Raw genomic sequence first — 131,621 nt, forward strand, 5'->3', positions numbered from 1 at the left:
GCACCTGCTGTGTTTCAGGGCTTTGTTAATGAAATTTTCCGGGACTTGTTATATGTCTCGGTTGTTGTCTATCTGGATGATATACTGATTTTTTCGTCTTCTGCAGTGGAACATCATGAACATGTGAAGGAAGTATTAACCCGTCTGAGGAGGAATCACCTTTACTGCAAATTGGAGAAATGTGTCTTTGGTGTGCCTAGTGTGCCATTCCTTGGTTACATCATCTCTGGCTCCAGTCTAGAAATGGACCCCAAGAAGGTACAGGCGATTTTGGATTGGTCCCGACCTCAAACATTGAAAGCCATCCAGAGACTGCTTGGGTTCACCAACTACTATAGATGCTTTATCAAGGGATTTTCATCATTATTGGCTCCCATTACAGCCCTGACCCGCAAAGATGCTAATCCTGCCCTATGGTCACCTGAGGCAGAAACAGCCTTCCAGCTCCTAAAACAAGCCTTTATTTCGGCTCCAATCCTACGACAACCAGATCTGAATAGGCCTTTTCTTTTGGAAGTGGATGCGTCATCAGAAGCTGTGGGAGCAGTCCTATCCCAGCGTTATGAGGACAATGGAGTTCATCCCTGTGGGTTTTTCTCCAAAAAGTTTTCTCCTGCCGAAAGAAATTTTGCTATAGGTGAACAAGAACTCTTGGCAGTGAAATTGGCATTAAAAGAATGGAGATACCTGCTGGGAGGAGCGAAGTTTCCATTCACTGTCTTCACTGACCATAGGAACCTCCTCTTCCTCAAGAATATCCAGTGTGTGAGCCCTCATCTGGCCCGATGGGCAATATTTTTTGCTCAGTTCCAGTTCACTCTGACCTTCCGGTCAGGAGCCCTTCATTAAAAAGCAGATGCTCTGTCCAGATCCCTCCTCTGTGATGACAATTCAGAGACCCAACGTAATGCCCCTGTCTTGGAGTCAAGAGTTTTCAACACCATACAGTTACAGCCTCCTACTGGGAAGACTTTTGTGGCCTCGGAGTTAAGGAAGCAGCTCCTCACCTGGGCTCATTCCTCTTGCTTTGCAGGCCACTCAGGTACTCAAAAGACTCTGGAATTTTTAAAGAGAGGCTATTGGTGGCCATCCATGAATGGCGGATGTACTGGAGTTCATTTCTTCATGTAACTCTTGTGCTCAGCATAAATCTTCACATCAAGCTCCAGCTGGTGAGTTGTTGCCATTACCTATTCCATCACGTCCATGGACGCATCTCTCCATTAATGGATCTACCGAACTCTCAGGGTTACACTACCATCTGAGTCGTAGTAGACCGATTTTCTAAAATGGCCCATTATATACACCTAAAGAAACTGCCTACGGCTCCTGACTTGGCTCACCTGTCCGTTCAACACATATTCCGTCTCCATGGTCTTCCTGCAGAAATAGTCTCTGACCGTAGTGATCAATTTGTAGCCAGATTTTGGAGAGCCCTATGTTCTGTTCTTCAAGTAAAACAAAATTGTTCACGGCTTATCACCTGCAAAGCAATGGATCTACTGAGAGGGTTAATCAAGACCTTGAGACCTTCCTGAGGATTTTTATGTCATCTTCCCAAGACAATTGGTCTGAATTGCTGCCATGGTCTGAATTTGCACATAATGCCTCCTACCACTCTTCTACAAACCAAACTCCATTCCAAGTTGTCTACGGTCTTCATCCTCGGGTTCCTGAATTTCAAAGCCTGCCTGTCTTCGATGTACCAGCCGTAGAGGACACTGTACGGAAATTTGCTTCTCTTTGTACATGCTGACTTGGAGAAAGCGTCCTCCCGCTACAAACATCAGGCAGATAAAATGCAAGTTGGAGACCAAGTCTGGTTGTCCACCTGGAACCTACGGATTAGAGTACCTTCGATGAAGTTTGCCCCACATTTCATCGGGCCCTTCTCCATCATAGAAATCCCAGTGGCTTATCGCCTTCAGTTGCCCCCTTATCTGAAAATACCCAACTCTTTTCCCTACTTAAACCCCTGTTACTGAACAAGTTCCACAAGTCCTTCCTGTTCCTCCTGGTATCCAGACTGATAGGGGCGTGGAGTTTGAGGTCTCCCAGGTGCTGGATTCTTGGCTTCACAGAGAACATTTGCAGTACCTGTTAGACTGGAGGGGTTACGGTCCGGAAGAGCTCTGTTGGACCGATGCCCGAGACATCCATGCTCCCACACTAATCAAGAAGTTCCATGCTGCCCATCTGGAGAAGCCAGGTGAGTGTCCTTAGGACACCTGTAAGGGGGGGTACTGTCACGACCAGGGTTTCTTGGCATGGTGGTCAACAGGTAATACCTGTGAGGTCACTGTGGTAGGGGGGGTCCTGGCGGTGGCACTGGTGCTTGGCGAGGGGCATTGGCTGTGCGTGGTTCTGTGCAGGCACATTGTCACTCCGCTGGTGAGGCCTGGCGGTGCTTCCTTTCCGCTATGCATGGGCACCGCCATCTTGCCACCGGCCATGTGATTCAGTCGTCCAATCCTGGTGGGTCATGTGCTCTCTCCAACCAGTCATGGCACGGCACTTGGTATTTAGGAAGGTCCAGAGCCTTCCTTCTTTGCCAGTGCAACGTGTTTCTCAGCAGCAGCTGAGAGAGAGAGTTCCTGAGCTCGTTACCTGCCTCCTTGGAAACGCTACCTAGCCTGTTACCCTGCCTGCTCCAACCGCTGGACTTTACCTGCACCCTCCAGAACCTCACTTTTACCTGGGAACAAGTATAAATGTTCACATAAAGGTATCTTTATGTCTTAATCCAAAAAAGAGAAAAACAAAGGATATTCAGAGAACCACTTGATCCAAAAGGGATATTTATTCCAAGTTAATAATAAAACAATGTCCAATGGTACAGATAAAAAAATTATAAAAACATCCAATGTAGCAGAAAGTAGATTATCCACTATAATGAAAGAAAATCCTTCCCCACAGAGAGCCTACCTGCAGGTTGGGACTAAGACAACCAGCGCTACCTGTCACCCGTGTCAAAGTCAAATAATTGGATATGATCGCTTACAATTATTATCTGACGATATAGTCGTCTATGGTCGGATGACGTGTTACTAGGACGCTACTTTGTGTTGCGCAATTCGACAAATGCAAATCCACAACACACATAAACTGATGCACATAGCACACACAAATATATATATATATATATATATACATGCACATAGACACTCGTATTATTATTATTATTATCCTTTATTTATATGGCGCCAGTACATAAATGAGCACACAAGAAAAACAGTTAATAGTAATACAAAACAATGCAGGACAAGGACATGGTTATAAACATAGCTGCATAACACAAGCATCAGGACATGTATATTCACATAGGTACACATTTGCTACTTCAATGCACAGATGCACATATGCGAACGCATACATATAAAATGGTTCCCACACATTATAATTAATAACCAGAGTTATTAAAGGTTTTGTTAGCTAATAATTATGCAGTAATATGTACTTAAACGAGATCTAAGATTCAGAATACAGTGGACATGTCATGTTTGGTATCATACTAAATCCCTGTTTATTTGCAGACATACGTTTCTATCGGGAAAGAAATCACATTATGCGTCCACTAGTTATGGATGATATCGAGTTATTGAATAGAAATGTTATTTCTTGTATGCAGTGTTGTAGTCAGTTTTAACCAGTTCTTCGGTGGGAAGCTACACAATGTGACTGTTGGAAGACTGAGCCATCCCCCTGATGACACCGTATGAACTGACCAATGACCAGGTTGACCAGAAGCAAGAACCAATGAAAACCTGTCAATTTGTCCCTTTGTTAACTCTGAAACCTGTAAGGTATATAAGCTGTGATCCTGACCCCAGTGTACAGACATCTTCTTGCAACCGCAGGCTTCTGGATTGATGACTGTATACTGGGACCAGTGCGCACGCGTATGTATCGGCTGTGCTATTTTCATTGCTTTTTACTTTAATTGTTAAAACTTACATTGTGTAACCCCCTTTTACATAAATAACTTTTGTGCTTTGGAACCACACGATTAGACTGGAAAGCAATTCTTTCTTAAGCGACTTGCACTGCAAAATAGCGACTGATAGGAATCAATACCCGGTCTGAGTGGGGCAAAGGTGCCTAAGGTAGATGTAAATACCAGAATTCCTCAACTGCATTAGGGTCCCTTTTGGATCAAGTGGTTCCCTGGATATCCTTTGTTTTTCTCTTTGGTGGATTAAGGAGAAAGTCTCTCGATCTGACATAAAGATACCTTTATGTGAATGTTTATACCTGTTCCCAGGTAAGCTTTTATATAAGAGGGGTTCGGTGTTTGAAGTAGATACATATGCAGGCGTATATGTAGATCAGACCAGAGAGAGTATAAAAGAAACCTTTATAGGTACTAGGGATGAGCGGGTTTGGATTTCTGAAATCCGAACCCCCCCGAGCACCCCCGATACGAGGCAAGAACCGAGTCAGGCTCAGGTTTTCCCGCCTGACTCGGACCTGAAATCGAGGCAAAATGTCATCATCCCGCTGTCGGATCTCACGGGTTTTGGATTCTATAAAAAGTCCCTGCATCTGTACCATTTTTCACTCCGGCTGTGGACAGTGAAGAGGGAGGGTGGGAGTTGTACTGCTGTTGTCCATAGGGGCTTGGTCCACTCCAAAGTCCATAGGGGCTGGCTGGGCTGTGTTGTTGTGTCCCATAAAGGCTGTAGTCCTAAAGGGGTGCTGTAGTGTTGTCCAGGGGGTCCTCTGTCCATCAGGGGTGCTCCCCCCAAGTGCAAAAAAAACAATTCTTTTTTTTCTGTTTGTGTGCTGTAGCCGCACGTGCATCAACAAAGTAGCAGCACCAAGCGTGCACCTGTGTCATGAGTAAAGGGCCGGCTGGCTCGTCTGTTGAAGGGTGGTGTAACCCCAAAGTGTCTGAAAAAAAAAAATATATATTTTTCTGTGTTTGTGACTTGTGTGCGCTGTAGCCGCACGTGCATCAACAAAGTAGCGCCATATGCATATGATACTGTCACCATTGACAGAATGGTGGAGGATTACATCGGTGACAGCATCCAAGTAGGCATTTTTAAAGCCCCTGTACAAACTGGCTCTATTTTACCTAGGTTGCCCCCCCTCAAATGTGTACTCTGAAAGAGTGTTTAGTGCAGCCGGGAACCTTGTCAGTGAAAGGCGTAGGAGGTTGCTTCCACAAAATGTGGAGATGATGTTCATCAAAATTAATTATCAATTCTTCCAGGGAGACCAGCCTCCAGAACGTACAGAGGGACCTGTGGTGGTGGATTCCAGCGGGGACGAATTAATACTCTGTGAGGATGAGGATGTACACAACACTGAAGAGGGTGAGGAATTGGTGGATCAGGATGATGAGGACGACATCTTGCCTCCGTAGAGCTAGTTTGTGCAGGGACAGATTAATTGCAAGCTTGTTTTGTGGGGGCCCAAACGATCCAATCATTTCAGCCACATTCGCGTGGCAGACCCTGGTACTGAAATGATTGGTTTGTTAAAGTGTGCATGTCCTGTTTATTCAACATAAGGGTGAGTGGGAGGGCCCAAGGACAAGTCCATCTTGCAACTCTTTTTTTCTTTGCACTATGTAAATTTGGGGCCTAGTTTTTCAAACTGCCATCCTGTCTGCCACTGCAGTGTCACTCCTAGATGGGCCACGTGTTTGTGCCGCCCACTCGTGTCACTTAGCATAGTCATCCAGCTACCTCGGTGCAACCTTTTGGCCTAAAAACAATATTGTGAGGTGTGAGGTGTTCAGAATAGACTGGAAATTAGTGGAAATGAATGTTATTGAGGTTAATAATAGCATAGGAACAGAAAAACCCACAAATTCTGTGATTTTAGCTGTTTTTATGCTTTTTCCCAAAAAAATACAGATCCAAAACACAAAAACATCCAGAACCCAAAGCACGGAAGGGTGGTTTTGGCAAAACCAATCCAGATCCAAAACACGTAGAAAGATCCAGATCCACAACCAAAACACAAAACACGAAAAGTGGCCGGTGCACACCCCTAATAGGTACGCATCTCATTAGTGTAAGGTGAGTCCAAAGGGAAAAGAAACTTTCCTAAACTGAAATCTAATGGTGATATATGAATATAATAGACTGCCTTACTCTTTTCTTCTAGTTTAGGAGGGAAGATCACTGAAAGAACACACACTTCTTCAAAATGTCACTGAAATGACGCCGGTCGGACGCACGATGCATCGCATGCACAAATACACGGTACGAGCTACATGCTATAATGATAGATATGATGGGCTGCACATCTGATCTTATGATATGTTTTAGGAGCGGCGGGAGCGAGCATCGGATCGCATCCTACCTATAAAATACACGATTTCCACACGATTCATCATACGACGCAGCGAAAATCCGGCAATCTGCCCGAAATCGCACTAGTGTATGGCCAACATTAGATTAATGTAATGAGCAGGGGATAATATATAGTTGTAAAGCCAACATTTTTACAGTTCTGAGAAGACATTGCTTCCTACTACAGAGGACATAGGGCCTGATTCAGACCCACTCGCGAGCGGCTGTCCGCTCGCAAGTGGGTCGATGGTGTGCACTGAGCATGTCAGTGATGTCAGTGGGAGTGATTTTGGCTCTGATAGAGCCAAAATCACTCCGGGCCTTGCGGTTGAGAAACTCAACCGCAGGCTCCGGCTCGCAGTGGCGATGGTCGCGATGGTCAAGACCATCGCGACCATCAACCTGCATGCTCGTATAGGCTGTGGGTGGTGACCCACAGCTATACGAGCGTCCAGGAGGACGCTCCATTTTTATGGAGCACGGCCCTCATTCAGAGCGAGCACTCTGCTCTGAATGAGGGCCATAATTCCTTCCAGTCAGGACTCACCACATACTCCCCTTATGCTTGATGCTCAGCCTGTGATTGAGGTTGAGCCAATAGAGACACTGCAGCAGGAATAACAAGCCCTGCTATGCTCTTATAGCACTTGGGCCAGTGTTTGCACACACTAACATTACCACTTTAGGTTCAGACTCGGGGCACAATCAGAATTTTCAGAACCCCTCTCACCAGGTCTTCAGACTCTGCCTGCTCATAAGGAAGGTTTTAATAAAAAAATATATATATATATTAAATTGAAATGGTCAGCAACGGGTGGCTGACAGAAGACCCCTCAGACCCACTGGGCTATAGGTGCATGTCTAGACTGTTTCTGGCTATGCTCACAATGACAGTGCAAATATGTCCCAGTCTAGTAACCAGCGTTCACTGGGCAGGTGCGTACGAATGGGATCAGTGTTGTTCCCCAATTGAGTTGAGAAGTCAGAATTCTCTGATCAGCCTATTTTTTTCCCCCTGGACAAGACAGAAGAGACCTCATCCAAAAGGATTTTGATATATTTTTTTTAAACTAATACTAGAGTTAAATTAATGCAATTTATCATTCATGCAAATATATGGTATGTGTTTACCACTCAACCATGTAAACTATGCATTATGGGCCTCGTGCAGAGATGGGAACAAGCAAAAAACGAGCAAATTTGCACCTTGACAAAACCGTGTTTCACTGCAGGGGAAAATGTATAATGAGCATACAGATTTGGAAAGAGTATGTCTGTCTCCCACCTAGCTCAGTTCTAAACTTCAGTGTAAAAACAAAACTGGCCAGTATTTGCGCAGTACATGCAAAGTCAGCCTGTGGCAGACTCATCAATACCTTCAATTACCATGCCTCTAATTTACTCGATCACATCCATAATTTGGCCACACCATTGCCCTTTATTCACCATAATTTGGGACAGTCCAATGAAGATTGGAAGTATTGCTGGGTATGAGATAATGTATGTTATGTGGCAGAAATACTTTACTTAATAACATAACTATCAATAATCTTAATTTGAAAACTGAAATAAATATTGTCTCCACTCTAGATACAGATTCACCCAGGCCATATCCCCATCAGGCCTAAGCATGACTTTTCTGGTGAGGCCACACATTCCACTTTTAGTACCAACAATAGTGACTTACTGGCAAACATTGTGAATGTTGACAGTATACAGTTCATACACCTTGAGAAAGGAGTAAAACCAAAACAAAAGTAAAGTGATTTTTTAAATTAATTTAATACATTTTTGAATGTACTCAATACCATAATTTTATTTCATGTATTACATGTAAGTGAATCTATCAGCGCTACTATTTTTTCTATATTTCATACAGTTCATAATTGCCTACACTCCTGGAAGTCGCGGGAGGCTCACGATTTTTGGGGTAGCCCCCTGCTCCCCCGGGAAGCGTAGGCAGATCTCCTACATTCTGCTCATTTCCTAGTGAAGTGGGCAGGATGGTGTGATTTAATGGGGAATTTGCAGGTAAGTAGGTAGGGGACGGGGCTATCGATGCCAATCGCATCATTTAGCCCCACCCCCTCCCTGCGGACCCACGAATTGCGGTCTTTTCACAAGAAAGGGGTGGTGCCCAATTTAATCTACAGTCTGGCCCCACCCCCCAAACCGGCCAGTGGCATCTCGTCTCCGGGCTGCTCCCAGAGAGGAGTTTTACAATGTTGGTAAGTATGATACAGTTAAAACATGTTATTTTATAATATGAACATAAATGTGAAAAGGGGTGGGGGAATTAATAATTTTGGGATTAGGGACTTTCCAAACTGTCTTTAATAGTCCCAGTTACATAGATAGGTAAATGAGTCTATTAATTCAGACAGAATGGTGCTGACAGTGACAGCCAGCCAGGGAAAGGTATGAGAGCAGCTCATACTCTCCAATAAAACATTCCTAGGCTTAATTCCACAGTACAGATGTTCACATGAAATGTAATCCAGACACAATGATATTGATAAGGCTACTGTTACAGCTCATTGTACCCAGCTGCTTGTCTCACACATTTTCCTCACTTATTCTACCTGAATGAACGGCACTGACAGGTGAACACACTTCAAGACCAAACAAGTATCAGAAGGTGTCTGCAGTGATGAAAGTGTGCGAAAACTGACGCAACGTAGTATGAGCTGGAGAAGAGGATAATAAGCACAAACTATAAGGTATCCTCTGTATAGATACAGTCTAAGTATTACCACAGCACTGTATAGAATGAAGAGGTTGTAAATACAGATGTGCAAGTATATAATATTAATAATAATAACATCCATCAATTTGACTCTCCATATGTTTATGATAATCCCTCTCGCAAATGTACTCTCCCCAGCTGATCCTAACTTTTGACACCCTCCATGTTCCTACAAGCCGTTCTCCATAAGATGATGATTGCTCTATTTTACTCCAGCAGCTGTGGTGAGACCCCATGACAGAGACGTGTATAAAATAAATGTCACTTGGTAATGTTACTAGTAAATGTGACTTTCACGTTACACTATTTTGATCAGAAATATCAAATATGAAGGAAGTAACAGGGTCTACACAATTATGCGAAAGTTGCATAATTAATACAAACCAAATGCAAATTAAATGAAATAAATTCATGTTTTTTTCCCCTTTTAAAATTAAATGGGAATCTTCTTTCTTGCCACAGTCTAATTGTATCAATTATTTACATAATGTGAAGAGGCAGGCGAGACTTTATATATTATATGCACCAACAGAACTATGTGGGCCCAATAGCAACATTGCCCTTATGTTTATAGAGAGACAACTCTCCGCAGCAGTTGTTAATTTACGCCTAATAGTGCCCTGGCTAATTTTCTGCACCATAGTAGTGCCATACTCAGAGGCGTCACTTACCTTTTTGACACCCGGTGCGGCGCGCGCTCGAAATGGGGTGTGGCTTCACGGAAAGCAAAGCCACGCCCCCGTATGTGTGACGATATTGGGGGTGTTACCGCCTCCAGTTGTCTGCACACAGTGGGCTTCCCCAGCGCTCCTGCAGCTGCTGGGGAAGCCCACAATATATCCCTGCCTGTCTCCATGTCACAGTGACATGATCCGACGGGGTGACACCAAAATAGGAGAGCAGCTCTGCTATTTTGGTGTCACCCCCAGATGGCGTCACCCAGTGCGGCCGCACCCCCCTAGTGACACCAGTGGCCATACTTAATGTAATGCCCCATAGTATTGTCCTAGCTAAATTTCAGCACCATAGTAGTGCCATACTTATTGTAATGCCCCATAGTATTGACCTAGCTAATTTTCTGCACCATAGTAGTGCCATACTGATTGTAATGTCCCATAGTATTGTCCTAGCTAATTTTCTGCACATAGTAGTGCCATACTTAATGTAATGCCCGATAGTATTGTCCTAGCTAATTTTCTGCAACATAGTAGTGCCATACTTATTGTAATGCCCCATAGTATTATCCTAGTTAATTTTCTGAACCATAGTAGTGCCATACTTAATGTAATGCCCCATAGTATTGTCCTAGTTAATTTTCTGTACCATAGTAATACCATACTTAATGTAATGCCCCATAATATTGTTCTAGCTAATTTTCTGCACATAGTAGTGCCATACTAATTGTAATGCCCCACAGTATTGCCCTAGCTAATTTTCTGCACCATAATAGTGCCATACTTAATGTAATGCCCCATAGTAGTGTCCTAGCAAATTTTCTACAACATAGTAGTGCCATACTTATTGTAATGCCCCATAGTATTGTCCTAGTTAATCTTCTACACCAAAAGAGTGCCATACTTAATGTAATGCCCCACAGTATTGCCCTAGTTAATTTTCTGCACCATAGTAGTGTCATACTTAATGTAATGCCCCATAGTATTGTCCTAGTTAATTTTCTGAACCATAGTAGTGCCATACTTAATGTAATGCCCCATAGTATTGTCCTAGTTAATTTTCTGAACTATAGTAGCGTCAAACTTAATGCTATGCCCCATAGTATTGTCCTAGTTAATTTTCTGCACCATAGTAGTGCCATACTTAATGTAATGCCCCATAGTATTGTCCTAGTTAATTTTCTGCACCATAGCAGTGCCATACTTAATGTAATGCCCCATAGTATTGTCCTAGTTAATTTTCTGCACCATAGCAGTGCCATACTTAATGTAATGCCCCACAGTATTGTCCTTGTTCATTTTCTGCACCATAGTAGTGCCATACTTAATGTAATGCCCCATAGTATTGTCCTAGTTAATTTTCTGCACCATAGCAGAGCTATAATTAATGTAATGCCCCATAGTATTGTTCTAGTTAATTTTCTGCACCATAGTAGTGCCATACCTAATTTAATGCTCCATAGTATTGTCCTAGTTAATTTTCTCCACCATAGTACTGCCATACTTAATTTAATGCCCCATAGTATTGTCCTAGTTAATTTTCTGCACCATAGTAATACCATACTTAATGTAATGCCCCATAGTAGTGTCCTAGCAAATTTTCTGCAACATAGTAGTGCCATACTTATTGTAATGCCCCATAGTATTGTCCTAGTTAATTTTCTGCACCATAGTAGTGCCATACCTAATTTAATGCCCCATAGTATTGTCCTAGTTAATTTTCTCCACCATAGTACTGCCATACTTAATTTAATGCCCCATAGTATTGTCCTAGTTAATTTTCTGCACCATAGCAGTGCTATAATTAATGTAATGCCCCATAGTATTGTCCTAGTTAATTTTCTGCAACATAGTAGTGCCATACTTATTGTAATGCCCCATAGTATTGTCCTAGTTAATTTTCTGAACCATAGTAATGCCATACTTAATGTAATGCCCCATAGTATTGTTCTAGTTAATTTTGTGCACCATAGTAGTGCCATAGTTAATTTAATGCCCCATAGTATTGTCCTAATTAATATTCTGCACCATAGCAGTGCTATAATTAATGTAATGCCCCATAGTATTGTTCTAGTTACTTTTTTTTCTTCACCATAGTAGTGCCATAGTTAATTTAATGCCCCATAGTATTGTCCTAGTTAATTTTCTGCAACATAGTACAGTGTGTATAAGGTGTATATGACACATACATGAATTTCATATATGTACACAAACTTTGTTTGAGCCACCAAATTATTGAAAATATTGTATAAAATTACCTGCAGGCTGTGTGTATAAGGTGTATATAAATCATAAATGTATTCTGTGTTTAGATTTGGGCCCTATTCCTAAGACATTTCAATATGGTATGCAATTATTCCAAAATACGGAATATTCCGATATCCAAAATACCCCTGGTCCCAAGCATTTTGGATATGGGAGACTCAACCTGTAGTGCCATACTTAATGTAATGCCCCACAGTATTGCCCTAGTTAATTTTCTGCACCATAGTAGTGTCATTCTTAATGTAATGCCCCACAGTATTGTCCTTGTTAATTTTCTGCACCATAGTCGTGCCATACTTAATGTAATGCCCCATAGTATTGTCCTAGTTAATTTTCTCCACCATAGTAGTCCCATACTTAATTTAATGCCCCATAGTATTGTCCTAGTTAATTTTCTGCACCATAGCAGTGCTATAATTAATGTAATGCCCCATAGTATTGTTCTAGTTAATTTTCTGCACTATAGTAGTGCCATACTTAATTTGATGCCCCATAGTATTGTCGTAGTTAATTTTCTGCACCATAGTATTGCCATAGTTAATGTAATGCCCCATAGTATTGTCCTAGTTAATTTTCTCTACACCATAATAGTGCCACACTTAATTTAATGCCCCATAGTATTGTCCTTGTTAATTTTCTGCACCATAGTATTGCCATACTTAATGTAATGCCCCATATTATTGTCCTAGTTAATTTTCTGCAACATAGTAGTGCCATACTTATTGTAATGCCCCATGGTATTGTCCTAGTTAATTTTCTGTACCATACTTAATGTAATGCCCTATAGTATTGTCCTAGTTAATTTTCTGCACCATAGTAGTGCCATACTTAATGTAATCCCCCATAGTATTGTCCTAGTTAATTTTCTCCACCATAGTAGTGCCATACTTAATGTAATGCCCCATAGTATTGCACCCAATGGTGATACCAGTAATGCTTGCTCCAAATGTACAATCGTGAACACAGTCTTATGCAGATACTGGTGAACTAATACAGATGGATTACACTAAATAACAAAGCAGTTGACAATGTTCAATTAATGTTCCAACTCATGCCTCAAAGTTTCTGTATTAGCAGCAATGGTATTGGCACATGTGATTTGTATCACAAACTTTGGTGCTGTTCAATAGTTTTGTGGTGAAATGTACAGAGAGCGTCATCCCACATCTCTGACTCTGGTGCCTTACCACAGTGGGTCCCTGGTCTGGGCAGTAGATATTTGTGACCTGTAGTCTTGGAGTGGTATTGCTGTCTACAGCAAGGCGGGTCTACACAAGATGCTCACCAGGACTCTGGGTTGGCTAACTTTTCCTTCTATGAAACGCTACCAATGGTGTGTCTGTGTGGACACACCATGGGGCATCGATCTTATCTGGGGTGGCTACTTTTATGTTGGAGGTGATGCTGCCAACTGTGGTTTGCATGTAAACACACTGTGGTGTATCAAACCTCTTGCCAGAGTCTACCTAGTGGCTTTCTATTATTCAGAACTGCTGCTTCTGGGTTGTTAAAGATGCCGGTGACATGACCACTGTTGCCAGGCAAGTTTTCTGCTGCCCTTGTGGGATGCAGGATGCTGTGGAATTTCTGTTAGAGGCGATGAAGTGTTCAGGGGTTTGTCTGTCCCCCAACACATTACAGCTGCTGTGGCCTTCCTCTAAGAGTAGTTTTTAGGTGATTTTGTGGTAGGGAACGAGTTAAGAGGCCATCTAGGCCCTGGCGCCCCTTCTGGTTGGTTGTCACACAGTTGCTGTTCTTTGTGTTGATAATCTGTCTGTCACATCTGTGATGATGTGATTGGTTAATGCTGGTGTTCATTGTGAGGGTGTGGCAGGGTAGGGGTTAAGACACCATCGTGGATCTACAGAAACCCCAGAGAATATTGTTTGGTGGTGATGGTTGTAATTTGTGGTGGATTGGTAGTTTGCAATATACGATCTCTTTCTGGTACATAGTAAAATGCTAACTTGCAGGAATTGGTGATCTGGGATGTACCATCTCTTCCTGATGCACAGTAAAATGCTATATGATGGGGTTTTGTGCATTGTGGTTATGTTATGATAGTTAGTGTATGCCCCTTCATGCTACGTAGGTCTTGGTGCTGCTAATGGAGGAAGTAACTTGGTGTCTTCTACAGGTTATGTTATGTTTCTTGATTGGTGATGTTAGTGGTGTTCTAATATGTAGTGTTAATCCAATAATATGGTTGGTATATTCCTGGTATATTTGCAGATGATCGATCTAATCTCATTGTCTATGTTTAATCCTCTCAGAGTTAGGTTGTGTAGAGTGATCATGTATCTTAGTTCCTCTTTATTGATTTGTTTAATGTAATCACCCCCTCTCCAGTTTTGTGTGACTTCTTTGAGACCTGAGAATTTGAGATAGTCGGGAGGTTGGACCTTTCCACTGGTACTCCTAAGGGTAAATGAACTTGGGAGCCATATTGCAGTAGAAGATTACTCAGTCAACCCAGAGAGCTATATTCAGCTTTATTGCACTGAATTGGGTAGATTGAGTACAACTGCTTGTTAGCTCTAGAAGATGACACTTAGTACAACCTTATTATTCCTTAACAAATGGTAACTGTTTACTACAAGTCACTGTATTACTTCTGTAGATCTCTAGAATGCTGCTCAATCTGTTTTGGTCCTCTCCTTTGTACAATATGGTAGCAGCATCAGGCTGAGTTTGTCAGTATCACACTGAGTATAAAGATATTTACTAAAACAATTTGTATATATGAACTTTAACACCACAATCTTCCTGCATCAGTTTAGCAGAATCCTCACATTACTAATAGTGCTATTGGGACACCCTGCTCCTTCCACTTTGTAATGCTGAGTCTGTATATTCCAGCTTCCCTCCATTCCACTCCCCACATCATAGCACTGCTCTGCCACATGTAGCCTTGTCCTCTTAACATAGTAACAAAATAGCCAGGTCACTGCCACTGTAGAGATATGCTCTGCAAGGGACACATCGAGGGCCAGACTAGAACTGAGCATAGGATCCCAGTGCAAACAAAGGAGATTTTTCAATTTTGATGCAAACTGTGAGCGGCAGCCAATAAGAGATTGGAGATTGCCACAGTAAGCAAAGCACTGCTCGCCACTTCATAACTCCAGCCATTAGTTCTAGCTTTTACTTGCCAGTGAAAGTGGTACCAGCTCAGTTCAATCGCAGCAAGAGAAGAAGAGGAATGCCCAAGGTAGAAGAGCTCTGGTGGCTGTGGAAGAGGCCAGAAGACACCACGCTCAAACAACAAGACTTCGAGATCAACAGAACACTGTCTGCCGGTAGCAGAACCTTGAGGATGGTCGCAACTCCTGAGAAGGAAGAAAGAATCTGAGGACTAGGAAGATTTGCTCTTCTGGCAGGCAAAAGAGATCTACTAAGCCCCCCAACCACAGTCTCTTCCACGGTAATGGGTAGGCGACTATGGGCGCTCTCTACCCAGCTCTATTCTCCCTAAACCACCGAGTATTGATCACTATGGCCATGGGTCTTTGATAGGTTGGGCGCTAGGTCCATGGGCCCATGATAAATTGGATACTAGATCTGTGGGCTCCATGATAGATTTGGACACTAGGCTTGTGCTGCTGCTCCCGTGTAGGTGTGTGGAAAGGCTTGCTGGCCCCCACATTTTTGCCTGTGTTGTTTTTCTGCCAAAACATGCCTATTCTCTCACCAAAACACACCCATTAGCCCTTACAGAGAAAGGGGCACAAGGACCTGATAAACAAAATAAAGCTGGCCAGCTGGTAGGGTTGCAGCAAAGTATAGTTGAAGAGTAACTGCTATAGGTCTCTCCCCATTTAGTTGACTTGTCCTTTTGTCTGTGATTGTATTAGAGATAAATTCACGTGTGCTGTTCTCTGGAAGTTGTTGTGGGTTTACGGAGATTTTGAAGACACTACACTTCTAGTTATAGCTATGTATATATGTGTTTAGACACTAGTTTTGTTGTAATTAGGGCTGTATCAGATAGTTCAGTTAAGGAGAGAGTGGTGCACTATAGCGAACTGGAGGTGGGTGTCTCTCACTTTCCTAACAAGGTTCTGTGGGCTGACAATGACTCAAGTTGAATAGAATAGCAGTGGTGAGAACCTTCTGTGCCAGTCTGCTCTTTCCTGTCCCCTTTCATTCTAGGGTGTCAGTGGGGTTCCGGACTATAGATAGACAGTAAACAGGTCAACAGTGTCTAGATAGACATCCAATGTTAAACAGTCAATAGTTCGACAGGGACAAATGTTGACAGGGACAATATGCCAACACACTAAAGGTCGACATGTAAGAAGGTCGACATGTAAAAATGATCGACATAGTCAAAAGGAAAAAAGATCATATTTCGTCCATTTTTGTATTAACCATTGTTGTGGCGACCTTTTGACCCTGCTGACCATTTGTAGCTGTCGACCTTCTTACATGTCGACCTTTAGTTTGTTGACATTTTGTCCCTGTCGACCTTTTGTCCCTGACAACCTATTGACTGTCTAACATCTGGTGTCTATATAGACACTGTCAACCTTTTTACTGTCTGTCTGTTAATCCACACCCGTGTCAGTGGGCCTTTCACTCTGGTGTAAGGTCGCAGTTTCCACCTAGTACACAAACTCCCATAGGTGAAACTTGGATCTGAGGCTAATATACATTTTAGTACATCTGTAACATGCTGAATTGTTGGTTAATTTCTGTAAGGGATTCTGGTATCAGGGCATGTGAGGTGACCACCCCACAAGGGACTATGCTAAGTACCCTTACATTTGGCATAGTCAGCAAGATACTAATGTAAGTTTACTTGCAGTCCAGTGCTAAATTTGAAAAGCCGCAATGGCTCATCCATTGGCTTTGGTATCTGAAGTTTGGTCCCATAACCTTACATCTCCACAAGAGCCACACGGTATTCTCCTGAAATACTCTTTGCTCTTGTAAGCAGTCTGATACATGTGAAAGCTAAGGAAATAATGGATTAGCATAGCGCTGGCGCAGGTGCTCTCATACCCCTCCCTCTAACTTTGTACCTCCCATTTCATGTGTGTGGCAGGTGCTCAGAGTTTAAAGCCAGGTCAACATTATGCATCTTGGACTCCTGCCTGAGTGGCCCAATTTATGATATTGCATTTTTATGGGTTTCTTTAACAAATTGACATGGTCCAAACTAGGGGTAAGCGGGTTCGGATTTCTGAAATCCGAACCCCCCCGATCCGAGGCAGATCCGAGTCAGGCTCGACTTTTCCCGCCTGACTCGGATCTGAAATTGAGGCAAAACGTCATCATCCCGCCTTCCGGGTCTCGCGGGTTTTGGATTCTATATAAGGTACCCGCGTCGGCGCCATTTTCTCACTCGGCTGTGGACAGTGAAGAGGGAGGGTGGGAGTTAGGGCTGGCTGGGCTGTGTAGTGTTGTGCTGCTATTGTCCATAGGGGCTGTGTCCACTCCTAAAAAGCCCATAGGGGCTGGCTGTGTTGTGCTGCTGTTGTCCATAGGGGCTGTGTCCACTCCTCCAAAGTCCATAGGGGCTGGCTGTGTTGTGCTGCTGTTGTCCATAGGGGCTGTGTCCACTCCAAAGTCCTGTGCAGTGTCCCAGTCCTAAAGGGGTGCTGTAGTGTTGTCCAGGGGGTGCTCTGTCCATCAGGGGTGCTCCCCCCAAGTGCAAAAAAATAAATATTTTCTCTGTGTTTGTGAATTGTGTGTGCAGTAGCCGCACATGCATCAACAAAGTAGCGCCAAGCGTGCGCCTGTGTCATAAGTAAAGGGCCGGCTGGCTTGACTGTTAAAGGGTGCTGTAACCCCCAAAGTGCACTCCAAACCAAATAAAAAAATATTTTCTGTGTTTGTGAATTGTGTGCACTGTGGCTGCACATGCATCAACAAAGGAACAGCGCCAAGCGTGCGCCTGTGTCCCATAAGTAAAGGGCCGGCTGGCTTGTCCATTAAAGGGTGGTGTAACCCTCAAAGTGTGCTCCACAAAAAATAAAAAATTCTTTTTTTTTCTGTCTTTGTGAATTGTGTGGGCTGTAGCTGCACCTCCATCCTCAAAGCAGCAGCGACAAGCGTGCATCTGTCTGTTAAAGGGAGGTGTAACCCCCAAAGTGCACTCCAACAAAAATAAAACATTTTCTTCTGTGTTTGTGAATTGTGTGCACTGTACGTGCATCCTCAAAGCAGCAGTGCCAAGAGTGCGTCTGTCTGTTAAAGGGTGGTGTAACCCTCAAAGTGCGCTCCACAAAAAATAAAAAATTCTTTTTTTTCTGTCTTTGTGAATTGTGAGCACTGTAGCTGCACATGCATCAACAAAGGAGCAGCGCCAAGCGTGCGCCTGTGTCCCATAAGTAAAGAGCTGGCTCATTTCTTAAAGGGTGGTGTAACCCACAAAGCGCACTAGTCTCCAACAAAAATAAAAAATTATTTTCTGTGTTTGTGTGTGCCTTAGCCGCACGTATATATCAATATAACATAAATGGAACACCAAACTTTCTCAGATAAAAATATAATAGGGAAAGATCAAGAACCTCTTCCTCCTAGTGCTGAAGCTGCTGCCACTAGTCATGACATGGACGATAACATGCCATCAACGTCGTCTGCCAAGGCCGATGCCCAATGTCATAGTAGAGGGCAACATACAATCCCAAATGACAAAGTTCAGGAAAATGACCTTAAAAAAAACATTTAAATCATCTGAGGAGAAACGTAAACTTGCCAATATGCCATTTACGACACGGAGTGGCAAGGAACGGCTAAGGTCTTTCCCTATGTTCATGACTAGTGGTTCAGCTTCACATGACGATGGAAGCCCTCCTCACACTAAAAAAATCAAACGAGTTAAGCTGGCAAAAGCACAGCGAAGAACTGTGCGTTCTAAGAAGATATCACAAATCACCAAGGAGAGTCTAAGTGTGGATGCTTGACCTTCCCAGCACTGGACGGGAAGAGGTGGCTCTTTCCACCATTTGCACGCCCCCTGCAAGTGCTGAAAGGAGCACCTACAGTCCACTTGCTGATATGCAAATTGAAGATGTCACTGTTGAAGTACAACAGGATGAGAACACTGGTGTAGCTGGCGCTGAGGAGGAAGTTGGCGAGGAGGATTCTGATGGTGATGTGGTTTGTTTAAATCAGGCTCCGGGGGAGACAGTTGTTGTCCGTGGGATGAAAAAGCCCATCACGGTCATGCCTGGGCAGAAGACCAAACATTCCACCTTTTTGGTCTGGCAATATTTCTATCCAAATCCGGACAACAACTGTGTTGCTATATGTACCATATGTAAAGGTGAAATAAGTAGGGGTAGGGACGTTAACCACCTAGGAACATCCTCCCTTATACGGCACCTGCAGCGTGTTCATAAAAAGTTACTGTCAAGTTGAGAAACTTTGGCTAAGACCGTAAGCAGTCCAGGGACACCTAAATCCCGTTGTCCTGTTGTATCCAAGCGCCTGCAAACCACACCGTCAACTCCCTCCTCGTCAATTTCCTCCTTAGTCAGTATCGGAAGTAGTCCTGCAGGCCATGTCACTGGCATGACTGACTCTCCTATCCGGGATTCCTCCAGAGGATCCTGCATTGCTACGCCTACTGCTGCCGCTGATGCTGCTGCTGGGAGTCGTTCATCATCCCAGAGAGGAAGTAGGAACACCACTACTTTTACTAAACAATTGACCCTTCAACAGTGCTTAGCGAGGAGGATGAAGTACGCCAGCAGTCATCCTGAAGCAAAACGTATAACTGAGGCCTTGACTGCTATGTTGGTGTTAGACGTGCGACCGGTATCCGCCATTAGTGCAGTGGGATTTAGACAACTAATGGAGGTAGTGTGTCCCCGGTTCCAAATCCCATTTAGATTCCACTTCACTAGGCAGGTGATACCGAGACTGTACAGAAACGTCAGAAAAAGTATCTTCAGTGTCCTAAAAAATGCGGTTGTACCCAATGTCCACTTAACCACGGACATGTGGACAAGTGGAAGAGGGCAAACTAAGGACTATATGACTGTGACAGCCCACTGGGTAGATGTATCACCTTACGCAACAACAGCAGCGTCACCAGTAGCAGCATCTCAGAAACACCAGCTCTTTCCCAGGCAGACTACGCTGTGTATCACCGGTTTCAGTAAGAGGCACACTGCTGACAACCTCTTAGAGAAACTGAGGGAAATCATCGCCCAGTGGCTTACCCCACTTAGACTCTCCTGGGGATATGTGATATCTGACAACGCCACCAATATTGTGCAAGCATTACATCTGGGCAAATTCCAGCACGTCCCATGTTTTGCTCACACAATAAACTTGGTGGTGCAGAATTTTCTGAAAAGCGACAGGGGCGTGCAGGAAACGCTTTGGGTGGCCCGAAAAATTTCTGGCCACTTTCGCCATTCAGCGACTGCATGCCGAAGACTGGAGCGCCAGCAAACACTCTTGAACCTGCCCTGCCATCACCTGAAGCAAGAGGTTGTGACGCAGTGGAACTCAACCCCCTATATACTTCAGAGGATGGAGGAGCAGCAAAAGGCCATTCAAGCCTATACATCCACCTATGACATAGGCAAACAAGGGGGTATGCACCTGACTCAAGCGCAGTGGAGAATGATTTCCGTGTTGTGCAAGGTTCTCCAGTCCTTCGAACTTGCCACACGTGAAGTCAGTTTAGACACTGCCAGCTTGAGTCATGTCATTCCCCTCATCAGGCTTTTGCAGAAGCGGCTGGAGAAAGTGAAGGAGGAGCTAAGACGGAGCGATTCCGCTCGGCTTGTGGGACTTGTGGATGAAGCCCTTCATTCGCTTTGCCAGGATTCCAGGGTGGTCAATCTGTTGAAATCAGACCACTACGTTTTGGCCACCATGCTCGATCCTAGGTTTAAAGCCTATGTGGTGTCTCTCTTTCCGGCCAACACAAGCCTGCAGAGGTGCAAAGACCTGCTGGTGAAAACACTGTCAGCTGAAGCGGAACGTGACATGTCAACAGCTCCTTCTTCATTTTCTCCCGCAACTGGGGCTGCCAGGAAAAAACTTAAGTATCCTAAGCAACCCGCTGGCGGTGATACAGGGCAGGCAGGACCAAGTTTGGACATCTGGTCCGGACTGAAGGACCTGGCAACAATTTCTGACATGTCTACTGTCACTGCATATGATACTGTCACCATTGACAGAATGGTGGAGGATTACATTGGTGACAGCATCCAAGTAGGCATGTCAGACAGTCCGTACCTGTACTGGCAGGAAAAAGAGGCAATTTGGAGGCCCCTGTACAAACTGGCTCTATTTTACCTGAGTTGCCCCCCTTCCAGTGTGTACTTCGAAAGAGTGTTTAGTGCAGCCGGGAACCTTGTCAGCGAAAGGTGTAGGAGGTTACTTCCACAAAACGTGGAGAAGATGATGTTCATATAAATGAATTATCAACTCTTCCAGGGAGACCAGCCTCCAGAACGTACAGAGGGACCTGTGGTGGTGGATTCCAGCGGGGACGAATTAATACTCTGTGAGGATGAGGATGTACACAACACTGAAGAGGGTGAGGAATCGGTGGATGAGGACATCTTGCCTCCGTAGAGCCAGTTTGTGCAGGGACAGTTTATTTGCCAGTTTGTTTTGTGGGGGCCCAAACGAACCAATCTTTTCAGCCACAGTCGTGTGGCAGACCCTGGCGCTGAAATTATTGGTTTGCTAAAGTGTGCATGTCCTGGGAGGGCCCAAGGAAAATTCCATCTTGCACCTCTTTTTTTTCTTTGCATTATGTACTGTTTGGGGCCTAGTTTTTCAAACTGCCATCCTGTCTGCCATTGCAGTGTCACTCCTAGATGGGCCACATGTTTGTGCCGCCCACTCGTGTCGCTTAGCATAGTCATCCAGCTACCTCGGTGCAACCTTTTGGACATAAAAACACCATTGTGAGGTGTTCAGAATAGACTGGAAATGAGTGGAAATTAAAGTTATTGAGGTTAATAATAGCATAGAAGCAGAAAAACCCACAAATTCTGTGATTTTAGTTGTTTTTATGCTTTTTTTAAAAAAAACTACAGATCCAAAACACAAAACCCAGAACCCAAAACACGGAAGGGTGGTTTTGGCAAAACCAATCCAGATCCAAAACACGAAGAAAGATCCCCTAGTCCAAACTAGTATGTTGCTCAATGGGTTAATAATGTAGATCTGTCAGAGTTGAGTAAATAAGAACACTAAGGGTCTAAGTCACACAGAGGTCTGTATACAGCTGCATCTAGCTAGTTTTAGCAAATTGCGCATAATGAACATGCTCATCTTTATGTATCTCCAAGCGATTCAAAGTTAGATTAATCTTGGACCTTTCTATCCTGCTATAAAATGAGTGTTTCTCTTTGCCCACTGGGAGGTAACTGGGCAGAAGAGAACCATCTAGTGGGAGTGTTCTGGGCAATGTAGTAGGTGCATTGCCAGAGTTGCACCATATTCTCAGTAGTACATAGAGTATGCCGAGGGGGTCACCTATTTCAGACGGATATTTTGCACCTGGCATGAGGTAGGGGCAATTGAGATGTTTGTTTAGCCTCCTAAATGCTGCCTCCCAAGCAGAGCCGGCCCTAGGCATAGACATTCTAAGCAAATACCTAGGGCGACTGTAATGCCTAGGGGCATTATACGGCTCTGCAGCTTCCCAACACCATCTCCTCACCACTGCCGCGATCGGAGCTAAGCTCCAATCGGGCAGCGCCTCAGCACTGGGAAAACTAGGGGGTGGTCCTATCCGTCTGCCAGTGCGGCTGCTGCATGCCGGCCAGGACCGGGAGCTGGAGGAAGATCTGGAGTAGCTTCTGTAGTTTACATGCGCACGTGACGTGATGACGTCACGTCGCGCATTCTGTATGGCCAATGCCATGTCTGAGAAGAGCCAAGCATGGAGACGCAGGAACACCACCAATCACGCGGCCAGGAACAAGGGGACCGGACATTGATTCACCCGAGGAGGAAGAAGAGCAGGTAGGCGGTGTTCAAGTGACACAAGCAGGTGGACCCAGGAGGCTGGAAGGGACCCAGGCAAGAGGGGACCCAGGAAGCTGGAGGAGACCCAGGCAGCAGGAAGGGACCCAGGAGGCTGGGGGGGACCCAGGAGGCTGAAGGTGAACCAGGCAGCAGGAGGGGAACCAGGAGGCTGGAGGGGACCCAGGCAGCAGGAAGGGACCCTGGGGGCTGGAGGGGGACCCAGGAGGCTGGAGGGGACCCAGGAGGCAGGAGGGGACATGTGTATGTGTATATATATATATATATATATATACAGTCAGGTGCATAAATATTGGGACATTGATAGAATTTTCATACTTTGGCCTCTATTCACCACCACAATGACTTTGAAATGAAACAAACAAGATGTTCTTTAACTGCAGACTTTCAGATTTAATTTGAGCGTAATTACATCCAAATCAGGTAAATGGTGTAGGAATTACAACGGTTTCTATATGTGCCTCCCTCTTTTTAAGGGGCCAAAAGTAATGGGACTATCAACTCAAAAGCTATTTCATGGACAGGTGTGGGCTATTCCCTCATTATTTCATTATCAATTAAGCAGGTAAAAGGTCTGGAGTTGATCCTAGGTGTGACATTTGCATTTGGAATCAGTTGCTGTCGACTCTCAATATGAGATCCAAAGAGCTGTCACTATCAGTGAAGCAAGCCATCATTAGACTGAAAAATCAAAACAAACCCATCAGAGAGATAGCAAAAACATTAGGTTGGTCAAATCAACTGTTTGGAACATTTTTAAAAAGAAAGAATGCACCGGAGAGCTCAGCAACACCAAAAGACCCGGAAGACCACAGAAAACAACTGTGGTGGATGACAGGAGAATTATTTCCCTAGTGAAGAAAAACCCCTTCACAACAGTTGGCCAAATCAAGAACTATCTCCAATAGGTAGGTGTATATGGGTCAAAGTCAACAATCAAGAGAAGACTTCACAAGAGTGAATACAGAAGGTACAACCCCAAGATGTAAACCATTGGTGAGCCACAAAAACAGGAAGACCAGATTAGAGTTTGCCAAACAACATCTAAAAAAGCCATTACAGTTCTGGAACAACATCCTATGGACAGATGAGACAAAGATCAACTTGTGCCAGAGTGATGGGAAGAGAAGAGTATGGAGAAGGAAAGGAACTGCTCATGATCCAAAACATACCACCTCATCAGTGAAGCATGGTGGTGGTAGTGTCATGGCGTGGGCATGTATGGCTGCCAATGGAACTGGTTCCCTTGTATTTACTGATGATGTGACTGCTGACAAAAACAGCAGAATGAATTCTGAAGTGTTTCAGGCAATATTATATGCTCATATTCAGTCAAATGCTTCAGAACTCATTGGACGGCGCTTCACAGTGCAGATGGACAATGACCCGAAGCATACTGCAAAACCAACCAAAGAGTTTTTTAAGGCTAAAAAGTGGAATGTTATGCAATGGCCAAGTCAATCCCCGGACCTGAATCCGACTGAGCATGCATTTCACTTGATGAAGACAAAACTGAAGGGAAAATGCCCCAAGAACAAGCAGGAACTGAAGACATTTGCAGTAGAGGTCTGGCAGAGCATCACCAGGGATGAAACCCAGCGTCTGGTGATGTCTATGCGTTCCAGACTTCAGGCTGTAATTGCCTGCAAAGGATTTGCAACAAAGTATTAAAAAGTGAAAGTTAGATTTCGGATTGTTTAGTTTGTCCCATTACTTTTGGCCCCTTAAAAAGTGGGAGGCACATATAGAAACCGTTGTAATTCCTACACCATTCACCTGATTTGAATGTAATTACCCTCAAATTAAATCTGAAAGTCTGCAGTTAAAGCACATCGTTTGTTTCATTTCAAAGCCATTGTGGTGGTGAATAGAGGCCAAAATATGAAAATTCTGTCAATGTCCCAATATTTATGCACCTGACTGTATATATATATATATATATATATATATATATGTGTGTGTTTATTTTTATGTGTATATATATATATATATATATATATATATATATATAATGTGTATATATATATAATTATACATACATACTAGGGGGGGCACCAGCCAAAATTTTGCCTAGGGCACCAAATTGGCTAGGGCTTGCTCTGCTCCCGAGGTGGTAGCCCCAGCCCTGCATTAACAAGAGATGAAGATTAAACACAAAAGGGCGCTCAGACCCTACTCTAGGTCTACTGCATGTTAAATAATGAAGCATTTCTATCACAAAAAGGCTAGCAATACATAGAGTTTTGGTTCTTAAAGATATATTAAATTAGAAAATTCTTCCAAGCTGATGGGTCTACTCTACATGGCAATACTCATATTTTACAGTTTTACACTATATTTACTTTCTTATAACTGTGTTCCATTGAAGTGAATAGCTCTGTATCTTCTAATAACACAGTATGTAATGGGATTATGCGCTGTTGCATTTTCCCCCACTAAATCTATCTCTATGATAAACAAAGATATTAAATACACATCAGTAACTGAAGTGGAATATTTTGCTTGTTGGAAAAAGTGAGAGTTGTGTTTATTGGCTTATTTCACTTAGGTGAATATAAAAACACGCACTGCTATCACTGTCACCATGCCCCATCGACTGTTACTAATAATCTTATTTCGAAATCTCAATCTTGCATCCATCAATCATTTTATTTTCTGTTTAACATTCGTCATCTACAAGCCAGGTGTACAAGTAGGACACCAAACAATCAATCATCTGTGGCCCTATTTCTGTATAATGCATCTCACAGTCACACCATGACTACAGCCTGCTCTGTCTAAACTTCGGACAAGGGCATGTACAGGATGACGTGCATGTACAATTGCACAGTGGTTACTGTCTTCTTTCTAACTATGAGTTAGCAAACATCATACACAATTCTCTGTATTATATGTACCTTATAATGTGCCTTATTCAGAGGTGAACACAGTGTGGATGCCTCACGCTAGCAGCCGTTGTCATCAGTCTGCACATGTATCCGAGCCACATTGCACATGCATCCCGAACTGCAAAATTAATTTACATGCAGAGGGAGGCAATGTCAGTGGATATTTCTGGATAACAGGAGGATTGCTAGCCAGACACATGCGTGTTGCGAGCGTGTCACTGTCAACTACTGTGTCTTTTGCTGCAGTTTCAGTGAGTCCGTCGGCCATGTGCAGAAGGAGATTCTATGCCTCCTTTGGGCTGGTGCAATGTTCGATGGTGTGACCGATGTGTGACTGACAGTGTGTCTTAAGTCGCAGAACTCTGCAGCCAACAGGCGTCTCTGTGTGAATTCCATTGGCTGCAGCATTTGCATAAATTTGGAGTTGTGCTGCAGCAAAAGACAATATTGTGCACCTCTGAATCAGGCCCAATATGTGCTATACTTTGTATTTAGTATAGATTACATAGGGCTGATGCAGACTTCATAGCAAAATGTGTGCAAGTTGTGTCCAGATAAAGCGTACACAAATATGGGTTATTTTTACACAAATGTGGGGTTTATTCACACAAATGTTGCAGAGCACATCTCTGAGATATGACACACTCTACTTGCAACAACTTACAACAAATGAAAAATGTGCATAATACCCATTTTCCACCAAAAACCCGTCTCTGACCTGGGTTTTCCGACATGGTTCAAACCCAGGTCAGGGGCGGACCTAGACTGCTTTTTTAGGGGGGACGGCGATTTAATGATTAATCTCAACTCCTCTTTCCTGTCCTGGCACCTCCCTTTTCAGGTGCCAACTCCTCCCCTTTAGTGTGTTTTTTTTTTAAATGGGTGGTCACATGGACTCAGTGGCGTAACAATAGCCCACGCAGACCCTGCGGTGGCCTGGGGGCGATTAAGGGAGGGAGGCGCAGGGCCAGTTGCTACACCAGTCCAGCTGCCTCGCTCCGGGGATTTGTGTTCCCATTTGGAACACAACCCGGAAAATGTCATAAGCGGTGTCCCCCTCCCTCAGCCTCCACTGCTTGCCCACCCCCTTGTCTCTATGTAAAGGGTCGCGCTCTGTACCCTGGAGCTGCTCCCTGGTGGTGCGCTGAACCACGCAGGGAGCAGAGGGGGAGGACACTCAGGAGAGGGGTAGGCGCTGGCGTGCTGTGGTGTGAATGGAAGTAGGAGGAGCAGGACACGCCTGTCCCTTGCTTCCCACTACAACTCCCATCCTGTCCCATAGACCCCTGCTTTCCACTATTACATACCCTCTATCTATACCGATTTAGCCGGTACAGTACCATTTTTTAAAGGTCTGTACCGTTTTGTACCAGGTCGGTACAACCTCCCGAATTCTTTAGCAGCGCTGCTGGGACACAGGACTCCCGCTGCACTGCTGAGTGATAGGCAGCTCTGCTCCAACCTCCATGGTTCTCTGCAGTGCAGTCAGCACTGACGCTGACGTAATCACACCAGCTCCGGTATACAAAAGTCAGACTGTTAAACCAGCCCATTTATATGTAACACGCCCCCATTTGTTTGTGGCCATGCCCCTGTACCGGGGATTTCCTCTGAAATGTTGGAGGGTATGCTATTACTACCATCCTGCCCCCTACTCCACACTACTACTCCCATGCTGCCCCCTACTCTGCACTACTACTACTAATCTCATCCTGACCCTTGCCCCGCACTACTATTACCACCTACAGCAGCATAATGTATGGAGCTTGCAAAGTTTTTCACTTTATTTAGTTCTTAACTATAATAAATTTGTCATCTTTAAATGTCTTCTTTATTTTTGGGGTGTTTTTTGGGGGGGACGCCAGAAATTTCTTGGCAGAGGGGAGCAAAATTTATAGTTACGCCACTGCGTGGACTATTCCAATTTATATATCTTTATTTATTCACTGTGTGACGTGTACATGTACAATACAAAAGGGGATATCCAATTAGCCCCAATATATTTTCGGGGATGAAAAATGGGGATTTTTTGCCGATAATCCCTGTTTGTCACTCATTTTTTAATCCCAGTATCCTATTTGTTTGGCAGAACAAATAGGATTTTTTGGTTGAAAACACATAGGATCTGCAGCGGTGTAAACAGAACTTTTAAGGGATAATTTTTCGGGACAGCTCAGGTCCCGAAAAAAAGTACCAATAAGTGCCGGCATCGGGCCGGACTTTGAGGCTAAGTGGATCCATTAGTGCCTGAATAATGTTCGGGGATAATTGGTCCAAAGTGTGCTAAATGCATCGATGCAACAAAGTCACAGTCTACAGTAGGGAGCAATGATAAGAGCAGAGGTGTCTGGCACTGGCATACTGCAGGACACCCAGCCCTTGGTTCCTCCCCAGGGGCACCGAGAAGGGGGAGGAGCGGGTACAAATTCACCCGGGCCTGCTGCAGGGGCCCGGCACCGCTCCCCGTCCCTCTTAAGTCACAGCAGCCCAGCACAAGTTGCTGTGTGCTGGGCTGCACTGGGAGACTGCTCGTGGCTGTTAAAGCAGCAGCCGCAGCAGTCTCCTATGTCTATGGGGAGAGTAATCACACTGATTGTGCCTCCCATTGGCTGTGCGCCAGGCTGAGGGGCATACAGCTCCCCCCTCCCCAGAGCGATGCTGAAATAATATTTTTTTTCCTAAGGGGCGTGACCACACCTCCCATGATTAGGCCACACCCCCAGTCACCTGGGCCCGGTGCGGCTCTCTTCAACCCTGCATCTCCCCTCCAGACGTGTGGGCTGTTCCTCCTACACAATGCCTGGGACACACAGCACCAGATCCTGCTGAAAGTAGGCACAGGAAGGAACAATTAGTCATGTGCCATCCCTGGCCGGTTAAACTCATTAGATCTGTAGCCACTTACCTGGGTGAGTACTTAATGCCGTGTGTGCAGTGAGAGGGTGTAATGTAGCCGGGGAGCTAGAGAACAGGATCACACCTGCTGCTGGCTGCTACTATATTTTCTAACTCTGCTACTTTAACTGCAGCTGAGTCATTCCGTGGACTAAACTTTCAGCCCTCCCTTCCCCCCGAACTCTGTGCCTGACTTGTGCAGGACTCGGTGCTCTGTGCCCTTAGCCAGCGTCATCCTGGGAGCTGCCTCACCAAGCACATGTGCTGACACGGCTGAACTATATATGAAAAGCTCCTTATTAGAGCTCTCAGCTAGGGGTGTACAGTTAAGCGGAGGGGGAGGAGCAGACCTTAACCAGTTCAGTACAGGATGCACTGCAGTGAGTTAATCAAGGATGATCATGATTAAGGAGTGAGACGGACTGTGCTAGGGAGGCGATCGGTCCTATCGCCCTCCCCCTGGATCCGCCACTGACCCAGGTCAGGCCGTTTCCATGCTCCTTCGAACCGGGTTATTCCTGGGTCAGCCCCGTTCACACTGAACCCGGGTCTGCCCTGTTAAACTTGTGAAGTCATAAAAAGTGGGCAGGTGACTGCTCCACAACCACCAATCAGCTAATTTTAGGCATGACCCGGGTTGCACCATTTACACTGCACCATTACCCAGTTCCATCGCGGGTTCAACCCTGGTAGCTACCTGGGTTGGATTCCAAGGTCACTTGACCCAGGCTATTTTACAGGGCCCATTTTCCACTTATCCACTACCTGGGAAGACAGTGCACACATACAGAAAGCACCATATATAGCACATACTGTACACCACTTTGCCATCAGGTGTATTTACACCTGAGCCAGATGTAGGTGTATATATACCCATAACCTTAATTAGGCTATTACTCAATAAACTGCACTATTTAATAACAATTAAAGGATATTAGAAGTTTTACATGAACAGTGGGATTTGGGGTCTGCTTACATATCCCCATTAATATATTATCCTCCCTCACCTGCTCTGCCTTCCCGGGTCTGCGCGGTCTTCCCACTCAGTAGCCCCGTCAGCATACTAACCCGTTCTCCAGCGGGAGCTCCCGCTGCATACTCCCAGGCCAACCCCACCCTCCTCCCTCACTTGTCCTCCCCGGGGTTGCGCGGTCTTAGAACTCTGCAGCCCCGTCAGCTCTCTGGCCCCTTAGTCCGGGGGCTTAGCTCTGTGCGCACCTCCCTTTCCTCTCCGCCGCTCAATCCCCTCATGGTGCGGCTAGGCACCCACCTTCCTGGGTGGTCCCGGCGCCCTGCTCTAACGGCAGGTCCGGCGGCCATTTTAAACACCCCATGTTACATGGTAGTGCTCCTCAGCACTGCGCGGCCAGGACAGTACCTGTCCACCCTTGCCTCTTCACACATGTCAATTTGTCATCACATCCTCGGTCTTCCCACAGTGGTTTCTCGTTATTCCATGGCCCTCCCCCGCATGGCCCTCCATCTACACCCTGGTCCCCCCCCTTCTTTCAACCCGTTCAAGGGGTTTTCTGCGTTTCCCTCCTTCTGCACCTATAATATTATCCCCCCCCCAATTTTCTCTTTTTTCCCTTTACTTTCCCCACCCTCCCCTCTTTTTTTTTCTATTTTTTCTACCCCCCCCTTCTCTCCTCATTTACTCCTCTACCATCCCCCCAGCTCCCCCCATAGCCCAGGCAGTTTTGGCTGCTCTTTCTTTTTTTTCCACTTACATCACAGCTGCGGTCTCTCACACCCCCATACTTCCCCACTTCCTCAGTAGTCCCTCCTTTGTGTTTTCCTCACGTGTATCCTGTAGTTGCAGGTTACGTTTTGCGGGACGAGTGTTGAGGGAAGAATTGGTGACTCGATCAGTTGATGACCCTGTGCGTGTCAAGATGTCCCCGGCGGAGCCGGCTGCTCCTTCACGTGAAATTTTTGTGGAGGAGGTTCTGGACCTCCTGGTTCTGGTGAGTATGATTGTTTAACAACTTTTGTTACTGCATTTTTTACTCTCAATTTCCGTTACCTGTGCGTGCCCGCGTAAAATGGCAAGTGGGTCGCGTGGCATTTATTCAAGAGGTCAGGTGATTATGATAAGAAGGCTGATGATGCAGGATATAGGGTTTAGCATAAAGCGAAATTTGCATTGTAAGAAATCATTGTTTTTCTCAGCGCGGCTGCGCGGCATCGAAGAATGAGTTGCAAATTTTAATTTGTAGAATTTTGCTCGGTCTCTTATGTGATGTAGTAAGGGGATTCAGGCTAATAAGATGAACACCGGGGGTTAGACGGAAATTTTTTACTATAATAATTGGTTTATATTAGGGGTGAGCGGGTTCGGATTTCTGAAATCCGAGCCTCCCCGATCCGAGGCCGTTCCGAGTCAGGCTCGACTTTTCCCGCCTGACTCGGATCTGAAATCGAGGCAAAACGTCATCATCCCGCCTTCCGGGTCTCGCGGGTTTTGGATTCTATATAAGGTATCCGCGTCGGCGCCATTTTCTCACTGGGCTGTGGACAGTGAAGAGGGAGGGTGGGAGTTAGGGCTGGCTGGGCTGTGTTTTGTAGTGTAGTGCAGTGTAGTGTTGCGCTGTGCTGCTGTTGTCCATAGGGGCTGTGTTCACTCCTCCAAAGTCCATAGGGGCTGGCTGTGTTGTGCTGTGCTGCTGTTGTCCATAGGGGCTGTGTTCACTCCTCCAACGTCCATAGGGGCTGGCTGTGCTGCTGTTGTCCATAGGGGCTGTGTCCACTCCTCCAAAGTCCATAGGGGCTGGCTGGACTGTGTTGTGTAGTCAGTTGTCCATAGGGGCTGTGTCCACTCCAAAGTCCTGTGCAATGTCCCAGTCCTAAAGGGGTGCTGTAGTGTTGTCCAGGGGGTGCTCTGTCCATCAGGGTTGCTCGCCCCAAGTGCAAAAAAATAAATATTTTTTCTGTGTTTGTGAATTGTGTGCGCAGTAGTTGCACGTGCATCAACAAAGTAGCGCCTGTGTCATAAGTAAAGGGCCGGCTGGCTTGTCCGTTAAAGGGTGCTGTAACCCCCAAAGTGCACTCCAAAAAAAATAAAAAAATATATTTTTTTGTGTTTGTGAATTGTATGAGCAGTAGCTGCACGTGCATCAACAAAGTAGCGCCAAGCGTGCGCCTGTGTCATAAGTAAAGGGCCGACTGGCTTGACCGTTAAAGGGTGCTGTAACCCCCAAAGTGCACTCCAAACCAAATAAAAAAATATTTTCTGTGTTTGTGAATTGTGACCACTGTGGCTGCACGTGCATCAACAAAGGAGCAGCGCCAAGCGTGCGCCTGTGTCATAAGTAAAGAGCCGACTGGCTTGTCCGTCAAAGGGTGGTGTAACCCTCAAAGTGCGCTCCACAAGAAATAAAAATTTCTCCTTTTTTTTCTGTCTTTGTGAATTGTGTGGGCTGTAGCTGCATCTGCATCGTCAAAGCAGCAGCAACAAGCGTGCGTCTGTCGGCTAAAGAGTAGTGTAACCCCCAAAGTGGGTTCCAACCAAAATAAAATAATCTTTTTTTTCTGTCTTTGTGAATTGTGTGGGCTATAGCCGCACCTGCATCCTCAAAGCAGCAGCGACAAGCGTGCGCCTGTGTCATAAGTAAAGAGCCGGCTGGCTTGTCCGTCAAAGGGTGGTGTAACCCTCAAAGTGCGCTCCACAAGAAATAAAAATTTCTCCTTTTTTTTCTGTCTTTGTGAATTGTGTGGGCTGTAGCTGCATCTGCATCCTCAAAGCAGCAGCAACCAGCGTGCGTCTGTCGGCTAAAGAGTAGTGTAACCCCCAAAGTGGGTTCCAACCAAAATAAAATAATCTTTTTTTCTGTCTTTGCGAATTGTGTGGGATATAGCCGCACCTGCATCCTCAAAGCAGCAGCGCCAAGTGTGCGCCTGTGTCCCATAAGCAAAGAGCCGGCTGGCTCATTTCTTAAAGGGTGGTGTAACCCACAAAGTGCACTAGTCTCCAACAAAAATAAAAAATTATTTTCTGTGTTTGTGTGCGCCTTAGCCGCACGTATATATCAATATAACATAAATGGAGGACCAAACTTTCTCCGATAAAAATAAAATAGGGAAAGATCAAGAACCACTTCCTCCTAGTGCTGAATCTGCTGCCACTAGTCATGACATAGACAATAACATGCCATCAACGTCGTCTGCCAAGGCCGATGACCAATGTAATAGTAGAGGGCACATACAATCCCAAATGACAAAGTTCAGGAAAATTACTATAAAAAAAACATTTAAATCATCTGAGGAGAAATGTAAACTTGCCAATATGCCATTTACGACATGGAGTGGCAAGGAACGGCTAAGGTCTTTCCCTATGTTCATGACTAGTGGTTCAGCTTCACATGATGATGGAAGCCCTCCTCCCGCTAAAAAAATCAAACGAGTTAAGCTGGCAAAAGCACAGTGAAGAAATGTGCGTTCTAAGAAGATATCACAAATCCCCAAGGAGAGTCCAAGTGTGGTGGTGGTTGCGATGCCTGACCTTCCCAGCACTGGACGGGAAGAGGTGGTTCTTTCCACCATTTGCACGTCCCCTGCAAGTGCTGAAAGGAGCACCCACAGTCCACTTGCTGATATGCAAATTGAAGATGTCACTGTTGAAGTACAACAGGATTAGGATACTGGTGTAGCTGGCGCTGAGGAGGAAGTTGGCGAGGAGGATTCTGATGGTGATGTGGTTTCTTTAAATCAGGCTCCGGGGGAGACAGTTGTTGTCCATGGGATGAAAAAGCCCTTCACGGTCATGCCTGGGCAGAAGACCAAACATTCCACCTCTTTGGTCTGGCAATATTTCTATCCAAATCCGGACAACTATCTTGCCATATGTACCATATGTAAAGGTGAAATAAGTAGGGGTAGGAACATCCTCCCTTATACGGCACCTGCAGTGCGTTCATAAAAAGTTACTGTCATGTTCAGAAACTTTGGCTAAGACCGTAAGCAGTCCAGGGACCTAAATCCTGTTGTCCTGTTGTATCCAAGCGCCTGCAAACCACACCGTCAACTCTCTCCTCGTCAATTTCCTCCTTAGTCAGGGTTGGAAGTAGTCCTGCATGCCATGTCACTGGCATGACTGATTCTCCTATCTGGGATTCCTCCGGAGGGTCCTGCATTGCTGCTGCTGCTGGGAGTCGTTCATCATCCCAGAGAGGAAGTAGGAACACCACTACTTTTACTTAACAATTGACCATCCAACAGTCCTTACCGAGGAGGATGAAGTACGACAGCAGTCATCCTGAAGCAAAACGTATAACTGAGGCCTTGACTGCTATGTTGGTGTTAGACGTGCATCCGGTATCCGCCATTAGTGCAGTGGGATTTAGACAACTGATGGAGGTAGTGTGTCCCCGGTTCCAAATCCCATTTAGATTCCACTTCACTAGGCAGGTGATACCGAGACTGTACAGAAACGTCAGAAAAAGTATCTTCAGTGTCCTGAAAAATGCGGTTGTACCCAATGTCCACTTAACCACGGACATGTGGACAAGTGGAAGAGGGCAAACTAAGGACTATATGACTGTGACAGCCCACTGGGTAGATGTATCACCTTACGCAACAACAGCAGCGTCACCAGTAGCAGCATCTCAGAAACACCAGCTCGTTCCAAGGCAGACTACGCTGTGTATCACCGGTTTCAGTAAGAGGCACACTGCTGACAACCTCTTAGAGAAACTGAGGGAAATCATTGCACAGTGGCTTACCGCACTTAGGCCCTGATTCAGACCCACTCGCAAGTGGCTGTCCGCTCGCAAGTGGGTCGATGTTGTGCACTGCGCATGCGCACGACGGCAGGAGCTCCGTCGTGCGCATGTGCCAGACGCGACGAGCGAAGGAAAGTCCTTCGCTCGTTGTGTCTGATCAAAGGGGGCGTGCTGTCGATGTTGATTGACAGCACGCCCCCTTTGGTGGGCGTGCCGGGGGCGTGCCTCCCTGACGGGGGCGTTCCCAATGGAACGCCTACCGTCAGATGCCGGCCCACTGACATCACTAGTGATGTCAGTGGGAGTGATTTTGGCTCTGATAGAGCCAAAATCACTCCGGGCCTTGCGGTTGAAAACCTCAACCGCAGGCTCCGGCTCGTGGATGAAGCCCTTCATTCGCTTTGCCAGGATTCCAGGGTGGTCAATCTGTTGAAATCAGACCACTACATTTTGGCCACAATGCTCGATCCTAGGTTTAAAGCCTATGTGGTGTCTCTCTTTCCGGCTGACACAAGCCTGCAGAGGTGCAAAGACCTGCTGGTGAAAACACTGTCAGCTGAAGCGGAACGTGACACGTCAACAGCTCCTTCTTTATTTTCTCCCGCAACTGGGGCTGCCAGGAAAAAAACGTAGGTATCCTAAGCAACCCGCTGGCGGTGATGCAGGGCAGGCAGGACCAAGTTTGGACATCTGGTCCGGACTGAAGGACTTGGCAACAATTTCTGACATGTCTACTGTCATTGCATATGATACTGTCACCATTGACAGAATGGTGGAGGATTACATCGGTGACAGCATCCAAGTAGGCATGTCAGACAGTCCGTACCTGTACTGGCAGGAAAAAGAGGCAATTTGGAGGCCCCTGTACAAACTGGCTCTATTTTACCTGAGTTGCCCCCCCTCCAGTGTGTACTCCGAAAGAGTGTTTAGTGCAGCCGGGAACCTTGTCAGCGAAAGGCATAGGAGGTTGCTTCCACAAAATGTGGAGAAGATGATGTTCATAAAAATGAATTATCAACTCTTCCAAGGAGACCAGCCTCCAGAACGTACAGAGGGACCTGTGATGGTGGATTCCAGTGGGGACGAATTAATACTCTGTGAGGATGAGGATGTACACAACACTGAAGAGGGTGAGGAATCGGTGGATGAGGAGGATGAGGACGACATCTTGCCTCCGTAGAGCCAGTTTGTGCAGGGACAGATTAATTGCCAGCTTGTTTTGTGGGGGCCCAAACGAACAAATCATTTCAGCCACAGTCGTGTGGCAGACCCTGGCGCTGAAATGATTGCTTTCTTAAAGTGTGCATGTCCTGTTTATTCAACATAAGGGTGGGTGGGAGGGCCCAAGGACAATTCCATCTTGCACCTCTTTTTTTTTCTTTGCATTATGTACTGTTTGGGGCCTATTTTTCCAAACTGCCATCCTGTCTACCACTGCAGTGTCACTCCTAGATGGGCCACGTGTTTGTGCTGCCCACTCGTGTCGCTTAGCATAGTCGTCCAGCTACCTCTGTGCAACCTTTTGGACATAAAAACACTATTGTGAGGTGTTCAGAATAGACTGGAAATGAGTGGAAATTAAGATTATTGAGGTTAGTAATAGCATAGGAGCAGAAAAACCAACACATTCTGTGATTTTAGCTGTTTTTATGCTTTTTAAAAAAAAAATACAGATCCAAAACCCAGAACCCAAAACACGGAAGGGTGGTTGTGGCAAAACCAATCCATATCCAAAACACGAAGAAAGATCCAAATACAAAACACGAAAAGTGGCCGGTGCACACCCCTAGTTTATATACATGCTAATTTTCATGGAATGCTATTGGGTGTACGGGTTGATGAGCATGGGTATGTTAGTGATTCATCTGTTTGGTCCGTTACATGTTTGTCCGGTTCATGTGTGGCATGAGTAGAGTTTATATGCCCAGTTTGGTCGGAACCACAACGGTTATTTGGTATGCTTTTAGGCTGTAAAGAGGCTTCGGTCTGGTTGCAGTAGCGTTGACCCTCCTTGGTTACGGGGCCGCTGCAGAGCTTATTCTGCGGTAAGCCTGGTGCACGGAGGTGGCGGGAGGCGGATGGTCGCCTGTTATTATTCCCGATTCTCTCTGGGGTCAGGCTGGTCCTGGGAACTCTCCTGTCGCCTCTGCATGTGCGAGCTCCGGGCCAGGGATTGCCGACATTATGCTGGGCTTAGCCCTCTTCTTAGAGTCGAGTTCAAGGAAGCTGGTTAAGACTTAGGGCTCTATTTACTACAATCCACACTGGTAATGCAGATTGTAGTGTGATATTACCGAGTGAATTCGCATTGCGAATTCAGGCAATATCACAGGGATTTACTACAAATCCCTTGCAGAGACGGAGCTTGCGAGAAAGCTCTGTCCCTGCGAATCCCCTCAGCACACTAGTCACGGTATTTTCGCAAAAAAATACCATGACAAGTGCCTCGCATATGCGCCGACCGGCCGCCGCTGCTACTCCCCCGGGGCGCTAAGCCCCGCCCCTGTCGCCAAGCCCTGCCCCCTGCAATTGCGGACCCCCGTAACCCATCGACCCCCCCTCTCCCTTAATTACACTTACCTGCATGATCCGGGCTCTGGTGATGTCCTCCGGTCAGCTGACATCCCTTACTGCACTGGGACCCTGTCAGGTGACGACAGGGCCGCAGTGCACCATGGTAGACCAGCTGACCGGAGGGAGAACATCACCAGAGCCCCGAACTCCGGTCCCTGGAGTCAGGTAAGTTTGTTTTATTTTTACTTTTTTTTTGCAGTGTATAAGTGTGTGGTCTGTTTAGACCCAACAGCTGATCACTGGGGCCGGCTCGGGGCTCTGCTATCCCCGTCAAAGCGGAGCAGGAGTCCGGTAACCGGGGGAGACCCTGGATAACGCCAGGTGGCGTTATTATCACAGGGCTTCCCCCGGTATTTTTTTCACAATTTATTTTTTAGTAACATTGGCCAGATCACTTTTCCCATTACAATTATGGGAAATACGATCTGCTTACTAAAAATAAGTGACACTTAGGGCTTGGAGTAGAATTTTACGAATTCTACTCCAATTGCCCTGTATTACCTTTAGGTGAAACTAAACTAATGTGAAAAGGGTGTGAAAACACCCTTTTTCACTTTATTTTAGTAAAAATAATGTTAATAAATAGAGCCCTTAGTCACCGTTGTTGTCTACTTTTCAGTGGTGATAGCTAACCTAGAGGTGAAAATTTTGTTGGGTTTGTGGGGTTATCATTCAGACTACTTTTGGATGTTTATTGAGTCTGTGCTATCAGGGCACCCCATAGCTTACGCTTGGTCAAGGTTTATTACTGAATTTTGTGGGCACAGGTTGGTGTAGAGGTATTTGGGGGGCGGATGGGGTTTCCTTTTCCTCGTTCCTCCCTGCAGGATCTCTGAACCTCTCCTGTGGGGTGGTTTACCACACAGGTGGCGTTTTTTAGTTCCTGGTTAGTACAGCAATTGTGGAGTTCCGTTAATTATGCATCCTCGTAGGCCCTTTAGAATAGTTTCTCCATTTTGTATGCAATTTGGGTTATGGTTCCTTGAGGGACACGTTTAATTCTTGGTCGGTTGTTAGTTTGTGGCCTGTTCTACAAGGCTGCGTCATTTTCATGGGTTTTCAGTGGTTATTAGGTGTTTTGGGACACAATGACTGCCTTCGGGCTGCACGGTTTCCTGTGCCTATTTTGAGAAATCCAGATTCTTTGGCAATAGTGGGTTCAGGCCGGGACTGCACACGTTGGTGTAGCACATGATCTGGTATACTTTCTCTTCATATGTTCAGGAAGGAGTGACGCCGGTTTGTCCTCCCCTCTTTTCTTGCAGGCACCTTTTACGTTTGGGGGGTTACAGTTATATAGGACATGATGATGGGTCGCAAAACAAATGTTAATACTCCAAGCGCTTCACGAGTATGAGAATAATGCTGCAAAGGTGCTGAGTGTTCACCCACAAAGACACTCCAAATAGACACAGACAAATATATAGGTGCACCCTGCGCAGAAAACTCAATAGGGAATGAATTTAAAACAAATGTTCAATTGATGATACAAAATTAATTGTTGATATCCCCACCAGATGCAAAATTCTTGAATCGGTCTTTTAGAATGAAATAAATGAATAAATAGAGAAAAAAATATAGAAGTCCAATGTCACCATAAATGAATAAATCCAATTAAAAAAGTTTCTTCATAATAACATGGTAAACGTCTTTCTTCTTATAGTACACTGGTCTGCCCAAAGTCACATAAGCCACTCAATTTCCTCTTCAAACACTATGGTACCTCTTGTTCCTCAAATATAAAAACAAGGGAAAATCGCAATAGTGTGATACAGTAATTTTATTTAGAGTGACAATTTAAAAGTGATTAAGAGGCTGCGTACCAGACAAAAGGGTGTATAAAAACACCATCAAGCATTCGTAGAAACCATAGGGTACCTCCTGGGATCAAGAATCCACCCACTGTGCTTTTTGGTCTGGATCAGCTCCTCCTCTAACAGCCAGGTGGATGGTAGAGGAGGAGCTGATCCAGACCAAAAAGCACAGTGGGTGGATTCTTGATCCCAGGAGGTACCCTATGGTTTCTACGAATGCTTGATGGTGTTTTTATACACCCTTTTGTCTGGTACGCAGCCTATTAATCACTTTTAAATTGTCACTCTAAATAAAATTACTGTATCACACTATTGCGATTTTCCCTTGTTTTTATATTTGAGGAACAAGAGGTACCATAGTGTTTGAAGAGGAAATTGAGTGGCTTATGTGACTTTGGGCAGACCAGTGTACTATAAGAAGAAAGACGTTTACCATGTTATTATGAAGAAACTTTTTTAATTGGATTTATTCATTTATGGTGACATTGGACTTATATATTTTTTTCTCTATTTATTCATTTATTTCATTCTAAAAGACCGATTCAAGAATTTTGCATCTGGTGGGGATATCAACAATTAATTTTGTATCATCAATTGAACAACATTTGTTTTAAATTCATTCCCTATTGAGTTTTCTGCGCAGGGTGCACCTATATATTTGTCTATGATGATGGGTCACGTTTTTCTTTTTGTCGTTTGGGGATCATTTGTTTAGTTGCTTGGTCACACTGCGGGTTTATTTACAGTTGACACGATCTGTAGGGAGCGTGGGTAGTTAGTTATAGGCTCCTTTAATTTAGCTTTCTATATCTTCCCATAGTTCAAGTTGTATTTAGGACGGGAGCGGGTTACTGCCGGAGAGAGCCAGCCTCTTCATTCAAGGTCGTTTGCCGGCAGAGGGCAATGAGGTACTACGTAGTTGGGACAGGTTTCTGGTTCTATTCAATGACGATCGCATTTGGCCTTGGCCTTAAGTGGCATATTGTCGAGGCAACTGTCACCAGTGCGGTTGGCTCGTCCTGGGTTTCTTGGCCTCTATTTTTGATGTGAAATTTCTGCGTGGCTTCTTGTATTTGGGTTTAGCGTAGGTAGGTCTTACGAGTTATTTGTTGCTGTCCAGAGCTGTTCCCAATTGTCGTAGCCGTTGTTCTCTGGTCTGTGCAACTGAGTTTTTGTCTTGTTAATTCCTCGTTCGACAAGATTGGGTTTAGTTCATGACAGCAACAACAAAGCGCGTCTTCATTTTTCATTTTGCGTTGCTGCGTCATGTATTTTGTTCATTTCGGTGTCAAATTTTTTTATTTTAACATACAGTTGGCGCTGCTGCCTCTCGTCACAATGACACCACGGATGTAATAGCCTGTTTTGCGGGCTTGATGAACTTTTAGTGCTCAGACATCTACAGAGGGTAAGTCTTAGAATATTTGCTTTGCTCCTTTGTTTTGGAACCATTAGTAGCAGGGTCGGCGCAGCGGGGATCTCATCTTTTGTAAGCTTGAAGGTAGTCATGACCCAACCCAGTCAATTATTGTCGCTATGCTATGACAGGTTGAGTGAAGGGTTTCCCCGTTCGCGCCGTCCCCCGGTGTTCTAATGACATGCAGCTGTCAAAGAGTGTTGCTTGTTTTATGGGTCAGGTGGTTTCTGGTGGGATTGAGGCCTCTCTTTTCAATTTGTCCCCTTTTGGCTGCAAAATTTGGGGGAGTTTTACGGCCTTCTGTTTACACACATCATTTGATTATAGCATATATAATATACTCAATCAGTGTTTGTCTCCTGCAAATGGTAGATAGTTTACTTTTCTCAACATCCTGAAATTTATTTGCCCTTTCGGTGCATTTTGGAGTTAGCTCCCTCCTGGTGGGACGCAATGGTGCTTTAAATCACGATCTTATCCTGATTTACAAATTTCAGTTGCTACAGTTAGGTCAGGGTTTTGGTTGGGTGAGAATCGTATGCTTCAGTTTTTTGGTACTTAATTCTTTCAAATTGGGGAAGCTATTTGGCGCAGCATTTAAAGGGGCATCTCCCGCGTACATGCAGATTTTAGAGTGTGCTAAGTCAGCTGATTACGAGACTTATATGTTGTGACAGTTAGTAGTTGCGAACCTGGCGATAACCTGAAACGTTGTTTACCAGCCAATCGTTGAACGTCTAGCGTTCAACAATTGGGGGTTGTGAAGGGATTTTTTAATTTTTCCTCCCGGGAGCCTTGATCTGACCCTTTTTGGTTCACGGGTAGGTTTTTTAGTTTTAGATTCCCCTCTTATGCATCCGTGCTAGATAGTTGCTATGTGTTCTCTCAAAGTTGTGTTGGGATGGTTGGGTTTGGCGAGGTGCTCATTATACGGAATTTTTGATTTTCATGGGAATTGCTGCGGTTGACAGTATGGTTTGGCTTGTGGGCCACTCTTATAATTTTGGTCTGGAGCGACATGATTGGGTTACACACCAGTTTTATTGTTTTTATGGGTGACAGGTAGTAGATGGGTGTGCAAGGTTTGGCTTCGAGTTTCGTGCTTGATTTGATGTTTCCTTGGTGGCCACATTGGGTGTGCTTGGCGAGTGGGGTTGCCTGTCGGGAGCAATGCCGTGGTGCAGCTGGAAGGTGGTTGATTGTTCGTGGTGAGAGGTTGGTTGGAAATAAGTCCAGATGGGAATATTGTGTGGTTTAAACTGGTGCCTTGTTTTTGACTTGGAGAGCGGCGTGTAAGCATGGTGTGTCGAGAATAGGGTGAATGTGTCAGTAGCCAGTTCTACTGTGTCGCTGGGTAGCTTGGCTCTGTGTCATAGCTTTTTGTTGGTGATGCAAAGTGGTATTTTCCATCTGGTTCGGAAGGCATCTTAGTGACCTGGGTCTGTGTGTGCAATAAGGATTTGTGGTTCTGGGCTTAGGTTGTTTTGGGTGGCGGGCCAGTTTCCTTTGGAGTCTGGCTTTGGCGGGAGTATGCTGCAGCTCAGTGGCTTTATGTGGCGCAAGATAACTTTGTGGGGGCACTTGTCTTCGAAGAATCTAGGGAATTTGTCCTTCTCCGTGCAGGGGGACCCAGGCGCTTTTGTACGGAAGCGTCTCGGATTGGCCCAGGAGGGAAGTGGGACTCTCACATCGTTAGTGCGTCTTGAGGGGGGACGTTTCAGTCGTTCCGCAAGTACTTGAGTGAGGTGAAATCTCTTGCCACCCTGGTTAGGTTAATTAATTAATTATAAATAAAAGCTGTGACCTTTTAGCCAAGCTATTGTTGTCTGTGTCATTATTTATTAGTTTAAGTAAGCTTGACAAGGTTGTTAAGGGTTAGAAGCAATAAACCAATGTATATCTTATCTTATATCTTTTATTCATTTTAAATTAATTAAACTCTAATATGACAAGTATTATTAGATAGAAGCAATGTAGTTGTAGCTTTAGAGTATTAATATGCTCAGAATTGTTAGACTAATATTAGTGCAGTTCCTGCATGTTCAGGCGACTAAAGACATCACTTTATCATATAGAGTGTATGCAGCATAGAGTGGAGGACCCACTTTTGCTAAATAATTTGGTCCTGGGGATGCTCTCTGCAACCAATGACAGATGAGATGCACATCAGACAATCAGCTAAAACAGTCTGCCCTGTGCCTTCCACAACCATGGGCTGCAGTGTCACGCGTATAGAAAAAGTTGTAGTGACGATAACTTCCGGGTTAATAGACACCGTGAACGCGCGCACTTCATCTTTTCACCGTGAGAGGAGAGCGTGGGGGAAGCCCAGCACCTCCATGAGTGTTATGCATTCCTCCAAGTGTGCTGAATTGGGGGCGTGTCACAAGGACATGCCTCTTCTCCGGCCGGCTATGCTTGGCCGCGCGTATGAGGGGCCATTCAAGTCAAAATTACAGCTTTCTGGATATGTCATATACCTAAATTATTGCTTTCTGGATATGACGTATGCTGAAGTGGATATGACGTATGCATAACATATGATGAAATGGATATAACATGATGAAATGGATATAACATATACTGAAATGGATATGACATATGCTGAAATGGATATAACGTATGCTGAAATGGATATAACGTATCCTGAAATGGATATGACGCATGCTGAAATGGATAGGACGTATGCTGAAATGGATATAACATGATGAAATGGCTATGACATGCTAAAATGGATATGACGTATGCTGAAATGGATATGATGTATGCTGAAATGTATATAACATATGATGAAATGAATGACATATGCTGAAATGGATATGACGTATGCTGAAATGGATATAACATATGATGAAATGGATATGACATGCTGAAATGGATATGACGTATGCTGAAATGGATATGACGTATGCTGAAATGGATATAACATATGATGAAATGGATATGACATGCTGAAATGGATATGATGTATGCTGAAATGGATATGACGTATGCTGAAATGGATATGATGTATGCTGAAATGGATATAACATATGATGAAATGAATGACATATGCTGAAATGGATATGACGTATGCTGAAATGGATATAACATATGATGAAATGGATATGACATATGATGAAATGGATATGATGTATGCTGAAATGGATATGATGTATGCTGAAATGGATATGATGTATGATGAAATGAATATGACATATGATGAAATGGATATGACATGCAGAAATGGATATGACGTATGCTGAAATGGATATGACGTATGCTGAAATGGATATGACGTATGCTGAAATGGATATGACGTATGCTGAAATGGATATAACATATGATGAAATGGATATAACATACTGAAATGGATATAACATGATGAAATGGATATAACATACACTGAAATGGATATGACATATGATGAAATGGATATAACATATGCTGAAATGGATATAACATACACTGAAAAGCACATGACAGTGCCAGCCAATCACAGCTCTCCTATATAAGCAGGGCTCTTGGGAAGGAATAGCAGGAGTACAGTATGGCAGAGCTGTAAAGTGGAGTTGAGTGTTAACACTATAGTCCGTGGTGTAATAACTTTTGCTGTGCTGATGATGGTAATGTAACACATAACTACTACTGCATGTACTATTAGTTACAGCTGCAGATAGGAGACTGCCTCTTTTCAGCTTTTTTTCTCCTGTGAGGATCGTTCTCCGGCTGCAGGCAGGTTATGTATAAATGTTACTTTCAATTTCCTTTCTGTCCTCATTCTCTCTCATCTCAGGTCTTTCTTTACTCTCCTTTCTCTTCTTTCTCTATGTCTGATTTCTTGCCAGTACCCCAGGTCCCTGCTTATGTTAGGGAGTGCCCTGACTCCCAGCAAGATGGCTCCTTCATAATCCAGCAGGTGGGGTAGGATTCCCCTGTTGTCTGGCAAGATGTACTGTTACTGTATGCAGGCTGCTGGGTCAGACAATCGGCAGTAGGCTGTGGTTTTCACACCCCACACGTGCCAAACATTATTATAACCATACCACCCAACTGTCCCACATTCAGTGGGACAGTCCTGTTTTTTTGGGACTGTCCCGCTGTCCCACCCGTGGGCTGATTCAAGGGGGCAGGTAAGTGGCGGGGTCCCTCGGATGGTACACACTGAAACACAGTCCTAAGTCCCCAGGCAGGGGGCTCCCTGGGGACTGGCTGCACGTGGAGCCAGGTATTAACTTGTGCTTCTACTAGACCACCAGGGACAGCGGGCCGCGGCTGAACGGCAAAGGTCTGGCATCCCAGGGGTTAATTGCATGTCAGTGGAGTGGCCTTCCCTGTCTCACAGCCGGTGCCTCCCCTGCTGCACAGTGGCTCTCCATAGCGGTCTGTGTCAGCACTCCTCCCCCTGGCCCGTCTCCTCTCTGCTCCTCGGCGGCCATTTTCTAATAGTGTGCAAATGCTGCTGGACGCTGAATCAAGGTGGCATCGCGGTCCGGTTCCCCCCGCATAGCTCTCCTGCGATTAAGGTCAGAGTATGCAGCACTGTTTCCTACCAGGCTCTGTGTCTGTGTAGTTGATCTCCATGCTGGTACTGCAGGTGATTTATTTCTGCATTGTATGTGACTAACTGCTGACGCTGCTGCCTGTACTTTCACTTCTGACTGTCGGACATTTTACTATCCCTGTTCTTCCTCTGCTAAAGCCCTTGCGGTGCGGTGTTGCAGGGTGTTCATTGCCTCACTGTAAAAGCATTTATCTGTGAGGGGAGTCACATACACTATGGGTATACAATCGGGAAGGCGGCTGCCGGAATCCCGACAGCCTGCTTCCTGACTGCTTTATCCCGGCATGGGATAAATGACTGGTGTCTATATCTAGACGCCTGTCATTTTCCCGACGCCGGGAGACCGGTGCCCAGCATCTCGATAGAAGGAATGCCGGGCGCCGCGAGCAGACAGCCGCGGGAGGGGAGGGTTAGGTTTAGGGTACCTGGGGGGGAATTAGGGTTAGGCACCCCCCTGGGAGGGTTAGGGTTAGGCTAGGGGGTGGGTGGGTTAGGGTTAGGCACCCCTGGGGGGGACTTAGGGTTAGGCACCCCTGGGGGGGACTTAGGGTTAGGCACCCCCGGGAGGAACTTAGGGTTAGGCACCCCCGGGGGGGACTTAGGGTTAGGCACCCCCCCGCGGGGGACTTAGGTTTAGGCAGCGGGGAAGGGGAGGTTATGGTTAGGCACTTAGAGGGGGGATTAGGGTTAGGCACTTGGGGGGGAGGTTAGGGTTAGGCACCCTAAAGGAGGGTTAGGGGGTTAGGTCAGTATAGAATATACTTTCCTTTAGGACGATCGGGATTTCCAGCGCTGTCGGGCTTTCTCTGCCGGGCTCTGCTAATCTATCGGCCTGCCGATGCCGGGAATCGAACTGCCAGCCATGTGGCCGGCGGTATTTCATACCAACTCCACACTACATTACACTCATCTTGTCTGAGAGTAAACGTGATTTTCCTCTTCAGCTAAAGTGTACCACATGTAATGTACCATTAGCGGAGGTTGATGGAAACACTGAGGGGTTATGTAGGGCGTGTTATCTTATATCAAGCCCAATTTCTGTCACTGCGCCTGTGCAGGAACCGCCCTGGGCTTGTTTTGCTAAGGCACTTACAACCCTTGTGTGCCAGCTAGCGACTCCTCTTACGTTCCCCCAGATGGGGTTATCACAGCAGTCGGTTGTGTCGTCACCCATGCAGGGGTTCCCCAAGCAGTTGATGGTACCCCAATGTCTCCCGGTTTCGCCCCCCCAGGTCTCGCAGGAGCCTGCGTGGGTGAATTAATTTTCCAATACGGTGGAACACCTTTCAGATGTTTTGCAGCCTCCTAAGCGGCCTTTAGTGTCTCAGATGGCGCAGTATGATGTTGTCTGATGACAATGAGATGATTGACTTTTCAGACCAGGAGACCCTCCATACTAAGGAGGCAGAGTCTAAGTCTAAAGTCTATATACCTGGCCTTATATGGGCAGTCCGTGCGGCCTTGGTCATTGAGGATGATGATTCCCCCGTGGCTTAATCTAAATACGCCTTCTTTAAGGATATTAAGGGAGATGCCACTGTATTTCCTCTATCTGGTCAGTTAGTGGATCATTTAGAGGAGGCGTGGAAAAATCCGGGTAAGCGGTACCAGCCTTAAAAACATTTGGCCTTTGCATACCCCTTTGCGAATAATTATTTTTCCAAGTGGGAAACTCCTCTGCAAGTGGACTCTCATGTCACACGCCTTGTGAAGAGTGCTACGGATCACAAGGTGGAAATATGCCTGATATCCATTTATTCCCTTGCTGGGGGGCGTCCAGACCGGCTATGGCTGTGTGCTGGGTGGCCAGAGCCATGGAGTGTTGGGCTGATAGCTTGGAGGCGTCTCTGGACACTGACTCTTCACCTGAGCAGGTGGAGTTAGTGGGTAATCTCAGAGACTCAGCCACATACATTAATGATGCAGCCTCGGATATAGGTCTCCTCACTTCCAGAATCTCCTCGGCAGCGGTGACGGCTTGCCGCACCCTGTGGTTGCGCTCTTGGAAAGCCGACACAAATTCCAAAAGGTTTGGAATGCTTGCCTTTTAATGGACAGGTCCTGTTTGGCCCTGATCTGGACAAAATTGTGGCCACTCTGGCAGCAGCTAAGTCTGCGTGTTTGCCATCGGCTACAGTCCTATCAGGGTCAGGTTCTTTGTCCTTTTGGCCCTATAGGACCCTGGGTAAGTCCAAAGTACAGTCCTTTCCGAGACAGTCAGGGGCCAAGAAATCTGCCAAGCCTAAGAAGCAGGCTTGGAGTAAAAGACGTCCTGCTTCCAAGTCGGATGATAAGCCTTCTGCCTGACGGGATGGGCCTCTCCTTGGGGGACCCCAAAGTGGGAGGCCGGCTTCAGTTCGCACAGTGCTGGTATCTAACCACCACGGACACTTGGGTAAAAGAAGGGGTCTCTCGGGCATACGCTCTCTCCTTCCGGCGGAGGCCTCCCAGCCGATTTTTCACCATGGGCCGTCAGTCGGATCAAGACAAGGCCCTGGTATTCTAGAAGGTGTTACACTCTCTGCTCCAGGCTGGAGTTATAGTGGCGGTTCCGTTGTCCCAGAGGGAATCGGGGTATTACTCCAATCTTTTTCTGGTACAGAAACCCAATGGTCTTACCGGCCCATCCTCAACCTCAAATCCCTCAACAATTCTTGAGGGTTCCTCTGTTCCAGATGGAGACCCTGCGTTCCATCATTTTAGCAATGGAGCCTGGAGATTTTATGTTGTCGCTAGATATTCAGGACACTTACCTGCATATCCCCATTGTTTCAGCACACCAACATTTCTTCAGGTTTACAGTGGTCGACCAACACTTCCAGTTTCAGGCACTGCCCTTTGGTCTGGCCACGGCACCTCGAGTGTTTACCACAGTCATGGCAGTTATGGCAGCCCACTTGCGGATGCAGGGGGTCCGCTTGTTGCCCTATCTGGATGACCTTCTGTTGTTGGCAGGCAGAGATACTTCAGTGCCATCTGCAACTGGCAGTCTCTGTGTTGCAGACTCATAGCTGGCTGGTAAACTGGAAGAAGTCCTCCCTGGTTCCCTCACAGAGGATGCTCCATCTCGGAGCCCTGTTGGACTCCCAACAGAGGATCTTTGTGACAGAGGAAAAGATCTCTGCATTTCAGGCAAAAGTACGCAATTACCTGCAGAGTTGCCGGGTTTCTAATCACTCGGCGATGAGGTTACTGGGATCCATGGTGTCGATGTTCGACATGGTGGAGTATGCCCAGTTTCACTCCAGACCTCTGCAGAAGTTGATCCTCTCCAGGTGGAATGGGTTTCCCCATTGGATAAAGACACAGACAATGGTGCTTTCCCCAGAGGTACGTCTGTCTCTGGCCTGGTGGCTGCACACTTGTCACCTGAACAAGGGGCACCCCTTTTGGATTGCAGACTGGGCCCTTATGACAATGAACGCCAGTCTCTGAGGCTGGGGAGCGGTGACGGGTCCGCACTTCTTCCAGGGAAGGTGGATGCCAGCAGAATCTGCGCTTCCGATAAACATCTTGGAACTTCGGGCAGTACTCAAAGCTCTCCAGCAAGCAAGACATGTCCTGCACGGAAAATCGTGCAGGTGTAGTCAGACAATGCCACCACAGTGGCTGACATAAACCGCCAAGAAAGGACCCGCAGTCAGACAGCCCTGACAGAGGTGTCCCGCATTCTAGCTTGGGTGGAAGGCAATCTCCCTGCCATTTCAGCAGTGTTCATACCAGGAGTCCTCAACTGGGAGGCAGACTATTTCAGCCGTCAAGACGTGCATCCAGGAGAATGGTCTCTTCACCAGGAGGTGTTTCAACTCCTGGTAAACAAGTGGGACCTTCCAGAGATAGACCTCATGGCCTCCCGACACAACAACAAGCTACCTGTGTATGGGTCAAGAACAAGAGATGCAGAGGCACTTCTGGTAGCTCTGTTGGTCCGGTGGACCTTCCAGTTTGCGTACCTCTTCCCTCCGTTCTCCCTTCTTCCTCAAGTGATTCGCAAATTCAAACAAGAAGGTGGCATGCTGCTGCTGATAGCTCCAGCTTGGCCCAGATGGCACTGGTACTCAGATCTTCAGAGTCTCTCCTTAGACACTCCAATGCTGTTGCCTCTATGTCTGAACCTGTTGTCTCAAGGTCCTTGCCATTACCCGGACCTGGGTCATTTGTCTTTGACAGCATGGCTGTTGAGACTTAAGGTCCAGGGGTTTTTCCAGCTCTGTAGTTAACACCATGCTCAGAGCTCAGAAGCCTGCATCTGCAAGAATTTACCATCGAGTATGGCATACTGTCTTTGAATGGTGTCACCCTAGAGCCTATGATCCTCAGGTGTTCCGGATATCCAGGGTGTTGGCTTTCCTGCAGGTGGGCTTAGATCACGGTCTTCGTCTTGCTTCTCTGAAGGTGCAGGTTTCTGCACTGTCAGTGTGGTTTCAGCGTAGGATTGCTACTCTTCCTGATGTCCGCACATTTTTGCAAGGTGTACTTCATGTTCAGCCTCACTTTGTTCCTCCAGTGGCTCCTTGGGAACTTGCTGTGGTCCTGAGGCCTCTCCAAGGACCGCAATTTGAAACACTGGGCTCAGTGGATTTGAAATGGCTTACAGCTAAGACTGTATTTCTTCTGGCCATTGCTTCGGCCAGAAGGGTTTCAGAATTGGGGGCTCTCTCATGTCGGCCTCCCTTTCTCATTTTTCATAGGGACACTCGCCCTGGTTTTCTCCCAAAGGTGGTATCTAGTTTACACATTAACAAGGAAATCATAGTGCCGGCCTTTAATTCTCCAGACCTCTTGGTTGGTGAGGCCACCTTAGATGTGGTACTGGCTCTAAGGACTTATGTTGACCGTACCAATTCTTTTAGGAAGTCGGACTCCTTGTTTGTCCTCTATAGCTCCCGTAAGAAGGGAGGGCCTGCCACTAAGCAAACTTTGGTAGGATGGATTTGCATGGCTATTTCTAAGTCTTATATTCATGAAGGCCTTCCTGTTCCATCCTCTGTTAGGGCTCATTCCACTAGGTCTGTGGGTCCTTCATGGGCAGCTCTACGTGGTGCCTCTGCTGTTCAGCTTTGCAAGGCAGCCATGTGGTCTTCTGTCCATACCTTTGTAATGTATTATGCATTCGATACCTTCGCCTCTCAGGATGCTTCCTTTGGGCGGTGGATTCCCCTTTCAGCACAGAAGCATCCCCACCCTTAAAGGATACTGCTTTGGTACATCCCCAAGGTATCCTGTGTATACCCTATGGACCCTGAAGTAGAAAATATGAGATATGGTAAGAACTTACCCTTGCTATCTCTATTTCTACGAAGTCCATAGGGTTCCACAGGACTCCCGCTCTGTCTCACCTGTACTGCAGATGGGCTTTGTTCTGGTCACCGGTTTTTCCATCTCCTTCTGGTGAGAATGTGATTCTTGTGTGTTGCCATATCTCATATTATTCACAGTACGGGGGGAAGTCCGGGGGCAGCCCAGCATCTCGGAGATGCTGGGCACGCCCCTTAGCAATGTAAACAGGGCGTTCTGTTAGGTCACACCCTTTTTTCTCATAGGTCACACCCCTTTTCAGGAAAGCTTCACCGCGTAGATGTCCAGAGAGGGACTCTGCAAAAGTTGGGAGGTATGTTATAACACTTACATGGCTTTGTGTGTTTATTTAGTGCATATAATGTATAGGTACTGTATGTGCATGTCTACATTCAATTCTATGTCTAGGGCTTTATATTGTGTATGTATGTATTTATTCATCCGCTACTTGTGAGTGGCAGAATAAATACATACATACAGGGCCGTAGAGAGCCTGGCCAGTCCCGGGTAAAGGAGGGGGCATGGCCTGTTCACGGGATGCATGGCCACGCGCCCTTGGAAAAAACACAAAAATATATCAGCCCAGTGCTAAGCAGGGGGGGCGCGATCAGTGTGATCGCTCCCCCCCCACAGCCATAGGAGACTGCTCCGGCTGCTGCAGCAGCTGCAAGCAGTCTCACACTGCAGCCCAGCACAAACTGTGCTGAGCTGCTGTGAGGGAGGGGTGGGGAGCCACGCCGGGCCCCTCTAGCAAGCCCAGGCCCGGGTAAACTGTACCCGCTTCCCCCCTCTCGGCGCCCATGTATACATACATACATACACAATATAAAGCCCTAGACATAGAATTGTATTTAGATATGCACATAGAGTACCTATACAGTATATGCACTAAATAAACACACAAAGCCATGTAAGTGTTATAATAATGCTGTGCATGTATGGGGTGTGAAAACCACAGCCTACTGCCGATTGTGGCAGACTATAAACCTCTGGCCCAGCAGCCTGCATACAGTCAGTACATCTAGCCAGACAATAGGGGAATCCTACCCCACCTGCTTGATTATGAAGGAGCCATCTTGCTGGGAGTCAGGGCACTCCCTAACATGAGCAGGGACCTGGGGTACTGGCAAGAAATCAGACATAGAGAAAGGAGAGTAAAGAAAGAGCTGAGATGAGAGAGAATGAGGACAGAAAGGAAAATGAAAGTAACATTTATACATAACCTGCCTGCAGCAGGAGCACAATCCTCACAGGAGAAAAAAGCTGAAAAGAGGCAGTCTCCTATCTGCAGCTATAACTAATAGTACATGCAGTAGTAGTTATGTGTTACATTACCATCATCAGCACAGCAAAAGTTATTACACTATTGACTATAGTGTTAGCACTCACCTCCACTTTACAGCTCTGCCACACTGTACAAGTAAGAGGGGTGGGCTGCGCTTCAAATTATTATTTATATTATTATTATTTATATGGTGCCACAAGTGTTCCACAGCGCCTTACAGAGTACATAGACAAATAAGTAACCAGTGACTTACAATACAATACAATACAGGACATGGATAAACATTGCTATATTAGCAACCTTTATGCCCGCATAAGCAGCCAAGTGTTAGTTGCCCTAGTGGGGAGTAAGAGATGCATTAAATTACAGTAGGGAGAAGCACAAGAGGGTAGAGGGCCCTGCTCAAAAGAGCTTACATTCTTTAAGGGAGGGGATGACAAACAGGAGTGACACAGAATGGGGTAGGCGGGGAGAAAGGAGGATGTAGCAGCAAGTTAGGATGAGAGCTGGAAGGCTTTAATGAAATAGTGGGTCTTAAGAGCTCGTTTGAAAGATTGTAGAGAGGTGCAGAGTCTGATGGGGAGAGGGAGGGAGTTCTAAAGGTGAGGAGCAGCACGGGCAAAATCTTGGAGGCGGGAGTGGGGGGAAGTAATCAATTGGCATGAAAGGTGGTGTGTATTAAGTGAACAAAGAGGTCGGACAGAAGAGTGAAGGGAGATGAGGTCAGAGATGTAAATGGGAGAGGAATGGGTGATTACTTTGTAAGTGAGTGTGAGAGCCTTGAATTGGGTTCTGAAAGGGAAGGGGAGCCAGTGGAGGGCTTGTAGGAGAGGGGAGGAAGATGAGCCGAGCAGCAGCATTGAGCACAGACTGGAGAGAGAGATGGGATTTGGGGAGGCCAGCTAGGAGAAGGTTACAGTAGTCCAATCTGGACATGACCAGTGAATGTACAAGGGTTTTGGTAGCATCCTGGGTGAGAAAGGGTCTGATCTAGGAAATATTCTTGAGATGGAAATGACAGGACTGCGAGAGGTTCTGAATGTGTGGTTTGAAGGAGAGGGAAGAGTCCAGTATGACTTCAAGACAACGCACTTTGGGACTAGATGAGATAGTTATGCCATCTATTAATAAAGAAATAGTGGGACATGATGTTATGTGGGAGGGTGGGAAGACTGTCAGCTCACTCTTAGACATATTAAGTTTGAGAAATCACTGGGACATCCAGGAAGAGATAGCAGAGAGACAGTTAGAGATACGAGTCAGTAGAGAGGGGGAAAGATCAGGTGAGGAAAGGTAGATCTGAGTATCATCAGCATAGAGATGATAATGGAGGTCAAAAGAGCTGATGAGTTTACCTAGAGAAGACGTATAGAACCTTGGGGAACATCTACTGTAAGAGGCTGTGGGGGGGAGGAATCGTCATGAGAGGAAACAGAGAAGGAATGTTCAGAGAGGTAGGAGGACAGCCGGGAGACAGCAGTGTCACGTAGACCAAGGGAGTGAAGAATATGCAGCAGTAGAGGGTGGTCCATAGTGTCAAAAGCAACAGAGAGGTCAAGGAGAATGAGCAGGGAGTAGTGGCTCTTGGATTTGGCAGCGAGGAGGTCGTTGCAGACTTTTCTGAGGGCAGTTTCAGTGGAGTGGAGAGAACGGGAGCCAGACTGAAAAGGGTCAAGGAGGGAGTGGGAGGAAAGAAATGTGGTGAGGCGGTGCTTCTCCCTACTGTAATTTAATGTATCTCTTACTCCCCACTAGGGCAACTAACACTTGGCTGCTTATGCGGGCATAAAGGTTGCTAATATAGCAATGTTTATCCATGTCCTGTATTGTATTGTATTGTAAGTCACTGGTTACTTATTTGTCTATGTACTCTGTAAGGCGCTGTGGAACACTTGTGGCACCATATAAATAAATAATAATAATATAAATAATAATTTGAAGCGCAGCCCACCCCTCTTGTACAGTGTGGCAGAGCTGTAAAGTGGAGGTGAGTGCTAACACTATAGTCAATAGTGTAATAACTTTTGCTGTGCTGATGATGGTAATGTAACACATAACTACTACTGCATGTACTCTTAGTTATAGCTGCAGATAGGAGACTGCCTCTTTTCAGCTTTTTTCTCCTGTGAGGATTGTGCTCCTGCTGCAGGCAGGTTATGTATAAATGTTACTTTCATTTTCCTTTCTGTCCTCATTCTCTCTCATCTCAGCTCTTTCTTTACTCTCCTTTCTCTATGTCTGATTTCTTGCCAGTACCCCAGGTCCCTGCTCATGTTAGGGAGTGCCCTGACTCCCAGCAAGATGGCTCCTTCAGGTATGCAGGTTGCTGGGCCAGAGGTTTATAGTCTGCCACAATCGGCAGTAGGCTGTGGTTTTCACACCCCATACATGCACAGCATTATTATAACACTTACATGGCTTTGTGTGTTTATTTAGTGCATATACTGTATGTGCATATCTAAATACAATTCTATGTCTAGGGCTTTATATTGTGTATGTATGTATGTATACATGGGCGCCGAGAGGGGGGGATCGGGTACAGTTTACCCGGGCCTGGGCTTGCTAGAGGGGCCCGGCGTGGCCCCCCACTCCTCCCTCACAGCAGCTCAGCACAGTTTGTGCTGGGCTGCAGTGTGAGACTGCTTGCAGCTGCTGCAGCAGCCCGACTATGGCTGTGGGGGGGGAGCGATCACACTGATCACGCCCCCCCCCCTGCTTAGCGCTGGGCTGATATATTTTTGTGTTTTTTCTAAGGGGGCGTGGCCACGCATCCCTCGAACAGGCCATGCCCCCTCCTTTACCCGGGACTGGCCAGACTCTCTACGGCCCTGTATGTATGTATTTATTCTGCCACTCACAAGTAGCGGATGAATAAATACATACATACATACACAATATAAAGCCCTAGACATAGAATTGCATGTAGACATGCACATACAGTACCTATACATTATATGCACTAAAAAAATACACAAAGCCATGTAAGTGTTATAACATACCTCCCAACTTTTGCAGAGTTCCACTCAGGACATCTACGCGGTGAAGCTTTCCTGAAAAGGGGTGTGACCTATGTGAAAAAAGGGCGTGACCTAACGGAACGCCCTGTTTACATTGCTAAGGGGCGTGCCCAGCATCTCCGAGATGCTGGGCTGCCCCCGGACTTCCCCCCGTACTGTGAATAATATGAGATATGGCAACACACAAGAATCACATTCTCACCAGAAGGAGATGGAAAAACCGGTGACCAGAACAAAGCCCATCTGCAGTACAGGTGAGACAGAGCGGGAGTCCTGTGGAACCCTATGGACTTCGTAGAAATAGAGATAGCAAGGGTAAGTTCTTACCATATCTCATATTTTCTACTTCAGGGTCCATAGGGTATACACAGGATACCTTGGGGATGTCCCAAAGCAGTATCCTTTAAGGGTGGGGATTGCTAAGGGGCGTGCCCAGCATCTCCGAGATGCTGGGCTGCCCCCGGACTTCCCCCCATACTTTGAATAATATGAGATATGGCAAGAACTTACCCTTGTTATCTCTTTCTATGAAGTCCATAGGATTCCACAGGACTCCTGCCCTGTCGAACCTGTACTGCAGATGGGCTTTGCTCTGGTCACCGTTTTCTCCGTCTCCTTCTGGTGAGAATGTGATTCTTGTGTGTTCTCTCTCTTTCTTCTCCTCCTCCGGCCTATGGCTTGTTATATAACTGGTTTGCCTTGGCTCGGGGTGGGGTATAGAAGGGGGACCCCAGTCCATAGGGTTCCACAGGATACCTTGGGGTATAGGCGGATGATGTCAGACATAGGACACCACAGAGTTAAAGTTTTCAGCCTCCCAGGATGCACTGGGATACCCCGCCCCCATGCCAAGGCAAACCAGTTATGTAACAAGCCATAGGCCGGAGGAGGAGAAAAAGTCTGGAACACACAAGAATCACATTCTCACCAGAAGGAGATGGAAAAACCGGTGACCAGAACAAAGCCCATCTGCAGTACAGGTGAGACAGAGCGGGAGTCCTGTGGAACCCTATGGACTTCGTAGAAATAGACATAGCAAGGGTAAGTTCTTACCATATCTCATATTTTCTACTTCAGGGTCAATAGGGTATACACAGGATACCTTGGGAATGTCCCAAAGCAGTATCCTTTAAAGGTGGGGATGCTCCTGTGCTGAAAGGGGAATCCACCGCCCAAAGGAAGCATCCTGAGAGGCGAAGGTATTGAATGCATAATACATTACAAAGGTATGGACAGAAGACCACATGGCTGCCTTGCAAAGCTGAACAGCAGAGGCACCACGTAGAGCTGCCCATGAAGGACCCACAGACCTAGTGGAATGAGCCCTAAAGGATGGAACAGGAAGGCCTTCATGAATATAAGACTTAGAAATAGCCATGCAAATCCATCCTGCCAAAGTTTGCTTAGTGGCAGGCCCTCGACTTCCTAAAAGAATTGGTACGGTCAACATAAATCCTTAGAGCCAGTACCACATCTAAGGTGGCCTCACCAACCGAGAGGTCTGGAGAATTAAAGGCCGGCACTATGATTTCCTCGTTAATGTGGAAACTAGATACCACCTTTGGGAGAAAACCAGGGCGAGTGTCCCTATGAAAAATGAGAAAGGGAGGCCGACATGAGAGAGCCCCCAATTCTGAAACCCTTCTGGCCGAAGCAATGGCCAGAAGAAATACAGTCTTAGTTGTAAGCCATTTCAAATCCACTGAGCCCAGTGTTTCAAATTGCGGTCCTTGGAGAGCCCTCAGGACCACAGCAAGAACCCAAGGAGCCACTGGAGGAACAAAGGGAGGCTAAACACGAAGTACACCTTGCAAAAAGGTGCGGACATCAGGAAGAGTAGCAATCCTACGCTGAAACCACACTGACAGTGCAGAAACCTGCACCTTCAGAGAAGCAAGACGAAGACCGTGATCTAAGCCCACCTGCAGGAAAGCCAACACCCTGGATATCCGGAACACCTGAGGATCATAGGCTCTAGGGTGACACCATTCAAAGAAAGTATGCCATACTCGATGGTAAATTCTTGCAGATGCAGGCTTCTGAGCTCTGAGCATGGTGTTAACTACAGAGCTGGAAAAACCCCTGGACCTTAAGTCTCAACAGCCATGCCGTCAAAGACAAACGACCCAGGTCCGGGTAATGGCAAGGACCTTGAGACAATAGGTCCAGACATAGAGGCAACAGCATTGGAGTGTCTAAGGAGAGACTCTGAAGATCTGAGTACCAGTGCCATCTGGGCCAAGCTGGAGCTATCAGCAGCAGCATGCCACCTTCTTGCTTGAATTTGCGAATCACTTGAGGAAGAAGGGAGAACGGAGGGAAGAGGTACGCAAACTGGAAGGTCCACCGGACCAACAGAGCTACCAGAAGTGCCTCTGCATCTCTTGTTCTTGACCCATACACAGGTAGCTTGTTGTTGTGTCGGGAGGCCATGAGGTCTATCTCTGGAAGGTCCCACTTGTTTACCAGGAGTTGAAACACCTCCTGGTGAAGAGACCATTCTCCTGGATGCACGTCTTGACGGCTGAAATAGTCTGCCTCCCAGTTGAGGACTCCTGGTATGAACACTGCTGAAATGGCAGGGAGATTGCCTTCCGCCCAAGCTAGAATGCGGGACACCTCCGTCAGGGCTGTCTGACTGCGGGTCCCTCCTTGGCGGTTTATGTAAGCCACTGTGGTGGCATTGTCTGACTACACCTGCACGATTTTCCGTGCAGGACATGTCTTGCTTGCTGGAGAGCTTTGAGTACTGCCCGAAGTTCCAAGATGTTTATCGGAAGCGCAGATTCTGCTGGCATCCACCTTCCCTGGAAGAAGTGCGGACCCGTCACCGCTCCCCAGCCTCATAGACTGGTGTTCATTGTCAGAAGGGCCCAGTCTGCAATCCAAAAGGGGTGCTCCTTGTTCAGGTGAGCAGTGTGCAGCCACCAGGCCAGAGACAGACGTACCTCCGGGGAAAGCACCATTGTCTGTGTCTTTATCCGATGGGGAAACCCATTCCATCTGGAGAGGATCAACTTCTGCAGAGGTCTGGAGTGAAACTGGGCATACTCCACCATGTTGAACATCGACACCATGGATCCCAGTAGCCTCATCGCCGAGTGATTAGAAACCCGGCAACTCTGCAGGCAACTGCGTACTTTTGCCTGAAATGCAGAGATCTTTTCCTCTGTCACAAAGATCCTCTGTTGGGAGTCCAACAGGGCTCCGAGATGGAGCATCCTCTGTGAGGGAACCAGGGAGGACTTCTTCCAGTTTACCAGCCAGCTATGAGTCTGCAACACAGAGACTGCCAGTTGCAGATGGCACTGAAGTATCTCTGGAGACCCTGCCAACAATAGGAGGTCTTCCAGATAGGGCAACAAGCGGACCCCCTGCATCCGCAAGTGGGCTGCCATAACTGCCATGACTTTGGTGAACACTCGAGATGCCATGGCCAGACCAAAGGGCAGTGCCTGAAACTGGAAGTGTTGGTCGATCACTGCAAACCTGAAGAAACGTTGGTGTGCTGAAACAATGGGGATATGCAGGTAAGCGTCCTGAATATCTAGTGACACCATAAAATCCCCAGGCTCCATCGCTAAAATGATGGAACGCAAGGGTCTCCATCTGTAACAGAGGAACCCTCAAGAATTGTTGAGAGATTTGAGGTTGAGGATGGGCCGGTAAGACCATTGGTTTTCTGTACCAGAAAAAGATTGGAGTAATACCCCGATCCCATCTGGGACAACGGAACTGCCACTATAACTCCAGCCTGGAGCAGAGAGTGTAACACTTTCTAGAATACCAGGGCCTTGTCTTGATCCGACTGACGGCCCATGGTGAAAAATCGTCTGGGAGGCCTCCGCCGGAAGGAGAGGGCGTATGCCCGAGAGACCCCTTCTTTTACCTAAGTGTCCGTGGTGGTTAGACACCAGCACTGTGCGAACTGAAGAAGCCAGCCTCCCACTTTGGGGTCCCCCAAGGAGACGCCCATCCCGTCAGGCGGAAGGCTTATCATCCGACTTGGAAGCAGGACGTCTTGTACTCCAAGCCTGCTTCTTAGGCTTGGCAGATTTCTTGGCCCCTGACTGTCTCGGAAAGGACTGTACTTTGGACTTACCCAGGGTCCTATAGGGCCAAAAGGACAAAGAACCTGACCCTGATAGGACTGTAGCTGATGGCAGACACGCAGACTTAGCTGCTGCCAGAGTGGCCACAATTTTGTCCAGATCAAGGCCAAACAGGACCTGTCCATTAAAAGGCAAGCATTCCAAACCTTTTGGAATTTGTGTCGGCTTTCCAAGAGCGCAACCACAGGGTGCGGCAAGCCGTCACCGCTACCGAGGAGATTCTGGAAGTGAGGAGACCTATATCCGAGGCTGCATCATTAATGTACGTGGCTGAGTCTCTGAGATTACCCACTAACTCCACCTGCTCAGGTGAAGAGTCAGTGTCCAGAGACGCCTCCAAGCTATCAGCCCAACACTCCATGGCTCTGGCCACCCAGCACACAGCCATTGCCGGTCTGGACGCCCCCCAGCAAGGGAATAAATGGATTTCAGGCATTTTTCCACCTTGTGATCCGTAGCACTCTTCACAAGGCGTGTGACATGAGAGTCCACTTGCAGAGGAGTTTCCCACTTGGAAAAATAATTATCCGCAAAGGGGTATGCAAAGGCCAAATGTTTTTAAGGCTGGTACCGCTTACCCAGATTTTTCCACGCCTCCTCTAAATGATCCACTAACTGACCAGATAGAGGAAATACAGTGGCATCTCCCTTAATATCCTTAAAGAAGGCGTATTTAGATTAAGCCACGGGGGAATCATCATCCTCAATGACCAAGGCCGCACAGACTGCCCATATAAGGCCAGGTATATAGACTTTAGACTTAGACTCCGCCTCCTTAGTATGGAGGGGCTCCTGGTCTGAAAAGTCAAACATCTCATTGTCATCAGACAACATCATACTGCGCCATCTGAGACACTAAAGGCCGCTTAGGAGGCTGCAATGATGACTACCCCTGTAAAACATCTGACAGGTGTTGCACCGTATTGGAAAATTAATTCACCCACGCAGGCTCCTGCGAGACCTGGGGGGTGAAAGCGGGAGACACTGGGGTACCATCAACTGCCTGGGGAACCCCTGCATGGGTGACCACACAACCGACTGCTGTGATAACCCCATCTGGGGGAACGTAGGAGGAGTCGCTTGCTGGCACACAAGGGTTGTAAGTGCCTTAGCAAAACAAGCCCAGGGCGGTTCCTGCACAGGCGCAGTGACAGAAATTGGGCTTGATATAGGATAACACGCCCTACATAACCCCTCAGTGTTTCCATCAACCTCCGCTGATGGTACATTACATGTGGTACACTTTAGCTGAAGAGGAAAATCACGTTTACTCTCAGACATGATGAGTGTAATGTAGTGTGGAGTTGGTATGAAATACCGCCGGCCACATGGCTGGCAGTTCGATTCCCGGCATCGGCAGGCTGACAGATTAGCAGAGCCCGGCAGAGAAAGCCCGACAGCGCTGGAAATCCCGATCGTCCTAAAGGTAAGTATATTCTATACTGACCTAAACCCCTAACCCTCCTTTAGGGTGCCTAACCCTAACCTCCCCCCCAAGTGCCTAACCCTAATCCCCCATCTAAGTGCCTAACCATAAGCTCCCCTTCCCCGCTGCCTAACCCTAACCCTCCCTCCCCCTAGCCTAACCCTAACCATCCCAGGGGGGTGCCTAAATTTAACCCTCCCCTCCCGCGGCTGTCTGCTCGCTGCACCTGGCATTCCTTCTATCGGGATGCTGGGCACCAGTCTCCCGGCGTCATGACAGGCGTCTAGATATAGACGCCAGTCATTTATCCCATGCCGGGATAAAGCAGTCAGGAAGCCGTTTGTCGGGATTCCTGCAGCCGGCTTCCTGATTGTATACCCATAGTGTATGTGACTCCCCTCACAGATAAATGCTTTTACAGTGAGGCAATGAACACCCTGCAACACCGCACCGCAAGGGCTTTAGCAGAGGAAGAACAGGGATAGTAAAAAGTCTGACAGTCAGAAGTGAAAGTACAGGCAGCAGCGTCAGCAGTTAGTCACATACAATGCAGAAATAAATCACCTGCAGTACCAGCACGGAGATCAACTACACAGACACAGAGCCTGGTAGGAAACAGTGCTGCATACTCTGACCTTAATCGCAGGAGAGCTCTGCGGGGGGACCCGGACCGTGATGCCACCTTGATTCAGCGTCCAGCAGCATTTGCACACTATTAGAAAATGGCCGCCGAGGAGCAGAGAGGAGACGGGCCAGGGGGAGGAGTGCTGACACAGACCGCTATGGAGAGCCACTGTGCAGCAGGGGAGGCACCGGCTGTGAGACAGGGAAGGCCACTCCACTGACATGCAATTAACCCCTGGGATGCCAGACCTTTGCCACTCAGCCGCGGCCCGCTGTCCCTGGTGGTCTAGTAGAAGCGCAAGTTAATAGCTGGCTCCACGTGCAGCCAGTCCCCAGGGAGCCCCCTGCCTGGGGACTTAGGACTGTGTTTCAGCGTGTACCATCCGGGGGACCCCACCACTTACCTGCCCCCTTGAATCCGGCCACAGTCCGGGTAATTTGGGTTCACTGCTAGCTGTGACCCCACACACCCACCAGCATTCCCGGATCAGTACCGGCGTTCTAGTCTGGCGGGGTGAAGGAGCGACAGCATAGATGTCAGTACTGACTGTCTATGCTGTGCAGCTCATCTTGAGCAGCCACAGCTGTCTTGAAGAACTTCAGGGGCCATTACAGCCCCCCTCTGTTAAACGGTGATCCGACTCCGAGCCATGCACCTACGAAACTAGTTTGTCTTGGCTCAGAGGCAAGGTATAGGAGGGGCATCCCAGTGCATCCTGGGAGGCTGAAAACTTTAACTCTGTGTCTGACATCATCCGCCTACACCCCAAGGTATCCTGTGGATACCCTATGGACCCTGAAGTAGAAAGATACTGTGCACATGCGCACATCTATTCTCGCTCTGCGTACATGCTGCTCTGCTATGCAGAGCAGCAGTGTATGCTTCCCCAACTCCCCCCCAGCTGCGGGACACTGCAGCCCATGGGTGGAACAGCGGGACAGTCCCAAAAAAACAGGACTGTCCCACTGAATGTGGGACCATTGGGTGGTATGGTTATAATAATGCTTGGCACGTGTGGGGTGTGAAAACCACAGCCTACTGCCGATTGTCTGACCCAGCAGCTTGCATACAGTAACAGTACATCTTGCCAGACAACAGGGGAATCCTACCCCACCTGCTGGATTATGAAGGAGCCATCTTGCTGGGAGACAGGGCACTCCCTAACATAAGCAGGGACCTGAGCAACTGTCAAGGAAATCGGACATAGAGAAAGGAGAGTAAAGAAAGACCTGAGATGAGAGAGAATGAGGACAGAAAGGAAAGTGAAAGTAACATTTATACATAACCTGCCTGCAGCCGGAGAACGATCCTCACAGGAGCAAAAAGCTGAAAAGAGGCAGTCTCCTATCTGCAGCTATGACTAATAGTACATGCAGTAGTAGTTATGTGTTACATTACCATCATCAGCACAGCGAAAGTTATTACACCACTGACTATGGTGTTAGCACTCAACTCCACTTTACAGCTCTGCCATACTGTACTCCTCCTATTCCTTCCCAGGAGCCCTGCTTATATAGGAGAGCTGTGATTGGCTGGCACTGTCATGTGCTTTTCAGTGTATGTTATATCCATTTCATCATATGTCATATCCATTTCATCATATGTCATATCCATTTCAGTGTATGTTATATCTATTTCATCATATGTTATATCCATTTCAGTATATGTTATATCCATTTCATCATGTTATATCCATTTCATCATGTTATATCCATTTCAGCATACGTCATATCCATTTCAGCATACGTCATATCCATTTCAGCATACGTCATATCCATTTCTGCATATGTCATATCCATTTCATCATATGTTATATAAATTTCAGCATGCGTCATATCCATTTCAGCATGTCATATTCATTTCATCATATGTTATATCCATTTCAGCATACGTCATATCCATTTCAGCATACATCATATCCATTTCATCATATGTTATATCCATTTCAGCATATGTCATTCATTTCATCATATGTTATATCCATTTCAGCATACATCATCTCCATTTCAGCATACGTCATATCCATTTCAGCATACATCATATCCATTTCAGCATGTCATATCCATTTCATCATGTTATATCCATTTCTGCATATGTCATATCCATTTCACCATATGTTATATCAATTTCAGCATACGTCATATCCATTTCAGCATATGTCATATTCATTTTATCATATGTTATATCCATTTCAGCATACATCATATCCATTTCAGCATACATCATATCCATTTCAGCATGTCATATCCATTTCATCATATGTTATATCCATTTCAGCATACATCATATCCATTTCAGCATATGTCATTCATTTCATCATATGTTATATCCATTTCAGCATACATCATATCCATTTCAGCATACGCCATATCCATTTTAGAATGTCATATCCATTTTATCATATGTTATATCCATTTCAGCATACATCATATCCATTTCAGCATACGTCATATCAATTTCAGCATACGTTATATCCATTTCAGCATACGTTATATCCATTTCAGCATATTTCATATCCATTTCAGTATATGTTATATCCATTTCATCATATGTTATATCCATTTCAGCATGCGTCATATCCATTTCAGCATATGTTATATCCATTTCATCATATGTTATATCCATTTCAGCATACGTCATATCCACTTCAGCATATGTCATATCCAGAAAGCAATAATTTAGGTATATGACATATCCAGAAAGCTGTAATTTTGACTTGAACGGCCCCTCATACCTGCAGGAGCCCCTCTGTCTGTGTCACGGAACCATTGGAGGCAACTTGTCAGCCTGCAGCACTGTTGCAGAAACAAACACAACGCAGCAGTCAAGCAGTCACAGCTATGTTGATCGTTGACTGTATTTTTGTAATGCATTCTGCTTATTTGAAGTGTAATTGTGTAATGATGCAGTATTGATATGACTAATTATAGCACAATTACACATAACATCATTTTGCTGGTTAGGGGTTGGCTGATTGATATGGAGTTTGAACCAGTTTCTTAAATGATCTTATAGAAAGCTGCAGGAGTTTATTTAAAAAAAAGTCACCTATTACTGTAACAAAGATTGTTTTTTTGGGTGGTCGGAGTGGGTGGAGACTAGGTGCGGTGAGAGGGTTATATAGTACAACTAGTGCAAATGCTTAGATGCTATATGATGTTTCACTGACACATCATTGGCCTTGGCCAACATATACTCATCTGACTGTACTATTTAATTCCTTTATGACAATGGGCCGGGCTTTAACGGTTCCTGTTTCTGGGCCTTTGCTCACCAAGATACTGTGAAACACACTATCTAAGGAGTTTGTCGTTTTTATATTGTCGAACAAATAAAAACATCCACGGGGATGTAGTTATGAGACTGGCGGGCGCGATGCCGCCGGTCTCAATACCGACAGGGAAATCCTGACAAAGGACTTAAGATAGGCGGCGAAATACTGACACCTATCTAAATCTTGACACCGGAACGCCGAAGGTCACCAGCCCGAACGAGGTAAGTCCAGGGCGCCCTTAGCGTTAGCTGCGGGGGGGGAGGGTTAGGTCTAGGGAGCATAGCGGGGTTAAGTTTTGGGGGGGTTTGGGTTATGCACCCCTAGGGGGGATGGTTAGGGTTAGGCATCACTGGGGGGGTTAGGAACTAAGGGAAGAGGGTTAGGTTTAGGCACAAAGGGAGAGACCTAGGTTGAGGCACTAATGGGGAGCAAGGCTGCCACCAGAAATTGTGGGGCCTGGTACTAATAAAATAGGCAGGGCCCCCCTGGGGGAGAGCATAGGGCAGGGAAGACTGCACCTTATTGGTGGGGGGGGGGGCAGGGTAGGAAAGGCAGGAGTAGGGGGAGGCACAGGGAGGGGAGGGAGGGCTGTTAGGAGTAGGGGAGAGGCACAGGGCATGGGAGGCTGTCTGGACTTGGGGGTGGGGGGAGTGGACGTGCAATGAAAGGCTGCATGAGGAGGACATATGTACTTACCTCAGCTGGTCCAGAGAGAGCGGGGCCCAGGTTGCAGGGCCACAGCAGTGCAGTTATGCAGTGGCACCCAGCTAGAAAGCGTCGGTCGGTGGCACTTCAAATATGACACTGGCCGCGAACTAATCACAGCTCGCGGACCGGCAGCCAATCAGGAGCGGCCACTGCTGATTGGCTGCTCGCGGGACAACCAATCAGGAGCAGCCGCTCCTGATTGGCTGCTTGCAGAACGACAACCAATCAGGACGGCCACTGCTGATTGGCTGCCGTTCCGCGAGCTCTAATTGACTCGCGTCTGGCGACTTAATTGGAATTCTGCCTGTGTCTTCTCCCTGGCTGCAGTCTATAATAATGACTAGGGGTGAGCGGGTTCGGATTTCTGAAATCCGAACCCCTCCGAGGCCGATCCGAGTCAGGCTCGACTTTTCCCGCCTGACTCGGATCTGAAATCGAGGTAAAACGTCATCATCCCGCCTTCCGGGTTTCGCGGGTTTTGGATCCTATATAAGGTACCCGCGTCGGCGCCATTTTCTCACTCGGCTGTGTACAGTGAAGAGGGAGGGTGGGAGTTAGGGCTGGCTGGGCTGTGTAGTGTAGTGTAGTGCAGAGTAGTGTTGTGCTGTGCTGCTGTTGTCCATAGGGGCTGTGTCCACTACTTCAAAGTCCATAGGGGCTGGTTGTGTTGTGCTGTGCTGCTGTTGTTAATAGGGGCTGTGTCCACTACTTCAAAGTCCATAGGGGCTGGCTGGACTGTGTTGTGCAGTCAGTTGTCCATAGGGGCTGTGTCCACTCCAAAGTCCTGTGCAGTGTCCCAGTCCTAAAGGGGTGATGTAGTGTTGTCCAGGGGGTGCTCTGTCCGTCAGGGGTGCTCCCCCCAAGTGCTAAAAAAAATAATATTTTTTCTGTGTTTGTGAATTGTGTGCGCAGTAGCCGCACGTGCATCAACAAAGTAGTGCCAAGCGTGCGCCTGTGTCATAAGTAAAGGGCCGGCTGGCTTGACCGTTAAAGGGTGCTGTAACCCCCAAAGTACACTCCAAACCAAATAAAAAAATATTTTCTGTGTTTGTGAATTGTGTGCGCAGTAGCCGCACGTGCATCAACAAAGTAGTGCCAAGCGTGCGCCTGTGTCATAAGTAAAGGGCCGGCTGGCTTGACTGTTAAAGGGTGCTGTAACCCCCAAAGTACACTCCAGTCCAAACCAAATAAAAAAATATTTTCTGTGTTTGTCAATTGTGTGCGCAGTAGCCGCACGTACATCAACAAAGTAGTGCCAAGCGTGCGCCTGTGTCATAAGTAAAGGGCCGGCTGGCTTGACCGTTAAAGGGTGCTGTAACCCCCAAAGTACACTCCAAACCAAATAAAAAAATATTTTCTGTGTTTGTGAATTGTGTGCGCAGTAGCCGCACGTGCATCAACAAAGTAGTGCCAAGCGTGCGCCTGTGTCATAAGTAAAGGGCCGGCTGGCTTGACCGTTAAAGGGTGCTGTAACCCCCAAAGTAGACTCCAAACCAAACAAAAAAATATTTTCTGTGTTTGAATTGTGTGCGCAGTAGCCGCACGTGCATCAACAAAGTAGTGCCAAGCGTGCGCCTGTGTCATAAGTAAAGGGCCGGCTGGCTTGACCGTTAAAGGGTGCTGTAACCCCCAAAGTACACTCCAAACCAAATAAAAAAATATTTTCTGTTAGTGAATTGTGTGCGCAGTAGCCGCACTTTGTCACGACCAGGGGTGACAGGCTGCTGAGATCGCGGCGCTTACCGCTCCGGGCGCTGTGGCATGGTGTTTCCAGCAGAGGTGCAGGTTCCTGGAGAATAGCGCTGGGAGCTGTATGTCTCCGCAGACCAAGGGCTTCCATCTGGAGGCAGGTGAGAGGGGCTGAGACTGGCAGAGCTTCCATGCTGTGACCACTGGGCGCGGCCATCTTGGATTTGGGTCACATGTCGTTTCTGGCCAATCTGGTTCAGTCTGGGCTGGGGAGGCTAGCAACCAATCCTGCACTACCTGAGGGTACTAAAGGGCTGTCCAGAGGCTCTTTAGTTGCCAGTGCAACGTCTATCACAGCGTATGCTGTGAGCTAGTTCTCTGTGCTCCTTTGCTCATTTAAAGTGTCAGTACCAGTGTGTTTCTGCAGACTCCCCTCTCAGCCTTGGTGCAGTTTGCTCCTGTTACTACCTGTCTCCTGATCCCGTCTACCTGCTATACCCAGCCTACCTCGGGTCTCTAAGTTCCGCCAGTGTCTCGCAGCCTGGTTCTGATCCCGTCACGTGCCACTGCTTCATGAGTCATACTCCCCTAAGGCAGGCTGCCTTCAAGTACCAGCAAACAAGTCCTCATTCCTCATCCGACTCCACTCCGGGTCCAAGCGCACGCCAAGCCGTGACACACGTGCATCAACAAAGTAGTGCCAAGCGTGCGCCTTTGTCATAAGTAAAGGGCCGGCTGACTTGACCGTTAAAGGGTGCTGTAACCGCCAAAGTACACTCCAAACCAAATAAAAAAATATTTTCTGTGTTTGTGAATTGTGTGCGCAGTAGCCGCACGTGCATCAATAAAGTAGTGCCAAGCGTGCGCCTGTGTCATAAGTAAAGGGCCGGCTGGCTTGACCGTTAAAGGGTGCTGTAACCCCCAAAGTACACTCCAAACCAAATAAAAAAATATTTTCTGTGTTTGTGAATTGTGTGCGCAGTAGCCGCACGTGCATCAACAAAGTAGTGCCAAGCGTGCGCCTGTGTCATAAGTAAAGGGCCGGCTGGCTTGACCGTTAAAGGGTGCTGTAACCCCCAAAGTACACTCCAAACCAAATAAAAAAATATTTTCTGTGTTTGAATTGTGTGCGCAGTAGCCGCACGTGCATCAACAAAGTAGTGCCAAGCGTGCGCCTGTGTCATAAGTAAAGGGCCGGCTGGCTTGACCGTTAAAGGGTGCTGTAACCCCCAAAGTACACTCCAGTCCAAACCAAATAAAAAAATATTTTCTGTGTTTGTGAATTGTGTGCGCAGTAGCCGCACGTGCATCAACAAAGTAGTGCCAAGCGTGCGCCTGTGTCATAAGTAAAGGGCCGGCTGGCTTGACCGTTAAAGGGTGCTGTAACCCCCAAAGTACACTCCAAACCAAATAAAAAAATATTTTCTGTTAGTGAATTGTGTGCGCAGTAGCCGCACTTTGTCACGACCAGGGGTGACAGGCTGCTGAGATCGCGGCGCTTACCGCTCCGGGCGCTGTGGCATGGTGTTTCCAGCAGAGGTGCAGGTTCCTGGAGAATAGCGCTGGGAGCTGTGAGTCTCTCCAGACCAAGGGCTTCCATCTGGAGGCAGGTGAGAGGGGCTGAGACTGGCAGAGCTTCCATGCTGTGACCACTGGGCGCGGCCATCTTGGATTTGGGTCACATGTCGTTTCTGGCCAATCTGGTTGAGTCTGGGCTGGGGAGGCTAGCAACCAATCCTGCACTACCTGAGGGTACTAAAGGGCTGTCCAGAGGCTCTTTAGTTGCCAGTGCAACGTCTATCACAGCGTATGCTGTGAGCTAGTTCTCTGTGCTCCTTTGCTCATTTAAAGTGTCAGTACCAGTGTGTTTCTGCAGACTCCCCTCTCAGCCTTGGTGCAGTTTGCTCCTGTTACTACCTGTCTCCTGATCCCGTCTACCTGCTATACCCAGCCTACCTCGGGTCTCTAAGTTCCGCCAGTGTCACGCAGCCTGGTTCTGATCCCGTTGCGTGCCACTGCTTCATGAGTCATACTCCCCTAAGGCAGGCTGCCTTCAAGTACCAGCAAACAAGTCCTCATTCCTCATCCGACTCCACTCCGGGTCCAAGCGCACGCCAAGCCGTGACACACGTGCATCAACAAAGTAGTGCCAAGCGTGCGCCTTTGTCATAAGTAAAGGGCCGGCTGACTGGACCGTTAAAGGGTGCTGTAACCGCCAAAGTACACTCCAAACCAAATAAAAAAATATTTTCTGTGTTTGTGAATTGTGTGCGCAGTAGCCGCACGTGCATCAACAAAGTAGTGCCAAGCGTGCGCCTGTGTCATAAGTAAAGGGCCGGCTGGCTTGACCGTTAAAGGGTGCTGTAACCCCCAAAGTACACTGCAAACCAAATAAAAAAATATTTTCTGTGTTTGTGAATTGTGTGCGCAGTAGCCGCACGTGCATCAACAAAGGAGTGCCAAGTGTGCGCCTGTGTCATAAGTAAAGGGCCGGCTGGCTTGACCGTTAAAGGGTGCTGTAACCCCCAAAGTACACTCCAGTCCAAACCAAATAAAAAAATATTTTCTGTGTTTGTCAATTGTGTGCGCAGTAGCCGCACGTACATCAACAAAGTAGTGCCAAGCGTGCACCTGTGTCATAAGTAAAGGGCCGCTGGCTTGACCGTTAAAGGGTGCTGTAACCCGCAAAGTACACTCCAAACCAAATAAAAAAATATTTTCTGTGTTTGTGAATTGTGTGCGCAGTAGCCGCACGTGCATCAACAAAGTAGTGCCAAGCGTGCGCCTGTGTCATAAGTAAAGGGCCGGCTGGCTTGACCGTTAAAGGGTGCTGTAACCCCCAAAGTACACTCCAAACCAAATAAAAAAATATTTTCTGTGTTTGTGAATTGTGTGCGCAGTAGCCGCACGTGCATCAGCAAAGTAGTGCCAAGCGTGCGCCTGTGTCATAAGTAAAGGGCCGGCTGGCTTGACCGTTAAAGGGTGCTGTAACCCCCAAAGTACACTCCAAACCAAATAAAAAAATATTTTCTGTGTTTGTGAATTGTGTGCGCAGTAGCCGCACGTGCATCAACAAAGTAGTGCCAAGCGTGCGCCTGTGTCATAAGTAAAGGGCCGGCTGGCTTGACCGTTAAAGGGTGCTGTAACCCCCAAAGTACACTCCAAACCAAATAAAAAAATATTTTCTGTGTTTGTGAATTGTGTGCGCAGTAGCCGCACGTGCATCAGCAAAGTAGTGCCAAGCGTGCGCCTGTGTCATAAGTAAAGGGCCGGCTGGCTTGACCGTTAAAGGGTGCTGTAACCCCCAAAGTACACTCCAAACCAAATAAAAAAATATTTTCTGTTAGTGAATTGTGTGCGCAGTAGCCGCACGTGCATCAACAAAGTAGTGCCAAGCGTGCGCCTGTGTCATAAGTAAAGGGCCGGCTGGCTTGACCGTTAAAGGGTGCTGTAACCCCCAAAGTACACTCCAAACCAAATAAAAAAATATTTTCTGTTAGTGAATTGTGTGCGCAGTAGCCGCACTTTGTCACGACCAAGGGTGACAGGCTGCTGAGATCGCGGCGCTTACCGCTCCGTGCGCTGTGGCATGGTGTTTCCAGCAGAGGTGCAGGTTCCTGGAGATTAGCGCTGGGAGCTGTGAGTCTCCGCAGACCAAGGGCTTCCATCTGGAGGCAGGTGAGAGGGGCTGAGACTGGCAGAGCTTCCATGCTGTGACCACTGGGCGCGGCCATCTTGGATTTGGGTCACATGTCGTTTCTGGCCAATCTGGTTGAGTCTGGGCTGGGGAGGCTAGCAACCAATCCTGCACTACCTGAGGGTACTAAAGGGCTGTCCAGAGGCTCTTTAGTTGCCAGTGCAACGTCTATCACAGCGTATGCTGTGAGCTAGTTCTCTGTGCTCCTTTGCTCATTTAAAGTGTCAGTACCAGTGTGTTTCTGCAGACTCCCCTCTCAGCCTTGGTGCAGTTTGCTCCTGTTACTACCTGTCTCCTGATCCCGTCTACCTGCTATACCCAGCCTACCCCGGGTCTCTAAGTTCCGCCAGTGTCTCGCAGCCTGGTTCTGATCCCGTCGCGTGCCACTGCTTCATGAGTCATACTCCCCTAAGGCAGGCTGCCTTCAAGTACCAGCAAACAAGTCCTCATTCCTCATCCGACTCCGGGTCCAAGCGCACGCCAAGCCGTGACACACGTGCATCAACAAAGTAGTGCCAAGCGTGCGCCTTTGTCATAAGTAAAGGGCCGGCTGACTTGACCGTTAAAGGGTGCTGTAACCGCCAAAGTACACTCCAAACCAAATAAAAAAATATTTTCTGTGTTTGTGAATTGTGTGCGCAGTAGCCGCACGTGCATCAACAAAATAGTGCCAAGCGTGCGCCTGTGTCATAAGTAAAGGGCCGGCTGGCTTGACCGTTAAAGGGTGCTGTAACCCCCAAAGTACACTCCAAACCAAATAAAAAAATATTTTCTGTGTTTGTGAATTGTGTGCGCAGTAGCCGCACGTGCATCAACAAAGTAGTGCCAAGCGTGCGCCTTTGTCATAAGTAAAGGGCCGGCTGACTTGACCGTTAAAGGGTGCTGTAACCGCCAAAGTACACTCCAAACCAAATAAAAAAATATTTTCTGTGTTTGTGAATTGTGTGCGCAGTAGCCGCACGTGCATCAACAAAGTAGTGCCAAGCGTGCGCCTGTGTCATAAGTAAAGGGCCGGCTGGCTTGACAGTTAAAGGGTGCTGTAACCCCCAAAGTACACTCCAAACCAAATAAAAAAATATTTTCTGTGTTTGTGAATTGTGTGCGCAGTAGCCGCACGTGCATCAACAAAGTAGTGCCAAGCGTGCGCCTGTGTCATAAGAAAAGGGCCGGCTGGCTTGACCGTTAAAGGGTGCTGTAACCCCCAAAGTACACTGCAAACCAAATAAAAAAATATTTTCTGTGTTTGTGAATTGTGTGCGCAGTAGCCGCACGTGCATCAACAAAGTAGTGCCAAGCGTGCGCCTGTGTCATAAGTAAAGGGCCGGCTGGATTGACCGTTAAAGGGTGCTGTAACCCCCAAAGTACACTCCAGTCCAAACCAAATAAAAAAATATTTTCTGTGTTTGTGAATTGTGTGCGCAGTAGCCGCACGTGCATCAACAAAGTAGTGCCAAGCGTGCGCCTGTGTCATAAGTAAAGGGCCGGCTGGCTTGACCGTTAAAGGGTGCTGTAACCCCCAAAGTACACTCCAAACCAAATAAAAAAATATTTTCTGTGTTTGTAAATTGTGTGCGCAGTAGCCGCACGTGCATCAACAAAGTAGTGCCAAGCGTGCGCCTGTGTCATAAGTAAAGGGCCGGCTGGCTTGACCGTTAAAGGGTGCTGTAACCCCCAAAGTACACTGCAAACCAAATAAAAAAATATTTTCTGTGTTTGTGAATTGTGTGCGCAGTAGCCGCACGTGCATCAACAAAGGAGTGCCAAGTGTGCGCCTGTGTCATAAGTAAAGGGCCGGCTGGCTTGACCGTTAATGGGTGCTGTAACCCCCAAAGTACACTCCAGTCCAAACCAAATAAAAAAATATTTTCTGTGTTTATGAATTGTGCGCGCAGTAGCCGCACGTGCATCAACAAAGGAGTGCCAAGCGTGCGCCTGTGTCATAAGTAAAGGGCCGGCTGGCTTGACCGTTAAAGGGTGCTGTAACCCCCAAAGTACACTCCAAACCAAATAAAAAAATATTTTCTGTTAGTGAATTGTGTGCGCAGTAGCCGCACTTTGTCACGACCAGGGGTGACAGGCTGCTGAGATCGCGGCGCTTACCGCTCCGTGCGCTGTGGCATGGTGTTTCCAGCAGAGGTGCAGGTTCCTGGAGATTAGCGCTGGGAGCTGTGAGTCTCCGCAGACCAAGGGCTTCCATCTGGAGGCAGGTGAGAGGGGCTGAGACTGGCAGAGCTTCCATGCTGTGACCACTGGGCGCGGCCATCTTGGATTTGGGTCACATGTCGTTTCTGGCCAATCTGGTTGAGTCTGGGCTGGGGAGGCTAGCAACCAATCCTGCACTACCTGAGGGTACTAAAGGGCTGTCCAGAGGCTCTTTAGTTGCCAGTGCAACGTCTATCACAGCGTATGCTGTGAGCTAGTTCTCTGTGCTCCTTTGCTCATTTAAAGTGTCAGTACCAGTGTGTTTCTGCAGACTCCCCTCTCAGCCTTGGTGCAGTTTGCTCCTGTTACTACCTGTCTCCTGATCCCGTCTACCTGCTATACCCAGCCTACCCCGGGTCTCTAAGTTCCGCCAGTGTCTCGCAGCCTGGTTCTGATCCCGTCGCGTGCCACTGCTTCATGAGTCATACTCCCCTAAAGCAGGCTGCCTTCAAGTACCAGCAAACAAGTCCTCATTCCTCATCCGACTCCACTCCGGGTCCAAGCGCACGCCAAGCCGTGACACACGTGCATCAACAAAGTAGTGCCAAGCGTGCGCCTTTGTCATAAGTAAAGGGCCGGCTGACTTGACCGTTAAAGGGTGCTGTAACCGCCAAAGTACACTCCAAACCAAATAAAAAAATATTTTCTGTGTTTGTGAATTGTGTGCGCAGTAGCCGCACGTGCATCAACAAAGTAGTGCCAAGCGTGCGCCTGTGTCATAAGTAAAGGGCCGGCTGGCTTGACCGTTAAAGGGTGCTGTAACCCCCAAAGTACACTCCAAACCAAATAAAAAAATATTTTCTGTGTTTGTGAATTGTGTGAGCAGTAGCCGCACGTGCATCAACAAAATAGTGCCAAGCGTGCGCCTGTGTCATAAGTAAAGGGCCGGCTGGCTTGACCGTTAAAGGGTGCTGTAACCCCCAAAGTACACTGCAAACCAAATAAAAAAATATTTTCTGTGTTTGTGAATTGTGTGCGCAGTAGCCGCACGTGCATCAACAAAGTAGTGCCAAGCGTGCGCCTGTGTCATAAGTAAAGGGCTGGCTGGCTTGACCGTTAAAGGGTGCTGTAACCCCCAAAGTACACTCCAGTCCAAACCAAATAAAAAATATTTTCTGTGTTTGTGAATTGTGTGCGCAGTAGCCGCACGTGCATCAACAAAGTAGTGCCAAGCGTGCGCCTGTGTCATAAGTAAAGGGCCGGCTGGCTTGACCGTTAAAGGGTGCTGTAACCCCCAAAGTACACTCCAAACCAAATAAAAAAATATTTTCTGTGTTTGTGAATTGTGTGCGCAGTAGCCGCACGTGCATCAACAAAGTAGTGCCAAGCGTGCGTCTGTGTCATAAGTAAAGGGCCGGCTGGCTTGACCGTTAAAGGGTGCTGTAACCCCCAACGTACACTCCAGTCCAAACCAAATAAAAAAATATTTTCTGTGTTTGTCAATTGTGTGCGCAGTAGCCGCACGTACATCAACAAGGTAGTGCCAAGCGTGCGCCTGTGTCATAAGTAAAGGGCCGGCTTGCTTGACCGTTAAAGGGTGCTGTAACCCCCAAAGTACACTCCAAACCAAATAAAAAAATATTTTCTGTGTTTGTGAATTGTGTGCGCAGTAGCCGCACGTGCATCAACAAAGTAGTGCCAAGCGTGCGCCTGTGTCATAAGTAAAGGGCCGGCTGGCTTGACCGTTAAAGGGTGCTGTAACCCCCAAAGTACACTCCAAACCAAATAAAAAAATATTTTCTGTTAGTGAATTGTGTGCGCAGTAGCCGCACGTGCATCAACAAAGTAGTGCCAAGTGTGCGCCTGTGTCATAAGTAAAGGGCCGGCTGGCTTGACCGTTAATGGGTGCTGTAACCCCCAAAGTACACTCCAGTCCAAACCAAATAAAAAAATATTTTCTGTGTTTGAATTGTGTGCGCAGTAGCCGCACGTGCATCAACAAAGGAGTGCCAAGTGTGCGCCTGTGTCATAAGTAAAGGGCCGGCTGGCTTGACCGTTAATGGGTGCTGTAACCCCCAAAGTACACTCCAGTCCAAACCAAATAAAAAAATATTTTCTGTGTTTATGAATTGTGCGCGCAGTTGCCGCACGTGCATCAACAAAGTAGTGCCAAGCGTTCGCCTGTGTCATAAGTAAAGGGCCGGCTGGCTTGACCGTTAAAGGGTGCTGTAACCCCCAAAGTACACTCCAAACCAAATAAAAAAATATTTTCTGTGTTTGTGAATTGTGTGCGCAGTAGCCGCACGTGCATCAAAAAAGTAGTGCCAAGCGTGCGCCTGTGTCATAAGTAAAGGGCCGCTGGCTTGACCGTTAAAGGGTGCTGTAACCCCCAAAGTACACTCCAGTCCAAACCAAATAAAAAAATATTTTCTGTGTTTGTGAATTGTGTGCGCAGTAGCCGCACGTGCATCAACAAAGTAGTGCCAAGCGTGCGCCTGTGTCATAAGTAAAGGGCCGGCTGGATTGACCGTTAAAGGGTGCTGTAACCCCCAAAGTACACTCCAGTCCAAACCAAATAAAAAAATATTTTCTGTGTTTGTGAATTGTGTGCGCAGTAGCCGCACGTGCATCAACAAAGTAGTGCCAAGCGTGCGCCTGTGTCATAAGTAAAGGGCCGGCTGGCTTGACCGTTAAAGGGTGCTGTAACCCCCAAAGTACACTCCAAACCAAATAAAAAAATATTTTCTGTGTTTGTAAATTGTGTGCGCAGTAGCCGCACGTGCATCAACAAAGTAGTGCCAAGCGTGCGCCTGTGTCATAAGTAAAGGGCCGGCTGGCTTGACCGTTAAAGGGTGCTGTAACCCCCAAAGTACACTGCAAACCAAATAAAAAAATATTTTCTGTGTTTGTGAATTGTGTGCGCAGTAGCCGCACGTGCATCAACAAAGGAGTGCCAAGTGTGCGCCTGTGTCATAAGTAAAGGGCCGGCTGGCTTGACCGTTAATGGGTGCTGTAACCCCCAAAGTACACTCCAGTCCAAACCAAATAAAAAAATATTTTCTGTGTTTATGAATTGTGCGCGCAGTTGCCGCACGTGCATCAACAAAGTAGTGCCAAGCGTTCGCCTGTGTCATAAGTAAAGGGCCGGCTGGCTTGACCGTTAAAGGGTGCTGTAACCCCCAAAGTACACTCCAAACCAAATAAAAAAATATTTTCTGTGTTTGTGAATTGTGTGCGCAGTAGCCGCACGTGCATCAAAAAAGTAGTGCCAAGCGTGCGCCTGTGTCATAAGTAAAGGGCCGCTGGCTTGACCGTTAAAGGGTGCTGTAACCCCCAAAGTACACTCCAGTCCAAACCAAATAAAAAAATATTTTCTGTGTTTGTCAATTGTGTGCGCAGTAGCCGCACATACATCAACAAAGTAGTGCCAAGCGTGCGCCTGTGTCATAAGTAAAGGGCCGCTGGCTTGACCGTTAAAGGGTGCTGTAACCCCCAATGTACACTCCAAACCAAATAAAAAAATAATTTCTGTGTTTGTCAATTGTGTGTGCAGTAGCCGCACGTGCATCAACAAAGTAGTGCCAAGCGTGCGCCTGTGTCATAAGTAAAGGGCCGGCTGGCTTGACCGTTAAAGGGTGCTGTAACCCCCAAAGTACACTCCAAACCAAATAAAAAAATATTTTCTGTTAGTGAATTGTGTGCGCAGTAGCCGCACGTGCATCAACAAAGTAGTGCCAAGCGTGCGCCTGTGTCATAAGTAAAGGGCCGGCTGGCTTGACCGTTAAAGGGTGCTGTAACCCCCAAAGTACACTCCAAACCAAATAAAAAAATATTTTCTGTTAGTGAATTGTGTGCGCAGTAGCCGCACTTTGTCACGACCAGGGGTGACAGGCTGCTGAGATCGCGGCGCTTACCGCTCCGTGCGCTGTGGCATGGTGTTTCCAGCAGAGGTGCAGGTTCCTGGAGATTAGCGCTGGGAGCTGTGAGTCTCCGCAGACCAAGGGCTTCCATCTGGAGGCAGGTGAGAGGGGCTGAGACTGGCAGAGCTTCCATGCTGTGACCACTGGGCGCGGCCATCTTGGATTTGGGTCACATGTCGTTTCTGGCCAATCTGGTTGAGTCTGGGCTGGGGAGGCTAGCAACCAATCCTGCACTACCTGAGGGTACTAAAGGGCTGTCCAGAGGCTCTTTAGTTGCCAGTGCAACGTCTATCACAGCGTATGCTGTGAGCTAGTTCTCTGTGCTCCTTTGCTCATTTAAAGTGTCAGTACCAGTGTGTTTCTGCAGACTCCCCTCTCAGCCTTGGTGCAGTTTGCTCCTGTTACTACCTGTCTCCTGATCCCGTCTACCTGCTATACCCAGCCTACCCCGGGTCTCTAAGTTCCGCCAGTGTCTCGCAGCCTGGTTCTGATCCCGTCGCGTGCCACTGCTTCATGAGTCATACTCCCCTAAAGCAGGCTGCCTTCAAGTACCAGCAAACAAGTCCTCATTCCTCATCCGACTCCACTCCGGGTCCAAGCGCACGCCAAGCCGTGACACACGTGCATCAACAAAGTAGTGCCAAGCGTGCGCCTTTGTCATAAGTAAAGGGCCGGCTGACTTGACCGTTAAAGGGTGCTGTAACCGCCAAAGTACACTCCAAACCAAATAAAAAAATATTTTCTGTGTTTGTGAATTGTGTGCGCAGTAGCCGCACGTGCATCAACAAAGTAGTGCCAAGCGTGCGCCTGTGTCATAAGTAAAGGGCCGGCTGGCTTGACCGTTAAAGGGTGCTGTAACCCCCAAAGTACACTCCAAACCAAATAAAAAAATATTTTCTGTGTTTGTGAATTGTGTGCGCAGTAGCCGCACGTGCATCAACAAAATAGTGCCAAGCGTGCGCCTGTGTCATAAGTAAAGGGCCGGCTGGCTTGACCGTTAAAGGGTGCTGTAACCCCCAAAGTACACTGCAAACCAAATAAAAAAATATTTTCTGTGTTTGTGAATTGTGTGCGCAGTAGCCGCACGTGCATCAACAAAGTAGTGCCAAGCGTGCGCCTGTGTCATAAGTAAAGGGCTGGCTGGCTTGACCGTTAAAGGGTGCTGTAACCCCCAAAGTACACTCCAGTCCAAACCAAATAAAAAATATTTTCTGTGTTTGTGAATTGTGTGCGCAGTAGCCGCACGTGCATCAACAAAGTAGTGCCAAGCGTGCGCCTGTGTCATAAGTAAAGGGCCGGCTGGCTTGACCGTTAAAGGGTGCTGTAACCCCCAAAGTACACTCCAAACCAAATAAAAAAATATTTTCTGTGTTTGTGAATTGTGTGCGCAGTAGCCGCACGTGCATCAACAAAGTAGTGCCAAGCGTGCGTCTGTGTCATAAGTAAAGGGCCGGCTGGCTTGACCGTTAAAGGGTGCTGTAACCCCCAACGTACACTCCAGTCCAGACCAAATAAAAAAATATTTTCTGTGTTTGTCAATTGTGTGCGCAGTAGCCGCACGTACATCAACAAAGTAGTGCCAAGCGTGCGCCTGTGTCATAAGTAAAGGGCCGGCTTGCTTGACCGTTAAAGGGTGCTGTAACCCCCAAAGTACACTCCAAACCAAATAAAAAAATATTTTCTGTGTTTGTGAATTGTGTGCGCAGTAGCCGCACGTGCATCAACAAAGTAGTGCCAAGCGTGCGCCTGTGTCATAAGTAAAGGGCCGGCTGGCTTGACCGTTAAAGGGTGCTGTAACCCCCAAAGTACACTCCAAACCAAATAAAAAAATATTTTCTGTTAGTGAATTGTGTGCGCAGTAGCCGCACGTGCATCAACAAAGTAGTGCCAAGTGTGCGCCTGTGTCATAAGTAAAGGGCCGGCTGGCTTGACCGTTAATGGGTGCTGTAACCCCCAAAGTACACTCCAGTCCAAACCAAATAAAAAAATATTTTCTGTGTTTGAATTGTGTGCGCAGTAGCCGCACGTGCATCAACAAAGGAGTGCCAAGTGTGCGCCTGTGTCATAAGTAAAGGGCCGGCTGGCTTGACCGTTAATGGGTGCTGTAACCCCCAAAGTACACTCCAGTCCAAACCAAATAAAAAAATATTTTCTGTGTTTATGAATTGTGCGCGCAGTTGCCGCACGTGCATCAACAAAGTAGTGCCAAGCGTTCGCCTGTGTCATAAGTAAAGGGCCGGCTGGCTTGACCGTTAAAGGGTGCTGTAACCCCCAAAGTACACTCCAAACCAAATAAAAAAATATTTTCTGTGTTTGTGAATTGTGTGCGCAGTAGCCGCACGTGCATCAAAAAAGTAGTGCCAAGCGTGCGCCTGTGTCATAAGTAAAGGGCCGCTGGCTTGACCGTTAAAGGGTGCTGTAACCCCCAAAGTACACTCCAGTCCAAACCAAATAAAAAAATATTTTCTGTGTTTGTCAATTGTGTGCGCAGTAGCCGCACATACATCAACAAAGTAGTGCCAAGCGTGCGCCTGTGTCATAAGTAAAGGGCCGCTGGCTTGACCGTTAAAGGGTGCTGTAACCCCCAAAGTACACTCCAAACCAAATAAAAAAATAATTTCTGTGTTTGTCAATTGTGTGCGCAGTAGCCGCACGTGCATCAACAAAGTAGTGCCAAGCGTGCGCCTGTGTCATAAGTAAAGGGCCGGCTGGCTTGACCGTTAAAGGGTGCTGTAACCCCCAAAGTACACTCCAAACCAAATAAAAAAATATTTTCTGTGTTTGTGAATTGTGTGCGCAGTAGCCGCACGTGCATCAACAAAATAGTGCCAAGCGTGCGCCTGTGTCATAAGTAAAGGGCCGGCTGGCTTGACCGTTAAAGGGTGCTGTAACCCCCAAAGTACACTGCAAACCAAATAAAAAAATATTTTCTGTGTTTGTGAATTGTGTGCGCAGTAGCCGCACGTGCATCAACAAAGTAGTGCCAAGCGTGCGCCTGTGTCATAAGTAAAGGGCTGGCTGGCTTGACCGTTAAAGGGTGCTGTAACCCCCAAAGTACACTCCAGTCCAAACCAAATAAAAAATATTTTCTGTGTTTGTGAATTGTGTGCGCAGTAGCCGCACGTGCATCAACAAAGTAGTGCCAAGCGTGCGCCTGTGTCATAAGTAAAGGGCCGGCTGGCTTGACCGTTAAAGGGTGCTGTAACCCCCAAAGTACACTCCAAACCAAATAAAAAAATATTTTCTGTGTTTGTGAATTGTGTGCGCAGTAGCCGCACGTGCATCAACAAAGTAGTGCCAAGCGTGCGTCTGTGTCATAAGTAAAGGGCCGGCTGGCTTGACCGTTAAAGGGTGCTGTAACCCCCAACGTACACTCCAGTCCAAACCAAATAAAAAAATATTTTCTGTGTTTGTCAATTGTGTGCGCAGTAGCCGCACGTACATCAACAAAGTAGTGCCAAGCGTGCGCCTGTGTCATAAGTAAAGGGCCGGCTTGCTTGACCGTTAAAGGGTGCTGTAACCCCCAAAGTACACTCCAAACCAAATAAAAAAATATTTTCTGTGTTTGTGAATTGTGTGCGCAGTAGCCGCACGTGCATCAACAAAGTAGTGCCAAGCGTGCGCCTGTGTCATAAGTAAAGGGCCGGCTGGCTTGACCGTTAAAGGGTGCTGTAACCCCCAAAGTACACTCCAAACCAAATAAAAAAATATTTTCTGTTAGTGAATTGTGTGCGCAGTAGCCGCACGTGCATCAACAAAGTAGTGCCAAGCGTGCGCCTGTGTCATAAGTAAAGGGCCGGCTGGCTTGACCGTTAAAGGGTGCTGTAACCCCCAAAGTACACTCCAAACCAAATAAAAAAATATTTTCTGTTAGTGAATTGTGTGCGCAGTAGCCGCACTTTGTCACGACCAGGGTTGACATGCTGCTGAGATCGCGGCGCTTACCGCTCCGGGCGCTGTGGCATGGTGTTTCCAGCAGAGGTGCAGGTTCCTGGAGAATAGCGCTGGGAGCTGTGAGTCTCCGCAGACCAAGGGCTTCCATCTGGAGGCAGGTGAGAGGGGCTGAGACTGGCAGAGCTTCCATGCTGTGACCACTGGGCGCGGCCATCTTGGATTTGGGTCACATGTCGTTTCTGGCCAATCTGGTTCAGTCTGGGCTGGGGAGGCTAGCAACCAATCCTGCACTACCTGAGGGTACTAAAGGGCTGTCCAGAGGCTCTTTAGTTGCCAGTGCAACGTCTATCACAGCGTATGCTGTGAGCTAGTTCTCTGTGCTCCTTTGCTCATTTAAAGTGTCAGTACCAGTGTGTTTCTGCAGACTCCCCTCTCAGCCTTGGTGCAGTTTGCTCCTGTTACTACCTGTCTCCTGATCCCGTCTACCTGCTATACCCAGCCTACCCCGGGTCTCTAAGTTCCGCCAGTGTCTCGCAGCCTGGTTCTGATCCCGTCGCGTGCCACTGCTTCATGAGTCATACTCCCCTAAGGCTGGCTGCTTTCAAGTACCAGCAAACAAGTCCTCATTCCTCATCCGGCTCCACTCCGGGTCCAAGCGCACGCCAAGCCGTGACACACGTGCATCAACAAAGTAGTGCCAAGCGTGCGCCTGTGTCATAAGTAAAGGGCCGGCTGACTTGACAGTTAAAGGGTGCTGTAACCCCCAAAGTACACTCCAGTCCAAACCAAATAAAAAAATATTTTCTGTGTTTGAATTGTGTGCGCAGTAGCCGCACGTGCATCAACAAAGTAGTGCCAAGCGTGCGCCTGTGTCATAAGTAAAGGGCCGGCTGGCTTGACCGTTAAAGGGTGCTGTAACCCCCAAAGTACACTCCAAACCAAATAAAAAAATATTTTCTGTGTTTGTGAATTGTGTGCGCAGTAGCCGCACGTGCATCAACAAAGTAGTGCCAAGCGTGCGCCTGTGTCATAAGTAAAGGGCCGGCTGGCTTGACCGTTAAAGGGTGCTGTAACCCCCAAAGTACACTCCAAACCAAATAAAAAAATATTTTCTGTGTTTGTGAATTGTGTGCGCAGTAGCCGCACGTGCATCAGCAAAGTAGTGCCAAGCGTGCGCCTGTGTCATAAGTAAAGGGCCGGCTGGCTTGACCGTTAAAGGGTGCTGTAACCCCCAAAGTACACTCCAAACCAAATAAAAAAATATTTTCTGTGTTTGTGAATTGTGTGCGCAGTAGCCGCACGTGCATCAACAAAGTAGTGCCAAGCGTGCGCCTGTGTCATAAGTAAAGGGCCGGCTGGCTTGACCGTTAAAGGGTGCTGTAACCCCCAAAGTACACTCCAGTCCAAACCAAATAAAAAAATATTTTCTGTGTTTGAATTGTGTGCGCAGTAGCCGCACGTGCATCAACAAAGTAGTGCCAAGCGTGCGCCTGTGTCATAAGTAAAGGGCCGGCTGGCTTGACCATTAAAGGGTGCTGTAACCCCCAAAGTACACTCGAAATCAAATAAAAAATTTTTTCTGTGTTTGTGAATTGTGTGCGCAGTAGCCACACGTGCATCAACAAAGGAGCAGCGCCAAGCGTGCGCCTGTGTCCCATAAGTAAAGAGCCGGCTGGCTCATTTCTTAAAGGGTGGTGTAACCCACAAAGTGCACTACTCTCCAGCAAAAATAAAAAAATATTTTCTGTGTTTGTGTGCGCCTTAGCCGCACGTATATATCAAATCGATATAACATAAATGGAGGACCAAACTTTCTCCGATAAAAATAAAATAGGGAAAGATCAAGAACCACTTCCTCCTAGTGCTGAAGCTGCTGCCACTAGTCATGACATAGACGATAACATGCCATCAACGTCGTCTGCCAAGGCCAATGCCCAATGTCATAGTAGAGGGCACATACAATCCCAAATGGCAAAGTTCAGGAAAATGACCTTCATCTGAAGAGAAACGTAAACTTGCCAATATGCCATTTACGACACGGAGTGGCAAGGAATGGCTAAGGTCTTTCCCTATCTTCATGACTAGTGGTTCAGCTTCACATGACGATGGAAGCCCTCCTCCCACTAAAAAAATTAAAAGAGTTAAGCTGGCAAAAGCACAGCGAAGAACTGTGCGTTCTAAGAAGATATCACAAATCCCCAAGGAGAGTCCAAGTGTGGTGGTGGTTGCGATGCCTGACCTTCCCAGCACTGGACGGGAAGAGGTGGCTCTTTCCACCATTTGCACGCCCCCTGCAAGTGCTGAAAGGAGCACCCACAGTCCACTTGCTGATATGCAAATTGAAGATGTCACTGTTGAAGTACAACAGAATGAGGATACTGGTGTAGCTGGCGCTGAGGAGGAAGTTGGTGAGGAGGATTCTGATGGTGATGTGGTTTGTTTAAATCATGCTCCGGGGGAGACAGTTGTTGTCCGTGGTATGAAAAAGCCCATCATGGTCATGCCTGGGCAGAAGACCAAACATTCCACCTCTTTGGTCTGGCAATATTTCTATCCAAATCCGGAAAACAACTGTCTTGCCATATGTACCATATGTAAAGGTGAAATAAGTAGGGGTAGGGACGTTAACCACCTAGGAACATCCTCCCTTATACGGCACCTGCAGCGCGTTCATAAAAAGTTACTGTGAAGTTCAGAAACTTTGGCTAAGACCGTAAGCAGTCCAGGGACACCTAAATCCCGTTGTCCTGATGTATCCAAGCGCCTGCAAACCACACCGTCAACTCCCTCCTCGTCAATTTCCTCCTTAGTCAGGATTGGAAGTAGTCCTGCAGGCCATGTCACTGGTATGACTGACTCCTATCCGGGATCCTGCATTGCTACGCCTCCTGCTGCTGCTGTTGCTGCTGCTGGGAGTCATTCATCATCCCAGAGAGGAAGTAGGAACACCACTACTTTTACTAAACAATTGACCCTCCAACAGTCCTTAGCGAGGAGGATGAAGTACGACAGCAGTCATCCTGAAGCAAAACATATAACTGAGGCCTTGACTGCTATGTTGGTGTTAGACGTGCGTCCGGTATCCGCCATTAGTGCAGTGGGATTTAGACAATTGATGGAGGTAGTGTGTCCCCGGTTCCAAATCCCGTCTAGATTCCACTTCACTAGGCAGGCGATACCGAGACTGTACAGAAACGTCAGAAAAAGTGTCCTCAGTGTCCTGAAAAATGCCGTTGTACCCAATGTCCACTTAACCACGGACATGTGGACAAGTGGAACAGGGCAGACTAAGGACTATATGACTGTGACAGCCCACTGGGTAGATGTATCACCTTACGCAGCAACAGCAGCAGCGTCACCAGTAGCAGCATCTCAGAAACGCCAGCTCGTTCCAAGGCAGGCTACGCTGTGTATCACCGGTTTCAGTAAGAGGAACACCGCCGACAGCCTCTTAGAGAAACTGAGGGAAATCATCGCCCAGTGGCTTACCCCACTTAGACTCTCCTGGGGATTTGTGATATCTGACAACGCCACCAATATTGTGCGGGCATTACATCTGGGCAAATTCCAGCACGTCCCATGTTTTGCTCACACAATAAACTTGGTGGTGCAGAATTTTCTGAAAAGCGACAGGGGCGTGCAGGAGACGCTTTGGGTGGCCCGAAAAATTTCTGGCCACTTTCGCCATTCAGCGACTGCGTGCCGAAGACTGGAGCACCAGCAAACACTCTTGAACCTGCCCCGCCATCACCTGAAGCAAGAGGTTGTGACGCGGTGGAACTCAACCCTCTATATGCTTCAGAGGATGGAGGAGCAGCAAAAGGCCATACAATCCTATACATCCACCTATGACATAGGCTAAGGAGGGGGTATGCACCTGACTCAAGCGCAGTGGAGAATGATTTCCGTGTTGTGCAAGGTTCTCCAGCCCTTCGAACTTGCCACACGTGAAGTCAGTTCAGACACTGCCAGCTTGAGTCAGGTCATTCCCCTCATCAGGCTTTTGCAGAAGCAGCTGGAGAAAGTGAAGGAGGAGCTAAGACGGAGTGATTCCGCTCGGCATGTGGGACTTGTGGATGAAGCCCTTCATTTGCTTTGCCAGGATTCCAGGGTGGTCAATCTGTTGAAATCAGACCACTACATTTTGGCCACCATGCTCGATTCTAGGTTTAAAGCATATGTGGTGTCTCTCTTTCCGGCCGACACAAGCCTGCAGAGGTGCAAAGACCTGCTGGTGAACACACTGTCAGCTGAAGCGGAACGTGACACGTCAACAGCTCCTTCTTCATTTTCTCCCGCAACTGGGGCTGCCAGGAAAAAACATAGGTATCCTAAGCAACCCGCTGGCGGTGATGCAGGGCAGGCAGGACCAAGTTTGGACATCTGGTCCGGACTGAAGGACCTGGCAACAATTTCTGACATGTCTACTGTCACTACATATGATACTGTCACCATTGACAGAATGGTGGAGGATTACATCGGTGACAGCATCCAAGTAGGCATGTCAGACAGTCCATACCTGTACTGGCAGAAAAAAGAGGCAATTTGGAGGCCCCTGTACAAACTGGCTCTATTTTACCTGAGTTGCCCCCCCTCCAGTGTGTACTCCGAAAGAGTGTTTAGTGCAGCCAGGAACCTTGTCAGCGAAAGGCGTAGGAGGTTGCTTCCACAAAATGTGGAGAAGATGATGTTCATCAAATTATCAACTCTTCCAGGGAGACCAGCCTCCAGAACGTACAGAGGGACCTGTGGTTGTGGATTCCAGTGGGGACGAGTTAATACTCTGTGAGGATGAGGATGTACACAACACTGAAGAGGGTGAGGAATCGGTGGATGAGGAGGATGAGGATGACATCTTGCCTCCGTAGAGCCAGTTTGTGCAGGGACAGATTAATTGCCAGCTTGTTTAGTGGGGGCCCCAACGAACCAATCATTTCAGCCACAGTCGTGTGGCAGACCCTGGCGCTGAAATGATTGCTTTGTTAAAGTGTGCATGTCCTGTTTTTACAACACAAGGGTGGGTGGGAGAGCCCAAGGACAATTCCATCTTGCACCTCTTTTTTTTTCTTTGCATTATGTACAGTTTGGGGCCTAGTTTTTCAAACTGCCATCCTGTCTGCCACTGCAGTGTCTCTCCTAGATGGGTCACGTGTTTGTGCCGCCCACGCGTGTCGCTTAGCATAGTCATCCAGCAACCTTTTGGACATAAAAACACTATTGTGAGGTGTTCAGAATAGACTGGAAATTAGTGGAAATTAAGGTTATTGAGGTTAATAATAGCATAGGAGCAGAAAAACCAACACATTCTGTGATTTTAGCTGTTTTTATTCTTTTTTAAAAAAAAATACAGATCCAAAACCCAGAACCCAAAACACGGAAGGGTGGTTTTGGCAAAACCAATCCAGGTCCAAAACACGAAGAAAGATCCAGATCCAAACACAAAACACGAAAAGGGGCCGGTGCACACCCCTAATAATGATCATCCATTAATGCTGGCATCCGGGCCCTCTCTCTCTCCGGGCCCGGGACTACAGGCCCGGCAGTCCTCCTCTGATGGCGGCCCTGATGGGGAGGTTTAGGGTGCGGTTTGGAGAGGGTTAAGCTTAGGCTACAAAAAGGGAGGGTTAGGGAGGGAAGGGAGGAGGGTAAGTATGCTTACCCAACCCCTGTCGGGATACCAACCATCGGGATGCCACTGTCGGTATTCTGACAGGAGGCATTACATTCCCATCCATGTAATGCTAAATTATGTGAATGGATTATAATTTAAAGGACAATAAACTATGAAGGTCTGAATACATACACTACTCACCTGGTGAATGGCATTGTCAGGTACTTGTAACCATAGGCACCGGGACAGGGAGGATTGTGCTGTTTTTTCAACATATGAAAATTAAAAGTGGATTGGGAATATATTACAAGAGAAAAACTTTGTTTGTGTAAGAACTTTGGAAAGAAGTACTTTCATCTAAGTGTGGCGTGAGCTTCTCTATGCACCACTGTGTGACACAATTTGTTATTTATAACCTTTACACACAACAGCAGTGCGGATCAATTAACCAAAATGGCTGCTAAATGAATATTAGTGTTAAATACTGTATAATAGAAAGCATTTATGTGCATGTGCAATAAGAAGAGTTTGTTGTTCCATAATAAGCAAATTTGCATCAAAGCAGACCAATATACATTCCCAAGCAGTGTATATAAGCTTCTTTTGACCAAAAACTCATTGTATTAGTTCAATTAAATGAAATAAAATGAAAACATAAAATATATGCAAAATGTCCCAGCCTGAGTAGGAGGATCTTGGCACCCAGCTGTGATCCCGTAAAGCAGCGCTAGTCTAAATTCAGTTATAAAGAAGCATAGTTGTCAACCTTTGAGCTGCCCTCTCAGGGAGGGGACAACCAAGTTTACGCTGTGGGGGGTGTCGCGGCCAAGGGTGTGATGGCACAATTGCATCATCATGGTCCCACCCCCGCTATACAATTTCATGATTACTGGCATTGTGAAATGTGGGACGGGGCCATGATGATGCAGTTTAGTTCGAATTGCATGACTGGCCGGCAAGATTGCCCACTTCACTCGGAAAGCTGGCTGGCGGTGCCCTCAGGAAGACCTGCCCACTTATACAGGAGCACCACCTGGGATTCAAGAGCTTCCTGGATGTTCGGGAGAGTAGGCACTTTTGATAAAGAAGCTGAGGTGTTGGTACAGCTTGTGTTGGAAACATTACCAGCAAACAGCACATGGCTAAGGCTAACAAGATTGGGGTCAATCTAATAAGTCGCAATGAACTCGTGGGTACGAGTCAGCGCGGCAAAAGCCGCTCAAGGCAGCCTGAACTCGCACAAAAGCGCTTGCAGCCCTATTGGGTTGTGAACAAAATTGTGCAAATTCGGACTCAGAGTGGGCTGCGAGGGTGCTATTGACTGCGTTTTAACGCCGCGGCAATGGCTACTCGCACCCTTCAGGGCTCATTGGATTGACCCCATAATTTGAAAGTACATTACACAACAAGTCAACGTGGTGGCCCCCAAGAAAAGGTGTCTACAGCTATCTTTTGGTTTGCAAACTAATATCTATTGTGGTCAGTATGTTTGATCGTAACATTCTTTTCCTCATAAAAAATTATTTTGCGTATCTTTAATGTGCAGATTGAAGAATGATAGGTAACATTAGCATAAAAATACAAACAAAAATGTAAAGAAACATTACATATGATGTAAGATATATATTACTAAATAAGTTTTGAGTTTGACTCCCCTATTTGAATTTTGGACTGCGCTGCAGCTCCATCTCTGGAGCCGCCACTGGTTATTGCTCTTATACATTAGTAATTTGCAACATATTTTAACCAGAAATAATGTGGCGCCTCACAGAATTTTTTTTTTTTCAAAACAAATATGGAGCATATTATTTATTATTCGGTAATTTAATTTTTTATTATTCGGTAATATGAACATGAACAAGATACATTGTATTCTTTTATGGCCTTTCTCTTAAGCTGGGCTAACTTTGCTGAGAGCTAAGGCCACATTTCTGTATGCAAAACCCTTAGATTCACTGTACACTAGTGGAATTAATTCTGGACACTTTTAGGAAATGTTTTAAATTTTGCGTTTAGTCATTATTTTTACATTATAATCACTTCTAATTTATATTGCAATCGAAGTATATGCAAGTATAATCATTGCTATTTAATTTTAAATTGTCATTTGTCAAATTTCCAGTGAAAAATTCAGTAAAACCACAGTTTTACAGGTATGCTTTTATTATGGAAAAAAACATGCTATTTCAGCAACACAAAATTCATATTTCGTTGGCTATCCTGTTTTTAACAACAGCTTCAATTTGTTGAGGCATTGAGTGAACCAGACGTCCCAGATTTTCTGGTGAAATCACCTACCAGGCCTGGATTATGGCTTCGATCAGCTCTCTCTTGTTACTTGGATTTTTTCGTGATATCATCACTTTAAGCCTTGACCAAAGATCTTCTATCGGATTTAAATCCGGACTATTTCCTGGTCAAGGCAGGACAGTGATTTGGTGATCACCGAACCACTTCATGGAACTGTTCCCGGTGTGGCACGGCGCTCCATCCTGCTGAAAGATACACTTCCGTGGGTCACCTTTGAACAAATCCTCGATTGTGGGCAACAGTTTCGCCTCCAGCACTGCTTCTTGATACTTTTTGGCATTGATATTGCCATCAACAACAGCCAAACGTCCCACACCATGGCTGGCCATGCTGCCCTACACCATCACACTCACTGGGTGCTTCATAGTTGCCGTGGTGCACTCGGGCAAAAGATCTTCCCCAGGCTGACGCCAAACAAATTTCACTCCATCACTCCTGAAGATGCCGATTTTGGTCCCGTCGCTCCAAATAATCTTGTCCCAGTCTTCTTCTGTCAACTCCTTGTGTGCCAGAGCCCAATTTATACGTTTCTGCCTCTGTGTCTGGTTAGATAAGGCTACTTTCTCGGGGTCCTAGCTCACAAACCATTGTCACAAAGTTTTTTTTGTATGGTTCGGTCACAAACTTGGACACCAGATGTTTTCATTATGTTGTTGATGGCTTTTGCAGACCTTCGATGGCCCTGCAGGACCAGGCGACAGATTCTGCGCTCATCTTGTTTTGTAAGTGTGGGCTTTCTCCCTGTTCTTGCGGCTGATTTCGTTGATCCACTACTCGCAACCCTTATTTAGAGTTTCCTTACACCTGACTTTGTTGCCCCACTGCCCAACCTCTTTACCTCTTCGCAATTTCTTCTTAGGTATACCCTTCCTAACAAAGCGTCGTGGCTTTGCCTCTCTTCCCAGGCGACCAGTCAAGACGTTTCAAGGTATTCGGAGCCATTTTAGTCGTTATTCACACTTTGACCAGAGCTGCAACTAGCTGTGAGGATTTTACAGTAGGAGAACAGTTCTATATAAATAAAATAATAATAATTATTATTTACTAGATATACCCACCATATTGTGTTTTACTCTTTTCCAGCTGGTTATGGCAGAAAGGGTGTGTTTCTGTAATTGGGTAGGCGGACAGAGTGGATTGATAGTTTTATACACAGGTCTAGTATATCAATGGTTTGCCGTCAATGGTTTTAAAATCAATGGCAGCAGTTATTTTTCTCCCCCTTATGGCGAGTATGGAGCTTAGTGTTGCCCCCCAGTGTGCCCAGCTTAGCTCCACTCCCATCCCTGATTGACCTACCACCTGTGTGACCCGCATCCTCATTTAAAGCCACTACCTATACTGTGTGGGTGATGGTTCACAGTCAGTGGGTTAAGTGCAACTTTAGCAAATAAAATGTACTTAATAACTAAAATAAACTTTAGTTTTCATACAGTACGTCCACCTAACTATACATTTCTTAAAGTGCTTAAGGGTCTATTCATCATGCCTTAAATTATACAAAAGCAGGTGAAAAGTAACATTTTCACTTACTTTTGTATAGATTAAGTATTGGGGCTATTCATTATAAAGGTAATGTAAGAGATAGAACTGAGATCTCCTGCTTACGTTTCACACCCGATCTGACCCGCTGTCCCCATACACTAATATGGGGACCTAAATTAATCAAGCTCTGAAAATACAATATTTTCGGAGTTTGACTATGGGAAAATTAGCCAACTTCAGATGGCATTTGTTCCCGCACCCTGCTCCTTCCCTCCGCCAGTCTCCAGCTCCTTCCTCCGCACCATTGGGCATTGTACACCTGCGTGAACCCCAGTTCACGCAGGTGCACTACAGTGCCAAGTCAGACTCAGCAGTGCTAATTTTCGGAGACAGCTGATTTGCTGACATTTGCGGGGACAGCTGATCCTTGGAGCAATAATGAATTGTCCTGGCGCTCGCGGCGAGACAGATAATTAACATAATGAATAGGCCTCTAAAAGAGAGATGTGTCACACATGCCCATAACCATAACATTTTTGAGTACCACAGTACTCATGTTTGTATTATTATTATTATTATTATATTTGTTTCTATGGATAAGTTGTGTCAGTCTGCAGCCAAGTGTATTTTGTTTTTCTGCTAAAGTATCTGTCTCATATTTGACAATCATTCTAGTATATGTTGCTTGGGGGTATGTTTATAAGACTTACTTGCCTGGGCATGACCATTCACTGCTATATTTAATATCTAATTAAGGGAATGTTTAAGACTATACTGTAAAAGAAAAATGTTATGCAATCATTTCCACAGTCACAAAGATGTACATTGTAAATAGTATACATATATACTGTTTCTCTCTCTCTCTCTCTCTCTCTCTCTCTCTCTCTCTCTCTCTCTCATACATACATACAGACATTTTGTACTAGAAGCAATTTTGCACTCACAAAAGCCCTATTCAGCAAACGATGCAGCCTCATTTACAAATCTCTAGTCAATGATGGGGGGAGTAGTATGAGTGGCCACTCCCGAAAATGTGCCTACGGGGCCTCTGCAACAGGGGTTAAAGTGGGCCGGAATGGAGCAGAACTGCGTTCCGTCACTTCTATTTGGAGACGGAACCAGTTCTGGCTTCTCCGACCCACCTCAGCCCGGTGACGCAGGGAGGCTCCATTTGCTGGATGTCCGCTGAGATTTTGTTACCAGTGGGAGCCCGGCTTCCCCCCTGCAGCACCAGTGGCAGCCGGAGGCTGGACCTCAGTCTTGAGCTCTGGCTTCAGGTCCCCCCCACGGGCACTATGGGAGAGACGTCATGATGTCTCTCCCATAGTTCAGAGGAACAGTTAGGCGGACCAGAGGCAACAGACGCAGGAGCGGTGCTTAAGGTAAGTATTGTTCATTTTGTGTGTAAGCGGCTTCACTATTGGGGGTGTAACTTCTGGGGGCATTACTACTGGGGTCACTACTACTGGGAACATTACTATTGAAGGCACTACTACAGGGGGCATTACTATTGGGGGCATTACAACAGGGGGTACCACTCCTGGAGGCACTGCATAAGGGGCACCACTAATGGGAGAATTGCATAAGGGGCACCACTACAATGGGCATTGCATAAGGGGCACTACTGCTGTGGGCATTATGTGTAAGGGGCACTACTGCTGTGGGCATTGTATAAGGGGCACTACTACTGTGTACATTATGTGTATTAGGGGCACTACTACTGTGGGCATTGTGTATAAGGAGCACTGTTGTGTGTCATACATGAATAAAGAGACACTACTATGTGGTGTAATGTGAATTAAGATTGTGCTACTGTGTGCTGTAATTTGAATTAGGAATACTATTGTGTGTCCACGCCTCTTTCTTTTGAGACCATGCCCCTTTAAGCTTGCACTGTCCCTTTTTTGAAAAAAGTGCCATAGCTTGAGTTCTACCACTTCTCTAGGACCACTTTAAGCACTGCCCTGCACTGCTGGTGCCGTACCTACGCCAGGCGCCTCTTAAGGTCCTGAGTAACCCGGCAGTGTCACAGAAGTGATGTAATGGCGCCATGACTCTGCCTGTCAGAGACTGGATGCGGCTGTGGAACAGAGGCAGTCAAAGCTGGAGGTGCAGCACGAATGGTTGGCATGCATCAGGTCAGTTAATGTGCGTGGGTGGAGGTGGGAGTTGGTGTTGAGAACTATAGATGTGTCCTTGGACATCTAGCCTCAATATACCATGCAGTGCGATCGAGGGTGGCGTGGTCACACCCCTTTATGTAAAGAAAAAAGAAATGTTTTGCAGGGCCATGAAGCGGCGCTACGCGCTGGCGAGGGAGGTGCAGTGAACCCCTCCAGCTCGGCGCATAACCAGTGGGGGGCGTGATCAGCTTGATCGCTCCCCCCACAGGCATAGGAGACTGCTGTGGCTGCTTCTTAGCAGCAGCGGGCAGTCTCCCAGTAGAGCCCAGCATGCAGCAGCGTGTGCTGGGCTGCTGTTATGTAATGGGGGGGGAAGAGCGGTGTCAGGCCCACCAGCAAGCCCGGGCCCGTTTAATTAGTACCCGCTCCCCCCCGTCTCATTGCCCCTGAGTGCGATATGCTTGGTGTGAGCGAGCCATTAGGTCCAGTGCAACTCTGCATCTTTTTTTTTTGCCGAAAATGTGTCTAAAGGCCCCCATACATCAGCAATTGATTGCAGCAATCATGCAATTTGCAATCGATTGTGTATAAAAATCTTTCCCTTTTTCAATCGATTGCAGAATTGCCACAATCGATTGAAAAAGGGAAATACTATTATACACAATCGATTGCAAATTGCACAATTGCTGCAATCAATTGCTGATCTATGGGGCCTTAAGTCGCAATGTGATGTGACTAGGATGCACCATGAGACTGTGCTGATTAATTTGATATGTAACACCTGTATGTCTCTGTGAGCGACTGACTGTCTTAATCAGAATGCAAAGTACTATGATGCAGTAGCCGCAGCTTTTTTCCATGCCGTTTACAGTATCAGTCACACACACAGATATACAAGTGTCACATATCAAATTAATCAGCACTGTCTCCTGGTGCATCCTAGTGACATCGCATTGTGACTTAGACGCATTCTCTTAAAAAAAAAGATGAAAAAATACACCCGGTGCTACCATAGTCTCACGGGTCCTGGCGCGCCAAGAGGGTCAATTTGGCACCAACTACAGCAGGGATGGGGAACCTCAGGCCCGGGAGCCGTATAAAGCCCGTGGAACATGTGGTCTGGCCCTCTGAGCTTTTTTTCTGCTAGCCTCATCTGGCTAGCAGGGTGCCTAGAATGGCACCCTGCAGCCAGAATCTATGTAGCAGTGCCGCCTGGAGCGTCCTTAGGACGCTTCAGACAGTAATACACCGCTGTCTTAACAGCTCCCCAGAGCATCCTCAAGATGCTCAAGGCATTGCTGTAATCACCGGAAATTGTGGGCCCCACCCCCTTGTGACATCACACGGAGGGGGCTTGCCCTGCACCGGGTCCATGAATAATGTTATACATATCAAAATGGCCCTCGGCAGAAATAAGGTTCCCCACCCCTGAACTACAGTAAAGATTAGTGGGGACACATCTGTAGAGATGAGCGTTTTAGTTTTGTTGAAAACAAAACACACCCGAACTTGGCTCGAATAACTTTTGGAGCTCCGTAGTCACAGCTCGGGTCTACCCCGTAAGTTCGGATCTGAAATTATATGATTTTAGCTGTTTTGTACAATTTTAAAGAAATCCAAAGCCAAAAACGAAATTGAACCGTCCAAAACACTTGACGGTGATTTTGCCAAAACCAAAACATTTCAGGGTGGATTTGGCAAAACCAAAACACAGGTGCCCATGCACACCTCTATTGAGAACACAATACAAAATATAGAGACTGAGGTTGGGAAGGGTGGACAATATCCACAGATGGGGAAGCAGTACAGAAAATACAAATGGTGGGGTAGGACACAATACAAAAACAGAAAATTGGGTTGTGTACACTTCAGAACATACAGATGAAGGGATGGGAAGGTCACAATACTGGGCTTTTTTTTCCTTTGGTAGGTGGATAAAGAACATAGGGCCTGATTCAGAGCCGCTCGTAAGCAGCCGCTCGTTCGTTCCGAGCGATGTTAGCCCAACTGCGCATGCGTACGGATCGTTATACGCATGCGCTAACCAGTCAGTGCGGCCGAAATTCATGTGCTCGCAAAATAGCGAATGCCTGCTATTTTGAGTGACAGAAAGAGGCGTATGTGGGTGGTAACAGGGGAAGGTGCTTGAAAATGGGGAGTGGAAATCAGAACGCAGGCGTGCTTAAAGGTCAAAACGGGCGTTTTTATTGACCACGTCACTGGGTTATTTTATAGTCAGAACTGCTCGCAAAATTGTGGTAGCAAACACCAACCCCAAGAATAGCGAGCAGTTCATACCCTTGTCGATGTACTCGATTAATCTAATAAATAGCGACATGACGTAGGATGCGAGCGGCCAGGGGGCGTATTTTTCCAAAAAACGAACGCAAGTTTTGTTCGCTCGTTCAGACATAGAGGCGTGAACAGACCGCAAACAGCGAACGGTTCATTTGAATAGCCACCCCTTGTTTTAGAACGAACGACCGCAAATAGCGAGTGGCTCTGAATGAGGGCCTTAATACAGATAAAACAGATGAGAGGGGAGAGCACAATACAAGATATACAGATGGGGGGAGACCAATACAGATACAGGGAGCACAATATTGAACATATAGAGGGGTGGGGGGCAGGACATACAGATGAGGTGGGGATATACAGATGGGGGGCATGTGGGGAGTCTGATGGGCCTTATAAGAGGCACGTGAGAAACACCTGTGCTTGTAAAGCCTATTTTTCCATGTTTGTCCCCGCTCATATCAAAAGTTTGCTATGCCAGACAGCATACTAAGGGCATATAGTGTGCATAGCCCAGTGCCACACTTGTACCTCTTTGCACACCATAAAGAACATTGATCAAATAGCTGGAAAATTTCAGGGACCAGGGATAGGCAGCTGTGCCGCTTCCTCAGCCTTGCACCCTGGGTAGCGGCACAGGTCGCACCTCCCTAGATATATCCTATTTAAAGGTGTTGCGGAGCCTCTATAAAAACATTAAAACTTACTTTTACATAATATTTATCAGAATGTCATTAGCACATACTTACACTGTGGGGTCTATTTACTAAGCAGTGTTAGGAGACAGAGTGAAAAGTGATAAGAAAGTGATAAGGTGCCAGGCAATCAGCTCCCAACTGTCATCTCACAGGCTGTGTTTGAAAAATGACAGTTGGGAGCTGATTGGCTGGCACACTTTCTTATCACTTTTCATTGTGTCTCCTAACACTGCTTAGTAAATAGACCCCTTTGGAAGATATACAGCTCTTTTGTCTATCTTCAGGTCTCTCCATCTTTCATCTTCGTAGTTTCTGACTTGAACTTATGAAACAGCATTTCTGACAGCAGAGAAACTCATAAGGCTGGATCATTGCTACTGTACATTCAGTTACCCTGGATTTATTATTATTCAATCCATACGCATATACTGTGGCTGGATGATTTGTTACAGGTATTTGAGTACATTATACTAGTTCATTTGTTAGGACAGAATAACATCCATTTAAGTAGTGTACACTTAGCAGGAACATTCTCTTCATTTGACCCAACAAATGAAGATGAAGTATCCACACTCTTCTCATCCTCCTACTCTACTTCCTCTCCTCTGGATCCTATACCCTCACAAATCGGTAAAACTCAGTCTCCTGTGCTCATCCCACCCTTAACTAAAATCTGTAATATCTCTTTCTCTATTGGTGTTTTTCCATCACTGTTCAAGCATTCAGTGATTGCTCCCATTTTGAAAAAACTAAATTCTGACCTAAAAGCTCTCTCTATTTACCATCCTATCTCCCAGTTCCCATGCCCCTCCAATTTACTGGAGAGACTTGCCTACACTCGCCTCACACACTTTCTTAACTCGCACAACTTATTGGATCCAGTCAGGTTTTCTTTCCCACCATTCCACAGAGATAGCACTGACTAAGGTAGTAAATGATCTGGTCACTGCCCAGGCTAAAAGCCATTACTCACTTCTAATTCTTCTAGATCTCTCTGCTGCCTTTGACACTGTTGACAACTCTCTTTTCAAACAAACACTACAATACCTAGGTCTTCAAGGCACAGCCCTTTCTTGGTTCTCATCCTACCTATCTAATCGCTCTTTCACTGTTTCCTTTTCTGACTCCTCTTCGCTACCTATCAGTTACCGCAAGACTCTGTCTTAGGTCCTCTGCTTTTCTCAATCTATACCACTTTTCTTGGCAAACTTATCAGTTTCTTTGGTTTTCAGTATCATCTTTACGTGGACAATACTGAAATCTACCTATCTTTCCCAGATATTTCACCATCTGTGCTGGTCAGTGTCACTGAATGTCTCCCTGCCATTTCATCTTTGATGGCATCTCGCCACCTCAAACTTAATATATCCAATACAGAATTAATTATATTTCCACCGGCCAATAGTAGTTACCAACCTGATCTCTCTATCACTGTTGATAACTTGAAATCAACCTCACCCCACAACCCCGCTGCCTAGATGTCAAAATGGGATCTCTGGCACATGCCCAGTGGAGCCGCTCCATACGCCAGTCGCGCTATGCTGTGGTGTTTGGAGGATCATAGTACTACGCATTCTCAGTGGTTCAGGAGTCACACATAATGAGATCTCTGGTGCATGCCCAGTGGAGCTGCTCCATATGCCAGTCGTGCTATGTTGTGGCGTATGGAGGATCATAGTACTACGCATGCCCAGTGGGTCGGGAGTCACATGCAGTGCATCCCAGACTTAGACATTATAGTGATTTCATTATTTTATGGACTAGTAATTGACTGTTTGAAAGAGGGATCTCAGTATTACATCTGACTGTGCATTTTATAATGCACACTTGCGGCACTAAAAATACACAAAAATACCAAGTGCCAAGAAGGAGTGTGAGCCAGTACTTATGATAATAAAATCAAATATTTAAGAAGATGCCCTCCACCTGGGAGTATGCTACCACTCCCAATTGGCACAGAGAAAGTGCCCAAAAGCTAAAAATAGGTATAGGTGGAATGGCGCTAAGTACACATTAAAACATGAGAAATATGTAAATATACCTTTTATTATGATACAAAGATCGATAAACAGTGCTGATAGGCAAGGGAAGAAATTGCAATGATTGACATAGACAAATGTAACGAGATCTCTGCAGCAATGAATATGTAAAAAATGTTAATGCTGTGCTGTATCAAACTGCAACAATAGTAGCAAGAAAGTGAATGTATCTGAACTAATGAATGTCCGTTCCAAAGGAGGATGTGTAGCTCCAAAAATGGTATAGTGTCAGTACTGGTTGACAGCCGAGGGTTAAACCAAAAAAATGGAGTACCCTGTAGGTCAAACTGTCATATAGTCTGGATGGCATATGCACCAATCCTGAAAATTAATGGCTAATAATAGATAGGCTCACCTGCGTGGCCATGGTGTTTAATCTGTCCAGAGAAAGATGCGGTGCCGACCCAAGGGTATGGAAGGCCGGTCCGCAGCTGGAGGAGCCGAGAGGTGAGGGGAAATGCTGATGCATGTATGGGTGCAATGGAGCTGTGAGCTCTGAAAATCCAGAGGTGTGGCAGGATGGAACAGACGGCGGTAAGGCAGTAGGACTCCCAGCAGTGTGGTAGCTCTCTCCACAGAGATGTAGAGGCGTGTGTGAAGCATGCTAGGCTGAGCCACAGCTGGCAGGCGGATCCTGTGCTGGCTCAAATTGGGCTCGGAGTCAGAGGAAATCCGGGTGGTGTATCAGTCCACTGGCTGGATGGATCATGCAATAATGGAACAGTTAAATGGAAAAGTGGTCTCTGTAACCCTTAACGTGTTTCACTGCATGGAGCAGCTTCTTCAAAAAGGCAGCGCTGTCCCAGACACTATAGTGATTTCATTATTTTAGAAACTAGTAGCGGGCTTTGTTTAAAAGTGATGTCTCTGTATTGCAAACTGCGCATTTTAAGATGCACACTTGCGGCACTGTCGGCATGTTGGCGCTGTGGTAGCTGCCAGATCTGAGGGTTGCAATGTGCGACACAATGGGATCTCTGGTGCATGACCAGTGGAGCCGCTCCATACGCCAGTCGCGCTATGCCATTGTGTATGGAAGATCATAGTACTACGCATGCCCAGTGGGATGGGAGTCACACAAAATGGGATCTCTGGCGCATGCCCAGTGGAGCCGCTCCATACGCCAGTTGCGCTATGCTGTGGTGTATGGAGTATCATAGTACTACGCATGCCCAGTGGGTCGGGAGTCACATACAGTGCATCCCAGACTTGGACACTATAGTGATTTCATTACTATATGGACTAGTAGTGGGCTGTTTAAAAGAGGGATCTCTGTATTACAAACTGACTGTGCATTTTAAAATGCACACTTGTGGCACTGTCTGCGCTATCCCACACACTATAGTGATTTCATTACTTTAGAAACTAGTAGTGGGCTCTGTTTAAAAGTGAGGTCTCTATATTACAAACTGATTGTGCATTTTAAAATGCACACTTGCGGCACTGTGGTGGCTGTCAGCTGAGGGGGGTTGCAATGGGATCTCTGGTGCATACCCAGTGGAGCCGCTCCATATGCCAGTCATGCTATGCCATGGCGTATGGAGGATCATACTACTGCGCATGCCCAGTTCGGGAGTCACACACAGTGCATTCCAGACTTACAGTAGACACTATGGTGATTTCATGACTTTAGGAACTACTGCAGTAGTGGGCTGTTTGAAAGAGGGATCTCTGTATTACAAACTGACTGTGCGGTTGAAGTTGCACACTTGTGGCACTGTCGGCGCTGTCCCAGACTTAGACACTATAGTGATTTCATGACTTCAGAAACTGGTAGTCGGCTCTGTCTGAAAGAGGGGGCTCTGTATTACAAACTGAGTGCGCGTTTTAAAGCGCATTCTTGCGGCACTGTCAGCAAATTGGCACCAGATCTTGGGGTTGCAATGGGATCTCTGGCGCATGCCCAGTGGAGCCGCTTCATACGCCAGTCGCGCTATTCCATGGCGTATGGAGGATCATAGTACTGCGCATGCCGCGGAGCAGGCAACCACCACAGTGCCGACCTGCCGAAAGTGTGCATCTTAAAATGCACTGTCAGTTCGTAATACAGAGACCCCACTTTCAAACGGCCCACTACTAGTTTCTAAAGTCAATAAATAATTATAGTGTCCAAATCTGGGACAGCGTCGACTATGACGACATTGAATTCAACCGCAGAGTTTGTAATACAGAGACCTCACTTTTAAACAGAGCCCACTACTGATTCTAAAGTCAAGTCTGGGACAGCGCCGATAGTACCGCAAGTATGCGTCCTAAAACGCACTGTCAGTTTGTAATATAGAGACACGTCTTTCTGGATTGACTTCTAGTTCAGTGATGGTTTAATTCACCACTGTTTTCTGCAGCGACCAACACATTCATAGCGGCACATTAGTTGTACTAGCAGATGGGGGATGGTGTCCTTGGCAATGGTCTCCATCCTCCCCTTTTCAGGGCACAAGGGCAGACCTTGAGCTGATTGCTTATATGGCTAACAGAGCGTCCTTTATAATGGTAATGAAAGGCTCTTGCTTGCTTTGGGGGAAGGGACCTGATGCACTGTGTGTGACTCCCGACCTACTGGGCATGCACAGTGCTATGAGCCTCCATACGCCACAGCATAGCGCGACTAACAGGGTGCTACATGGCTATAGAGCGGCTCCACTGGGCATGTGCCGGAGAAACCATGTGCAAGCCCTGGAGCTTGTAATCCAGGGACCCCTGTAACTCAGACCCCACTACTAGTTTCTAAAACATGCATTCTCTACAGTATATAAGTCTGGGACAGTGTCGCAAGTGTGCGCTTTAAAACGCACAGTCAGTTTGTAATTCAGGGACCCCTTTGACTCAGACCACACTACTAGTTTCTATGACATGCATTCTCTACAGTATCTAAGTCTGGGACAGTGTCACCACAGCATAGCGCGACTGGCGTATGGGACAGTGCCGCAAGTTTGCATCTTAAAACGCAATGTCAGTTTGTAATACAGATACCCCACTTTCAGTGCGTGTGACTCCCGACCCACTGGGCATGCGTAGTACTATGATCTGCCATATGCCACAGCATAGCATGAATGGCGTATGGAGCAGCTCCACTGGGCATGCACCAGAGATCCCATTGCAACCCCCAGAGCTGGCAGCCACCACAGCGATGACATGCCGACAGTGCCGCAAGAGTGCGTTTTAAAACGCACAGTTTATAAAACAGAGATCCCTCTTTCAAACAGCCCTCTACTAGTTCCTAAAGTCATGAGATCACTATAGTGTTTAAGTCTGGGATGCACTGTGTATGACTCCCAACCCACAGGGCATGCATAGTACTATGATCCTCCGTACACCACAGCATAGCGTGACTGGTGTATGGCGTGGCTTAACCGGGCATGAGCCAGAGAACCCATTGCAACCCCCAGAGTTGGCAGCCACCACAGCGCTGATGTGCCGACAGTGCCGCAAGTGTGCCTTTTAAAATGCACAATCAGTTTGTAATACCTCACTTTTAAGCAGCCCACTACTAGTTTCACTATAGTGTATAAGTCTGGGACAGCGCCGACAGTGCCAAAAAAAGATTATTCTTTTCCAGGGCTCGAAGCCGGGACAAGCACTGTTGCAAAACGATCACCTAACCTCTAGCCCACACGCTTGCTATATCAAGAACAGCACATAGCAGGCTCATCCTTGTGCATTCCACCCACCCGCTGCTGTTTTTAATAATAAAAAATTATACTAATACATATATACACAGTACCCCACCATTAGAGAATAATTCATCCCATCTCATTGAAAGCTGTGTGTGCATCTCATTAATCTACAGTATCGTATACCGTAATAACACGGTCAACTACACTACTGTACAGTTATGTACAGTATGTGTACTGATTTGCGTCCCGTTCTAAGAGCTTATGTGTTATTAAAAAGATTGGCTGTGCGAACATGCAAATACTGTACACTGCGTGAATGTGATATCCATCCAATTTAACAGTATGGTATTCAGTACAAATTACAACAGTGGAGCACTCGCCACCCAGCGGTTAAGTGCTGTATTACATGCTGTAGCGTATCTTTTATTGAATACCATGGTACGCCAAAGTCCAGCCTTCATGGCGTAACACAGAACCCTGAATGGCGCGCTATGAGCAACAAACTAGCTAGGCACATCTGTATCATCACATATTTTCTCTTTCTTCAATTTCACATCCTCCTAACCCTAGGCCAACTTTCCTGTGTGACTGAACCATACAGCTCACCAATAACATCTGCAATTTGGCTGGACCAATTGGCAATATGTAGCACCTATCCTTGTGTATCTACACCTATTTCCCTATAAATTGTAAGCTTGCAAGCAGTGCCCTCTTACCTTTATGTCTGTCTGTTACTACCCAATGTTGTCCTATTGATGTTGTTTCCATTAGTAAAGTGCAACGAATATGCTGCGCTATATAAGAAACTGTTAATAAATAAATAAAATAAATGTATGTGTGAACAGACTTCTTAATATCTGTGGTCTCGTATTTGAATCGTATTTAAACTGTGTTTGTCCAAGATTAAACATGTATAGTATCGATTGAACACGGGGCTTTTTTTGTTCCTGAAATCCAGAAATTTACTAAGCTCCCATGTTTCACGGAATCATGTTTTTCGATGGTGTATGTATTCGTATTTGTGTACCGTGTTTTACTTGCAAGTTCACAAACACTCCTGTAAACTAAATTTTTTTTCGTTGCGGTCCGTATTTTCCAATTGCAGCCACATTCTGAAGAATACGGTAGTACACGTAAGTCGTTTTTCATTAGTGGAAAGTGTAAGATGTGGGAGTGACATGTCAGAGCCTTATAAAAACGCCCCAAATCGTCCGAACCTCTTGGGTTTAGTGAGAGGAGTAGGGTTAGATGTTAGTGGAGGTGTGCTTATTAATATTGTTCTAAGCAATTTCTGAGTACTGTATTGTGTTTGATACTTGTGGTGTTATTTAAAAGTCTGTCTTATTTTTCTGTCTTTGTTTGTTTTTATTGCAGTCTCTTATCAGTGGTTGTGTGTTTGTTTTTTTGTCTGTGTCTGTGGTGTGTGGGTGCTGTGTGTGGTGGTAGTGTAGGAGTCTGTTTGTCTTTATTTTTCAGTGTTCTGCATTTAGGGTATAAGGTCAGGGGCAGAGGGTAGTGAGGTGGAGGAGGTGGCAGGCCTCTGACATTGAAAGTGATGTGCAGGCCAGTCCTCGCACCAAGACAGGACGCAATGTAAAATTTTCCTTTGCGGAGAATATGGCCCTGGTCACAAAGGTTATGCCACGTTTGGGCTCAGAAGATCTTCCACAGCTGGTTTAGAAGTTGGGATGCTAGGTTGAGGAAAAAAACGGAGGCGAGGGGCCTGAATATATGTCTTCGTCATCCACAAATACCGGATATTGGCTAGACCTGACCAAAGGCACGGAGTCTAACCTAGTGGGAGGTGTTCACCAGTGACCCCTCCAATCGGGATATGGGTTTAAGCTGCACCCAGCAGGAAGGTTGCGTCCCTTTGGTCAGGTATCCAGTATAAGTGTGAAATGGAAGAACATAAACACAAGGAAAGCACAGGTGAATGTTACTAGAAGTTAATACTTGGGTGATGTACTGCGTACACACACAGTTGATCCAGATGCAGGACTGGTACAGAAGAATGGCACTAGGAGTCAGTACTTGGGTGATGTACTGAGTACACACACTGTTGATCCAGACGAAGAACTGGTACAGGAGAATGGCACTAGGAATCAGTACTCGGGTGACGTACTGAGTACACACACTGTTGATCCAGACGCAGAACTAGTACAGGAGAATGGCACTAGGTGTCAGTACTCGGGTGACATACTGAGTACACACACTGTTGATCCAGATGAAGAACAGGTAGAGGAGAATGGCACTAGTAATCAGTACTCGTGTGATGTACTGAGTACACACACTGTTGATCCAGATGCAGAACTGGTACAGGAGAATGGCACTAGGAGTCAGTACTCGGGTGACATACTGAGTATACACACACTGTTGAATAACACTTGGAATAATACACTAGAAGAAATGAGCATGGAACCTGGGACGCTGCAACAGCAAGTAATCCCTGCAAGTAGCAAAGTTGTTCAGGCAACTTCCTGTTGCCCAGAGCCCGGCTAAATACCCTAAGGTAGTGATCCATTGAAGGATGGTGTCAGCTAACAGCAACCAATGCTACCATTGGGTAAAGGGCTAAGCAGGTGATGTAGACTGTCATGGGTGAGTCCATGATGGTAACCGCAGGAACCAAATCACAGAGCAACACATGGATGTCCTAGCAGACCCCAGGAATAATCCTCAGCACGTCACTCGCCGCCACATCTGGCGTCTGGCTGCACGGGAGGTCAGGGGAAGTCAGCGCTGAGTTGAGTAATGGCTGATCCTAGGCCGTGACCTGACAGTAGCTGCCCCCTTACAGAGTGGACTCTGGACACCTAAAAGGCTTATCAGGAATTTTTTTATGAAAGGCTCGAATAAGCCGTGGAGCATGGACATCAGACGCCTTGATCCATGCCCGTTCTTCAGGTCCATACCCCTTCCAATCAATCTGATATTGAAGATGATTCAACTGATGTCGAGAGTCAAAGATATTCTCTATTTTGAATTCAGCTCCCTGTTGAGTATGAACTTGAGGTGTCCTGGGTGGAGACTGCTGGAATTGGTTACGAATTAATGGTCGTAGTAGAGAAACATGAAATGTGTTAGATATTTTCAATTGAGGTAGCTCCAATTTATACACCACCGGATTGATAACCTTTAAAATGCGATATGGTCCGATGAAGCACGGAACAAATTTCATGCTAGGGACCTTCAACTGAATGTTCTTAGTTGACAGACCGCCATACTCTGTCTCCAACTCTCAGAAGAGGAACGGCAAGACGTTTTTGGTCCGCAAACTTCTTATGCACTGTCTTGTATACCTGCTTGTGGTGAGGAAATAAAGCTTCTGTTGGATTTTACCCGGTCTACTGTATGTAATTCTTGTCACATTTGGCACCCGAACAGGGACCTTGCTGGATACTACTATGCAGCAAGAGCCCAGATACAGTGACCGAATCCACCCACAGTGGCACTGAGATGCATTGCAGGACGCTACCCGCTGCGCAGCGGTTTGGTGAATCTGAGTCGTATTACTAGCAGCTGGGTAGGTGAGGAAGATGGCCCCAGGAGAGGGAGATGGCCTTATAAAATCCTTTGGCAAGATTCTCCTTAATATAGTCGGACATGGCAGCTATTTACGGAACGGTTAGAGGATATATACGAGGTAGTAGACATCAGAAAAATCTTGATATGGTTACGGCAGACAAGAGTCCGGTTTAGGAGTAGATTTGTCAGATGCTGGAAGAATTGTGGAAGATACATTAGAGACTTGTTGGGTTTGTACTGGAGCTACATGAGGAACACACCAGTGAAAACAATTGGGTCCCCAAGCCAGTACATGCATGGTGGACCACTTCAGCATAGGTTTGTGGATTTGAAACCAAGGCAGACCTAACACCAGAGTATGGGAAGTTTTAGGTAGAACTAGGAATTATATCTCATCTTGATGTAAGCATCCTACCCAAAGTGAAACTGGTAGGGTAACAGAAGAAATGACGTCTCGGTAAGGGTCAGTTTGCTTGGGAGAGATTGTACTGGAATTCCCAATTCATGCGTCAAAGATTCAGAAATAAAATTTCTTACGGCTCCTGAGTCCACCAAGGCTTTAATACTTTTGACTTGAGTTTTGACATGAATGTCCATTGGAAGTAAACTATCTAATACATGGGAAGGCTTAAATAGCACCCCCCAACCGGACACTCCTGGAACCAGTTAGGGTCTCTCATTTCCCGAGAGAAGAGGACAGTTTTTAAGAATATGACCAGGAATAGCGCAGTAGAGACAAAGCTTGTTCTGGAATCGGTGAGTCCGCTCGGCCAAAGTTAAGCGTGATCTGTTGCCCTGCATGGGCTCCTCTTTAGATGGTGATCCTTGATATGATCTTCAAGCCCCCTACTAGCCTGCTGGCACAAGTCAATCTTAATGCACAAATAAATTACTTAGAGACTCAAGAACATCTCGAGAAGCTAGTTCATCCTTCATTTTCTTGGACAACCCATGAAGAAACGCTGCCTGAAGCGCCTCATCGTTCCATTTTAATTCCGAAGCAATTGTTTGAAATTAAACAATGTACTGACCCACGGTACTGGTCCCTTGTCGGACTCAAAGGAGGTCTGAGGAGGCCGAGCAGACCGGCCTGGCTCATCGAAAATTCTTTTGAAGGAACTGATAAATTAGAGAGACTAGATAATCAGCCCATTCCCATAATGGAGAGAACCTGTCAAAGGCGGTTCCAGAAAGCAAGGAGATGATGTATGCCACCTTTGACCTTGATGTTGGAAAATTCTGGGGTAGACACTCGAACTGTATCTCACACTGATTGATGAAGCCCCGGCAGCACCTGGGTTTTCCATCAAAACACTCAGGAGAGACCAACTGCAGGCAAGACTTTAGAATTACTGCTACTGGAGGATTTACAGGAGCAGATACAGGAGGAGAAGGAAGTAGAGTAGCCAGAATCGACTGTATTGAAAGTAACTGACCGGAGAGTTCCTGGAGATATTGAGCCACCTGATTTTGTTCAGCCTCCTGATTCTCCATGCGAGATCTTTTAATGCCCCTGCACTCTGAGCTCCCGTGACTTCCATATGGCCTGAACAAACTGTCACATTTCGACTCAGAAGATCTTCCACAGATGGTTTAGAAGTCTGGGTGCTCGGCTGGGGAAAGAACTGGAGGAGAGGGACCTGGATATATGTCTTCCTCATCAATGAATACCGGATGCTGGCTAGACCTGACCAAAGGCGCGGAGTATAACCTACTGGGAGGTGTTCACCAGTGACCTCTCCAATCAGGATATGGGTTTAAGCTGCACCCAGCAGGCATGTCGCATCCCTTTGGTCAGGGATCCGGTACAAGTGGGAAATGGAAGAACACAAAAACAGGGAAAGCACAGGAGAATGGTACTAGAAGTCAATACTTGGGTGACATACTGAGTACATACACAGTTGATGCAGATGCAGGACTGGTACAGAAGAATGGCACTAGGAGTCAGTACTTGGGTGACGTACTGAGTACACACACTGTTGATCGAGAAGCATTAACTGGAACGGGTATGGCACTAGAAGTCAGTACTCAGATGACGTACTAAGTATACACACTGTTGAATAACACTTGGAATAATACACTAGAGCCCGGCTAAATACCATAAGGTATCGATCCATTGGAGGATGGAGTCAGCTGACAGCAACCAATGCTACCATTGGGTAAAGTGCAAGTCAGGTGATGTAGACTGTCATGGCTGCATGCATGACGGTAACTGCAGGAACCAAATCACGGAGCAACACATGGATGTCCTAGCAGACCCCAGGAATAATCCTCAGCGTGGTCACTCGCCGCTGCACCTGGCATTTGACCACACAGGAGGTCAGGGGAAGCCGGCGCTGAGGTGAGTAACAGACGATCCTAGGCCGCAAACTGTCAGGTTATGAACCACCACCAGCAGCTGTTTGGTCGGGAGGCTGCACGTGTCACCACCAAGAGGAAGAACGCCATATGGGACAAGGTGGTGGCTGGTGTCAATGCAGAGGGACCTGTGCGCATTGTGCCAAAAACGTGCAGCACTGCAGGGAGGGGGGCAGATATAAAATTTACAGCAAGATATTTATGAGTGGTCTGTCCTAAATGGTATCTACATTGCAGCTTAACATTAAAAATATCTTGGATTTGTGGGCTACATGCTAAATTAGCCAGTTAAGACCCAGCATTGTTTTTAGATTGGTCCCTCTTAGCAACATGCATGTCTGGAGAAATGTATGGAAGTGTCCTGTTGCATACAATAGTAAGAAGTTTGGTTTTATATTTGTTCATTTTGAACACACAGCCAAAAATGTCATATGCATTGTCTAATAAAGGGTATTTCTACATCTGGTTCTTTAGGTGTTGTTATGCAGCCTATTCCAGCATTGCCAGACACAGTGTAATCATTTGGACCAAGAAGTTATCACCACAAAAAATTGTAAAGGCATGCTGGTACTTGTTGTTACACAACAGCTGAAGAGGCACTGCTTAAGAAGTTCTGACTTTACATTTTCTAAAAATGTCTGTATTGCATCCAAACCAACTGCAATTCACAAATAATATAAGTCTTGTGTTGCAAACTGTCTTTCCTCTACAGCATGGTTTTAAAAGTGTGATGTTGTATTGCTACGGAACACAAATGTCCATCTCTCTGCACAAACTGGATTTACATACACAAAAACAATGTACAAACACTTATCAGCATCCCTGTTGTTCAGTAATATCAATACAGTCCATAAATGACTCCTTCATTTTCAGACTAAATGAGTCCAAAATATTATTTTTGAAAAAGAGTACATCATGGACATTTGGCTCAAACTACTGTACTCAATGGTCATTGTTTCACTTGCTTCATTTCAGTCATATTAAAGTCAGTGTAAAACATGTTCTCATGCAGTATGTGTTGATTTTAATTCAAACCAAATTTTTTACTTTACAGCACAAAGAAGTCTGCCCATAGGCCTACACACACACAACAGCATGTGGATGATGGCAAGAGAGCAGGTCATTAGTGACAAATGTACATTTTTGGGCGGTACTTAAAGAATTATTTGTTTAACAAAATTGATGTCAAATTATTTTGAAAAGCCTTCTGCATCACCTGCACCCTGACCATATGTTTCTGTTGCACCATCCAGGCCCCCAATACCCATCATGGAGGAAACACAGGAGCAGCCACTCCATTCATCGCTTCTTCTGGGTGAGTCAGTTGGCACATAAAAAAAAAACATTGTCATTGCAACACACCCTTTATCAGCAAAGTGTAGACTATACTCATTTATTTTGCACTAAATTTGTCAGTAAACAAAACAATAAATATTAGTTTAAGGCATTTTAAAGCATGTACACAGACATACCTGTGCAAAACACACTAGTACCTAGCTGTCCCTTGCACTACAATGCTAATACCTTGCATTGTAGTGGTTAGAAAAACATCAACAACAAAGCATTTTGTAGTTAGAAGCCAAAATAATTTAAAAATGAAGTACTGCTGTATTCCAGCAAAGTTTTCACAAAATAACTGACACTAATGTCTTAGGGAGCATGACCCATGAAGGCAAAATAATGTTAAAAATCAATTTATTGTGGAGTACAATGCCATTTGTTAGCTTCCTACAACACCTACAATATGTAGTTCTTTCTGTACATGAACATGTAGAAATGTGTATTTTAAAGGGATAAATTTACGCAATTCTCATCCTTAGTTTCTGAAGACGACGCCCAAGACGACCAGCAGCCTGCAGCCATGGTGGGTTCTGCAAATGAGGATGAAACATTCACCAACACCCCCAGTAATGGGAACCCCACCAGCCCCTCAGTTCAGCGACACTTCTGATCCGCCACCGAACCGTGAGGAAGGGTTTTGGGCCACATGGTCGCAGCACCAAAGTCAGCAGCTGGAATGCTTGCAAAGGCAAGTGCAACACATAGGGGTACAGACCGGTACAGGTTAACTGAAACATAACAACCTCACAAGTGAAGTGACCCGTGTGGCAAACACATTAGACCTAATGAGGGCAGATCCTAACCGGTTCCATGACTCTTTTCTTCAGCTAATGTAAGATAATCGAAAATCAATTTATCCATTGTAGTTGTCTCCATTTACTGGAGACAAATACAAGCAACCAACAAACATTGATTCGACTAATCAAATCCAAAAATTTTACTTCCAGGGATTTAGATACAACCATTTCCCAATTAGGCACACAACTTATAACACAACTACCAGAGCCTAGTTCAAACACTTCAGGGGAAACGACCCACAATCCACACCTACTGGAAGTCCCAAAAGGCACACACTGCGCAGTGGTAATGGTCATGGATCTCAACGCCAGCCATCAAAATCAACTAGGGGAGGGCTTTATTAAAAAAAAAAAAAAAAAAAAACAATATTTGTGAATGTTTGAAAAGTCACAATAATCAAAATATGTTCTTGTTTTCCATTAATATTGATAATGTGAAAAATGTTTTTGTTTTTTTTTAAGAAAATGTTCATTACTTTGTGCTTTTGCACACACTTTGAGTAAAAAAAATTCAGAAAACGTTGGCATTTCGTAAGGTCGTTTTCATATTATTTTCAATATTTGTAAGTAATGTAATAAAGATTTATTTGACACCAAATCGACAAACAGCTTGGCAATAATTTTAACATTTTGAGCTTCTAGAAATGTTCCAAGATGGGTGAAAAAATGAATGATAAAACAAACATTAATAAAGAATTGATTAAGGGTATAGTGAAAGCCATATACTTACTGATGAAGTCTTCTTCAATGAGCTGCTGCTTTACCTGCTACCCAGTTTCTGATGTCAGATTGTCACCAGAAACATTAAATCCTCTGCCTGCTGACTGTCCAATCCATAATCATGTGAATGAGGTTGTCGCAGATTATGTAAAATACAGCAGCTGGGCACAATGTCAGATATTTTTAACGGAGAATACAACAAAATGATACCAGAACTGTCCAGACAGCGGAACCCAGTTTTCAGTAGGCCAAAAATATCTTTCAATCACTGCTCTAGTGGCCTTATGTGTATCATTATACTTATGCTCAGCAGGGGATTCTGGAGGCAACAACTGAGTCAATAGCCAGGTGAAACAGCCATACCCAGAATCTCCTTAAATACAAACATAGAGTAAAAACATGCATATACATTAATAAACATACATGTGTGCTGTCATTAAAGGGTTTGTGAATTCATAACTTACCCAGAAGCCAACCCTGCAACATTTGTCCGGCCTCAGATTTATCATGAAGGGCTGACTGGCTGTGGATAAATGAGTCATGACATGCACCAGGGTAACCCACCACAACACTCATTGCTTTCATGTTTGCATCACAAACCACCTGCACATTAGTGGAGTGTGCATGGTGCCTATTGAGATATGTGCACGGACTCGGGGTGGTCTCAGCCCAATGTGTGTGCAGTTAATCGCACCCAGGACATTAGGCATGCCTGCAATACAATACAAAGCTATGCTGACTGCATGCCACTGTGACTCCTGCCTAGGGAAGCAAAAAGAGTTGGCAATTAGAGGCTGGACGCAAAACGGGATGCAATCGGGAAGCCGTCTGACATTATACCGACAGCCGGATTCCTGACTGTCATATCCCGGCGATGGTGAAATGCGATGGTAGACGCCACTCATTTCACCGACGCCAGGAACGGACAGCCGCAGGGGGGAGGGTTAAGTTTAGCGCACCCGGGGGGGCTTAGGGTTAGGCACCCCCCTGGGATGGTTAGGGTTAGGCTAGGAGAGAGAGGGTTGTGGCTAGGCCCCCCCGTGGGGGATTTAGGGTTAGGCACGCCCCCGGGGGACTTAGGATTAGGCAGCGGGGAAGGGTGGTTAGGGTTAGGCACTTACAGGGGGGATTAGTGTTAGGCACTTGGGGGGAGGTTAGGGTTAGGCACCCCTGAGGAGGGTTAGGGGGGTTAGGTTAGTCATTACTTACCTTACGACGATCGGGACTTCCAGCGCTGTCGGGCTGCCGCTGCCGGGATCTGTTCCAGTGTCGGGCTGCCGGGAATCATACCGATTCCCGTAAAACAAACCTGTATTTGTCTTTAGTAAATTCCTGTGTTTGCGAAAATGGAAAAATACTCCCGTGATTGTAATCTCGAGCAAACACGGAGCTTAGTAAATTTAACCCCTTAATATCCATTAGTCGCCAGGCTATAGTAACATACTAACTGGATAGTGCTGTTCCTCATATTTGGTTCTAAGGAGGGATAACTGGATTATTCAGGCTCTTTTTTAAACTGTTAGATGCACTTACACCAACATCAAGTCTAAAGCTGGCCATACATGGTGCGATTTGTAATTGGATCTGATGTCGCATACGATTTCCCTTGAAAATTCTTCCCTTCAGATTCTGTACGATTTGTGTTAAAAATGCAACGATTCCACATAAGACCATATACGATTTGATCTATCGTACACGATTTGAAATCGTATAAGATAGATTGTATGCAGCAAAATGGCGGTGGGGAGTGGCCAGGGACATCACAGATACTACATCGGATCGCAGATGAACAAAAGTACATACGATGTGTGTCACATCGTATACAATCGGTTGAGATCTCTCTGCAAAACCATCTGATGTGCGATCCAACTAGAGGACGGCGGGGACGCGCATCGGGGTTCGCAGAACACACAAAAAACACCTTTTTTCATACGATTGGGATGTACAACCCGTCAAAACTGTCCATATCGGGTAAAAAAATCGTACTGTGTATGGGCACCTTTAGGGGCATTTGTTCCATAATATATTGCTGTGGTAGAATGTATCCTAATGTATACAATTGATCATTCTGTTGCAATTATATTGTGATAGTTCAGAATATATAAAATAATAACTTGTTTCAACATTGCAAGGATCACTCTTCATTCTTTTGAAATTCCAATTTTTTTTCTTTTCGTCATGTGTTGCACTATATTTGGGAACCAAGCTGCTGCCATTTTTTGGATCTGCAGCTACTTGGCCTTGCTAGCAACACTTACTTTTAAATAGAGCACCAGGCGGGTGAGTTTTTTGTCTCAATATTAATTGCAATTGGCTGCCCCAGCTGTATGAGTTCTGAAATATCATAGAAAAGTAAAGGACATATAAACCCTACCAATAAATGTGGTCTTTTTTTCTTTAAAATATGGTAATGTTAAAATGCATTAAATACCCAGATGTACTGCCTAAAAAACATACCGATCATGCTTGCCATGTAAATATTTCACAATTAGTACATTGGGTGAGCTGTGGCATTTGTCTTTTAGTCCAAGATATGCATCGCTGGTGCTTTCTCTTGGACGCAGGCTGATTCTCAGAGGCCATTTCTTTTGTAGTTATGAGCAAATCCACAAAACAGCTGGAAAGTGCCAAATTTGTATTTACATACTGAAAACACAACTTCCTCCAACAAGCTCCTAGCCCCGACGTCCATCCTCTGTACATCTTAAAGTGCATTCATCTCTTGTCGTCCAGCTGGTTCCCAGCTGCCAGTGGTGAAATACATTCGCTGGCAGTGAACCCACCCGTCTTTTATAGCTATGAAGTTTTGCCAACAGACATCTGTCTTTCTTCTTGATGATTGCAGACCTTGGTGGCAGAGGCTTTAGTGGGGAGTGCCAAGTCTCCTGCCACACCTGCCATAGAAATAGTCTTTCTGCAAAGGAGAAGTATGCTCCACTATTTTGTTTACCTGTGCCAAGATATGTGCAACTTCTACCAGTGACCCTTTAATATAACTTTGTTTTCAAAATATACATGTGACAGACAATGTGGGCCAATGCACTCTGGTGATGTTACTGAGACACAGAGGTGGTTTTGTTCCAGTGTTCATATAATGGTGATGGTCCCTAACCAGCATGGATCAGAGGCTAATTGTTCTGTCAAGTTTCCATTTCCATCCATATTGCATAGACCAGCTACCAGCATACCAACTGCCAACCGCACTATACAGACCTCAATAAATAAGACCACAATGCAGAGATCATTTTTTTTGTTCTTGTAACTAGTTTTTAACTGAAACCCCTTTCCCCTGCATATTCACATGGTGATAGTTGTTGCATTAAAAAAAATAATTGTCAATCCTTGCTGCATATTATGCCTACAAGTGTCCCTTAGTGGCCTCATTCAGACTTGAATGCAAACCCGATGGTTTGCGTAACAAGTCCGATGGTGTGTGGTCTGTGGTCTGCACATGCAGTGACCTGGACACAGCTTGCCAGGCTGTGGACGTCTGTGAACGGGGAATGGGCGGAGTGCCGAGGCCAGGGTCTGCTTCGCCCAACGCATACTACCAAACCTCGGCTGAGCAGATTCGGCAGCCAGTCTGCGTTAACTTAGGCTATTACACTGATGCTTTGATGTGCAAAGCTGCAGGTGGGTGTCTCACTACATCTCCCAGTGGCTGCGACATTTGCATCTGTTCGCATAGCAGCTACGTACACATACTCAGCAGTGGCAGCATTGGCGTACAACTCTGCATCAGGTCCAATCTTACTAAGAACTTCTATGATAAATATATTGTTCCAGATATCCCTGAATGGGTGCCATAATATAATATGAGAGAGCAGGTTAAAATATTATGGTAGTCTATAATATAAATAATAAATGATCTGGCAAAGCTCTTGTGCAGATGGACTTAGATATTGCATTTTCCGGTGCTGCAGTTGCATCCTAATGTCCTTGGTGGCATCACTAAATAGGTGCAATAAAATATTATGTACATTTTTATTTCTTTGGACCTTATAAAATCCATCGACTAAAAGGGTGTAGATTGATTTGCTATAAGGGCAATTGCTGTGTCATTGTATTTCTTCTTAATATTTTGTTCCCCAGTTTAAACCACCCCCAAAATTCTGCCAGTTCCTCCTTCTAAGCCAGATCAATAAGGTTTGCTCTTAATCACTTTATTCTCCCTTCTTTTCTGTATCTGCTGATCTTTCCAGAACTTCGCTAAAGTGATTGCTGCAGATCTGTGCTAAAACGGATGTTATTGAAAGTGAGCTCAAGTATCCTGGACCCATTTTTCTGATTTATTTTCTCACTTTCTTGGTAGCAATTGTTATTGTATCATTCCCAAGAGCTAATATTTGAAACTGTTAGAAAGACCCTTGTCCTGTTGCATCCCCCCCCCTTGATGCAGTACTTCGAGCACGTAGAGAGAGGACTGACTGCTGCAGCAGCCTCTCTCCCCACCCAGTGCTGTCATACTGTGTGCAGGGATAGGGAGAGAGGCTGCTGTAGCAGCAATCAGTCCTCTCTCTCTCTGCTAGAGATGGCTACTGAGTAAGTGTCTCAATACAATGGCTCGAATCATTCAGATGTTCGAATGATTCGAGTCACTCAGCGATTGGTGTGTCGAGACACCTACCTCACTAGTCTCTGTCAGTGCAGAAGTATGATCAGGTTGGATCAGCAGTGTAGGGGGCAGAGCTGTCAGCAACTCACTAAGAGTCACGCTGCTACTGCCAGGGCTCGGGGATGTGCTGTGCACTGACTCAGGAGAGTCAGTGCAGAAGCATGATGTGCACTGCTGGGCTGCAGAGGGCAGAGCTGTCAGCTACTCACTCAGAGTCGCCGGCACCTCTGCTTCCTACAGCTCTAAAGAGCCGTGTCCTGAGACACTGTCTCGAGACACTCCACTGAGTTGAGCCATGTAGCTCAACTCAGTATGGGGAATCAATCTGCCCATCCCTACTCCCTGTGTCACTGCGTGATGTGGCGGGGGTGTGTGATCACATTCGCCCATCACCCCGGACACCGGCACAACCTCTGTGCGGCGCGAAGGGGTCTGGTCACATCTCCCTGGGTTGGCCATGGCCCCTCCCAGTACCAGGCCCTGGCAGAGCTGTCAGCATCCCTGAGGATACAGAGAAGTGTAAGTATTGATGAATAATGGTGGCGTCCTCGCTTGTATCGCTGTGACAAACAATGATACAAACAAAAGATTGCACCAATTGCAGCCTACTAAAAAAGTGTCAGTAAAAGATATTCACACTTTGGGTCTTTTTAAATTTTTCTGTATTACAACATAGCCCCCCGGGCTATTAGCCTAGGCCTGGGGTGCCCTGAAGAGATGGACCCCTTTATTGGGGGGTCCCCAACTCCCCAGGGATCCTCAGCCTGGGCTGAATATCAGTCAGGAGTAATGTTTCGGCTGGGGAACCCAGTGACAGCGGTTCCCTCATTTTGACATTACCCCCCCCCGCTAGAAATGGTCTGGTGCTGGTTGTAGAACTTACAGGGGAACCCTACGCATTTTTCCCCTGTAATTCCAGAACCAGGACCGGATCAGAGCCTGGTGCTGGTTGTGCTAAGCACAATTTTTTCCCTGTACTTACGTGACCAGGACTGGCAATGAAAAGTGATTCATAAAAATTAATCTGTAATCGAACTTTAGTAAATTTACCCCCTGGAGGCTGCAATGTGCAGCGCTGTGTCTGTGCGGTGCTGACCACTTGCTGAGTAAATTGGGTGGTCTGGGAGGCCGATGATGTGATTCAGCTATTGTAGCCACGGCCATTGCTTTACAATGCCGATAAACTCGTCATTGTAAAGCAGGTGGGTGGGGCCATGATGACACGATTGCTCTGTCATGCCACACTCACCGCACGCCCCCTGCTGTACCCGAGAGAGGGGAGCTATGAGATTAATATAAAAAAAAAAAATGCTACAGTAAAAGCAAAGAAAACATTATTTCAATGGCTACTAACGTAACATTAATTTAATATAAATATTTTGATGTTAATTAATTTGTAAATTAATTTTAGAATGATGTATATTACACGACTAACTACTGTACCGTATATTTGTATAATACAGTAGGGCAAAAAGTACACAGCGGAACTGTATCAATCCTTCTAAAGAGGACGAGTGCAGAAGTTACCCATAGCAACCGATGAGCTTCTATAAAATGATAGCTAGAAGCTGATTGGTTGCTATGGGAAACTTCTCCACCTGTTCTCTTTAGAAGGCTTGATACATGCCCCCTTAATTTCCAAATGAAATAAATTAGTTTAAAACAACTGATTATTATAAGTCAAGCATACCAACCTTTTTAATGTTCCGTCTTGGAATTCAGAGGATGCTGGGCCGTGAGGAAGCTATTCACTGAGCATCGCATAGTCACGCCTTCACTCCTGCCCATTTCAATATCTCTCATATCAAGAGTCTCCTACATACAGTATATATTAAGGGAAAGTAGGCAAGTATGTTACAATTCTTTTCAATAAAGGAGTAAACATAACAAAATGTACAAGTATTTAAAAAGCCTATGGTTTGCTTAATCAAAATCTACTGTGTTTTGTTATAGATGCTTGCTTGTCTGTAGGTTCTAGGTGTCACCATTTAGTTTAGATAGTAATAATATTATGGTTCTTCATTCAGTGGTGTAAATTCAACCCAGACACCCGGAGGCAAGTCATAATTTAGCGCCCCCCGTCCGTCCGTCACTGCGCCTGACACTGTAAAGCAGCAATTTGCATGCAGACAGGCTATAGATAGATGAAGGCAGCAGCTGATGGTCTAACATGGAGCTCTCCACTAGTGTATGGTGGCTTCTCAGGTGCCAGGAAGGGGTGCCATATATTGGGCGGCCATGACAGTACACTCCGGGTACATAGTTACATCCATAAGTGGGGTGAATATGTTGTGGACAATGGAGGAGGTGCCCCTTCAGAGCTGGAGCCTGGTGGCAGGCGCCTCCATTGTCTCCCATAGTTCTGCCCCTGTCTTCATTCAACTGGATTTACGGTACCTCCAGAAAACAAACAAGACTGAAAGTTGCTTCCTTGTGTTGTTGCAGGTGGCAAACTTTTCATCAATTATTATATGAAAATTCCCACATATTGTGATGTTAACATCTTCTTTTTCATTAAAGTTGTCGATTTTGTTAAAAATGGTAATTGATTATATTTAGATACATATAAATTATTGAACATAAAAACATTATTACTATAATACTAATTGTTATTATCATTTTTATTATTATTAAGCTGATTTAGAGATTTATGCTATTCCGATATTTACGCAGTGCCAAGATACCTTTGCGTTGCCGCTCGCAGAGAGGTTTTCTTTGCAAAGTGATTGACAGTCAGGCACCGTTTTAGGGAGATAATGTTGAGTGGTGGCATAAAATGCAGGCGTGTCCCGGCTATTTTTGGGGCATGTTGAGAGTGGTTTAGGCGGTTCAGTTCAGACGCCCATTTTGCGCGATCATGGGGCTACTCAGTTGGTCGATAATCGGATGGTCTGTGACAGCGGCTGTGTATTTCTACACACTTACTTGGATCTGCGAAGACACTGGTGGGAGTCTCAACACATTTTCAGCCGGCTACAGCATTATCATATTTTCGTACAGCAGCTGCTTGCGTGACTGCCGCAGCAATACATTAGCGTACATCTCTGACTGCGGCCCATTGTTATTATTATCCATTACTTATATAGTACCAACATGCTACAAGTAAGTGCTACAAGCACATTTAGGGGATCATTACCCAATTATAATTTACACAAAAGGTAGATTAACAATAGTACCTAGTTGCAGGGAAGTGGCAGTTACTTTAACGCTGCAGCACTATCAGCTACTGAAAGTGGCTGAACTATTACAGAGGGTGTCACTGCCATTGGGCTAGAGGTGAGGGGAGGCCGACAGTGCCTGGTTACTCTCCCAAGGATCCTTCTCTCAGAAACAGAGTGGGGGTCTCTTTTGCAGATATGTCAATCCATTGCATGCGCATTGAAGCGCAAATTGCGCTTTGGAATTGCCTCTGGGGGTTAGTTATGCTCATAATAAACCCTGTATCTGCTCTTCTGAGAAGTTGTGGCCTGGGTGGCCTTACCCCAATTTTCCTGGTAGCCCGATACTGCAGTGTTCTGCACTGGTCGCCAATATTAAAGCCGCCATTGGTGTCTGACACTTCTGTGCAGTCAGTGGTTTTATAGTAAGATTAATATGCAGAGATACTATACAGTGGAAAGCGGAGAAATTAATGATGTGTCAGTCACCATAGATATGTCAAGACAGTCATCTGCTGGCAGCCATCACTGTCCTTGACCTTTTATAATAACTGATGCTCCCTCGTCTTCTGTTTCTGTAAAAGGCTTTCACTTTGGTGTGGCATTGATAACAATCTAAGACAAATTTGAACTATTGCTGGAAAAATGTGTATAGAAATGAAAAAAAAAAAAAATACGCACAACGTAGTGCCCGCAGCGCCATACAAGTGAGAACATAGAGTTGCAGAACATATACAATACACAACAGATAACTGCAGAGTAAATACAAGGCAACATTGAGAGCTGGGGGATGGGCGTATAAGACATCAAAACGACAAACTTGACATTAACAGGCAGAAAACAAGTACACACACACACATATATATATATATATATATATATATATATATATATAACACATAATGTCCACACTCACGTCTTACTAAAATGCAATGCTGGGGTAGCTATCCCAAGCAAGGTAAAAACCTTGCCAAAAGACAAGCTCCAAAAAATGAGGGTGCACTCACCAGGCTTCAAGAAATGTTCATAAAATATTGATTTTATTTAGATCATCATAAAACGTACAGCCATCGATGTTTCGGTCCAGTCCAGGGACCTAGATAGATATATATATACTGTAGATATATATATATATATACTGTAGATAGATATACACACATGGAAGAGCGTGTGCGCATTGTGTACATAAATCTTAGTTCAGGACCTTGAGAAGATGCAGGACATTTTTTGTATTTCTTTGATCTCATACTGACATTAACACAGATCAGACTGTATTCACATTTTCACAGCATTTTCAACATATATTTTTAATGCTTTCATCTACTGTAGATCCTAGTAGTAGCTGCCCTTCATCCTGAGTGGACAATGAACAGAAATCTTGGCCATGATCCTAAGGTCATTCCCTCTGATTGAGTTATTTGGGAAGAAGAACAGAAAACTTCAATATTCTTGAGAACGACCAGCTTAGACGCTTCTACGTAGATATTTGAAATACCAACCTGCTTTAAAGGATGAGAGCTGAACTCTAGTATGAGCCTTAGAGGGGAGAAAGGTTGACTTAAGAATTATGTCCAAATAAAACATACTGTAGCTGTTTCAGCCATTATTTCACTGTGTAGGTTTTACTAGTAAATAATTAGGACATCTGCTGGGAAGCTTATATTCTGCTCTATGATCTGCCCTTTTCTCAGTACGCTATTTTTAGTTAGTGTAAGAAAAAAAAGATATTTAATTTATAGTGGATTTAGTAGTGTGGGTTTGCACTGTGATTTACCAACCACCTCTTGGGTTTTCTAGGCCTGTCCACCCAGTGGCCGAACTAGAGAGTGGTGGACCCAGGTGCAGGAATAAGCTTTGGGCCCCCCTATAAAGTGCCACCAGTAGTGGTCCCCCTATGCAGTGCCCCATATACAGTGCCCCCAGTAGTGGTCCCCCTATGCAGTGCCTCCAGTAGTGGCCCTTATATAGTGAACCCAGAAGTGGCCCCCCTACGTAGTGCCCCCAGTACTAGTCCACCCTTTGCAGTGCCACCAGTAGTAGTCCCCCCTATGCAGTGCCCCCAGTAGTAGTCCCCCGTATGCAGTGCCCCCAGTTGTAGTCCCCCCTATGCAGTGCCCCCAGTAGTAGTACCCCCTATGCATTGCCCCCAGTAATAATCCCACCTATGCATTGCCCCCAGTAGTAGTCCCTCTTATGCATTCCCCCAGTAGTATTCCCCCTATGCATTGCCCCCAGAAGTAATCCCACCTATGCATTGCCCCCAGTAGTAGTCCCCCTATGCAGTGCCCCCCAGTAGTAGCGCCCCTATGCATTGCCCCCAGTAGTAGTCCCCCATTTACAGTGCCCCCAGTAGCGGCCCCCCTATACAGTGCCCCTAGTAGCGACCAACCCCCGATACAGTGCCAGTCCCCGTGCCCCCTTACACACACACAAAAAAACACAACTTACCTGAATCCCCGCTCCTGCCGCGACCGCTGCTGTCCGCTCCTCCTGACCCGCTCTGCACTTTGAGAGAGACATCATGTCTCTCCCATCACCCGAGTCTGTCTGACTCTCATTGGCCACTGGGGGCTGTGTTTGTTACTGTATGTAGTGCTGACCACTCTCACTGCGGTCTGCACTACACTTGTAGGGCCCGGGGGACACCAGCGCCGGGTGTAGCGGCAGCTATGCACACAGCGGGCCCCCGGTGCAAGCCACCGGCTGCACCGCCGCTAGTTCTGCCACTGTGTCCACCCACTCTTTTATATTATATGTATGGGCAGTTTGAATCGCCTGTGTTTTCTTCTATGATTTCACATTTTGGAAGCAGGAGAGATGGAAGCTCACAAAGTTTTGTGATCCCTTTGAGGAAGGATTGACGGGCGCATATTGCAGGTAATCAGAAAAGTCTAAAACGTCTGTGGTACAGTACAAATTCAGGTTTAGGTGCCACTGTGCATCTGTCTTTGAATACCGGAGCAGAGGAACTCATTCAGACCCTTTCGCTAGATGCAAACGCTCGCATGCAAATCCAGCGCACGCCCAGCAAGGCAGGCGATTACACGGTAAGGAATTAGAATGCCCACTATATCTTGGCATGCAATCACTATGTGTATGCAGACACCCATCAGCCATTCATAAGACGCCCACTTGCGCACGTCATCTGGAAGTGCTTGAAACCATTGTTACATCGAGCACCATCGGATGCGATCGCAGTGCTTACGGTTGACCATACCCTGCTGCAAGCACTGCGATCACTTCAGTGTGTATTTCAACCAGGTGACGTTTACAATGACGTTGCCTGTAATTTATGCAAGCCTCTGAGTTGGGACACTCAGGCACGCCTGCGTTCGCACCTCCACTTCCCCTTTTCTAGTGGCCTGCCCTGTTACCACCCACAAACGGCTTGACCTGCCACTCATTCAGCTGGGCTGTCTATACTGGGCAAGCGTACACTTCCTGATCTCTCACTGTGGTTCACGCACGCGCTATGTGATGCATACGCATGCGCAGATCACAACTATCGCTCAGCTACAAATGTTCACATCATAGCGAGAGGCTCTGAATGAGCTCCAGGGTCCCTACACTTTTAATGGTACCTATTTTGCAGCTCTATATTACACTTTGGCTAAACAGAGCATATCTAGGTGCACTCAGAGTCATGTAATATAAAGCTTCACTCTATTTTTCAGACATGTTTACAGATCATGCACCTTAATGTACGCAAAGTGGACAATTCATGTGCATCAGTACAAAACCATTTTGCTGTGCAAATTGAGTATACTTCTTAAATGAGGGCCAATGTTGTTTTTAAAAGAACAGGTCATGAATGTGTACTAAAAAAAACATTAAGAACATGCTCTACTTCTTTCATATATGACTAGCGTCGGGTCCCGGCATCGCACTGGAGAAAATATTAATTTATGGTGATAGTCTTTTTTAACCAAGGTCTTATAAGATTGTCTTTTAGTAATTTTTCCACCTGACGTCAAGACGAAAAGATATAGGCCCGTATTCAATAAAATTTTCGCCCAATTTAATTCCAAAGCAGGCAAAAATGGAAAGCGGCGAATGCGGAACAGGGTGGAAAGTACTGAATAGACTGGGGGAATCAGTCTGTACCCCAAAATAAGATGAACTGGAAATCAGTACACATGTGTACTATTAGCCCTAATAAAGGTACTTTGGAGCTCATTCAGACCCGATCGCTAAGCAGCGGCCGCTCGCTTGCAAAAGGGGCCGGCTAAGCAAATCTAGCGGTCGCACTTTGCGATGTAAGGGCCCTCTATGTCCCAGACAGCGATGGCAGTGAACGTACGCAGGACTATAAAAACTTCCACCTGTCACTCGCTGCACACGTCATCTCCAGGAAGTGTGTATTTAATTGGGAACAGCGAGGGACATCAGAACTGCTCGCAGCGCTTGTGATAGACCCTACCCTCCCGCAAGCACTGCGAGCAGTTCAGGCTAAAAAACAACCAAGTGGCGTGTTCAATGACGCTACTTTGCTAATTATGCACACCCATTAAACTCCGTTCTGACGGCCAGACACGCCTGCATTCGCACATCCACACCCCGTTCGCAAGCACCTTCCCCTGTTACCACCCACAAACAGCGCTGTCACTCAAAGTAGTGGCCAGTCTGTGTGCAACAAGTGCTCGATTCCCGATCGCTAAGACTGGCTTGTACACGCGCATTGCGAAGCATACGCATGCGCAGTTGTGCGATTATCGGCAACAGCGAGCGGACGCTGCTTAGCAATCGGGTCTGAATGAGCTCCTTTGTGTCATTAATTTATGTTAAAAGCTTTATATCTGTTTATTTGTAAAAATGGTGAAGAATGGCATAAAGCAGTATTTTTTTGGTGAAAATAAATAGCCCTGTCAACTTTGGGGTACTTGACAATGAGTGGTAGCATAGTTTTGTATTTCTACAGTGAACTTTTCAAAACATGAAAAACCACCCTCATACATGCACCTGCAATCCCAAAAACACTTGGCCCCTCCTTACAGCACCCCAAGAAGTCTATTTTCACTAGTTTTTATAGTTGTCTCCCCACTTTTTACTTTTTGCCCCAAAAATGACATGTCTTTTTTGGGGTATTCTGAGGTTATTTTTTTATTTTTTTTGTTGATTTGTCCTTTGGGTGGCTGTCCCAAGAGTTCTGAGCCGTTCCCCACGTGTGCACTCCAAAATAACGATTTTGCACTTTTTTCACCTCCTATTCATAGGAGATAATTTTCCGTCTATTACAATCCATTGAATTTCCGCTTAGGTGAAATCGTCCTGGAATTGAATATGGAGATACTTTGAAAACAGGCGGAAAGTCCGAATCCGCGGAAACTTATCTCCAAACGGCACTTTTCGCCTCTAACTGAATCCGGACCATTTTTACGTGGCACGCCAAAAGGGCCACATTAAGTTGTCCATGAGAAAACCAGTCTCCACTTAGGTCAACTCCAGCCATGTTAAGTGTCTGTCCCTGTGCTTTATTTATCGCCATGGCAGAGCAGACTCTTACCAGGAATTGGACTCATTAGAAATTAAAGAATCGTTTTTCACATAAATTAAATAGGAATGGTAAAATAAAAAGGGAAAACCAACATTTTTTTAACAGTAAACAGGACTTACATCAATTTTTTTGAAGAAACTGGATAATACGTATCAATCTCTACATGGTAAAAAATAAAGTTCCTCAGGAAGTGGGGACCCCCCCATAAAAGTGTCCCTACTCCCAAGTATACCCCAGGCCTGGGCTGAAGCCCGGGGTTATCAACCCCATACCAGTGGGTGCGGGGTTGATGGGTGAAAAAATTTGATTTAAACTAATATTGTCCTTTACAGTAGGACTACAGGTCTCACCATATCTGCTCCGCTTGCTATTATTAAGAGCCCACCGTTTACTATAACTCCCATGTAAAGTAAATAGTAAAATAATGAGAGTACACACCCTCCAAATGTTTTATTATATTATTACACTCACTTACTCACACTCACCCCCACTCACACTACATACTAACCTACTCCATGGCACCAGTTGGTCCCCTTGTCCAGTATATATCCTAGGCACCAGTCGATCCTCTTCTCCAGTAGGCATCCGGGGGTTTGGAAATAAAAAAACGCAAAGCCGACCCATGCGTACGTACATGAGCTATATGTGTATACATATAACTCTTCTCCCGAAAGTGACGGAAATCACGTGAGTTCCATCACTTCTACGGCTGTGAACCAATCAGAGGCCGCTACCATGGCAACTGGCTCCTGATTGACTGTGAGTGGTCTAGCCACTGATTGACTAAGAGACAGACCACTCATAGCTAATCAGCGGCCTGTTGCCATGGTATTAGTTTAAATCTAATTTTTACACCTAGCAACCCCGCACTCAGCGCCAAGGGGTGCTGGGGATAGCCACAGGCTTTAGCCAGTTCCTGGGGCATACTCGGGAGGGAGGACCCCTTTATTGGGGGGTTACCACTTCCTTAGAAATCCCCAGCCTGGGCTGACTAGTTGGGTGCTGGTTAATGCTTTGGCCAGGGGACCCCGTCAAGTGTGTCCCCTGGCTGTGGCATTACCCCTTCCACCGCTAGTTGAGCCCAGAAATGGTTCATGGAAATATAGGCGATCCCCATGCATTTTTTCCTCGTATTTCCTTAACAAGGACCGGCTCAAAGTGCTCGGTGCTGGTTATGCTTAGGGAGGGTGGACCCAACGTAATTTAAAAAAAATAATGTAATTTAATGCCTTTATTACACTGATCTGTGCATGCTTCTGCTAAATATGCTGCTCAGGAGGGGAGCTATTTTTATCTTCTCTTTTGTCTCAAGTTTGCTCCATTTACGATCGTGTTAGTAGACACGATTCTTGGTAAATGCCTGTATTCTGGCCTTGGAAAGTACTTACGAGTTTGGCCGATGATGTATTTACTGTACTTTTTTTTGTGTTTTCACTTGTGTTTTTCAGAGAAATTTGTGTTTTGTCACCCGTGTTTGCCTTTAGTAAATCTCAGTGTTTGAAAAACAGGGCAAACTTGCCCGTGATTGGCATCTTGGATAGACACGATTCGCTCCGCCCTTATCCTTCATCTCTCCTAACTACACTACTATGACTTTCTTCTTCTTCCTTCTCCACCCCTCAGACATCAAAGCCAAAGCGAGCCAGTCGGGGAAAGGGCTTGTCCCTGAACAAAGCCACTATAACAACTTTTGAGCAATTTATTTATTCATTTATTTATTTTGGGGGAGGGGGGAGGCTTCTAAGGGTTATTAATCTTATGTTTGTGCTGGAAGGGGTGTTACAATGGGGTTTGTGGGGGTAGTAATGATATGTGAGGTTATTAATATTATGTTATTGTCATTTTGGAGTATTAATGTAATGTGTGTGTGGGTCTCTTGTGGGGGCTTATAAATTGATGCCAGGATTCATTGGTTTCATTTGAATGCTAGTAACATGATTCTGAGGCTGTTTGGAGGCAAATTTGCCTATTTATTAAACGGTAATGCTATTAGTTTAATGCCAGAGCTGGTAGAGAGGGGAGAAATAGGTATTTTATTTAAATGATAATGCTATTCATTTAGTATCAAGGTCTTGAGGAAGAAATAGGTCAGTTTATTACTTTATGTTAAAGCTGGTGGTATAATTTGAAATAGATATTGTTATTAAATTGAAATGTTATTAGTTTAATGTTGCTAAGTGTGGGGGTGTACCTACTTATTAAAGGGGAATACTATTTGTGTTTCAAAAGAGCCTGTAAAGTGACAGGAGCTGATTGGTTGGTACTTTATCTCCATCCACTTTATCTCTCTCCAAGGCTTAGTACATAAGGGTCAAAGTACCAGATGCTTCAGACTACATTCTCATGAATATTGTCTCAGCCTACAAAATGGCTACCTCCATTATGTATGTCCATAGCAGGTTCACTTTAAGGAGAGACTTAACAATACAGTTTACCTCATGCTGTAACATAGAATTTTAGGTTTCATTCGTCTTTAAATCTATTTCTATGTTTCCCATATTGTAAGCACATGTAAGATATGTTCAGTATTATAGAACTATGTCCTTTCATAACAGACAATAATGATAGCTAGAATTCCTGATTTCTTGTTTATATTGTCACAACCCTAGTCTGGACATGTCTCAAACTTTCTCTTCTGAATTCCTGGCGTTCTTCTGCAGAATATACAACTTCACTGCCGAGTCACCAATCTGTCGCTCAGTTGGTTTTATCCCCTCAGTTGTTTACAAAAACTTGTAATGATGTAAATGATTCCGTTAACATGTCATTAATTATCTATGATTGCAATGTTTTAATTAACAGTTAGGAGCAGAGTAATACAACAACTTTGAAATGATGATGACTGAGGCTCAATATGAGAAATGATTATGTTTTTACAAGACCTTTAGCAAATCAATTAATGAAGTGTGCAGTTATGACATGCTTTGTAAGCAGTCTATTGCCACATAACATCTTTTAGCAGTGTAAGACACCTTGGAGGTAGTAGAACTTAAGAGTGTTTTACAAGTAAAAGTAATAAGTTTGTGCAATGTTAATGGTACACTTGGAATCAGTATGATTTCCCCTAGCCTAACCCTGACCTCCCAGGGGGATGCCTAACCCTAAGTCCCACCGGGAGCCCCTAACCTAACCCTCCTCCCCCCTGTCCGCGCCCAGCTTACCTTCGATCGGTAAGCCGGGTGTCGGGCTCCCGGCATAGGTCTAATGACAGGCGTCGGGATTTCGACACCTGTCATTAAGACCCTTGCCGGGATTAGACAGTCGGGAAGCCGGCGGTCGGGATTACGTCTGTCGGCTTCCTGACTGCTACTCGTACACTTTCACAAGATATTTTTCTGCAGTGTCCATCTGGCAGCTGCCTGTCTGCATGCAGCTGCCGTCACTGCATGGTGTCTGCTGACCATACAGAACAATGATCTCTATGGGAATCTGCACACTTTGGGTCCATGTAGCAAAAATCATGATATTGGTTTGAATATTTTCGGGCAATTTCATCATGATTATTACCAATTTTTTCCCTATAATATGTGTATAGTATTGATACATATTATCTGGTTTCTCCAGAAAAATTGATGTAAATCCTATTTACGGTTACAAAATGTAAGTTTTTACCTTTTCTTACTGTTCCTATTTCATTTATGTGACAAAATATTCTTTAATTTCAAATGAGTCCAATCTCCAGTAAGAGTCTGCTTTGGCATGGCAATAAATAAAGCACAGGGACAGACACTTAACGCAGCTGGAGTTGACCTAAGTGGACACTGTTTTGCTCATGGAGAACTTTACGTTTCCCTTTTGCGGTTCACGTTAAAACGAAATCTTTTCGTTTTGACATCAGGAGGAAAAACGACTAATGCATACTTGCCGACATTCAGCTCCCTCCTTCCGGGAGGGAGTTGAATGCCTGTATTGTGTGGGGGCGTGGCTGGGCTATGATGCCGTTTTGGGGGCGGGGGCGGGACCGCACGATCGCGTCATCGTGGCCCCGCCCCCTCTTCACAATGCCGGAAAAAAGGCATTGTGAAGCAGGGGGCGGAGCCACGATGACGCGATTCAGCACGAATCGCGTCATCGGGCCCCCCGGCAGCGGGGGTTTTTACTAGTAGTCTGGGGGGGTAGGCGGCAGCCGGGAGGCTTGCCTGCCTTTCCGGGGGGTCGAGAGCGGCACCCGATATTCGGGTGGCTCCCGACCAAATCGGGAGGGTAGGCAAGCCTGGACTAATGTCGTCTGCAATGCAATCTTATAACACAAAGACAAAATGTATATCACTATGCTCAGTGTTAGTCCAGCATTTTTAGGTTAGTGGAAGTGAGTCCTTTATCAGCAATAAATTCTCATTCACTACTTGCAGCTGCCTTGGAAGCGTACCATAGTGAGGAAAAAAGGAAAAAAGTATTTATATTTAATAGCAACACACATAGGGTCCTATTTACTACAATCTGCATTTCAAATGCGGTTGTAGTGTGATATTTTCACCTAAATTCTCATTGCCAACTTAGGAAATATCACAGGGATGTATCAAAAATCCCTTGCAGGGACAGAGCTTGTGATAAAGATTCGTCCCTGCAAATCCCCTCCATACACTTCTCACTGTATTTTTTTGGGAAAAATACAGTGAGAAGGTGTCTGCGCACCTGTCGTCTCCACTGCTCCCTCATCTCCCCTGGCTAAACATTTCCACTGTCTACCCCCCTCTGCTGCCACCGCTGCTGCCCAAGTGTACCACCTATGACACCCCCCCACCCACTGCCGCCTCTGCCTGAGTGTGCCACTGCTGAAATCTCACCCCCCTGGCACTGCTCGCCGCCGCTGCTGACCCTCCTCCGCCTCCCCTACCCATGTGGTTACTGTCCCTGGTTCGGCATTATTATCACAGGGCTTTCCCACCTATTTTTTACAATTTAATTTTCGTAAATACCAGACAGATCGCATTTCCCATTACAAGTATGGGAAATGCGATCTGTTTACTAAAAATATGTGAATTTAGGGATTGGGGTAGTTTTTTTACGAAAACTACTCCAATTGCCCTTTCATAAATTTCTGTGATACTAAAATAATGTGAAAAGGATGTGAAAACAAAACACCTCTCTCCCCCCCTTGGTGCCCATGGCCATGCACATGTGCATTGCATCTATTCTGTATGGACCTGCTGCTCTGCTAAGCAGTAGCGATCAAATTCTCCTCCAACCTTTTGTACATTGGGACAGCAGGACAATGTCCAAAAAGCTCTATAGAAGGTGTGATAAATCTCATCTAGTAGGAAATTTAAAAGCTTTTTTTGTAGGTATCAGTTATTGAGTATTTATATTCACAGTACTGTAACTCATCTTTGAGTGTGGAGAATCTGGGAACCATACACATGATTCTGTATCAGCGTATACTCAGATTGGGGCAAATAGTCTCGTTTGGAGCGCCACAGAATTATGCAACTAAATTATGCCTCCCACCACAGTTTTGTACCAAATATGCGTCTTAATCGCATCACTAATCGACAAAAGTACAATGCACAGGTACCCTGGACATTGGCGCTGGCATTGCATGCAGGCACTGTGTTACCTGGGAAAAATGGCAAAAGACCAAGGACCGATATGAGTGAGATCTGCCATGCATGCCAAAACGCAGCATTGCAATTAATCTGCAGCTATATATCATCTCCACTGCCGACAAAATACTAACTCTGGATGCAGCTACACAGGAAATTGATATCCATGGTGAAGCGGCTAAGTCGCACAGTACGTCTTGCGCCATATGATGGCTCATCACTAATATTGGAGGTTACTAAAGAGACACAGGGGTCTATTTATCAAGCAGTGTTAGGACTAGGAGACAGTGAAAAGTGATAAGGTGCCAGCCAATCAGCTCCCAACTGTCATCTCACAGGCTGTGTTTGAAAAATGACAGTTGGGAGCTGATTGGCTGGCACCTTATCACTTTCTTATCACTTTTCACTCTGTCTCCTAACACTGCTTAGTAAATAGACCCCTAGCAGACAGAAGAACATATTTCAGGGATCAGTTATTTACCATGTACACTACAGTATATTGAGAGTCACTCATTTATGGAGCTGGAATTACTTTGTTACTAAGAAATGTTATAACATGCGTACAATAAATGATAGTTATTTGAAAGTAAGTACTTGCACGGGATGCATCCAGCCCAAAATGCAGTCAAACCTCTAAAAACTCCCATTTTCTGAGGTTTGACCGCATTCCCTTTTTGCACCAAGTTCTAGAAAGTGAAACTTTCCGGTGCTTTCACCTCTCTTACCTTATAGAAGCCTATGGGCTTCTTCCCACATCATTCCCAGAAAGGGATCCAATAGGATCCCTTCCAGTGTCCCACGTGGCTCGAGAAGGTCTCCTGGGTTATACATCGGAAAGTCCTCACACCACAAAGGACAGCTCTTATCGGAAGAACTATCCTTTGTAGTTTTAAACGCAATTGTACATGCATACATCGTTACTAAACGCTGCTATGCATGATATCAGTGACGGAATCTATTGCATTCAAAATGAGGTGCTTGATGCATACCGCCCCTTACAGTATGTTTTCCACAGTATTGGGAATAGAAAATGTATGTATGTTATTTATAGTATGCAACCTGATAATAATGCAGTAAACAAATGCAGATGACTTTTATAGAAGAACACCATAAATAGAAGTTTGGGCATTTTTCCTGATCAGAAGACAGGATAAACAAACTGTATGAGCCGGGGTGAATTCAAGTGATGAAAAATACACATGAAAGGCTAATACTCTGTCAGCATGATAAATCTGACATGAGTTGTCCATACAGGTAAAGGTATGTATAGAAAATGTCCTGGAGGTTTGGATGAAAGGTATGATATTGCTATTCTGCACACGGCAGTCAGAAGATTCGTCAGCAGGAAGCTAAATTAAAATGAGATATTCGGTCTACACTTTGTGAGTGACATCGGGGAGATTCACGATATGCCATGTCAGTGTCTATTGCAATCTAGCCTGGTGTAACTTGTCTGATACTCCCTTTCCAAGTTCTTTAGGCTTGTCATCATCAGACTGTGTTAATGGGTCCTACGAGCTGTGAACATGTAACACTGGCAATTGAGATATGTTCTTTTTATTTTAGTTGTTGATTAAAACAGAACAGAAGTACATAATGGAGAGTCTGCTCAAATATTAGTTGTATAATGCAATACATGCAATGTCCATTATATTTACATTCTTGCAGAGTTGACAGCATTAGAAAATAGTTTTCAGGGACACTTAGAGGTCTATTTATTAAGCTGTGTTAGGAGATAAAGTGAACGGTGATAAGGTACCAGCCAATAAGCTCCTATCTGCCATGTCACAGGCTGTGTTTGAAAAATGGCAGTTAGGAGCTGATTGGCTGGTACCTTATCACCATTAATTTTATCTGCTAACACAGCTTAGTAAATAGACCCCTTAGTGGCTAAGGATATACACCGCAGTTACACCCTATAATATCCTGGCAGACAATGAATTTCCCTTTATAGCTCCACCCACAGTTCCTGAACCTATTTTTTTTAAAAATAGCCCTACACCTACCATATATGTAGAGAGAGAGAGAGAGATCCGAAGAGAGACGCACACACTTAAGGTAGCATTATGGGTGCTAAGGTCACATAAGTAATAAACAGAACACTTCAGTCCTGTCTAAGACCAAAAAAAAGAGACCAGCACACCACCATCATTATATGCGAAAAATGTGTAATGTAGCATTAAAAAAAGTAGCCATGCTCAATATTCATAATCAGCAGCTATAGATCACATTACAGGAGCCAGTATCAGTTCTAGAGAAAGAGAGTATATCTGCACACTCCAATAGATAATTAGTTACGGTCATATATGAGGCCCCATAGTAATTAGCAACCAATAATGTTCAATTTATGGGGGTACAGCCCTATTCCAACCAAGTTAGATAACAAAAGAGGCTAAGGGTTGTTAGAGATGGGCGCACATGCACAAAATCAATACATTAAAACTTGACTTTTATTAGTTATTATACTAAAACTTCCATTCACTGGGAATGGTACAGTGAAAATTAGAGGTAAAAAATTAATTTATTGAATTGATACACATACATATAGTTTAGTGTATAAAGATAGAAAACTGTGAACAAATAGTGTATAAAAAAGCAGGGTCCACCATTTCATTTGCCCAGTATTATGAAAGCAATGTACTATGTTGAAGCGGAGCAATATTATATGAAATATGTATATTCAATATATCCAATAACCTACATATAAATGCTCCTTGTTGGTCATAAAGCTAAATTAATAAAGGCATTCACTAATATTGGTGGTAATAATATCACATCTACTTGAGTGGCTTGTGAAAACTTCAGCAATAATGTCCTCCTTTAATATAAGGCCTAACTGCTGGTTCAATCCTTTAAAGGTCAGACAATCACATCACAATACTTATTATCTTTTGCTGTCTCATGTGTCACAATTTATTCACTTAATATAATACACATTGGTTTGTGAGCATAGAATAGCGTCACACTAATACTGCTGTATAATATCAGTTTTATTCTGACTGATCAATTCATATGCAGCTCACAGATCACTTTAATCAGTGCTGGCATAAATAGTGTTGTTGCCTTGTTAACATCATCCCTAGTCAGGTAACATTATTACCACAGATCAGATAATCACAGATAGATAGTAATTATCTATATGTTATTCTGGCAGATTTTATTATTATTGTTGATACTTGGTATTTATAAGCACTCCTAAAGAATGAATGCGTTAATCACAGAATAAACTATATCATATGCCTCACTGCAGCTTTCAGCAAGGCTCAAAAAGGTAATAATCAATCTGTGTGGTAAATCACACTTCTATAAGTCATACATTTAGCTGTCTCATGTGTCACAATTTATTCACTTAATATAATACACATTGGTTTGTAAGTATAGAATAGCGTCACACTAATGCTGCTCTATAATGTCAGTTTTATTCTGACTGATCAATTCCTATGAAGCTCACAAATCACTTTAAGTGTGCTGCTAATAAATGTTACTGCAATGTTATCATCCCTACTCAAGTAGCATTATTACCACACTAGGGGCTCTATTTATTAACATTATTTTTACTAAAATAAAGTGAAAAATTGTGTTTTCACACCCTTTTCACATTATTTTAGTTTCACCTGTAGTTATTACAGGGCAATTGGAGTAGAATTAGTAAAATTCTACTCCAACCCCTAGTATCACTTATTTTTAGTAAAGCAGATCGCATTTCCCATAATTGTAATGGGAAATGTGATCCGACCAGAGTTACTAAAAATAAATTGTAAAAAAATACCGGGGGAAGCCCTGTGATAATAACGCCACCTGGAGGTGGCGTTATCCAGGGTCTCCCCCGGTTACCGGGCTTCCACTCTGCTCTAACGGGGAGAGCAGAGGCGGGAGCCGGTACCAGTAATTAGCTATGTGGTCTAAACAGACCGCAAGCTGATTGCTATAAAAAATAAGAAAAAAAAAATGTAAACTTTTTTTTTTACTTACCTGAATCCAGGGACCGGT

General features: G+C 45.8%; 1 protein-coding gene across 1 annotated transcript; it reads left to right on the top strand.

Moving 5' to 3' along the window:
- Positions 1-30,619: 30,619 nt before the first annotated feature.
- Positions 30,620-108,419, top strand: LOC148454117 (uncharacterized). The gene is made up of 4 exons (XM_088461241.1): positions 30,620-30,711; positions 107,018-107,082; positions 107,217-107,278; positions 107,784-108,419. Exons 1-4 carry the CDS (start codon positions 30,620-30,622, stop codon positions 108,030-108,032), a joined length of 468 nt encoding a protein of 155 aa, XP_088317367.1. The 3' UTR covers positions 108,033-108,419.
- The last annotated feature ends 23,202 nt before the right edge of the window (positions 108,420-131,621 follow it).

Source organism: Taudactylus pleione, unplaced genomic scaffold (genome assembly GCF_031769625.1).
Source record: "Taudactylus pleione unplaced genomic scaffold, aTauple2 ptg001031l, whole genome shotgun sequence".
NCBI classification, from domain to species: domain Eukaryota; kingdom Metazoa; phylum Chordata; class Amphibia; order Anura; family Myobatrachidae; genus Taudactylus; species Taudactylus pleione.

What these genes read in the sequence shown, in the direction of transcription:
- LOC148454117 (XM_088461241.1), top strand. Translation starts at nt 30,620, where the DNA reads ATGACCCTGTGCGTGTCAAGATGTCCCCGGCGGAGCCGGCTGCTCCTT. An exon ending in TTCTGGACCTCCTGGTTCTG is followed by an intron (nt 30,712 to 107,017) that starts GTGAGTATGATT and finishes TTTACTTTACAG; the next exon opens with CACAAAGAAGTCTGCCCATA. An exon ending in GGATGATGGCAAGAGAGCAG is followed by an intron (nt 107,083 to 107,216) that starts GTCATTAGTGAC and finishes TGCACCATCCAG; the next exon opens with GCCCCCAATACCCATCATGG.